The sequence below is a fragment of the Engraulis encrasicolus genome, chromosome 17 (assembly GCF_034702125.1).
Source record: "Engraulis encrasicolus isolate BLACKSEA-1 chromosome 17, IST_EnEncr_1.0, whole genome shotgun sequence".
NCBI classification, from domain to species: Eukaryota; Metazoa; Chordata; class Actinopteri; order Clupeiformes; family Engraulidae; genus Engraulis; species Engraulis encrasicolus.
Genome location: NC_085873.1, coordinates 1951962 through 2056339, shown reverse-complemented (window position 1 = coordinate 2056339; position 104378 = coordinate 1951962). Strand labels below are relative to the sequence as shown.

Sequence of the window (104378 nt, the reverse complement as noted above, 5' to 3'; positions counted from 1 at the left end):
AGGGCCTATGTAAGTTATAGATGGGATCTACATTTTTGTTTTCCCCTGGCTGCGCGATCCTAGCTGCGCACAACTCAACCTCTGATTGTTGGAAACCACTGTTGGTCAAAAAATTAGCTCATGTGGTTGGCTGCCAGTGTCTTGCCCCTCCTCACAACACCGTGTTTATAAACAAACAAACAAAACATATAGGCCTATAAGAAGTAGCATTGGAGGTAGCATCAGGGGCCTATAATACTGCAAAGCTGGGTTGAGTTTCTCAAAAGAGAAGTTGTTAGCCTGTGAGCAACTTTGGTAGTTGCCAATGGGAAAAATGCATTGAAAACAACAAAGTAGCTAATGTAGTAAGCAACTTTGATTTTGAGAAATTCACCCCTGGTTCAGGATAAGTTACACAGTGTACAAGTTACACACACACACACACTTGATTACTTTTATTTTGATCCAAGAGACAAGCAACAGGGTAAAGATCCAAATATTTTGGAAAAGGTATTTGACATGTTGATAGATCTTAGGGGCTACACACTTTAACATATAGTACCAGTTCTCTTAGTGTTGTAGCTGTAACAGGGTGAAGGTTTTGCGCCTTTAAGGCATAGAAGTAGTCTGAGATTGGTGTAACCGCGTGATTGGTTGGCACCCGCAATTACCTGTTTCCGAGTTCATTTAAAAGCCTGGCACCGGTTACCGCAGGGTGTGGCTGATCTGTTTGGTGCCATCTTCTCGTCAGTTTGTACGGTTGTGCCTGGGCGCACACACCGATATGAAGTGGTCTCTTAAATGAGCCATTTGTGTAAAGCATGCCTATGGCGGAGTAGGTTAGTGTGTCTGAGGTATGTATGCATAATCATGCCCCCCATACCAGAGAGGTTATGTTGATGTTGCTGGGTAGCTCACAGCTGTGTATTACTTCACAAGGTGTAGACGTACTGTGTCTCCTGGTGCCATGCCATCCCTGCTTGCTGCTAGACAATTCCTCTTCGCTCGTGGTATGTGTCCACCCCATCATTTTCCTTTGATGAATGAAGTTGGCTTACGATCGTTAGTTAATGGTATGGTAACGTGTGTGTGCAGGTATGCTGCAGATATGTGTGCCAACGCGAGGCTGTCTGCTGAAGCGGGCTGCTGTCTTGCTCTACTTGAGATTCTGAACTGACGCGCGCCGAGCGTGCATGCTTCCGGAGCGAGACCGATTCTGGCTGCGCTCCTGACTGGTGTGAATGTGTGTGAGTGTGTGTGGAGTGATCCCCAGTTCCCTTGAGTGAATGCACAAACACCTGTGGGCTCCCCATCCTTTTCGCTCCCGTTTGTTGTTTTTCTTGAAGTGTAGTCTACTGTCAATATAAAGCACATTGTTCTCGTAATCGGACCATGTCCATGCCTGTGTCACTCTAGCCCCATTAGCTTTTGTCTGCTGTGCCAAGTGTAAACTAATCATGTGTGTTCTTAAATTGCATGCCGATTTTATCTAACCTGATTGCTGTGCTAAGTGTGCTGTTTCCTACTTTATGCTTTTGGGGTTGGGGGAATCACTGGGATTTATTGGTAGATACATATGTGCAGCCCACCTTTGTAACTGACTGAAGTGGCCCACTGTGGCGGGCATTTTAGATATATTGTACTGTTGTGGTTTATTTATAAAATACCTGTATTAATAAAAGAATGTTAATTGTATGCAAACCCAGACTCTGGTGTCCTTCACGAACCTCTGTGCCTTGTTACTACTGGGTTAAAGCAAAATATATTCTGGGGTGGAAGTCCCCCAGTGACGTAGTCGTGCAATCATCTGTTAGAAATAGGTAATTATTATTTTAATTAATTACCGTAAAAGTTCCACTCCGCTACATTTGGCGTAGTCGGCAGGATAAGGACATTCCAGAGACTGGTGTTCGGTGTTTTTTATTTTGTTATGTGGAATTCGTTAATTAGTGTGAGTCAATGTTGTATGCATGCTTGACTGAAACCAATTCGCAGGAGCAAGACAGCAGCCCATCTCAGAGACTGACCACTGTACTTTATTTCCTCTGTGTGAGTGTGAAGAGTGTTCGAATTGTAGGAAAACACAGTCGTGCAATATGGACGGACTGTTGGAGATAAAGACAAAGGCAAAACATCAACGGGAACAATTGGACCAGTTGTCGCAATGGGTGGACGACCTGTTACTACAGCGACCTCAACCAAGATCGCATGCGGCCAGTTTCATTTGCTGGTGGTGCCATCAGCCGGGACACCTGGCCCGAAATTGTGATGGTCAGCGGGTCTCCGCAGGTACGCAAGCATCGCCGTCAAGCCACCCGGGTGGCAACGGGCGGCCATCCACTCCTCGGTCCGCCAGAAGACTGACGGCAACTGGGCGGAAGAGTCGCAGTCCAAGCGGAGCCATGCTAGGATCAAGTGGCTTGTCCATCCAATCCAGCTTAACGCCATCCTGTATTGTTTTGCATTGCGTCTGTGTGTGTGTATGCGTGTGTATGATGGTGTTGCTGAACGTGCTTGGTGGGTTCTAGCGCGTGTGTGAGTAGCCAGTCGATGGTTGTGTACTCCTTTGTTAAGCAGGCCAATTTCTTGTGGTGTTGCTCTGTTGTCAGGCCGACGAAAAAAACTCGCCGGGGAAGAATGTAATAGGGTGAAGGTTTTGCGCCTTTAAGGCATGGAAGTAGTCTGCGATTGATGTAACCGCGTGATTGGTTGGCACCCGCAATTACCTGTTTCCGAGTTCATTTAAAAGCCTGGCACCGGTTACCGCAGGGTGTGGCTGATTTGTTTGGTGCCATCTCCGCGTCAGTTTGTACGGTTGTGCCATGTGTGTGGCATGATGTGCCCATAGGCCTTGGTCGAAGGAAGTACGTGTATGTCTGAACTGGATGTGGATATGGGCTCTGGCCATTAGCACAAGGGGGGGTCTGAACTGGCTGTGACAAAGTCCGATGTAGGTACGAAGAAAGTCCGATGAAATTCCAACCAAGTAAGTTCAGACGCACAATGAAATGCTCGGAGTGTCTCGCCTCAGCTCGGGTGAATTTATCGCAAAGCAGTGACGCTACCACAGTGCCTGTCAAATGCAGTAGCCTAATTAGCCTACATCTCTATCAAAAATCCACACAATCATGTCCCCGAATTCACCCCTTCAACTGCAGTTATGAAATGCGACATTACAATCCATCATGCATTATTTTTTTTATCATGGATCATACTTACGTTTTGTATAGGACTAATGTTTGGATTAATAGCCTCTATTGTATAACCTACCACTAATTTGGAAGCACAGTTGGTGGGTGAGTAGTTAAAATGTTGGAATATCATACACGTTTGCTGTTTCCTTATTAGTCGCGTGAGTTCAATCCACGGTGAATGAAGTATAGCCTAGCAACCACCCATCACATCTTTTTTTTCCAGAACGGCAAGCGAAGTCATTCTCACACTCATAGGCAACGCAACACTTTCAACAGGTCATGGCCACGCATATTGGACAGTAGGCTAAATGCTGCTTGAAATGATAACTGAAATTACGCTCGAGAAACACATCAGGATGTTTATGTCATTTCCCAGTCTGCACGTCTTTACACACAACGTAAGCTAAGGTGGAACTGCCCTTATTGCCGTTGTAGCCTACATAGTCTAAAGACGCACAGGAAGGGATGGAAGGATGGATGAAGTAGTCCTATGGAAGGGGTCGTCAATGTCTGTAAACATGGCACATTCAAAGTCCTTCAATGTCGGAAAAGACCTGTCAACACAATCATATCCCCAAAATCCCCCCCATTAAATGCAGTAGCCAAATGTCGACCTACACATCACTATCGCCATCAATGACTGAAGAGCAAGAGCATGATAAGCGCGAAGGCATAATCGCGGCTGCGTTTTCAGTGTCTAACAAGATTTCGATTCCCTCAGTAAGATACATTAAGCGCAGGTGCCTATTCCTCTGCGCAACTGTTTTTCACCCTCTCTTTGTGTGCGTAAAGTGGCCGATCCACGCGTGCTGTTGTGCGCGCGTGTGGAACTGTGTAATCCGAGCTTCGCAGCCACACACGCAGTCACATTAAGGCCAAGTAACTAACTGCTTTTCACCTGCATTTTACAAAGACACAAAACGATGTCCCAATTTACACACAGAGAGAAATAAGGACACGATGCGCTGTGTTGTTTTCTCATCCCCCTGACTGCACTAGGCTACATAACGGACATTTCGTGCGCCATGGGCCATAGCGCTATTTGGATTGTGCTCACTGCTGAAACAACATTTCTTTTAACAGTAGCCTATTGGCCGGCTGCTTGTGACAGGCTTATATCACAATAGTAGAATTGAATGAAAAAGTGAAAATGAAATTAAATGAAAAGAAGAATATGAATACAATGAAATAAGAACTAACACGAAGAAGTGTTCAGTTCTTGTCATCACGCTCGCCTTTCCGAGTGCCTTTCCATTACGCACTATTCCAACAGGCTATGCAGTTGCATAATGTCCATTTTTGAACTTGTTGTAGGGCCTAGCCTATGATGTAGGCCTAGTTTGGAGTTCTTGTAGACCCAGAGTGTGTCTTAATATGCGACCTTGCCTCCTCCACTTGCCTCCTCCTCTTGCTTCTCGTCATGATGACATCACTGACAACAGCATTATATTTCAATATCTTGCAAAAGCTCAATTGTAGAGTCTTTTTCTCATTTGCAATTGGGATGGTGAATGAAAAACAGTGCCTCAAAAGTTGTTGTGGCTAGGCTGACAGCTGGGAAACTTTATCGTTTTCTCCACGGAGGAGGGGCCAGGAGGCGGGACGAGGAGACAAGCGCAAATGGAGGAGGCAAGGTTGCATATTAAGACGCACTCCAAGGCATAGCCTACAAAGCAAGGAAAACGAGAACGATCACCTGACACTGGTGGCCTTTTTTAATTAGGCTAGTGAACAACGCATTTCATATTGACAACTACATGAAGCATATTTCCATGTAGCCTATGCTTATTGGAGTTTAATCAAAATATACTATTCATTCCGTCATGAGTGGAGATAGGTGAGTGGTTAAATATTTTGCATTCATGCGAGATGCTGCTTTTGGTGTGGGTTCAAATCCCGATGGTAATCAAACAGGGTTCTTTTATTGGCGCCGCTTTGATTGATCTGAGCTTGAGAAGCACGATTGTGGAATATGGAATTTCCTAGGCCTACATATTTGGACAATATTGTTTTTTCCATATTTGAACACTGTGTTGGTGTGGGTTTTTTTCAGCCCTGTTCGTAACATTGCTAGACATTTTGGTGTAGTATTTTGGTGTGCACAAAACTCTGCCTGAACCAGCCCAAAACCACGAGCAAGAGTGACGTGCATCCCAAAACAAAGGTGAACTAGTTAACCATGCTATTCGTTCCAAATCCGACAGTAGTACTGACGAACAGCCCCTACTTCGTTTTGCAGCAACACCTGAGTCGTTTGCTTCAGCGCCGGACGAACGACTAACTACATTACTTGTAAACATTGGGACTTTCTAAGTTTGAACGAAGTGTTCCAGAAACAGTTTTGTCGCACCTGAGTCGTTAGTTGCTTAGTAAGTTAGCAACGAAGGTTTCGAGAATCGTAGCCCAGGCTAATACTTGGCAGCTTTGGTTTCTGAGTGACCCTGAAAATGCCCATGTATACAGAGAGAGAGAGAGAGAGAGAGAGAGAGAGTAAATTGCAAAAAAGAAACAAGCAGATGTACCATTGATTTATTTATTTTTTTTGCACAGCACAACAATACCTCGTTTCCTCAATGTCATCAATGAATTCAGGCAGAGGAACATCCCTGGTCTCTGGCAGAAGACATGTGACGAGACCGGCAAGGACAGAGACAGCACAAAACACGATACTGGGGAGAAGCTTCCAGACATCCTCTAGCAGGATGACCAAAGGGGCCACCGCTACACCCATCCGTGCGAGGAAGGAGGTGTATCCAATGCCGGTCTGTCTGAAGTCCCAAAAAACACAATGTCAGAGGTAAGAGTGATCAAAATCGCACAGTGCAGTGGTGTCATCCATAAATTGCCAGGCAGGCACACAATCCCTCACACTGCACAGGTTAGGTTAGCCTGAAAAATACTCATCTGGTGCCGCTGTGCGCACCTCGGTTTCTGTCACTGAGAGCGACACATATCCCATGAGGCAAAAACGTGGGGGCAGACCTTCTATCCAGTGGTGGCACCAAAAGAGGAGAGTGGAGATTGCATCCACAAACAAGGGAAGCAATCTGACTACGCTTCGGGAAGGCTGCTGCAGATCTGTTCGCCTCATCAGAAAAGGAGCGCACACAGGACAGGAGTGCTTTAAAAGCCCCCCCTGAACTTCAACCCCCTTAGTGGTCATGGACCTAAAATGTCTCTCCATCAACACGGGTATACATGGACAGGACCAGGCCTTTTAGTAAAACAGACCGTTTGTGTGCTTTGCTAACCCCTCTAGAGGGTCAGCACTGTCTAAATAGAGTTGCTCACATTGGCTTGTCCGAGCCATGTGTGGCATACAAGGCTTGGGGCCAGCTCCCCCCGGCGTGTATTAGTGTGCAGGCAGTTGGGCCATCGCTGACACTTTTGTGAGGTTTTACAGTCAAGAATGTCACTACCCCCCTCCATAGAACATGTGGTCCTGGATAGCTACTGGACAGTAGACTTCACCAAGTGCAGAGGCAATGGGGACATTATTAGATCTCCCCACAGTGAGATGTCAACCAAGTCGACAAAAAGAGAACAAATAGTAACCCCGGTTGTCTGAGGGAGATGCAGGAGGCATTTCACTAGAATGTCCCTCTTGCCACCGAAATGAGATGAATTTCACTGAGCTTGAGGATCTATGGGCGGACAGAGGGAGGCTTGATCCCCACGATGGTGCACCCTCATTGGCTCCGACAGGTGGTTTCACATCTCCCTCAGGGAACCGGGGTTACTATGTGTAACCTTATGTTTTGTGTGCTAATCTGAGGTGCAGGGAAGTTCTTGCCATGTAAGGTGAGCCTGGTTTAGCAAGTGATAAAACAAGATGAAATATGACAGAATCCTCACACCTTGCTGAATAAAACCAGATCCTAAGTCTGATTACAGTATTCCTTTGTCCCTGCCATGGCCAACCGGTAAGGCACTCGCCTGCCCTGCGGCTGACCTGAGTTCGATTCTCGGCCCGGGTCCTTTGCCGACCCCTCCCCGTCTCTCTCTCAATTTGTTTCCTGTCCACCTCTCACACTGTCCTATCAAAAAACTTTTTTTTTTTTTTTAAAGTAAAAAGGTTACAGTATTCCTTACCTGACGACAGTAGGGTAGAGCTCTGTTGTGTACAGGAAAAGGATGGTGAAGGCAGCTTCAGACAGACCTTTTCCCAACACACCCACCACAGTGCGAACTACCCACAGACCTGCGGAAACATCAAGAAAGTGTGGTGTCGGAGTTTCAAAGTGAAGATGTCTGAGCCTGGCATGTTGGTCTCCGGCCTCCTGGCTGCACATGTGCGCATCCCATCACAGATTTTTGGTTGCATGATAACTTTTAAATGAGCGGTCAGATGTTTACCAGATCTTGTGTGCCAATATATACTAAGCTGGGGGAAATCATTCTTAAAATGGATTACACTTTAATTTACAAAGACATGAAACTCCCCAGAGAGTCCAAGTGAGTGCCAACCTACTTTTATGGCGGCTCGCATTGAGGAGTGACAAGACAGATTATAGACTATATTGATTCGCAAGAGGTGAACAAAGAACATTTTTGAAGGAATTTGTTTGTGGCAAGGATGGACAAATGATAAATAAAGCCATGCCTTCTGAGGTCAAATCCAACATGTGCTCTCCCAGACCTGGTAGTGGAGTTGCGCAGAACTACACAGGTCTGGCGAGAGTCAGGCCATTTCTTTGGTGCATTTTTCATACTTTTACATATGTATTGATTTCATATTCTCCTTAGCTACGCAAACTGCAGTATTTGACCAAAATGGGAAAATGCTCTGGTTCATGTTCTGCCATGACCTTTTAATTTGAAACCAAAATATCCATTATAAAAACGAAGTCATACAGTACCTTGGGGCACAAATATGTTGATGAGGAGGCAGGCCCCGGTGAGAAGTAGAGTCCCCACCTCAACAGGCCTCCGCCCAATCATCTTCACGAGGTAGAATACACCAATCTTCCCCGGCACCTCAATGGATGCGTAGATGAACTGCTTCAGGTAAATACTCTGGCCAAACCCAGTCATATTCAGACTGATCCCATAATAGGTAAAGGCCACACCGAACCTGTCAGTGTACGAAAATTGGAAAGTTTAAGCCCATCCAAGGATACTAATGGATTTGTGATCTACTACAATTACAAATTGGAATTGTAATCCCTTTTGGTCAATCAGTTCTCTACGGTCATGGTTTCTGCCTTTTTTATGCTCAAGGGTGCCAGAGTAGCTCTTAAATCACACTACCTGCAATAGCAATACATGTACTTTTCTTCCGTGCTTGACTCCATCTTAAGGTTGTACTGCTATTTTAGTACTATTTTCATAACTTTGTGTAATACAGAAATTATACTATTGCTTATTAAAAAAAAAGAGTTTACCAAGGGTGCAACGATATCAATGCTTCAATGTCTGGGATAGTGCATCAAAAGAACTAGTCATTAGGACTAACAGTAGCCTAATTGTGTCATAAATATACATTTGAAACACATTTCATGCAGATGTACAAAAGAATAGCATAAAAACAGTGTGTAATGTGTTGTAAATCCTGAGCCTTACCACACTATTCCAGTACAAATGGCCAATTTACGGATATTGGGAGTTCTCATTAAGTCCACAATGGTGTACTTCCGGTGTTGGTCTCCAATCACTGCATCAGCCAGAGTCTGAAAGAAACACACATTCAAGAAAAGAGTTAATCAAAAACACGTCTTCATTTTGCCTTTCTTGGCAAATGGTACTTTTATCGCATTCAAGAACACACAACAAGTGCTAGACATCTAAATATATCAGTTTAATATGAATCCCACTCCCATGTTTGCTTGAAAATGAACCAATATACAGCTGATTGAAAATCAGGAAAAAAAATGCACCTCAAAATAGATCCCTCCCAAGCACAGAGCAGAAGAACAGAAGATGAGTCTTGAGTGTTCAGTAGGCTTTCACCCAGTGGACCAGAGCCTGTATGCCTCAAGATCTTATAGGGGTTGACGTACACAGCAGTGACAGGACCAACACATGAGGGAAAGTAAAACGTTTCAATATAGTAACCAAGGGCACTCATACCACCCATCACCAATGAAACGGTGGTACTAAGAAGTCTGGTCTCCTACATGGCCGTGACTTTCCATTGAACTCTGCTCACCTGCCTAGTCTTCTAAAAGGGCATGGCTGCCATAGGATTGCAGCTTTGAACCTTACATCCCGTGTATTCTGGAAGAAATGTCACAGGACTGCCATAGGCATTGAAGGAAAAAGGGGGTCCAACCCAGCACTAGGGAGGTGTACCTAATAAAGTGACCGGTGAGTGTAGTACCCCTGTGTACAGTCAAGACAATAATCATTAAACATTTTAAACAAGATAAACCCTACCAGCAGAATGTGCCTTTTCCATGTTATAAATATCATGCCATTATTTTGCTTTCCAGACTAATAGCATTTGGTAATATTTGGCATTCGACTACCAGACATGTACAGTACCATATGAACTGAAAAGCACTGCTTGAGGGAAAGTAAGTGCCCAGAAGTACTTTACCTCTGGTGTAAAGTCAGCTTTGCATTTGTTCATCACAGCACATCTTTGTAGGTATACATGGGCTTGTTCAGTCTTCCCATTGGCTATCAGCCAGCGGGCAGATTCTGGAAGCCACCTTTCAACAAGAAGCATGATTCATTCCCCTAATGATTCATTTACACATCGTTTGCTTGTTAAGGTAATTAGATAGGAGAGTGCACATTCAAAAGGTCTTCAGCTTTTCATGACTACTTTGTTATGCATACATCAAGTACATCATTCAAGTTGAATATCTTTCACATCCCATCCAAAAGGTCTGAATCTATCTCTGGTGCCCAATCTGCCCATATAAGATAAATCTATTCTTGGAGCTCAAGAAGCATTTTGGATTTGAGGTGAAACCTCTTCTGTCTGTGGAATTTATATAAAACTCTGATTTTCAGATGTAAAGCTGTAGTTGTGCTGCCCTGACGTCTGCTTTTAAACAACCTTAATGACCCAGTTGTAGGGGCTAAGTTGTGAAGATGGAAAGATTACTTTGAAGAAAGATTTGGATGCACAACCACAGCTAATTAATTAATTGTAGATCACGTTTTATTTATTTGGAGTGAATGTTTTTTTAACATATAAACCAGAAAACAAATCAACAATTTAATCTATACAATATAGCTGCATTAAATGTACTTGCACCACCAGACTTGCGCTACTAAAAAAAAGTCAATGATCTGACTACTTTGGCCTACCTAGGACTACCTAGGCAGGCAAATCAAACACCTTTTTAGCATGCTAGAGTGATTACTGAATGACACCTACCACCACAAAGCGACAGAGAGGAAGAGAGGGGACGTGACTGCGATGGTCAGCCAGCGCCAGTCGTTGACCAGATATGCCACCCCCGCAAGCAGCAGATTTCCTACGGTACAATCCAGACTCACGATGATGCCAGCAAACGTCCTGTGCTCAGTGCCAAACCACTCCACACCTGCCAGGCCAGCCAACACACAACAGCTTTCAACAAAAATAGATACTATGTACAATTCAAACTCAAGCTAAATTAAAGATGAGATTATATGAGCCTTCATCTGCTCTGTGTAAGTAAATTCAGCTTTTTTTCTTAGCTTTTTTTCTTAGCTTTTTTGCTATTCTGCATGATTGTCAATACAGGTAAAGCACCCTTGAGTGTGCACGTACTTACTTAGCACAACAGAGATGATGCTGATCCCAGAAAGGGTGAATCCAGTGAGGAGTCGCATGACCATGTACATGATGTAGGAAAGGGAAAATGCAGAGGCTGTCGAGAAGATCAAGGTGGATAGGTAGGCAACCAGCAGCACAGGCCTCCTGCCAAACCTATGACCCCAAACACATATAGCACACACAAATATACAGTATATCACGAAAGTGAATACACCCATCACAGTTTTGGCAGATTTTGAGTATATCCTTTCATAGGAAAGCATTACAGAAATGTCACTTTGACACAATGATTAGTGACCTTTTAACAACTTATTTAACCGCTTAAATTTCTTGTTCACTCAGACAAAAACAAAATACAGCCATTAATGTTTGAACATGTACTCACAAAAGTGAGTACACCCCAGATTAAAATCCTGTAGAGAAGGGGCTGTGTTGGCTCAAATCGTCTTGAAATGAAATGAAATGAAAAGGGATGAAAAGGGAGGACATCAGTGTGTGTATCAACCATTGCATTGAACTTTTACATTTTGAGTCTGCATCTGGCTTAAATAGATTGGTGTGAGATTTGAATGCAATCCTATGGAGAATATCATGATCTGCTTCAGTATGTTGACATGCATGTTTCTTTTAGGTGTATTTCAGATTGCCAATGTTGACAGCATTCATGCATCCCCAAACCATGTCAGTCCCACTACCATGCTTGGCTATAGAGAGGATACACTTTCTTTTGTAAAACTCACTTGTTTACCACCACACATGCTTGACACCATCTAAAGCAAATTTGTTTATATTGGTCTCAAGAGAGATGAACAGACCAAGGATATGGATCACTGGAACCATGCCGTGTGATCTGAAGAGACCAAGATAAACAAATATACTTTAGATGGTGTCAAGCATGTGTGGTGGTAAACAAGTGAGTTTTACCAAAAAAACGTGTATCCTATCAAAAGCCAAACATGGTAGTGGGACTGACATGGTTTGGGGATGCATGGATGCTGTCAACATTGGTAATCTGAAATACACCTAAAAGAAACATACATGTCAACATGCACTGTGACTACTGAAGCAGATCATGATATTCTCCATAGGATTGCACTCAAATCTCACACCAATCTATTTAAGCCAGATGCAGACTCAAAATGTAAAAGTTAAATGCAAAGAAAGGTTGAAACGCACACTGATGACCTCCCTTTTCATCCCTTTTCATTTAATTTCATTTCGAGACGATTCGAGCAAACACAGCCCCTTCTCTACCGGATTTTCATCTGGGGTGTACTCACTTTTGTGAGTACATGTTAAAACATTAATGGCAGTATTTTGTTTTTTTCTGGGTGAACAAGAAATGTAAGTGGTTAAATATGTTGTTAAAAGGTCACTAATCATTGTGTCAAAGTGAAATTTCTGTAATGCTTTCCTATGAAAAGATATACTCACAAATCTGCAAAAACTGTGAGGGGTGTACTCACTTTCGTGATATACTGTATGCAAGATTAAAGTCAGGACAAACCGTGCCAGCAGAATAGAAGAGATAACTGACAAATTGCTAAGTTTTGGAAATAGATATAGTATGTGTGTGGCGACTCAAACAACCTGTCACTAAGGAGACCAAAGACTGGCGCTCCCATCATCACACCAATAAAGAAGACGGTGGCTGTGACCTGGTTCATCCCCTTGTCTTGGCATACCAAATCCCACTGAAGGACAAGAGGTCAAACATGAAAACAGTGTATTGTACTGTATAGGCTGTACAGTACAGTAGGACAAGACCAGGAGAAAGTTCATCATGATGAAGAAGATGATGATTGTTTTTTGTACCTCTGTGGCCAGAGTGCTTTTGAACGTGCTGTTGTCAAACACCCATCCATTCTGACACGGCTCAGCAGGAAGATCGGTGGTGTTGATCTCGGAGGAGTTGTTGTACAACAGGTGAAAGTGGGGCTCGGAGAACATCAGACAGGAAGAGGGTTCTCCATCTGCTTCCAATGGGATACTGACGGTCTGCGTTTGCTGCGCAGTAAGGTTCCTAAACGCGTTGACGGCGAGCCAGTCAACAGCGCAGTGATGAGGTGGCACGGCCGCGATAAAATTGTTCAACAGGAAGTGGGCAGGCAGGGTGACACGTGATACACACTGAATGAGCACTATCATGACTTGGAACCTGCCAAACCCATTGATCTTCACTAGAATGTCTTCAAATGTCATGGTGGTGGGGTTAGCGATTATGTTCACGTTGGCCAAATTATCTTCACAGAAACACCTGCTTCCTTTTTCTATGGAATCTGTGGAGAGAGAAGATGAACAAGAGTCAAGACAAAACCTAGTAAATAAAGAAAAATGATCATCAATGTTAGGTGTTTCTGTGAAGATAATTTGGCCAACGTGAACATAATCGCAGGTTCCAAGTCATGCTCGTGCCTGTATCAGTGTCACAGAGCCTCAATTAACAGACCACTGAGGAGGAGAAGGTTAGTAATCACATGTAACCGGAGCTCTAAATTGACTTTTTTCCATCACCAGGCAAAATTTCTAGTAGATGTTAATCTTACCAGCCAAACACACATTCATTAATGAGTCAAAGCGGCTAGTAAGTTGGTCCAAATGCTGGTGAAATTTCAGCTCTGTGACACTGATACAGGAGGCAACAGCAGATATTTCATTCAGGAATAAAGGCAGATGTAATGGGTCAGTTTAATACTAAACTGAGGTCAAAGTGTTTTCCTTTGCTCGCTCAAATACTCAAACAAGCTTGTTTGCAAGAGCAACTTTGAAATGCTGTTTAAGTCTCTTGATTAATTTAGGCCTACTGCTTAGTCCCCCAATGGAACTTTCAATGTAAAAAATCTAGCTGTCCAGACACTGCCCCGCTGGGAAAATACAGAGAAAATACATTGAAACACGCTGCTTACCTGCTTGGGTTTCACTGAGGGGTATCGCTGAGAGCTTGACACTCAGCCTACCCATCCGAATCACTATAGACCCAGTCGGCACCTCTAGGCCAGTCATAAACTGCGGCCGTGTCTCCTTCTTCTTCTTTTTGACTTTTATGGCGGTTGGCAGCTTAGCGTAAAAGCAGCATTACTGCCACTTGCTGGACTGGGGTATGGAAGCAAGAGACCCATTCTAATGCCTAAACTGGGAACTTCAGAACATAATTAAAGCAAATATGGCCAGAGCCTTTCCTTAAGATTTCCTTTAGATTCAGTCCTAACTTGACCCTTTTCAACTGCTTTGTCAGGGTTTCCCTTTCTTCCTGGTATCTGGGACAGTGGCAGATAACATGCTCTACTGATTCTGGGCTATCACAAAACTCACATCTTCCATCTGCATGTTTCTTCATTATTGCCAAGGTGTTGTTTAGCCTTGTGTGCCCAAATCTCATCCGTGATATTATATCTTCTTCTCCCTTACTCCTGTTGGAGGCTCTACATTTATCTATCTTGCTTTGGATTGCATGTAGGTGTCTTCCTGTTTCTGTACTGTCCCACAGGGATTGCCATCGTCCTCTCATTTTTTGCTTAACTATGCTTTTTATCTCTGACTAACTGTAGTCCACTTCCACCTCTACATTGGTGATGCTCGCAGCCTTCTTGGCACAGCTGTTCGCTAGCTCATTTCCTGCCACCCCTATGTGGGCGGGCACCCAAACAAATGAAATCATCACACCTGCTTTCAACAGAACATTGGAGCAGTAACGTGCGGTCAACTTTATGGCTGGTGAGGCACTGACTTTTCCAATATCAGATTTTCAAATATATAATACTACAGCTACAGTTTTAGTAAATTTATCAAATAGGCCTACCGATAAGTTTCATATGCCATAGCTTTCTTAACATAAGTTAGGCCTACATAATAAAACATGCTGCATTTCCGTAGAGTAAATGCTATTAGATCTCTCACTCACACACACACACACACACACACACACACACACAGGATTCAAACAGTGGTCTCACATAAACAACAACGGAACCAATGTGGACAAACAGGAGCATCACGGCAGAGGGAGAGGAGAAGAGGAGAGAGGAGAAGAGGAGAGAAGAGGAGAGGAGGAGAGGAGGAGAGAGGAGAGGAGGAGAGAAGAGGAGAGGAGAAGAGAGGAGAGGAGAGGAGGGGAGATGGAGAGGAGAGGAGAAGAGGAGAGGAGAGGATAAGAGAAAAGAGAGGAGAGGAGATGAGAAAAGAGAGGAGAGGGGGAGAGGAAAGGAGAGGGGAGGAGAGGAGAGAGGAGGAGAGAAGAGATGAGAGGAGAAGTGAGGAGAGGAGAGAGGAGGAGAGGAGGGGAGATGGAGAGGAGAGGAGAGAAGAGGAGAGGAGAGGAGATGAGAAAAGAGAGGAGAGGAGAGGAGTGGAGAGGAGAGAAGAGAGGAGAGGGGGGAGAGGAAAGGAGAGGGGATGAGAGGAGAGGAGGGGAGGGGAGGGGAGAGGAGAGGAGGAGAGGAGAGGAGAGGAGAGGAGGAGAGGAGAGGAGAAGAGAGGGGAGGGGAGGAGAAGAGAGAAGAGGAGAGGAGAGGAGATGGGAGAGGAGAGGAGAGGAGAGGAGAGGAGAGGAGAGGAGTGAAGAGTGTAAGCTCCTTCAAAGCCCACTGCTCTCACACACACAGGATTCAAACAGTGGTCTCACATAAATCACGGCGGATGCTCAATGAAAGACACACACACACACACACACAGGATTCAAAACATGGTGTCATATAGACCGCTGAGCACCACGGCGAACAAACTGGTGTGATAACTTTTGTGTTAAGCACCGGATTCTCGTGCAAATGTAGGCCTACATCTACTTGTACGAGGCTACGGCAAACGATGTGAGACAAAGGTGTGACAGGAAGCGAATGTCAACATTTAAACAGAGATTACTACACAAGCTTCGATATGGTCACCAAATATTTTGGGACTGTCATGTATGTTATGCCTACACTTTGGAATTAGATCAGAGTCTTGTAGTTACACGGGTATATTTGATTTACCTCAACGGTACCCTGTACTCAACTTTACAAACAGTTACAGGGCACATGAGAATCCTGTTCAGATCACAAAAGCTACCACCACACCAGAAAGAATCACGGCGGATTCTCTCTCTCCCCACGGGTCTCACAAACACAGGCTTCACACACATGGGAAACACTGATCTTACCTTTAACTTGTACATCAGGTCCATGCGCCGCTCTTTTCCTTCACTTTGGAGTTGCGCATGCTAACGTTACTTTAGCCGGTGCTCCAAAGCCACATCTATTCGAGACGCACCAAACGTCCAAAGCAATTTGGCATTGAATATGAATATGAGTAGCCGCGAGGATTTGTGTTTCGTGAGGCTCCTTAGTCCTTAGTAAATTGTTAAGTCGTAAAATCCCATGCGAATGGTCTTCCACACATTCTCGCCGGTTGCAAACAAAAAAAATAGTTTCTGTTGTACCACTCACTTTGAAATGATCGGGTAGTTATAATCTTCTGATCGGTCACCTGCAGTAGCAAACCCTTCAGCTCTGTCGGTCCTCCATTCTTTATCACATATTTTCCCCTTGGAAATCCAACTTTGAGAATGCTCTTAGTTTCGTTATGAAATCCACTTGTAGCAGTCAACGTGAACAAGCTAGCCAACAACACCGACTGACTGTATTGTGAACTTCAGATTCGCTATGACGTAACTGGCCAGCAATACTCTCAACGCCAGAAGGAGTCTGCGGCCAGGCTACTGCTGGCCTCACCGCTGTATCTTTCAGTGGGCGTTATGCCAAAGCGTTCAGAGTAAAGAAATTATAATCACACGTAGAAAATAGTAAAAAATTATCAGGAAATGAGGGCACACCATACATACTTCTATTAAGTGTATAAAAACGTTTAATACAATATTACCAGGTTGCATTCACAGAACGAGCAAAATGGCGCATGCGCTCAATCTTGTTAACGAGGGATTGCGCAATCCGGGGGTGAGGCAAATTCAGAGTTGCCCCAAACTCAGCGTATTCGGAGGAATTTGACATGAAATGGGCAAATATTACGATTTTGGCCACAAAAATGATTGAAAACGAGTGAAACAGTTTAAACACTGCTCAAATGGTAGTTATGGTGCAGATGCTAGAAAACAATAGCTGTTATTGTTACTATTATTCACATTTACTGTATCTCATCATAATCATCTGGAGCTGGTGAGGCCGTGCCTCCCCTGCCGTATTGGAGTGCACGTACCTGCATTGGAGAGTTGTGCTATACTTGACACCACATCTTGGCTGTGTCTCAAATGCAGCACTTGTGCACTTCGGGCACTGTTTTTCAGTGCCTAGGGCGCTCACACGGAAAATTTTGGTTGAGCCAGTGCACTGAAAGTGCCAGGATGATTCCCTAACAATGGCGGAAAAATGCAGTGCTTGAATGATGGGCTGAATCTCAAATGGTGCACTAGTGCACTTTAGTGTTCATGTTTCAGTGCGTATGCCGTATTAGTTACGCACTGAAACATAGTGCCCGAGGTGCACAAGTGTGCCATTTGAGATCTAGCCATGGACACTGCACGCACTAAACGGCGGCCATGTTGACAATGACACGGAGGAAATGTGGCATTCAGTTCAGTAGAAGAGTTTGGTCAACAGTCTCCTAATTCTGTAAGTAATGTTGATGGGACACCAACCTTTTCATGCCAACCCAAGTATTGTATGTGTGATTGTTGCCCTTTGGGGCGAAGGAAATGTAAATACAACCACCAGACGCTGTGCATTGTAAACAGTGGCCAACTGGTATTTTGGCGAGCTAATGCCATGCTCAGCCGTCACTTCCAGCGAGGGCACAGTGCATAGTGCTCAAAATTTTCCACGACACTATGCACTGAAGACCTCAGTGCACTGTGTGCACTGTGCACTGACTGTCAGTGCACTGACACAAGTGCGTGATTTGAGACATAGCCATTCTCTTCTTCCTCTGCCTTCCTGCTATTTCTGCCTCTCCTCTATACCTCTCCTTTTAAATCCATCTCTAACAATGATGTTTTTTCCCATTTGTTAAGCACTTTGAGTTACATGCCTTGTATGACACAGTGCTATACAAATACAATTATTATTATTATTATTATTATTGAATGATGGACACTGCACTCACTAAATGGCGGCCATGTTGACAATGACACGGAGGAAATGTGGCATTCAGTTCAGTAGAAGTGTTTGGTCAACAGTCTCCTAATTCTGTAAGTAATGTTGATGGGACACCAATCTTTTCATGCCAACCAAAGTATTGTATGTGTGATTGTATGTGTGATAGTCGCTTTGGTTATAAAGCGTCTGCCAAATGCAATGTAATGTAATGTAATGTAATTGTTGTCCTTTGGGGTGAAGGACATGGAAATTAGAGATGCACCGGATCCTGATTTTTAGGATCCTGCCGGATACCGGATCCACTGCTTAAGATCCTGCCGGATCCGGAACCGGATACCGGATCCTACGAAAGGGTTGAAACACATAGCCAACTCGCACACGTGGGCCCTTTTCATTACGTTGGCGCAAACTATTTTTAAGACTCATTGGCTTACTGTCACACTGCCTTCAACGGCCGCTTCCAAAGGGCTTTCACTCCATGCAGCGATTGGGGTTGTGAAAGACTGACTGAAACGTAGAGATGCCCCAGATCCTGATTTTAAGGTAATCGCTGGATACCAGATCCACTGCTTAAGATTCTGCCGGATCCGGATAGTCTGAAAAACCCTATTATCCTGCCGGATCCGGAACCGAATCTTGGATCCTGTACATCTCTAATGGAAATACAAGCACCAGACGCTGTGCATTGTAAACAGTAGTCAACTCATATTTTGGCGAGCTAATGCCATGCTCAGCCGTCACTTCCAGCGAGGGCACAGTGCATAGTGCCCAAATTTTTCCACGACACTATGCACTAAAGACCTCAGTGCACTGTGTGCACTGTGCACTGACTGTCAGTGCACTGACAAAAGTGCGTCATTTGAGACATAAACTGCATGTTGTGGGTGGAGCAAATGTGGGGGGAAACAAGAAGTTTCATGGGCGGGCCCAGAGTTGCAAACTGGTAGCCTGATAAACCAGCCTAAATGTGAAACCGGAGTATAATTTACTCTCGCTAGCTGAAAAACTTCGGCGTCCAGCGGGTGGCGCTGGTTTACCAGGCTAGCAAACTGGGTCTATAGGCCTACCATGCAGCCTGTCTGTAATAGGCCTTGGCATCTGGTAGTTACAAGTGTTGTAGGCATAGTCTACATTTGGGTGAGCAGATTTAGACTAAACTACCTAAATAACTCTGTTAACCCGTTTCTTACTTGCTGGCATAGGCCTACTCAAGGTGAAACTAGGCCACCGTCTGATTCATGATCCCATGCCATCAGAATCGGGTGCCATGCCGGCATAGGCTAAGTGAAAGCAATGGCGGTGATTTATAACTGTAATGCTCAGTTTCATAGGGTGAATTCCAATATGCAACCTTGCGTCCTCCACTTGTGCTTGTGGCCTCGCCCCGCCTCTTGGCCCCTCCTCTGTGGAGAAAACAATAAAGTTTCCCTGCTGTCAGCCTAGCCACAACAATTTTTGGGGGACTATTCTTCATTCACCATCCAGTTTGCAAATGAGAAAATGACTTTTCAATTGAGTTTTTGCGAGATGAAGGTGAAATATTGCTGTTGTCAGTGATGTCATCATGACGTATTACTTCCTGGTATGAGGCCACAAGCACAAGTGGAGGACGCAAGGACGCATATTGGAACACACCCATAGTCTGTGTGTTGTACAAAAGGTACAAGCAAAGAGGTTGGATATATAATAAGAGGAATCGAAACACGCCCACTCAATGCAAAAGCGTGTGCTCAAAATTTGGTCTCCTAAGGGGGCGTTGTGCCTCCTTCTTCTTCTCTTTTCGTGGTGTTTGCACAAGACGTGTGTTACTGCCATCTACAGCGCTAAGGGGACTCCATTTATTCTCAACCTCAAGACTCCGAAGGTCTCCTAATCGAAGGTCTCCTAAAGGGGCGTTCACCCGACATAAAGTGGATACCGGAAAAGAACCCGCCTGCTTTATCTCACTCTCATATACGATTCTCTGGTACAAGTATGAGGCCGTTTTGTGTCACAGCCAATCACATTCCTCAGGGTATGTGTCAGCTCAGAGCCAATCACATTCTCAAGGGACTCGAGCTCAACAGCTTCTGGTAACATCCTGCTCTTTCACATCAGAGTGTGTTAGTTGTAAGCCACTCCCCTATGTTTTCATTACATTTCATTACACAAATGGGACAGTTGCCCAGGGCCCAGGGAGACGAGGGGCCCAGGAATGGGTCCTCATTACATTGTATGTACGGGGGGTATGTGTGTGTATGTTCAGATGACTTTGTCCTGGGCCCAGCCAAAGCTGTCAGCGGCCCTACACACACACACACACACACACACACACACACACACACACACACACACACACACACACACACACACACACACACACACACACACACACACACACACACACACACACACACACACACACAGCACCCCCCCCCCACACACACACACACACAAACACACACACACACACACACACACACACACACACACACACACACACACACACACACACACACACACACACACACACACACACACACAGCATTCCGAGGGCAAAACCGGTCTAGCAGGTTGGTCTTGTTAGCTGGAACCTAATCAGATACTCTCTTGGGGGACCCGAGTAATTACACTGCAGAATGCAGGCAAGGCAGCACAGAACACGAGCTAACCAGTCTGTATGGGGCTTACTGTGGCACCCTACAGCAGACCACAACTATTACAGAACAATCATATAATCAATCAATTTGAATGTTTTCAGAACCGTCATTGTAGTACTGTTCTGTTGAGCCTGAAGGCTTTAGTACTGTACATCTTGGGAAAATGGAAGCACACTTTTGACCCGAACACGTTAAATCGTAATCAATGTATTTGTAACAACATATAGGCCTAATGAATGTATTTGAAATGGTCAATGCAATGTTTTTTTTTAAATGTTGCTGAATTAAAGGAGAGTTTGCACACACAAGACAGTTTTGTGATTGTTTGCTTTCATTTCATATAGGCTACTGTTGATCTCTATTGCTTTTTTTGACAGGACAGTTTGACAGTGTTACAGGAAGTAGTAAGCATCTATCAATCAATCACAAGCTGAGTTTATACAGGAACACAACTTACTGTGTGTCCTTGAGGGGGCAGATCAGTTTAAAGAATGAATAACTAAGTCACATTGTACCAGCTCACTGGACCACATTGTTATGTGCATATTACGGTGAAGTGGCATCCCTATTACAGCTGTTTGATGGCCTCAAGTCTGTCAACACAGTACATGTATTTCCAATTCCAGCCCATGCATACTGCTAGTTACTTTGCCGAGCCTGTGGCAGTGTTCAGGACTATGACATAACCATCTAGACCTCTAACCTAGCATTAGTCTAATTAGTGTATCTTTCACACTAGCCTGAGTTCCCATTGGCCTTGTGCATGATTTTGTTGTGGATGGTGAGACCATTGATTAACTGCGACACCATCCGTTAAAATGGATTTTAATTAAATAGATTAATGTCCATGTTTTATAATCACGATGAACCCCTTTTAAAACAACTGACCTTCATGGTGGAGAGTGACGAAGGCTGATTTTACTAACAAATACCCAGAGAGAGAGAGGGACTTAAAACAAAAGTTGGCTCCCTTCCTTCTCCAAATAGCCTTGTCATGTATGCTGTATAAAGTAGACACACGATAAATGACAAATGATACTCTACTCCGGTCACAGGACTGTTACAGAGACTTACGCTCTTGTGATCATATTTACGAAACAAGAGCAATCATGGATGGTATCCTGCCCATTGATGTGCTTGATGTTGTGTGTTTGAATCGACCTGCAGATGACACAAAATAGGCCTACTGTGGACAACAGACAGACAGACAGACAGACAGACAGACAGACAGACAGACAGACAACCTCGCTTGAAAAGATACTGTATAGCGGCTGCTCCAACAGTGATTCTTTGTTCTGACAACATACAGTAACTATCCTCTCTTCTGATTCTCCATCGAAGACCACCATGTACCTATACTGTAAACAGAGGAACCCTTCGTTCAGACCTTCCAGTGTTGGTGTTTTAAACAAATAAGACAAAGCACAGCCATGGGAATCAACGTGCGCAGCAGACAGAGGACACGTGTAAACAAGTCTTCCCTCATGTTCTGGTGGGTGGGGATGAGGACCCTTGTTGTCCTTAATGTCCTTGGGGATTAATACAGTATGTCTATGCTACTATACTCCACCCTATAGCCTATCCATAACTACTGAAATGCTGTACCAGTGATTGTAACGGAAACATGTCAGCACTTTGAATGCAGCATTAATCAATCGAGTAGCCTATCCTTAGTAAAAGAGATTCAATAGGTTCAAGATTTCATTGTCATTGTCAAAAAGGCAACGTAATTGAGCTGTTTGACTTTGTTTTGCACAGTGGATGAACCTCTAAGACCCCTTCTACTAAGAGACGAAACCCCTTAGAGATGACTCAGCTGATTTAGCACTATAGGCCACCAACATGGAATACCTTCACCAACCCAGCTACCCACCACCAGGGGTCTTGCAAGTGACACAGAGACAAGTATGTCTAAACATGGGTGTTTGTGCTTGTAAGTTCTGATGAAGGGCATAGCCTATACACTTGAAACATCTCCATTGGCTTCTGTGGGACTAGTCTGAAATGTCAGTCGCAATTTATGAAAAACCAGAGGGGTGATATTTTGAGATTAAATATTAACATCATGAAGGCAACAAGGAAATATCAAAATCAGAAGGGTGGAAATTCCCATACCCATCCCAACACATCACTCCCTGATGTACAGTTCAGTGAGCCTATGTGACAGCTCAGTGTACTTTCCATGCCGCCTAGTGAACCAATGGTCAGCAGACACACCTGTAGTTTCATGAAGTGGTCAGGCTCCGGTGCCTGAGAGGTATTTTGCTCGCTGATGCAAGCAAAGCAGCCCAGAGCATGGTGGCAATTAACCTAGTGTGGTTCTCTGAATGCAGAACAGTCAATGACATGAAGAGAGAACATGGCTATAAGTAAGCTTTACAATATTGTTTTTACACAATGGTAAATTGATAACCAATATAGGCCTAGATATGTAGAGGAGAGAATCATTTATTGATTCCAGGGGGGAAATTAAGGTGGAATTGTATTGTAAAATGAAATAAATTAAATGGGAAATAAATGTCAATTAAATAAATAATTTAAAGATATAGGCAGATTTGGGCTCTGCAATCTGGCAAAGCAGCCCAGAGCAAAGCAGCCCAGAGCATGGTGGCAATTAACCTAGTGTGGTTCTCTGAATGCAGAACAGTCAATGACATGAAGAGAGAACATGGCTATAAGTAAGCTTTACAATATTGTTTTTACACAATGGTACATTGATAACCAATAAAGGCCTACATTAGGCCTAGATATGTAGAGGAGAGAATCATTTATTGATTCCATTTATTTGATGCAAGGTGTGCCCCCCTTTTCTTTGATTCTAAGTATTCATCTGGGACAGCACCCTTAAAAGTTACCAGGAAATATGAGTGAAGCCTGCTACCTACTTGATTTTGATTCCAGGGGGGAAATTAAGGTGGAAATGTATTGTAAAGTGAAATGAATTAAATGGGAAATAAATGTCAATTAAATAAATAATTTAAAGATATAGGCAGATTTGGGCTCTGCAATCTGACACAGGAACATATTTAAATGTGCACATTCTCGGATTATGGATAGACCTTTGAAATATTGGGTCTTTGCGCAAAGGTCTATCATACAAAATAGTGCCTTCAAGGACCTGTAGCCACACCTTCCCTACCAGCTAGGATCCTATCCGTACTAGCCGAGGTCCTTGCAAATGGCCGGAAGTTAATCACTGAATGATATGAGCACTTCTGATAGGTGAGTTTGTCAGCGCGCAGGTAGCTTTCCTAGAAACTGGTCTGTTGTGACCGAAACTCGGCACAGGTGTTTCCCACCAACTTTGCAGTTTTCAGATCTCCTGCCTCCTCTTTTCGATGTGATTAGATGAGATTTCGCACAAATCGTTGTTACTCTAACTATTCGGAAAGGAATGTTGTGAATCTAAAGGATCTACGGAACTGTTCACTGGATTAGTTCTCGCGCCAGATACTGTTTTTTTCTCCTTTGGTACGTGCGTGTGATCGCAATTTCTGTATGGCTTTTGGGGAACTAAATATGAACTCAGTGGGACTTTATTGCGCCGTTCTCTCAAGTATAGGTAAGTGTAATTAGACTACTGTTGAAGTTGATCGTAGTGACGAACGATTAAATTCCTTGGACAAGGATTTAGCCTACCCTCTCCACTAGGCCTACTACTTGATGCTATAGGCCTAAATTGTTATGGCTGACGTCTTGTATGTTAACGCCGACATAATCGTAAAGTTCACAGAAGTGTGCGTAATCTTTGGTTGACTTGTTAGCACCATTACAAGTAGTTGTTGTTTGGGGTGTTTCATTTGCCCACAACAGATGAAGATAGAAGTTAATTCTATAATTAACTAGTTACAGTTGCGCCTGAATTCAAATTGAGTGTAAGCGCATTTGACCAAAATAAATAGCCCCTTAGTTGTTTGGATCTAGGCCTGGTGTAGCGATTGAAAGAAAGGAAAATAATGTCCAAATCCTTCTCTCTTTCTCTCCCTGTCTCAGGTATTTTGACGTGCGCCGCTCAACGTAAGTAGCTTACAGCCGAAACTGAAAGATCTTTGCATGCGTAACCGGTATAACATGTGTTTTGTTTTTTACAGTAACATTATCTGTCCAATTTCCCCCTAACCACAGACTGTGGAAAACAACAGCTGCAGAATAGGATAGTTGGTGGATATGATGCCGAGGAGGGGGCTTGGCCGTGGCAGGTGGATATTCAGGTGAGCGTGTGAAGAGAAGAGGTCATTCCTAATTAATGATTGGAAAAATACCAAGTTCATTCATTTAACAATGAACCAGTTGGTTGGCTATGAATATTGAACATTTTTAGGGCAGGGGTGTTTTGTTCCTATTGTGGGTACAGTAGGCCTATTGTGCCACACAGGCTGGGCATGTCCAGGTAACTGCTGCTCTTTCCTATAAATGATTATAATTCCCAGAATGTTGCAACCCTACTCGGGTCATTCCACGCCAACAAGGACATATTACTGCGCAGGTCTGCTGGGCCGAGGCCTAGGGCCCCAAGAGTCAAGAAGGCCCTGAAGCCCAAGCCTCTATATTTTCCCATTGTCATATTGCATTAAAAATTGCACTTTTATTTTCAAATGTTCTCAACAACAATGTGGACTGACTCTCACATCTGAGTGCGCGGAGATTTGTTCAAATGGCATGGAATGACCCTCTACTGAGTAGGCTTGCAACATTCTGGGGATACATTTATATTCATTTATAAATTTAAAATATTATAATAATGGTGCACTTACCAACATGCCACATCATGACCAAGGTGTTTGGACATCTCAAGTTTGTGTAACATCACTTTCTAGAGGTGGTTAATTGTCGCTGCCTCGCCCTCAACCACTTGTTTAGAACAAAGATTTGGAGATGCTGTCAAAACAGTTGCTGGGGTTAGCAGTTAATACTCAAAACATGTATTAGCTAAACATTAAATCGAGAACTACCACCTCATGTTGCGTCATGTTCATACAAGACATTTTGTTTGGACATGTTTCATTGGCAGTGGTTAGCTGTTGCCATAAGGTTAACTGTACTATTTTTAGATATAATCCTCTCTTGCAGGTTTGAACAAGACATTCATTGTAGAGAATGTCTCGTGCATCAAAGAAAGACAATTTTGTTCAACCGCAAACTGTACATGGGCTGTAATAGCCCTATGTACGTTCACAGGCGGAGGAGACCGTTGCCTTTTTGAAGAAGGCCCATTCCCATACCACCACTGCTTTAGTGGGTGCACATGAATGGCACAGGGTTTGCTCCAACTCATTCTTCACTTGAAATGAAACCTAAAACACATGTGATGTGACTAAGCATCACTAGGGTTGTGGGTGTGTCCTATCACACGAACAACATAGTCTCTTTTTCGTTATTGATCACAAACCCAGTTTGGTCCGCTAATACAAACATTGTGGTGCTCAACATTCAACATTGTTCAGTATGAAAAATATACAGTGAGTTTTTCATTGACATGTAAACAGGACACAGGACATTTCGACGGTATAATTTCCGTCTTCATCAGAGGGTCACGTATTGCTTCTAACCTGTTCATTCTGATTTACCCCCTGCTCTAGTCAACAAAGACTAATCGTCATGTGTGTGGAGGAAGTCTCATTGCAGAACAGTGGGTCCTGTCTGCTGCCCATTGCTTCCCAAAGTAAGACCCATAACTCTGATATTATTCTTAGCAGTAGTGTATTCTTCTCAATGTGAATGTGACACCTATTAGCCATATGCACAAAATCAAACCGCATTTTGAATAATTTTCTCTTCCTCGTTCGCTCGCTCGTTCTGTCTCCATTGCCCCTTTTATGTCTGTCTGTCTGTCTGTCTGTCTGTCTCTCTCTCTCTCTCTCTCTCTCTCTCTCTCTCTGTATGTCTGTCTCTCTCTCTCTCTCTCTCTCTCTCTCTCTCTCTCTCTCTCTCTCTCTCTCTCTCTCTCCCCCCCCCCCAATCCACAGCCCCAATGACCTCGGTGCCTACATCATCTATATCGGTCGTCACCAGTTGAATGGCTGGAACCCGTTCGAGGTTAGCCGTCGTATCCAGCGCGTGGTGGTGCCATCAGAGTACGTGGACCCACAGGTGTGTTGTGCTGCTATGCCTCTTGCTACTGACTTTATTTGCTGCTACGCCTTGTTATTATATTGCTGACATTTCCATTAATATTTCTGTCTACTGTTTTACTTTTTGTTTTGTTTCAACATAATACTATTTTAACATTGTATTTTAACAAAGTGTCCTTGGTGATCTTGAAATGCACTGTAAGTAAAATCATTATTGTTATTGTTGGCATTATTATTAATATTATTTAGGAGGGGGACGACATTGCGCTGGTGCAGCTGGACAGCGAGGTGACCTGGTCGGAGCGCATCCAGCCCATCTGCCTGCCGGGGCCCAACACCCTCTTCCCCAGCGGCCTGCGGTGTACAGTTACAGGCTGGGGGGACATCAGAGATGGAGGTGAGGGGAAATAGTGTGTGTGTGTGTGCGTACAGTATATAATACGCTCCAAGACTTCCTTGTTCAAAAGGGAATGGTATTATTTCCCTGACTGCAGAGTAGTGCTGCAGAGGGATCATTTACCTGAAAGATGGAGGTGAGGGGAGATTGTGCGTGTGTTAAGGCGCTACCCTATAATACACTCAAAGGCTTCCTTGTCAAAAGGGAACACTATTTCCCTGACTGCAAAGGACAGCCTTAACTATGTGTTGCTTCAATGTGAGCATGTATAAATATGAGATGCTAATTTTGTGCGTATTGTATGACCCAGGCGGTTCATTGCTATCATACCTGAGAGATGGAGCTGAGGGAAGGTGGAGTGTGTGCGTGTGCCTGTGCGTGTGCCTGTGCGTGTGCCTGTGCGCGTGCGCGTGTGCTGCACTGTCAACGATGGAGGTTAGCTGAGGGGAGACTGTGTGTGTTTGCAACAGCATGCAGCATGCAGTGAATAAAGCCGACTGTTGACTGCGTCAAACACTCTGGCGAAAGATAAGAGGAATCCGTCTCCATGGTGGGTGGGAGATGGTCTGAGCTTACTCTGCCGTTGAAATTCATTGGTGTTCCAAATTCAAATTGTGCTTTATTAGCATGACTGTTACGATCTAGTGTTGCAAAAGCATACAAATAACAAGACAAAAGTGTGAATAGTGTTACCTTAACCAATCAGTTAACAGACTCCGTGGGTGAGTTCTGTGTCACCCACTCTCAACTGTTTGCTGATTGGCAGAACAGTGAGCGAACCGAGCCAGGAGGGTTTCGCCAGACTATGTGCGGAGCCAAGCTTTTTGATTGGAAGCACATAGGATGGCATCGCCAGCCTAGGTTAGGGCAGCTCCATGCTAACATTTCTCTCGCCAGACCCTCGTCTATTTCTGCTCAGAAGGATCCTCGTGTATTTTCTACTCAAGGATCTGGGGTGCACTTCATGTTCCCTAATCCAGAACTAGCCTGGTTCTCACACAGACGCTTCGTGCACTTTTGCTCAACTTCGTGAGCTCTGTAACAACCATCTGAGTGAGAACCAGGTTACTCCTGAACCGCCATGCAGCCAGACCAATCAGGATTGCAGGATTTTTCAGAGAAGTGGTGTCGTCAAGGTTTAAACATAGTGGAGAAGGGGAAAAATAACTGAAATGCGACTGTTGTTTTAGACCACAATGGCTGCTCGCATGGACTTTGATCCTGAAATGTCAACTGTATTTTCGAGTCTGTGAGTAATTAAAGTAGCACCTCATTAATGTCAGACAAGTGGTTTCTCCAATCACGTGCAAGGACTTTTTAAAAACACGCCTTCGCAGATCTAAACCAGATGAATATTCTTGGAGCAAGGTAGAATTTATTCATCTGGCGAGAGTCAGGTTAAGGTCCTCATGTTCACGAAACACTACTACTTCTTGCTGTTTTATGGCAAGCAACCGAGTTACATTGCCACCACGATCTTGACTGGAAGATGCCTCTCTTTTTAGAGAAGATCCAATTTAACCAATGTTATGCATCGTTTACAGCAGAGCTAGGTCCAACCTGCCAGTCCAGAGCCAGTTCAGAGCCCCATTGTTCAAGATGTTATTTACTGTATTACGAATTGGCTGAGTTTTATTGCTTGGCCCTAGCCATTGATATACGTTATGGAGGGCCTTAGGTAGCCTTCAGTAAGGCATCATGCGCCGCTCTTTTTGAAAGTGGACCGTGATTAACACAGTGCCTGTAAGATGTACATCATGCCTCAGCCAGGTGGTAATGTATTGTCATGGAGTGTTGACCTGTTCTTGTTAGTGTTAACATATCCGCATGCCATTCCTATTGAGCGTGTCAGCACTGTTTGCACATAGTTGAAAGAATGAATGTAGTCGATATTGACCCACTGATCCACTGGCTAAGGCACTAACTTTCTAGCTGCACTCATTTAACCTGCTCTCTGTCTTTGCATACTCACCCAATATGTATGTTTTGTCTCAACATGGCAGAGGATGCAATTTTTGTGAAAACTATATGAAATACTAAGAGATAGGGCTGCACAATTAATCGGAAAATAATCAAAATCGTGATAAAATAGTGAAATCGAACTCATGATTTTAATCGTGATTTAATCGTGGCAATAGTGACCTACTTTTGAGAGCGTCCTTGAAGCCAGAACATACTGACAGGCTGGTGTTTCTAGCGAGCAATCTGTCCACTTAAGTTTCATGCTATTGCCTTTACATAATTATTACAATTCATTTTATTTTGCTCATCATTTTATTTTGCTAATTCATTCTTGGTTATACTTCATCTTGTTATAATTTTCAAAAAAATCTGCAAAAATCAATAATCGTGATTAATAATCGTGATTATGATTTTGACGAAAATAATCGTGATTATGATTTTTTCCATAATCGTGCAGCCCTACTAAGAGATGACCACTACAATGTGTATTGTTGAATCATTGGTGTCCTCGTGTAATGTAGGATCGCTTTCCGTTTAAAATGGTTGGAAATCGCCTCCATTTGTGGAGCATATGAGCTGTGATGGGATGTTTGTCTCAATGCATTCTTGGGGCAAAAAATGGTTATTTATTGATGGTTTCTATTGGCTGCAAGAGCCTGATGACTGCGATTTGATTGGACCTGGATCAGATGGAACCAGTTGATGTCACTTTTTAACACGGCTCGCTTTTTAACACAGGTCGCATCGTCACACCAGCCCTACCCCTATCTTTTTCTCCCATTCACTTCACTTAACATTATTTATGAAGGCAAAAAGCCCAAATCATATATTACATAGGCCTACTGTATCAGAACATTGTAATAAGACATCACTTATTCATTCACATCACTTTACTCTCCACCCATCTCTTCCCTCCTCTCTCCTCGGTGTCTCTGCAGGAGCTGGGTCCCCAGCATAATCAAAACTGGAGAAGACGCGCTCACATTATCGCCTAAATAGACTATTTTAAAGGGGTATGCCACTATTTTTAGGCTTAATACAGTTACAATTGTTGGCTGGGGTTTATAAAGGTGGTAAAGTGTCTTATTTTTCATGTTAAGCGTTGTCTTGCTTAAAGACAAGTTAAAAGAGGGAGTATGTAGCTAAGCTAGTGAAAGTCAATGGATCACTGTAGCATGTAGCATGCTACATGGATGCATTGACTTTCACTAGCTTAGCAACATGTTCCCTCTCTTAACTTGTCTTAAATCAAGACAACGGCTTACATGAAAAATAAGACACTTTACCTCCTTTACAAACCCTGGCCAACGATTTTAACTGTATTAAGCCCCAAAATAGTGGCATACCCCTTCAACAGTTCTTGACTGAGTGCTGAATCCCACAAAACATAAATTAATTAATGAATGAAGCGAAGGACGACACTATTAAGATTTCTTCTTTGTTTCTTCGCCCACAAACGTTTCGGGCAGAACGTTCGTGGGCGAAGAAACAAAGAAGAAATCTGAAGAGTGCTGTCCTTCGCTCCATTCATCCCCAGCATAATCAGCCACTTACTCACACATTCATCTGCCTCGCAATCTGCCTTATTCAATCACTTTTAGCCGCCTGTCTTGGCCAGAAGAGTTATTGTAACTCAACGGGACCACTTCCTGATTAAAGAAAGTTTAAATTAAAAAATAAAATAAAATTCATCGGCCTCTCTCTCTCGTCTTTCTCCCCTCTCCCTTCTCCTCCTTCTCCTCAGTGTCTCTACAGGGAGAAGGCCACCTACAATACTTCATCATATCACTCACTTCACTCACCCACTTCACTCACTCACCTATCTCCTCCCTCCTCTCCTCAGTGTCGCTGCAGGGGGCCGGCACCCTCCAACAGGTGCAGTTGCCCATCATCGGCCAGTCCAACTGCCAGAGCATGTACGACACCAACGCCAACCCAAACGACGCCGTCACCATCATGAGCGACATGGTCTGTGCTGGCTACCAGGCAGGGGGCAAGGACTCATGTCAGGTACGGAACAGAGAAAGAAATGACTTCTACCTCCAACCAGTTATATAGTTTGGGGGAGGGCACAGGTGAGGCACAAGATGCAATTGTGTGCAGTGAGCACTGTGTGCTGTGGAGTGCTGTCACAGTGACGATGAGAGTTTCCCAGGTGGGCTTTCACTTGGTTGAATTGGACAAATGAAATCAACTCATTTGGAATATGTGGCACTGGATTGTAACTAATTTGAATTCACTGAAAAATCATTGGCTAACTGACTCTGTTGGCAGGCTATTTTGGGCTTCTGAGTAAAGCACAAGTATTGCACTCAGGCAACACAGTCAGTGTTACGTAGGTGAATAATCATGTTGAAAGCACTGAATCACATATATTACTAATCTGCGTTGTTGTGAATGTGAATGAGTACTGTAATTTTCTTACAAGCTTACATAGTTTCTAGGAAATGCCACCCATGCAATAATACTGTATTTTGTTTGTATGTTAACTGTAGCTAAAAATCACCATTTGTTGCCCTTGTCTTGTCCATATATTTTTACTTTTAAGCACATTAAATGATGACTATGTATGATGTGCTATATAAATAAATTTAATTGAGTGATTGATTTATTGTCCATGTCGTGTGGTGGTTTCTATAGGGCGACTCGGGAGGCCCTCTGGTGTGCCCCATGGTGAACGGCACGTGGGTGCAGGCGGGGATCGTGAGCTTCGGGCTGGGCTGCGCGCAGCCGAACCGGCCCGGGGTCTACGCCAAGGTCTCCTCCTTCTCCGGCTTCATCCAGAGGACCATCCCCACGCTGCGGCTGTACGGCAGCGGCACCCGAATACACGGCGGAGCCCTCGCCACCGTGCTGGCCTCCGTCCTCACACTCCTCATGGTCACCCATGTGCTAAGATAGAGGTTAACTACCCGGACTCGCATGCACATACACACGCACACGCACACATGCACGCAGGGGGCATGGTTAAATGGCAGCATTGCATATTTGCCACTTTGTAGTCACCTGGGTTTTTAAGATGCTTCTACCCAGACTCACACAGTGATGGGCCACCTGCATTCAGAAGCAACAATCCAGTGCCACACATTCCAAATGACTTGGTGCTGTCACCTCTTCCCTATTTCCCTGTAGCCCTATTCGAACAGGTAACACCAGGTCTTTTGGAATATGCGGCACTGGATTGTAGCTCCCGAATCCAGATGGCCCATCATTGCTCTCCCACACGGACATACACACACACACACACACACACACACACACACACACACACACACACACACACACACACACACACACACACACACACACACACACACACACACACACAGCAGGCACAGTACAGGGGCCAAGGTTACACAGCGGCATGGGCACTCTGCCACTCACTCTCTCTACTCTGCGGCATTCCACTGTAACTCGGCAAGGTTCCGCAGGGGAAAACAACCGCAGCACCTTTTCACAAAGCCCTCCTGTGCTCTCTCCTCTCTGTGTTTGCTGTCTCTGATAGCAGTGTAAACATGGCCATTATGTGTGTGGAGCTTTTGTTCCCGCCACAGCCACGCGGCATTCCATTCTTCTACTGCCTTCTACTGTAACTTGTAACGTAGCTTGTTGATTTGCAGTATATCTTATGAACTTGTAACTCGTCCCCGTATTTATGTTGTAAAGGAGGCCAATGGGACCCAGGGTCTACAACACAATCCTCAGATGATGCATGGATGGATCATAACGTCCCGTGCAGGGTCGATGACAGTGCCTGGTGTTGTATATTTTAATATGATAAAGGTCCACAGTGGCGTGTGTTTGTTTAAGATGAAGTAGTTCTCTGCACTGCGGATCGAGTTTTTGTGTATCAACTTTTGTATTCTTTTATTTTTTATACATGTACGATATGAAGAATCGCGTAGTTTTCACTCAATGGTTGTTACAAAATATTGCAATTAAAGTTTGATTCATATGAATTCTTAAAACCTGAATCTCTGTTTGATTCATTGCTTTGATATTAAAAGCATCTTAATCTGATTTTGAAAACGGCTTAATGCTTTCCACTATTTGAAATCCGTTGGGTGACCAATAGGTGCATGCACATGCTGCACGTGACATTGAGTGAGTCTGACTTGTTGCAATGTCCCCTTGACTTCACTGGACCTACTAGTAAATTGGAAACATGCTGTATAAGTTTTATTTGTGTATCAACAAAGCATCTCCTGGCCAAGAAATAAGACACTAGGAAGAACTGGTTGGAATGGAACACCACCTCCAGAGACGGGACCAAGTCACTAATTTGCAACTCACAAGTAAGGCTCAAGTCCGAGTCAAGTCACAAGTTAAAACACATTTGATCAAGTCAAGTCCAAGTCTCATTTTTTCCAAGTCTTTAACAAGTCACTCACCACGTACTTTATTCTATGTGCAATATTGACAACAAATTTTTAGTCATAAATTCATTACCTCTCCACACTGCTGTGTACGTCCCCCTTTGCCATGTTCTAAACAAAATGGAAGGCCTTCTGGAACTGGTTGAGTGAAAATCATTTTTCCCCTTTTTCCATGTACTATTTTCAAATACAAATGCCAAAAAGTCAAGTCTCAGGTCATCAATTTGTGACTCAAGTCACAAGTCCACATGTCTGCAACAGTCACTATTCTCTTGGGTGCTTTTACTGGTGGGTTTGTATTGAGTTTAAAACAGGCTACTGGTTCACCAGGAAAGTCTCAAACAGCTCACAGGCACTAATAGTGGAGTCGTATTAGGGTCAGTCATTTCAAATTTGTGTTAAAGTTTGGTTTTCACTTCCAAGTTGAAGTTTATGGTCTATAGAACAATTTGAGTCCGAGTGTCAAACACACAGATAACAAAATGGCCTCCGGGTGGCGCTATAAAATATATAAACTGCTATAACTTTTGATTGGTGTAACCAAATTTAACATATGATGTATGTATGGATTCAGCATTAAGAGGAGCAACTGATGTGCTAAGTATTTGGTTACCAGATTAAAGACACACTATGTAATAAACACACTTTTAGCCCATGAACAGCAAAATTCTGGGTTTTTGTAAGATTAAAGGGTGGGAATGCCCTCAAAGTTGCTATGAAACATCATTTATTGTTACAAGTTATGGTAAATAAAGCCTGAGTTGTCACTCTACTTGATTTTTTTCAGAATAGCCCTGAATCACTAACATACCTAGGATACCCATACACAAATATGTCTACATAAAGCCTCTGTGATATTAAACACCCAACTTGCAAGTCTTTTGTTATTGTTGCACTTCTTAATTATTTTGCTGCTTTCATCCATTATATAATACTGTGATTTTAGAAAAATAAGGTTATGTTAGAGTTACACCATGTACTGCCAAAAGAGGGCAGTCAAGCAGACATATTTCCGATCATTTGACAATCAAGCTGCTCATTTCTCTCTGTGAATATTGCTGTTTTGAAGGTAAGAAAGCAACAATTAATACATTTGGATATATATTGTGTTTTCTAATTAACTTTTATAGACAAAGAACGTGTGATTAATTGTGGCATATCAACAGCAACTAGTTGCAAATAAATCCCATAAGTAGTTAGCATTAACATTTTGCTAGCACCAGTGAGAGCTATGTTAGCAGCAGGATGGAATGATTAGGTCGACTAGATATTGGATCTGGTTCAAATTTTAGGTCGGTAGTTGTTATTGGTATATTTCGTACTGAAGTTTGATTTGTTTACCAAAAGGTTAAGACAAAATATTTTATCTTTCCAGTTGACACAATCCTGGAGTTCAAAAAGCAGGACATGGGCTGCTTGAATTATTTTTGTATGAGATGTCTGATTCAAGAAATTGGGAGTTGTGCATTCTGTGCCAAAAAGAAAGTGAGGAACAACTTGTTTGCCCTCTTGCAAATCCAGTTGTCAGTCGTAGAGTGGGAGTCTACAAAGAAATCATCAATCTTGTGAGTCAGTTTAGAGCTATTGGTGCAGCTCCCCACCCAGATGTAGATCTTCCAGATGAAGAACTGATGCAGCAGAATGGTGCATCATGGCACAAATCATGTCGTCAGCTTTACAGATCCTCAGCCTATGAATATGCCAAAAACGCACTAGCCGTGAGGGATTACCTAGTGCAAATTGAGAAGATTCTTGTCGAAGTGGAGAACCTGTAAACCGCAATCTATGTCTCTTCTGTGCCAAGGAAACACATGCAGGGGACCATTCTTTCCAGAAATTATCACTTACCCAAGAGATACATGACAAGGCAGTTAAACTAGGAGAAGATCGTGTTCTGGCACTTCTTGCAGAAGGAGATCTGGTTGCTATTGAAGCAAAGTATCATCTCAAATGTTACACAATGTTTAACCGCCGTTACAGTATAATTTGTGAACAAAACACAGTGAGTGAAAACCTGGAAATCACAGCAGAAAATGAATTACTACAATTCATAAAAGAAGAAATTAGTGGCGGCGCTAGAGGCTTTGCTTTGCAAGATTTAACTGAAATGATGACAGAGAGACTGGAACAATATGGTATCCAGAAAATCGTCAACCGTACACGTCTGAAGGATACAATCCTCAAGAACTTCCGCTGAGTTGAGAGAGGAGAAAGGTGTCCAGGGACAGAGTTTGTCATTATGTGTTCAACAACTGCTAGGAAGATAATATCCGATTCATCACAAACACCAGATGAAGAAGCACAAACATTACTCATGGCAGCTTCAATCCTCAGAAACGCAGTTTTGAATCATGAAACTCCATTTACATTTGATGGTTCACTTCCCAGTGGTTGTGAAGAGACATCTGTTCCTCAGAAAATGAAGTATTTCTTCCGCCATCTCCTCATGGGACCCAAATCCTCACCAGATGAAGATAATTCCAGACAGACTCTGTCTGTGAGTCAGGTGACCATGCTAAATATGACATCTCTTTCAGTAAACATGAAATGTGAGCCTCCACTTGCAGTGTTCCTTGCCCTTGATTTGCATCAGAAACAAGAAGCAAGAAGTTAGTCAATCTACTACACAAACATAATCTCACAATATCATATGAGAAGGTCCTCAGCATAGAAGCTCGCTTTGCACAGGCCATTGCACAACAGACCAGGAACAATGCAGACATAGTCTGCCCTACAAATTTGCGTAAGCAGATTTTCACAGTTGCAGCACTTGATAACTTGGATCACAATCCCACATCACGCACTGCAAGTTCATCCTTCCATGGAACTGGGATTTCACTATAATATCGCATAGGCTTTATGCAGCCATATTTGTGTATGGGTATCCTAGGTATCTTTGTGCTTCAGTGATATTCTGAACAAATCAAGTTGAGTGATAACCCAGGCTTTATTTACAATAACTTGTAGCAATAAATGATGTTTCTTTGCAACTTTGAGGGCATTCCCACCCTTTATCTTTACAAAAACCCAGAATTTTGCTGTTCATGGGCTAAAAGTGTGTTTATTACATAGTGTGTCTTTAATCTGGTAACCAAATACTTAGCACATCAGTTGCTCCTCTTCATGCTGAATCCATACATACATCATATGTTAAATTTGGTTACACCAATCAAAAGTTATAGCCGTTTATATATTTTATAGCGCCACCCGGAGGCCATTTTCTTATCTGTGTGTTTGACACTCAGACTCAAATTGTTCTATAGACCCTAAACTTCAACTTGGAAGTGAAAACCAAACTTTAACACAAATTTGAAATGACTGAGAAAAATTGCATAGGCACACGACCCCACTATAAATCCTAAATCCTGTTGGTCTGCAACACCCACTGTCTCTCCTTTAAAAAAAAAGTAATGTCATACTTCACCCACTACAGTGCAGTAATAACTTAATACAAGACAAGATTAATTGTGTAAGTAGAAGTAATACCCACAAGGTAAGATCATTTGTTTATAAAGTAATGACAACCACAAACATCCCTTTATGTCCTTTATTTAGAAACACTGCTGGTAATGTTGCAAAACTCAAAAACCTCAATTCTCATTCGTTTCTTTGTTCTAACTAAAAAAAAAAAAAATCAAAGCAATATTCTGATACAAAGATGGTCTATGAACTAAATTATTCAGTGGAGAGGAACTACAGTACACATCTAAACATTGTTCATTTCTTCACTTCGGTTTCAAAAACAATAAAGACCGAGGTGGTATTCCAAGAACATATTTAAGTGATAAACCTGGATAAGTTAACCTACAAGAAGTGGTAAACTTGCCAATAGATCGCCTACATGCAGTGGTGGACAGTAACGAAGTAAATGTAATTCGTTACTGTACTTAAGTAACATTTTCATACTTTCATACTTTACTCAAGTATTTTTATTTGGTAAGACTTTATACTTTTACTTCACTACATTTCAAAGCGAAATTTAGTACTTTCACTTCGTTACATTTACAGAAACACTCGTTCCTTACTCGTTCCTTTTTTTAATTATTATTTAAGGCGATACACGGCAGGTGAATTCATTCATTTTTAATGCCCTGGTCAAATGAAATCTGAGATCTTGCGTGAAGAAAGTGAAACTGAATCTGATTGGCACGCTCAGAGATTCGCCATTCCGATTGGTTGTAATGTGTCACGTGACAACAAGCTATACTGTACAGAATTAGTTTTAGAAGGAAAGCGAGCAGAGCAAGACCACTGATGTGTCCACTGTTGCGACTTGCGAGACGAATTGAAATAAGAAGAAACGGTAGCCTACTTTCTAGTAACATGCGGAAAGCACAGCAAAACAATAAAGCAGGCGACAATAACGTTGTTAGAGTGTATTAATCTGAACGTCGTATTCGTTGTGTGAGGGGGGAGAGGTTTAGCTCGCAGGCTGCACTCGCCTGACAAGACGACATTTGTCAGATAGGCTTCGCGTTTGAACTGAATAATCAGCGAATTGATACTTAATGTAGGCCCTACTGCTTATTGTGCTATATCTGTGTTATGGCTTACAATAGAGTCACATAAATGCCGCTTTTGTAGCGTGTTGGTTTCTTGAGTCAAGTACACAGGATGCCTAAACATGCTGCTTATTCCAAACCATCCAGGCGCACAACTCCGTGATAGCGTTCTTTCCCCTCAACACATTGCAGTATTTTCTGGAGTAGTTGGGGATATCAATCACTTGTCTAATAGACTCCCCTGTCACCAAAAAAATGATTTGCTTCAACGTTATGGAAAAGAGGCTTGTGTAGGCTAAAGGGTTTGTATCTTTACATGAGGATTGCCATGCCCATATGTTGCAAAGTGAGGCTACATGCAACATGCATCCTTGCAACATGTATCCTTTCCCTTAAGTCAGGTCAGTAGGCTACAGTGGATATGAAAAGCACTGTGTTATGAAAAACAGCAGTAGCAAAGTTTAAAAAGAGAGAGAGAGATAGAGAGAGGGGAAAAAAGTGGACATTGGCTAAATATTGGCCCAGTGATGTGCACATGGCACAAAAGGCTTTCTCATGATCAGATAAGTGTTCCAATTAAGTTGTATCAAGTAGGCTATTGCAAATCATTGGCATCTAGCAAATAGTGACCATTACAAGTAGCCTATATGAAGATGTTCCTATCTTTAAAGGTAGCTTAGAATCGCAAGTCTGTTTGTCCATACATAGGCCTAAGCCAACCTTAACATAAGGTTAACACTACATAATAATAATAATAATAATAATAATAATAATAATCATAATCATAATCATAATAATAATAATAATAATAATAAGAAGAAGAGGTCTACCAAAACCATAATTATAACAAAAATTAAACATAAAATACTTTATTGTACTACTCTAACTCCTTGCTGTCACAAATAAGTAGGCCTATACTGGACTGTAGGCCTACGGCTGGGGGGTACTGTAGTAGTTGTTCTAATAGGCATATAATCAATTTCAGCCTAATCATTCTTAATGTTAATGTCCCTTTCATGTGTTCTTTTTGGCATGTTAGGGTCAGTATTAAATGTTTAGAGAGGTGAAAACTTCTGATGCTATAACATCCATGGACTTACTCCAGTGTTTCTGAGGCCTGTTATGGCCTAGTTCTAACATGTTGGTATAGTCTATGCAAATGAGGATATTTAATTAGATCCATATGACCAAACTAGGCCTACAACACTTAAATATTAAAATTGCACCAAAGGCTTCATTTTTAAGTTTTTACTTTTTACTTTTAGTACTTAAGTATTTTTGACGGCAGGTACTTTTGTACTTCTACTCAAGTAAAAAAGTGAGGTGAATACTTTCACTTTTACTTGAGTAGTTTTCAATGCAAGGTAACTGTACTTTTACTCAAGTACATAACTTGTGTACTTCGTCCACCACTGCCTACATGTATCATTTATTCGGCTAAGGAAATGAGGATTCCAGGCTCTTCTATTACCACTACCTCAAGGTTAACTCATCCTGGCTATTACTAAGCTATGTTCTTTGAATACTCACTTGGACAAAGAACTGGGGAAAAACACTAGAGTGGTCACAACAATGCCCATCAGCAGCGGAGAGTAACTGGTGTGTTGCTGCCATCTTGTGTAGGTAGACATTAATTTGTCAGTCAATGTAAATCAATAGAAAAGAGATCAACCTCGGTCAAAAATGGCTTGTGTTTTTTGACAGAGGTGGGCCCTTCATTGATTCACAATCACCAAGTTCGTGATGAGGCACAGGAACCATCAAATCTGCGCAGTGCACATGTGCGCTCAAAACTTGCAATGGTTAGAAATTTGTCATGTCCATGTGCACTGCATAAATCCAGTCAGTTTTTATTGTTTCTGTGCCATTACTAATGAGGTGACAGACTGCCAAGCAAATAAGCATACCGTATGTAAGATTGTCCGTCCTCTCCTTTCACTTGTGGCTTTGTGGTGTGAGACAAGACGTTATTGATGACTAAAGTTTCATTCAATATCATGTAAAACACTGTTCAGAGGTCACATTCTCATTTGCAATTTGGATGTTTAATGGAGGAAAGCCCCCAAAAGCTGCTACAGTATATCACGAAAGTGAATACACCCCTCACAGTTTTGCAGATTTTTGAGTATATCTTTTCATAGGAAAGCATTACAGAAATTTTACTTTGACACAATGATTAGTGACCTTTTAACAACATATTTAACCGCTTAAATTTCTTGTTCACTCAGAAAAAAACCAAATACAGCCATTAATGTTTGAACATGTACTCACAAAAGTGAGTACACCCCAGATTAAAATCCGGTAGAGAAGGGGCTATGTTGGCTCGAATCGTCTCGAAATGAAAAGGGATGACAAGGGAGGTCATCAGTGTGCGTTTCAACCTTTCTTTGTATTGAACTTTTAAATGTTGAGCCTGCATCTGGCTTAAATAGATTGGTGTGAGATTTGAATGCAATCCTATGGAGAATATCATGATCTGCTTCAGTAGTCACAGTGCATGTTGACATGCATGTTCCTTTTAGGTGTATTTCAGATTGCCAATGTTGACAGCATTCATGCATCCCCAAACCATGTCAGTCCCACTACCATGCTTGGCTAGTGAGAGGATACACCTTTTTTGTAAAACTCACTTGTTTACCACCACACATGCTTGACACCATCTAAGGCAAATTTGTTTATCTTGGTCTCTTCAGATCACACGACATGGTTCCAGTGATCCATATCCTTGGTCTGTTCATCTCTCTTGAGACCAAGATAAACAAATTTGCTTTAGATGGTGTCAAGCATGTGTGGTGGTAAACAAGTGAGTTTTACAAAAAAGGTGTATCCTCTCACTATCCAAGCATGGCAGTGGGACTGACATGGTTTGGGGATGCATGAATGCTGTCAACATTGGCAATCTGAAATACACCTAAAAGAAACATGCATGTCAACATGCACTGTGACTACTGAAGCAGATCATGATATTTTCCATAGGATTGCATTCAAATCTCACACCAATCTATTTAAGCCAGATGCAGACTCAAATTTTAAAAGTTCAATGCAAAGAAAGATTGAAACGCACACTGATGACCTCCCTTGTCATCCCTTTTCATTTCGAGACGATTCGAGCCAACATAGCCCCTTCTCTACCGGATTTTAATCTGGGGTGTACTCACTTTTGTGAGTACATGTTCAAACATTAATGGCTGTATTTTGTTTTTTTCTGAGTGAACAAGAAATCTAAGCGGTTAAATATGTTGTTAAAAGGTCACTAATCATTGTGTCAAAGTTACATTTCTGTAATGCTTTCCTATGAAAAGATATACTCAAAAATCTGCAAAACTGTGAGGGGTGTATTCACTTTCGTGATATACTGTATGCCTCGGTTGACAGTGGGAAAACTTTATTATTTTCTCCACGGAGGCAGGCCGACACAGAGGCAAAAAGGCAAAGCCAAAGCCAAAGAAAAGGATGGGAAGTCCTAGTTTGAGTTGAACCCCACGTGTCCACTCTAGTGTTCTTTTTTCCAGCTTTATGGATCTAGCGTTCATCATGAATCAGGAAGTGTGGAATTGTCAGAGAGGATCATGGGAGACCCGAGCTGCAGCTCCTGCTGTAGTGACTCCAGGTCAGCTGGGGTCATGCGGTGCACCTCCAGCCAATCAGACAGTAACGATGCAGACAGAGGGGCCGAGTCGTGGTGACTGAAAGGAAACGCGACATTACATTAGTCAATTAGTCACTTGCAGAACACAGGAACTCTAAAGCACACAATATTCATCTAATCAGCTGTTGCACTGTCATGCAAAGACAAAGCGTATTACGGAAGAGACCGAAACATTCAAAATATCATACTGCGTAGGCAAGGATGTTCTACTCGTTTCCTCATGTTTTTCTGCTGAATACATGCCATATTAAGTGGCTTTTGCCTATTGTAGACCAGTAGTACAAGTGGCTTCACTCACCTTTCCCTGAGGTCAGAGTGCTGGAGGTCAGTGAGGGACTGTGTGAGAAGGTCATCAAGGTCAAATCCCACACCGTAGCCAGCGCCGCTACCCTTAGGGGTCATGGAGAAGACCGGAGGCAGTACATCCTCCACCTGGACGAGAGAGATAGAGAGAGAGATGGAGGGAGGAGAAAGTAGGGAAGAGTAGAGTATGTGGGAGAAAGAGGAGAGGGAGGGAGAGAGAGTGGGGGGGTAGTATAGTAGAGCGGTTACTTAATTAATTCCAAAGAAAATTCAGGTGTCTAGCAGTCTACAATAATACATTTCAAAACTGATCTGCATACAAACAATTACAAACATTAACTCCGCTGGGGAAAACCCATGAGGGAGAATAGGTCAAAAGGTTGGCTGAAGAGATTGACTGACCATAAAACAAAATGGTGGCCGGCATTACAAACCCCACTGCAGGCAGGCCATAATGTCATATATTCTCCATGTTTACAGTACTGTTGCGAACAGACAAAGAGACAGATAGAAAAGCAAAGAACCCGAAATCAACACCTTGCACCTTGGGAATTGCTCAGTGACAGTGTGGATGTTTGATAACCATTTGTGAGATAATAGTCATCATAAAAGTAAATAAATAAATTAACAAAATATATAAATACAAACAAGACACACATGAAAAAAAACGACCCTCACCTGTGCATTTGTTATAATCTGACAATGTGGTTAAAGCCCAACTCGTCATTTGTGACAAAAAAAAGAAACTGAAGACATGAGCACAAAGACGCAACCCAAAGTGGTAGTAACGCCACTCACCTGTGACTTTGAAAGTTGTAGCGTGACGGTGTGGATGTCCGGTGGGCCACTACTGCCCTCGTGTGGTCTGGAGTCCGATAGGCTCAGCACAGCCCGCGCCAGCTCCGCCGAGGGGCCCTGGGGAGCAGGAGGAGGGTTCTGGGAGTGCATCACGTCTGGCTGGTCAGGCAGAGACACAGGGCAAAGCTTGTCCGAGGTGGAGACTGGCTCCAGGCTGGTTAGGGAGGACATGCTGGCGTTGGTGAGACCTATCCCACACGGCCCACTGTTGTGGTGGGTTAGGGGGTTGTGGTTCATAAAAGTATTCAGGGACCCTTGGAGGTGGTGCTGGGCCTGGGGCTGGGACTGCGTGTGGGGGCGTGGTTGTTGGTGAGCTTGGGGCTGGAGCTGCGGAGTCTGTGTGTGGGACAGTGACTGGAGGTGGTGTTGGGTCTGTGGCTGGGTCTGTGTGTGTGGGAGGGACTGTAGGTGTGCTTGGGGCTGGGGTTGAGGCTGTGTGTGTGGGAGCGACTGTAGGTGGGCCTGGGGCTGGGGTTGGGTTTGCGTGTGGGGCAGCGACTGGATGAAGTTCTTCTGTGGTCCAAGGGGTGACACCTGGGAGGGAGGCTGCGTGATCTGTTGGGGCTGGGGATGCTGATGCTGATGCTGGTGTGGTTGCTGTAGCAATGGTTGCTGAGGAGGAGCTACAGAGACAGAGGACGCGGAGCCCCCTGGTGTTCCCCCAGTCCAGCTATCGAGCGTGTTAAACACAGACGCTCCGACAAACTGGCTGGAAGGCTGCTGCTGCTGATGGACCTTCAGTTCATTGTTGTTGTTGTTTTTGGGCAACAGTGGGCAGGTGGAACCCACCACTCCAAGACCCCCTGCCCCTACCACACCCACACCTCCTCCTCCTCCGACCCCCCCACCACCTCCAAGGGGTAGGAGTGCCATGTCCCCGTCTTGCGGTTTGCCCAGGGCGAAAGGGAGCACTGAGTTCTGGGTGGCGGTGGGTGGCAGCTGGAAGATGGCAGGGGCTACGCATTGACCCATGGCAGCAGCACTTGTAGCAGGTGTTGGGCCGAGCTGCGGTTGCGTGGCAGGCTTGAAGATCGGCAACTCTTTCTGCTGTTTGGTGGGTTGGGGCTCAGCGGCGTCCATGTTTTGCTTGTTCACCATTTTGACCGTCGAAGGAGATATCGTCCCGTCGCACATTTTATGTGTCGTACCGTTGCTGTCCGAGGGATGTTGCTGCTGGTGTTTGCTGTTGTTGTCCGTGCGGCTGTCGCTCATGCGTTTCCAGCGCTCCAATAGGCTCTTGTCGTCGTCGCTCAGCAAGACCCCGCCCAGGCACTCTCCCCTCTTTCCCTCCTTTTTCTCCTTCTCCTTTTGCTTGCGCTCCCGTTCCCGTGCACGCTCCTGCCTCTTGCGCCGCTTCTCCTCACGCTCGCGCTGCCTCTCCTGCGCCGTGATGTGCCTCCTCATGTCCGGCAGCGTGGAGGAGGTGCAGGAGGAGGACGACGACGATAACAAGCCTGCTGCTCCTCCTCCGCCAAGGCTGCTGCCTCCTCCTCCACCTCCCCCTACACCTCCACCTCCCGCCTCGGTGCTCAGGGCGGAGGAACCGCCATCTGTGACAGGAAAAGGCAGAGAAAAAAAAGGGGTGTCATTGTTTCAGAGTACACTGATATGAATCCAAATAGAGCATTTCCAACACTGTGGTGGAGAGTCAAATCACTCTAACAGTGGAGTCAAAAGTCAGCGTAAAATGGAGCAGGTTGCCTCTACCTCTCATATCTGTGCTCACAAGTCCCGCCACCATATGTTGCAAGAGAATGGCAAAATACTATAACATTTTAAAGACTTTATAGTTTTCCCCAGTCCCCCAGAGATTTTCTAACCAGGTTAAGGACCACTGGGTTAGAAAATGAACCTGCTCAGACAGATGGCTGATCATGTAACTGGGCAAAGCCAAAACTATGAGCAAAAAGATGAATGTCCGCACACTGCTCCCGGTCCTTCTTTAATTTTCAAGTGAACGCTTTCGAGCTAATCACTCATCAGACTTCAGTGACTTTTTTTATCCTGCACCTGCGTCTTGGATGTGCGTACCACAACTTTACTTGACTGAAATTATAACTGGGCAAACTCCCATGTTTCCTGCTCATCACCCCGTATGGGCAGCCCAGACTCAGAAGAGGAGAACCAAGACTCAGAAAGCATGAATTCGGCAGTGTAGAGGTGTTATGCATTCAATACACCACTTGATTATTCATGCAGGTAGAAGGTCACTTGATTAGAAAGATCAACCCTGATAGGAGTGTTGAGTTGCACTGCACTAATGTACAATTTTGCCCATTACATGGGGACAAGACCCATATTTGAATGCAGTCTGCATCATTTCCCAACCCTACCCCCTCTCTCTTTCCCACTCACTTCTTAAAGCATCTCTTCACCCTCCTGCCAACTATACAATACATGCTAACAAATACATTTTCAAAGCTACGAAATTTGAAATTGGGAAACCAATAAGATTCGGCCCCTGTTATAAATTAGCTGTTGGCAATGACCCAGTTGTTATCAGTCTTGGGAAAGTTACTCAAAAACTGTAATGCATAACTGATTACATGTGACTATTTTTCTAAGCAATCCATTACATTACAATATAACTTTATTTAAAACGTAAGGTATTACACTACATTTGCATTTCTTTTGTTACTTTTGCTAAAAGAATTGTAGGCCTAAATATGGATCTGGCAATTTATTACAGTGTAAATCAAGCTCATGAGTCATGACTTTTCACCTCCCGTCCAGGAGGTGTTTTGGCAGCATGTAGACTAAAAACTACCAGGTTAGGGAATAGCTTCTTTCTGACACACCACACTGAATACCACTAAAATCCAGGTCATGTAATGCATTTGTAACTTGTGTTATTTAGCAATGTAACTAAGTAAATATTACAGATTTTTGCTCTGTAATGCCTTAAATTAAGGTAATGTATTACAGTAATGAATTACTTTTGTAATGCATTACTCCCAACACTGGTCGTTATGTATTACTAAAGACTCTGAGCACTGTCATAGTGGTGTAGTACTATGGTAAGTGCATTGAGGGGCTTCATAGTGAAATCAACATTGCTGCACAGTAGAGGCTGGTACAGCTGTTAAGTTACTATATGCACTCACCCTTGGCCCTCTGCCTGAGCGCCGCCTTCAGGGCTGCCTTGGTGTCGTCCGATATCGCCCCCTCTTTCCTCGTGCCCTCACCCGCCGCGCCCCCTCCGCCCCTCGCACCCTTGACCAGCGATCGGGACAGGGACTGGGAGAGGGACTGGGCCTGCGACTGCGACAGGGAGAGCGAGGGAGCAGCGCTAGGGAAGCCGGACGACAGGCTGGAGGTAGCCTGGCACAGGGGCTGGGACTGGCTCAGGGGGAGGCCCTGCACAGGAAAGAAACGTTCATGCAGGGAGGACTGTTAAAATACTGCCCTACGAAGGTCAAGTGCAGTAACTACATATTTGACAAATTTAAGTTAAGACTGAAAATGACCTGTGAAAATGGTCTTTATCTTGTGACAAAGCCTTATGGTCCAAATGCAGTAACTACAATATCAAACCTAATATCAATAGTTTGATGGCCTTTTTCCCATTTCAATGTGCCATAGTTACTAGAGATGCACCGGATCCTGATTTTTAGGATCCTGCCGGATACCAGATCCACTACTTAAGATCCTGCCGGATCCGGAACCGGATACCGGATCCTACGAAAGGGTTGAAACACATAGCCAACTCGCACACATGGGCCCTTTTTATTACGTTGGCGCAAACTATTTTTAAGACTCATTGGCTTACTGCCAAACTGCCTTCAATGGCCGCTTCCAAAGGGCTTTCACTCCATGCAGCGATTGGGGTTGTGAAAGACTGACTGAAAAGCCTAGGCAACGTAAAAAGTAGAGATGCCCCACATCCTGATTTTTAGGTAACTGCTGATTTTAGGTCCACTGCTGAAGATCCTGCCGGATCCGGATAGTCTGAAAAACCCTATTATCCTGCCGGATCCGGAACCGGATCTTGGATCCTGTACATCTCTAATTGTTACTGCATTCTGACTTTGTAGGGCAGAATACGTTCGCAGCAGGAATAAGATTTGGACATTACCAGGGTCTAAAAAATGCACTGTATCACACAGTGAAAAAAAAGCCTTGTCTTCCGAATATTGAACAGGGTAATCTATTTTTCAAAAAAGAAAGAAACACTGTTTGGCATAACATTAGTGTCTTTTTTTGCGTACATACTGGGAAGTCAGTGTAAAATTCGGACGATTACCTGCCCACTGTGCTCCAGGTGCCACCAATATTCAATGTTTTTCCACCTTCCAGTGTTAATATTTACAAAATATTGAATAGAATTAACTTTGAAAAGTTTACACTGACCAAAGAGTAAAATTAACATAATTTTTGAGTGGGGCCAAATGTTATCTGAAGTGGAGTTAATTTAAACTCTTCAAGAGGACATAGTCATAGCATACATCACTTGTGCACCTTGTATCTGCAAGTGTTGTATGCTTAGATTATGTCTTTTTAAATCGCTTTTCATTTACCGTGTGGTTCTTTGCCTGTGTGTGGGCCAGGGAGGGTCCACAGCTGGCCGGCTCTTCCACCTTAAGGCACTCTCTCATGGGCTCGGCGGCCGGCGAGGTGTCCTTGGAGGAGTTGGGGGTGGTTAAGTCGATGACGTTGTCCGCCTGCCCGCTGTCTGAGCTGGCGCTGGGCATGTCCACGTCCTGACATGACGTCCGTTCTGACGGAGCCAGCGGCGGGGGCAGGGAGTTTAAAAAAGGAGGTACGTGGTTGTGAAAAGACGGACTCACGTCTGCTATTGTCCTACGCGCATCACCGTCACTGCTACGGTTACTGTTGACCTGTGTGTCTGTCGACTGTCGAACACCTGCTGTGTGGCCTGTTAGCGTAGCACTAGCAACACCGCTTGTAACCGGTGAGCTACTTGAGCTAGCATTTGCGTTAGCAGGCCTGGTCGGCAGTGGGCGGAATTGTATGCGCGGCTTGCTGGCCTGCTTGCGCAGGTTGAAGTCCTGTATCTCGGCCATTATGGCCTCCTTGATTTGCTCACGCCCCATGGGCTGCCGGTCGAACTCAAAGTCGAATGCGGGTACGCAGACGGGCTCGTCGTCCGTGTCGTGGTACTTAGACAGGTACGGGTGCTCCAGTGCCTGGCACACGCCCAAACGCTCGCGCGGGTCGAACCGCAGCATGGCGCCGAGCAGGTCCAGCGCAGCGGGCTCGGCCTGCGGGTAGAGCTTGGCGAGGGGGACCGGCGAGCGCGTCGGCAGGCTCTTCACATACGCGCGCACCCGCTCTGCGCCGATCATGCCCACCAGTGTCTCAGGCGGCGTGCCTAGCACCGACAGGATCAGCTGGAGTTGGTGGACGTAATGCTTGCCGGGGAACAGCTGGCGCCGTCCGAGCATCTCGGCGAAGATGCAGCCCACGGACCACACGTCGATGGCCAGGCTGTAATGGTGCAGCGACAGCATGAGCTCGGGGGCGCGGTACCAGCGCGTGGCCACGTACTCCGTCATGAAGGAGCGCGACTCCTCGGAGTGGGTGGTGCTGAGGCCCCGGGCCATGCCGAAGTCGCCGATCTTCAGCTCGCAGTTCTCGTTGACGAGCAGGTTGGAGGGCTTGAGGTCGCGGTGGATGACGTTGGCCGAGTGCACGTACTTGAGGCCGCGCAGCAGCTGGTAGAGGAAGTAGCGCGTGTGCTCCGCCGTGAGGGGCTGCCGCGAGTGGATGATCTGGTGCAGGTCACTCTCCATCAGGTCCAACACCACGTAACTGGACAGGAGACAAGCAGAAATACATATATTAAAATAAGAAATATACTTGTGAAATGACTAACACAACCTACAACATCTGCCGCAAGTGGATGATCTGGTGCAGGTTGTTCTCCATCAAGTCTATGCAGGACAGGAGACAAATACGATCAGATTTAACTACCATGACATACAGTATCTCCCCCAGGCCCAGCACCACGTAGTAACCGGACAAGACGAGAAGAGGTCAAGAGATGAAACAAACACGAACACACACCATGAAAAAGAACAGAACAGACCACATCACTAGTGCAGTACCTCCGTCCATCAAGTCCAGAGGTACAGGTAGATAGACTGTGTTGAGGTCGATAGACTGTGTTGTTACTGAAAAACACTATCTAAAAACCAAACGAGAACCCACCACAAACTTGACCCAACCAGCAGTCAGCTTATCGCACACATGTCTACTGGTTACTCATGTAAGTTTTAAAGGTGGGGTTGCAGGTATGACATCACGTTGGGGGAACTCCCCCAGGATTGTAAGGTTCTGCATAGACTCCTATGAGCCTGCGGAACCCCCAACGTGATGTCACAATAGTACATATTCTTAAAATGGTTGACCAGCAACCCCACCTTTAACTTTTACTTTTACTTTTGACACCTTTGATCAAGTAGAGCACCACCTAACAAGACAAGAGGACAAGAGAGTAAACAGAAATACGGAGAGTAACTAACATGGTCACCTACTACAGCACCTACCCACTGTCTCAGGTCCAGCACTATGTTACGGCACAGGAGGACAAGAGATGAGCAGAAATGCAAAGATTTAAGAACAAACATGACATACAGCAGTAGTGGACCCAAAATCATTAATAGACTAAAAGTGACCATAAGGCCATAACATGGTAAGTGACATAACTGGACAAGAGAACGAGTGGAAATGCACTCCACCAGGAAGAAAAAATAACAAAAAGATCATGTGGCTGCAAGACTGTAATTATTTGGTTATTGGTATGCTGTATCACTTTGCATATTTAGAAGTGGATCAGTAAGTTAATGTATAATGCCAATATTGTAATGGTATAATAACTAAAACAAGAGCATCAGTAATAACTCACATACTACTAGCCTGGCAAGCCAGACTAAATGTGAGATTAAATGTGAATATTTAGTCTGGCTCTGATCAATGAGACATCGGAAGATTGTTGATGGGAACAAAGTAACCGTTGTTTTTCAAACCGTGTCTGTGCCTATAGGCCAACGCTCTGACCAAAACCCCGTCCAATTTGCATCCAAAGATTCAAAACAAATCTCCTGCGTTGTGATTGGTCCACCAGTTTCAGGGCCTATGGCATTGGATTCGTTCGTGACGACGCAGTAGTAAGATTTTTGCTAGGCAGTGGGCATGCGCACTTTGCCAGTTTGATGCATTGTGGTATGCCTAGCAAAAATCTTACTGCGTCGTCACGAACGAGCCTATTGTCCGAGGCTAGACCCATTCGTAGGCAAACACAAAATATAGGGTTCAGTATATCAAAAAAACTTACACAGACTTGAAGGCGGCTTGTGGGACAGTGGGCTGCAGAATATCTTTGATGGCGATGATGTTGTCATGCTTAAAATGCTTCAGTATCTTGAGCTCTCTTAGGGTGCGCTTAGCATTGGTCACCACTTCAAAAGCATTTGGGATCTTCTTAATTGCCACTGGTTCACCTGTTCACAATGCAATACATTATCAATGGAACGTGCAATCAGTAGTCAAACTGTTCCCATGAAATCAATATTTCAATTTAATATTTTAATTGCCAAATTATTTCGTCACGTCAGCAGTTTCTCACTTTGAATAACTGATCTGGTCTTAGTACAGTGATTCCCAACCTTTTCTGTCTCGCGTGCCCCCTAAGCCTCTTAGTTGTGCCATGAGTACCCCCTAATTCATGTTCTATATCGCTTTCTCTGTCCTGATGTGACTGTTCAATACATTTGTTATGATAATAACATTTTTCCAAGTACCCCCTGCAGTGTGCTCGCGTATCCCTAGTGGTACATGCACCCCTGGTTGGGAAACACTGTCTTACAATTAAAAGTAATGTCAAACACTCACCATTGTCACGTCTTCTCGCAGAGGATACCACACCATACGCCCCTGTCCCAATTGTCTCTATTATGTCGTACTCTTCGCCAACCTCGAAGATAACATCTAGGGAGTGGGCTTTGAGAATATCCAAATTCTTGGCGGCGACTGTGCTGGCATCCGTGGCGCCACACGCTTCTTCGTTGTTGGCTGCTGGAGGAGGATGGGATTCATCACCCGGGCGACGGCTGTCGTTGCTGTGTCTCTCTCCTCTGCTTGTGGCGGCTGCGAGGGCGTTCTGAGTTGCCATGGCAGCTGCATCCGCAAGATCTGCCCCGATCTCCTTGGACATGTCTGTAGGAACGAAGCCGAGCTCTGGGGGCGGGATTCAGAGAGAGACGGAGAGAGAGTGAGAGAGTAGGCATCTTGTGATAAGCCCCGAAAAGTAAACAAAGCACTTGCTTTCATCCTGGGGTTTTCAGAGAAGCAGAAAAGGGTAGCAACACCATCCAGAAAACAAGGCTACTTGGCAATAGCAGACAGAACATGTTACGACTTTAATGGCAAGAGAAATAGGTATTTGCTGAACGATAAAGCAAACACCGAGACATGTAAAATATTCAGGATCTCTGTACACATAACAGAATAGCCACAGCACACCGTAATCCTAGTGATTACCGCTGTGGTATTGTCTGCAGAGAACATTTAGCCATTAAAGAGCAGGGGTACAACGCCTCTTTACGCAAAGGCGTGTGCGCCCCTAGACTGCATTGTCTCGCCCTCACGCTGGACTAAGTTGAGGCTTCAAGCCATTCGTTTCACGTCTAGGAGTGTAATTTCTGTCCACGCGCAAGGAAGTGTAATTACCTTGTTATTATGAGAAACGGCGGCCCGTCTCATCTATCCGGTCCCAGCATGTCGAGGTTTCGTTATCTTCTATAAAATTGTTTTACTTCCTCGTAGGTTTCCGTGTTGACTTTGAATGGCAATTTCACTTCCACTCAGAAACGCTGGCTCAACACACCTACCCAATAGGAGTCGGAGGTTTGTACAATTGGGCGGTGCTACTTCGATGAATAGTGGGGTCAGTGCTTGGGCGGTGCCGGTGCGCGTCAGTAACACCTCGCAACAAAAACCGCTGACACAGAATTGACACTGGATTTATAGCAGTGAACACAGTCACATAAGCTATTGTTTCATTTTGACCCAACTTCGCTAGTGCATGCTGGAAAACTTCTATATCTGACGAAGAACAGAGATAGATAGTCTTGTTTACATTTACGCACGTGAGTAATTCGCTCCTGCGCTCCGGCTGTCAATCATGCAGGGCAGGAGGATAAAAACAGACAGTATGAAGCGGTATTCTAGGAATGGAGTGTTTATAACTGATTTATAAGTAGCCCATTTAGCCTACTTAAAGATATACAGGCAATGGCAATAAAACATGTAGGCTAATTATTTGGAACATTGGTGTTACTGGGCACTCAGCTTCTGTTACAGGCACCTAACCTCACATTGCTACAGGGACCTTAACTAATACCCTGCTAATACCCCTGCTAAGTGTAATATAATGATGCCTGTGTGTTGCTTTGCTTACGCCTTTCCATGACTCTTATTCTGCATGTAGAGGGTGTGACTTGAACTGTGGGATTGGGGTACAGACAGTTCAATTTTTACAATGTTGTTGTAATGTTCTAGAAGTTTGTGGTGCAGTCGCTTCTTGTCTTGGTGCAGAAGGGTCCGCCTTCTTCTCTGAGAGTTGCTTCCTTCCTGAGAGTTTCCCTCCTTAGTAAAACACTTTTCATCTGCACTGGTTAGGCCTGTTTAGGCCTACAACAATGTACAGTGGGACAGCCATGGTCTAATGGTTAATGGTCATTGTGACACAGCACTCCACAGCACACAAATGTTCACTGCACACTGCACGCAACAAAATTGCATTTATGTCACCCGTGCAAGGGGGCAGCCCCCAAGGCAGCAGTGCGGCAGGAGGTACCATGCTCAGGGTACCTCAGTCATGGAGGAGGATGGGGGAGAGCACTGGTTAATTACTCGCCCCTCCAACATGGTGGGTCGGGAGTCGAATGGGCAACCTTTAGGCTACAAAAGTTTGATTCCCTTTACCGCTTACCCACGACTGCCCAGGACTCCCTTAAGGAGATGGGCTTTAGATCAGAAGGTCACTAGTTCTAATCATTCCACTCCCTACCATCCTCAATGGCTGAGGTGCCCCTGAGCAAGACAGTAAATGCCATACTGCCCCGGAAACCATTACCCTGTAACCAACTGTAAAAAGTCGGTTTGGATAAAAGCGTCAGCTTAGTGTAATGCAATGCAATGTACAGCATATTTCCTCACACGTACAACGTCACTGATTAATGTCCTTTGTGAGTCTCTTTGGATAAAAGTGTCACCTAAATGTGATGTAATGTAAATGTCAGGAAATTGCAATGGAGTGACCACCACTATGGGTTGTGGGGGGACTAATGCCACCAACGAACTTGGCCATTTGCTGTAACAGTCCCAGCTTGGTACCCAAGAGTGCTTGGCTACACAAAAACAGTCCTCTTCACTAGAAATGTAAATGTAATGTAACGTCATTTACCCACTCAAGGCATGTTACACCACCAAAGGATGTTAATGTTTAAAGTAGCCTTTTTGGGCCCTGCCATTGCCAACAGGTAGGGCACTCGATTCCCGGCCCGGTCTCTCTCCCAATTCGCTTCCTGTCCACCTCTCACACTGTCCTATCAAATAAAGTTTTTAAAAAGTAGTCTTTTTGTGCAGATGGCCTGCAGGGGTGCCCGTTCATTCTTTGCTGAAAAGAAAAAAAGGCCACTACATGGCTCCTAAATTACCAAGATCCTTAAGTAACAGATTAAGACTTGGTAATTTCTATACACTATACTCTTTTGGTGACAATTAGGTCATAACATGGGCTCTGCGCAAAGGGGTTAATAAACAAACATTCTCACCATACCCCAAGTGTCCATTGTATTATCCTGACGAATGGGCACAAGTGGCACCTGTGTGTCATGTTAGGCGTTTGGAATGACTTTTACATTATTTTCATCAGTAAATGAGTTATAAACACGTTGGCAGCAGGGCTTGACACTGGCACCTGCTAACCGGCCAAATGCTGGTAAAACTGGGCTGTGGCTGGTAACAATTTCAGTGTCACTTGCCAATTCGGCAGGTAGCTTATTGGTATGACATATCAAAATAGCGTATATTCTACACTTTGCCCCTTGTGTATCAATTGTTTGCATTTAAGTTGAAGAAAAACCTTTTTCTCTATTTTGCACTTATGACCTATTGGGTCATGTGACTTGTATCTAAGGTTGGGGTGGGGTGGGTGGTTATTGATCACTGACTTTGTAATGTCTTTGTTTCCCAGCTTGGGAATGTGTGCATAAATAAAAACAGTGAATCACAAAAAAAAGTTGAAGAAAAATCGCAGTTACTCAGTTTCTATTTGTTTGTTTTATTTCCATGTAGAAACCCATGCAGTCATCTTCTTGCTTTAAGCACCACATCCTCTGAGGCTAGATGTACAGTGTCATGATTTAAAAAAAAAAAAAAAAAAATTGTGGACAGTAAAATAGCTGGACTATTAGTGACTCGGGAAAACCACTAGCCACAGTGGCCGGCAAGCGAAAAACTTAATGTCAAGCCCTGATTGGCAGGTATGTCTGGATCAATGTCTAACTATTTGTCTTGCTATTGATTTTTCAGCCTGCTGCTTTTCTGTTTTTTTCTATCTTGGTCAGCTTGTAGGCAAGTTTACAAATGATTTACTAATGACAAATAAAGTAGTGCCAACTGTGAAAAAGTCATTTAAAGCAATAATTCCCTAATGAAAAATAAATGTGTATTATTAGGAGTAGGTTACTCTAATGTGCTAGGCCTACTAAAAAGTCCTGAAAAAATGTGATTAAAAGAAAAGACAAAGGAACCATTTTAGAGTAGGATTCTGTAATCCCACACCTAGTTCATAACCTGACAAGGTTGTCTACACTCTACACTTCCATTCATTCCAGGCTGTGGCAACGCCTTCCTGACAAAAAATGGCTGGACCCCTGTCTGAGTTTCAAGTATTTTAGGGAGAATGTTAGGTTGCCAAATATGTAAGGTTTTACAGAACATTTACGCAGAGATCTTTAATTGTTTGAGCGCAGTGTCCATAAAAAAGACTTATTATTGTATGTCTTTTGTTGTTATTAACCACCCTTTTTGTCTGTTTTAGACCATTAACTTCTAACTGAGACCGTCAATGCTCACTGTTTGGTGCGAAAGTAGCCTACGCGTATTTGGAAACCGCGTCACCAAAACCAGAAGCCAGACGCTACGCTCCAAAATTTGAGACAGCCCGTCTACGTGGTCTCCTGCAACATCTGCACTACCCGACCAATCAGAAACATCTGTCTGTCAGCAGCCTCCAATCACAGCTGTCGAATTGACTCTTCTTACACGTTGCACAGTTAAGTAACTTTACAAATCTCTGCGGATCTAGGTATTTTGTCCCGAAGAGAGCTCTACAGGAGGGACTGTATCATTGACGCAAACTTTAGGACTTCTCTTTTGTGATAATGACTTCAGGAAGTCGTGCCGCAGGGATACCCTCATGGGAATATAGCGTTCGTCTGCTTCTGTGCGTTATAGGGCTTATTTTATCGGTGTATGCCTTGCACGTCGAGCTATCAAAGGAGCATGACCCCAAATACATAGCTATGTGTGACCTTGCGGATTCCATTAGCTGCTCCAAAGTGTTTACTTCCAGGTAAGCTCTATGCATTACTCTCTTGATCAAACAGGCAGCATGAAAAACGTCCGATGACTCCGTGAAGTCACCTTTACGCTTTATTGGAAACCACTTCAGCATGTTCAAAAGTCAAACATGTGCGCTACAGATTTGTTAATCCCATGAATACCAACATATATATTAATATGTATTATATATATGAAAATACTGAATACATTTCTCCTAGCACATTTGCCGATTTACCTGTTCCCTTATTTGCAAAGTGTGGGGACGTGTTGATTAACGCAGCGGTGCTCAAACCAGATAACGGCTATTGAGGATGGACGCACTTTCATGTTACCACTGTGTTATTGATGTTCCTGCAGATGGGGACGGGGCTTTGGATTGGTCCAGCTGTTTGCTCCAGTCGACAGTGTGCTGAATCAACCCAACAGCATTTTGGGCATCATTTTCTACACACTGCAGCTTGGACTGGGTAAGTTACACGTCGTGGCACAGGCAGACTTCTCCAGAATTATTTAGACCAGTGTTTCTCAACCTTCTTTAACAAACGACCCCTTGATCTCATCATAAGCCTCACAACGCCCCCTTGACCTCATCATAAGCCTACTAACGCCTCCTCCCCCCTAGTATACACAGTGGGCCTTTCTCAAAACCTAGTGCAGTGCCCTTCCAAGTGTATCAGCCTAATTAGTCACGCCCAGTGATTGGATACTCTTTGGTGAACTCTACGGAATATCCAATCACTGGGTGTGACTAATAAAGATTATCCAATCACTGGGTGTGACTAATTAGGCTGATACACTTCGAAGGGCACTGCATTAAGTTTTGAGAAAGGCCCACAGTCAACGTTGCCATGCTAATTCATCACTAAGAAAGTCAATTTAACACCTTCTGGGGAATGTCCCAGAGTAGCCTACTCATTACGGCAAGTGTTAATACAGTTTTATTGATTTTTATTTTCCTGTACACAGTTTGGGTACATGACCATGCTATCCAAAATATTCATGGATATTAATGTTAACCAGATGTAATATTAATTAAAAATCCCAATTATTCAACGCGTTAAAATTGTTTTTTTTGTGTGTGTATTTGTTTACCCACAGGTCAGATGGTATCGATTAAAGGAGCGCTCGTCCTCGTAATCTCCTCCTGGGTGTCGGTGGCCGGTTCTATATACCTGGCCGTCATTCTGACGTGGGTGTTAGGAGACTTTTGTGTGGTCTGCGTTTCCACATACGTTGTCAACTTTGCCCTACTCTACACCAACACGAAGCGAAAAAGTGGATTGGAAGCTGGAACACAGAAGGAGAAAACAGGCTGAAAAATGTATGTTTCCTTTGTGTGTGTGTGTGTGTGTGTGTGTGTGTGTGTGTGTGTGTGTGAGAGAGAGAGAGAGAGAGAGAGAGAGAGAGAGAAAGAGAGAGAGAGAGAGATCAAGTGTGATAAATGTTGGAAACAAGACTGATGTGAAAAACAAGTTTTATACCTAAGTGTAAGTCAAGTGTTTTTTTCTCATGAGTGACTTCTTAAGAGAATCTGGTGCCACACGGATGTCTATTTTCTGTAGTTAATTTTATCAGTGCTATCAGACTAACGTTTGGACATGCGTCTTCATCAGAGTCTCTTCATTATGACTCTGATGAAGACGCATGTTGAAATGTTAGTCTGATTGTGTCTGTGTCTTCTCCTTTTTCCTTTCTATTCATGATGAAGTCCTGCTCTGGTTGCACCAGATTGTTACTTTAGAAGTGCAGAGTACGAATTTCCTTTGTTTTAATAATTTTTCATCTCAGAGTGTGTTAAACGTTTACGATTTGCAAGGCTATCTGATGTAGAATAAAACACTGACATGTTTCACTTTTGAGTCCTTCGATTTTCTTGTCAGGGGTTTTCTTGATATACTACTATGTGATATTCCAGGATTACATAATCAGGAATTTCAGGAATTTTCTGACTTGAAAATGCATAAAAAAAACAGTACCACCACAGAAAACTCTATAATTCACATGCTCCTCTGTACACGTTACAGTACTGTACATGTTCCTGCACTTTTGGCATTTGGAAATTGCAACCCTCAATTTGGACAGCATATCATTTGCAGTACAAGGAAATACCAGGAGAGGGCATTATTGCTATTGGTAGTCCATGGGTCACACACACAGAGCGAGAGAGAGAGAGAGGGAGAATGTTCTTGAGCTCCCACACCTTTATACTGCCCTACAAGTGCGACATTGAAACTGGCGTACATGAATTCAAAGCCTTGGTAGTAGGTTAGATATTGTGGTTACTGCAAATATGACATGGGAACATCTCTGAAAGGGGACACATTTGCACCATGAGGCTTTGTCAGCACATCAAGGAGGTGTAATGAAGACCATCTTCGGTCTAATCTCACAATCTAATCTCTTCGACAAAATATGAGTCACCGCACTTTTCCTTTTTACGGCAGTATAGGCTCAGCATAGGACTCAAGCCAGATTCACCCTAGGGTGATAGTCTCTTGGACAGATGCATGTTAGGCTGCCACCAGGTTCCAATGTGGTCACTTTGTCTGTGACATAATATGATGTGACATAATGATGTCATTATAGAACTGTACGTGTCCATGGAGATGATTCTAAAACCTCACCTGAATAGATATTCTAGCAGCAGGAAAGCAGGTCAGTTGGAGTCTTGTTTGCTCCTAGATATTCACACACGGCTCACATAGTGTGGAACTCAGATGGACAGCAAAACTGTTGAAGGTGCCGGATAATCATCATGCTGTAAGTACATGAAAATCACATAATTTTCATAAGTTCTGTTTAGTATACAAGATTTTACATGGTCTTGCCCCACCTTGTCTTTTGCAGTTTATATGTCATCGCCCTACTAGATCCACAAGATCCTCTAGAATTGCATCAGTTAATGATTGTAGTATACCATCCTACCGCACAGCATTCGGGCAGTCCTCTTTGGAAATGGAATGCTCTTCCAGGTAACCTGAAGAGCTGTGTCTCTTTCAAGAACTTTAAATTACAACTTAAATATGCTCTTGAAGAGACCCAAACCTGTAACCATTGACACAAAATGATGCCAATGTCTTAAGGGAAATGTTTTTATTTTTATTTTAAAAATATTTTTATATTTTGTTTGGGTGGGTGTGGGTGGTTGTGCAGGTGGGGGGGGTGGCGTGTACAGGGGACATGAGTGATTTGTTTATTGTTTTTATCTGTATTTTTATTTTTATTTTGACTGCTGTTTTACTTTATTATTCTATTGTATACCCCACTATTTAATTTAGTATTTAAATTAAGGCTAAATCTGGTGTGATGCAATGGAAACATTTATGTTTTAATTGCACATGGTCCTAATAAACCTGCTTGATTGATTGATTGAAGTAGGCCTAAGCATGTGGTTTCCAGTTTAACTTAAATATGAGGACACAAGACTCAGTAACTTTTCAAATGGCTGTTACTTACTTGCACAGCCTAAATGATGGACTGGTATATTTCTGATGGACATTCGGATGAACACGAAAGCCAAAAAGAAGTATTGTTTTCTGCCCAGCTTTTACACCTTTAGTTACTGCACTTTGCCTTTGTAGGGCAGTGTAGTCACTGCACATTTCCTTTGTACAAGTTCTTGATAGCTGTAAAAAGACACAGAGAGAGAGAGAGAGAGAGAGAGAGAGAGAATGTGTGTGTGAGAGAGAGAGAATGTTCTTGAGCTCCTACACCTTTATACTGTACTACAAGGTGCAACATTGAAACTGACATAAATGACTGCAACGCCTATTAGGTTGGATATTGTACTGCAAATATGACAGGAACATCTCTGATAGGGGACACATTTGCACCATGACACTTTGTCATCACATCAATGAGGTGCCATGAAGACCATCTTCAGTCTAATCTCAAGTATCACACAATGGCCTATGTAGTCACCACACTTTGCCTTTGTAGGCAGTATAGGCTCAGCACAGGACTCAAGCCAGATTCACTTTAGGCTGATAGTTTCTTGGACAGATGTATGCTAGGCTGCCACTGGATTCCAATTATGTCACTTGTCTGTGACATACTATGATGTCATTATAGAACGGTATGACATGTGCATGGAGATGATTCTAAAACCTCACCTGATATTCATTAGGCAGCAGGACACTGAAGAGGTCAGTTGGAGTTTTGTTTGCTCCTGGATATTCACACACGGCTCAAATAGTGTGGAACTCAGATGGACAGCAAAACTGATCAAGGTGAAGGTCAATCATCATGCTGTAAGTACATGAAAATCAACACATAATTTTCATCCATAGGCGATCTAGCTCAACTTCAACATGAGGACAAAATGCTTCAAGTTTACCATTACTCCATAGATTCCCCCCGTAGCAGCAGGGGGCGATATAAGTTTGTCGAACTTGAACGCAGCTGAAGTCCTGGTATGAAGAAGACTCAGCACACAGGCATAAACAAACATTTGTTTTTAAAAAGCGCTCTAGAACTAGCCTCAACAACGTCGCTGATGAAAAACCACAAGCTGATACAGCATGTTTATAATTCCTTCTCTCTAGAGTTGGTCAGGACATACAAAATCAGCATTCGTGCATACTGGGCTTCTGTTTGTGTAAATCGGTCATCCAATTAAGCTCCTTGCATTGACCTCTATAAGTTGGCTCCTTGACACATTTTTATGGCCCTATCGAACTGATCCATCACGTTGACTTGAAGTTCAATATCCGCAGCTTCATACCAGACCAGATCACCAACAATGGCCTGTGAGGTGAGTTTGAAGGCAAATGAGCATTTTCAACAGATTTGCTGTAAGCTATACAATTTTTAAATTTTAACTTAAATGTATTTGCTTGCAGATAGTTGAGATTTCTCACCATATTAATGTGAATCACAAGCAAGCCTGTAGTGACCTTGAGAAGGCCAGTCTATTCATCACAGAAGCATTGCAGGTAGGCAACACTTTGTTTCTTTACACAATAATGCCAACATCTTAATAATAGTAATGACTTTTGGAGTAGGGAGGACACTGAGTGGTAGGACATGTGGTGGTAGTAGGTCATGCTGTCGCTGAGTTTGGACACTCTGTGTCCTAGGAAATCCTTTTCTTTTTTCTTTTTTTTAACAGTGTATAATCAGAACGTGTGTGTGTGTGTGTGTGTGTGTGTGTGTGTGTGTGTGTGTGTGTGTGTGTGTGTGTGTGTGTGTGTGATTGTTTCAATCAGAGGGAGATCCAGAGGAACACAACTCTGTGCATGTTAATTCAACGTCTGGAAAAGAGAGCAGCTGAGAATGGAAGGAGCCTATCAGAGCAGGTGGAGTCAAACTGCCAGCTGCAGCTCCAGGTGGATGAACTACAGACACAACTGGAAGACAAAGACAACTCGTTAACACAAGCCAAACAGGTGTGTGCGTGAATTTTACTTGTAAGTGCACATTCTTTTATTTCAACTACCTCTTCAGAGAACCAAGGCTAGTTCAAGGCTTTGTTGGCTGTTTTGTGAAAACGGGTAGCCAAATCTATCACTGATTATGAACAAGGAACAATGTCTACATTGAAAATGTGTCAGGGCCAGCATACACAAGACTGAGAGATTGCGCTTCTATAACAAATAGAGCCATGACGTGTCTTTTTATAGATGCACATTGAGTGAAAGTATACAGTATGCTCAATTGTTGTTTTCTGCAGAGTATTGCTGTCCTGAAGAATGAACTGGGGGACCTGAAACAGCAGCTGCAGATCCATCATAGGTAATCATATCATATGGTTTTACCCATCTAAAATCTTTAATTTCTTCTTTGTCTTTGATTGTTGGCATAGGCATGACACACATAAATTAAGATGATGTTGTCGACTAGTCTATCAATGAAGTGCGACATAATGACAGTCAATCATGACATTTCTGCGCTGCGACCTTGCAGACGGCAGCTCTGCTATGGGCCAAACGCATGAATGCGCCTGCTGGTCCGTGTGGCAGAGTGAAACACAGTTGCTTTCGTAAAACTGATACAGTTAACTGTTTCAAACGTAGTATGTCACATGGTTTTTCCCACCTTATTGTCCTCGACTAAAAGGGTGCCATTACTATTTTGATAGCAGTTGCTACTGGAGCCAGGTTTTTGTTTTTGGGGGGGGGGGGGGGCTGTAATAAGATGGATAGGTTTTTGCTTCACAATTGGCTAGTTCTTGATGGCACATCCTACAGTGATCTCCAGCAGGAACATGCCTACTCTGAAATTATAATGTATTCTGTTTAGAATTTGTGTCCACGACACGGTTTATTGCAGTGACTTCTGCTCTGCACATGGTATGTTGGAACAGATTTTCTGCTGTGGAGCTGGGCTACTACTCCATCTTCGCTGCACAGTTATCGGCCCTGATTGACACTTATTTAGCTGACATGAATTGCGTGTGCAGTCCACATGTCTGTGAAGTGTTTCACTCGCTGCTTCAAACGGAACGCAGCAGGGTTTTTTTGTCTTTGGATGTCGCGTTTGATATTTCTGTCCACGTTGTTTGCTGAGTTTTCATCCCTGCCTTTATACGACCAAGCAGATCTCGTTATGATCTGGGAAATCTGCTTTTGCAAACGCAGCTATTTGAACTTTGACCTGAGATCTATCTCTGTTGCAGGACAATTGAGGAAGTGACTGAGTGGCAACAGGATGAGAGTCTGGCCAATATTGTGGTACGCACCCCTACACACACACACAAGCATTCTCTCTCCCCCTTCCAATCATTCTCTTGCTCTTTCTGTCTTCATGTCTGTCTGTGTCTATCTCTATCTCTCCCTCACACACACACACCCACACACACACGAACAATGAATATCTGCTGTGTGGTTTTCAGAAAGAGGAGGATGGTGTCCAGCAGCAGGTTGTTGCAGTTACAGTTAAAGAGGAATATGCTATTGATGCATATCCATGTCAGTCAGGTATGATGCGTACACACACACACGCACACACACACACACACACACACACACACACACACACACACACACACACACACACACAAAGTGCATCTACCAGTTCACAACATCTTATTTCAATCCAGAGGAGGCAGGACAGAGAAATGTAGGCACTGAATTAGTCTCTGGTTTGTGTATCTTGGGCCATTGGGGGCAGCTTTCTTGGCTTGTTGAGTAAGCCAACATTGTTACAACCCAAGTACCATAAAAGTAAATGGACCCAAAAGATCAGCCATACGTGGAAGTGTATTAAAAAGTCAGACAATAAGGAGAAAGTTGTAATACATCAGCTATTCTTCCTGGGGTCCACACAGAACATGTAACAAATTATACATAAACATACAAGACTGCGGATATACTGTATATGAAAGCAGGAAGCACCACATTCTTTCCTGAAGTCCACACATTTAGATCATACAAAAACTCAACAACAGTAGAAACACAACTAAAACCAAAAGGGGGAAAATAGTGAAAAAGTGACAAGGCTAATCCCTCCACACAAGATACATAGTGTATAGATGTTTGGGTGACCGGCCAGGTATTTTGACCCTGTGGAGCTCCAGATGGACCGTTCTGGACTCAGGAGAGCTGAGGTGTAAATGAGATTCTACCATGATATGGGGAGGGCAGTCATGGGTTAACGGTTAGGGCGTCAGACTTGTAGCCCTAAAATTACTGGTTCGAAAACTTCGAATCCCGACCTGCCAGGTTGGTGGGGGTAGTAATTAATCAGTGCTCTTCCCCATCCTCCTCCATGACCGAGGTACCCTGAGCATGGTACCGTTCCGCCTCACTGCTCCCCAGGGGCGCCATTGAGGGTTGCCCCCTTGCACGGGTGAGGCATAAATGCAATTCCGTTGTGTGCAGTGTTCACTTGTGTGCTGTGTCACAATGACAATAATAATAATAATAATAATGCATTTTATTTAAAAGCGCCTTTCAAAAAACTCAAGGACACTGTACAGAGAGAGGCAAAATAAAACAAGACAGATAAACAGATTGTAAACAAAGAATAAATATATAGAAAATAAATAAAAAATAAAATAAAACAAAATAGAGTTAAAGAATCATAAAGAAAAGGCTAACTGAAATAGATGAGTTTTAAGTCTGGATTTGAACAGGGGTAAAGACTCAATATTGCGAATGTCAGGGGGAAGCGCATTCCACAGCTGAGGAGCAGAGCAACTGAAAGCTCTGTTCCCCATGGTGCTGAGACGGGCAGAAGGGACAGAGAGGAGAATGGAGGAAGAGGAACGGAGGGGGCGGGAGGACAATGGGAGTTGGAGTTTCCCAGTAGGCTTTCACTTCACTTTCGATATGGATGGATGTGGTTCATCCTTCTTGGTATGCAGACATTACCTTGGATACTACCGTAGCTCTTGATACATGATATGTCACCCATTGTTGTCTGCATTGCCATATTTGAGAAAAAAATGTGCTCTTACCCTGCTAGTTGACCATCACACTCTGCCCTGCTATGTACAAACAACAATTCTACTTTGTTTCCTTTATTTGTATTTGTATATCACTTCTGTTCTTTTCTTGTTCGTAGATAAGACGGATACCTCCATGGGACAGACGCACTCTTCATTTGCAGGCATTAGAACGGAACTAGTGCAGGTAGAGGCGTCATTTATTTTTCCTCAGAAATCATTAGGAAAGCTTTTGTAAACAATTGATTTTGAAACGGTGGTTGGTTTTTGTGGTGATGGAGAGCTGCATGTAAGAGTTCTTAGTCAAAAACAACACACTTGGCAGTTCAGTTTCCTTTCCTCCATTCATTAGTGTCAAATCACAATAATATTAAACCATATTGTGTGTAGAAACTGTTTGAAATCGACCTTTTCTAAATGATTGCACGTTGTGTTCTTTGACAATGCATTTCAGGAGGAAGATGAAAAGTCAGACATGACTCCAGTCGTCAGCTCTGATCCAGATGCAGTCAATTTTTTGAGATTGTCAGTACGATTGGTTGATTGTTGTGTAACACAAGGTCATCAAAGAACAACCAGCGAGAACAATAAAGAGGGAGAAACCCCCAATAATGGTAAGGCTTAAGCAGTTCATGCAATCACTAAATTAAGAGAGTATTTAAAAATAATGCGGTTTATTAAATTATTTACACAATTCCTTTCACAACTTTGCGCTTAAGTTTTATGTGTGTGTGTTTGTGTGTGTGTTTTCAGTAGGGATAACGGGGGAGGCATCAGAATTGCCACCGTCTGCAACCCCCAAATTCACAGCCATCCCAGAGACCGAGGTGGATAATGGGAGGCCATATAAGTGTCCTGTCTGTGGAGAGCATTTCTCCTCAACGTCAGTAATGGAAAAGCACCAGCAGGACACGCACACAATAGAGAAGCCTCCTCTCGAACAAGACCAGCACACACGCACAGGAAAAACGCCCCACCACCACAAACGGCATGGCAAACGTGTTACGAGGAGGACAAACGCTCTCGCCGCAAACAAGCACACTGACACAGGGCAGAAGCGCCACCACTGTGGGCAATGTGGGAAAAGTTTCAAGCTTCCAGGAATACTTGCAAGGCATCAGCGCGTCCACACAGGAGAGAGGCCTCACGAATGCGCACAGTGTGGGAAGGCTTTCACGGTAGCATCAAACCTCTCTAGACACAAGCTCATCCACACGGGGCAGAAGCCCTACCACTGTGGACAGTGTGGGAAGAGCTTTACACAAGAAATGCACCTCACGCGGCATCAGCTCATCCATACAGGAGAGAAACCCTTTCAATGCACAGATTGTGGCAAATACTTTAGACATTCGGGAAATCTCACAACGCACCGCCTCATCCACACAGGGGAGAGGCGCCACCAGTGTGGACAGTGTGGGATGAGATTCACTGAAGCAGGGTCCCTCGGGAGACACATGTTCGTCCACACAGGAGAGAAGCCTCACCGGTGCACAGGATGTGGCCGAGCTTTTAGTCATTTGTGGAAACTAAGAAGGCACCTGCGCAAGGCACCTACCCATACAGGAGACAAGACTACCCAACCACCACTCTAAAAAGTGTGTCAAAGGTTGTCTACATATTTCAACCACTGTGCCGCCGGAAACACAAGTGTGCCTTGAGAGATTGGCAGGTGTGCCGTGGAAAATGATCTAATTTCAACTTTTTTGGTCTAAACATTTTTTATTTAATTTTTTTTGAAAAAGAATTACATTATTTGCAAATAATATGCCACTGTCTGGTGCAGGGACCATTGACATATATACAGTGACAGTATGAAAACTACCTCCATTCCGAAGTTATTCAACTTTAAGCGAGGGTTACTTTAGCTAAAAACAGAGTTTTCCTCCATTCAAACTGAGAAAAAGCCTTTTTTGTCACGGGTGCGCTATTTGACTCTCCAAGTTAAAATTGAGGATTTAAATGTATTTTTATGCCCGAAGAACAACTCCATTAGCTGTTTTGATTCTCTAGGAATTAACTTTGGCACAGGAGATTTGACGTGACGTGACGTGATCAGGAAGTGGTTTGATTTGCTGTAAGAAACTCACACTGTGTGTGTGATAAAATGCACAGATGATGAAATATCCAAATCCAAATCTTTGTAAGTTTGTAGGAGTTTTGACTTTGTTTGTGTCAGTTCTGTTCATCACATAATAAGAAAATCACACAGAATATGCATTAGAATGTTTAGATTCAGAATCCATTAAAAAAAAACGTAAAAACTTATTTTTACGTTTTGGGAGTCAACGCATGGGAGGCAAAAACATATTTTTCCATGACTTGGGACTGGGAGTCAATGTGATATGACCTCACAGCTCTGTTTTTTATGTTCTTGATGTATCTCTCAATAATAATAAAGACAACAACACAGCAATACTTTTCGTTATAGACCTACATGAATGGGGAGTGATAACTTACCAACTGTAATTAATTGCCAAGACATTTGCCGATTTCTTCTGACTCTTAACTTTCTCACGTTTTAGTAGTTCCAAATAAGGTATTCAAACTTAAGTCATAGGCTATGGTTCTAGTTGCTGAAGAAAGAACTTCCGTTATCCTTGTGTTCCCCAAAATACATTTATTTAACACATTTTGCACAATATTAAAAAGCTTTCAGTGTGTAACACTGCCATCAGGCTGTAACTTCTGTTATCTCATCGCATTTGCACATCACTAAGCAAATGTGTCTTGAACCAACGGTCAGCAGATTCATTCCAAATTGCAAATTTTAGAGCCACCACAAATGCCAATTCGGAGAGACATTCAAACGTGTGAGGTTCTGGGTAATGAAACTGAGTGGAATGTACTTATTGAATATTTGAACTCAATCAGTATAGCTTTACCCTTATGACAAAATTGCAATAATACTACATATAGCTTACTGTTTTGTTTTGTTTTGTTTATTGTTTTTTTTCCAAACAGGATTAGGCTATAGTATTTTTTGCTTGCAGTGTTTGTGTTCAAAATACAGCCTTTTAAATAATAGTCTGTATCCTCTATGTGCCCACACACACACACACACACACACACACACACACACACACACACACACACACACACACACACACACACACACACACACAGGTCTGTGACATAATATGATGTCAATAGAACTGTATGACTTGTCTATAGAGATGATTCTAAAACCTCATCTAAGTATACAGACTCATTTAGCAGCAGGACACTGAAGATGTCAGTTGGAGCCTTATTTGCTCCTGGATATTTACACACGGCTCACATGTGGAACTCAGATGGACAACAAAACTAATCAAGGTGCCAAATAATCATCATGCTGTATGTACATGGACATCAGCACAGCATTTTCATCTAAATAAGCATTACATAGGATTTATGGGGACACAAGACTGAATATCAGGTTGGATTACTGCAAAATGACATAGCAACATCTCTGATAGGGACACATTTGCACCATGACGCTTTGTCATCCCATCAAGGAGGTGTAATGAAGGCCATCTTCAGTCTAATCTAAAGTCTGACCAAATGTGTAGGCACTGCACTTTGACTTTGTATGGCAGTATAGGCTCAGCACAGGATGCATGTTAGGCTGTTATATATAGAGATCTCTGATGTAGAGGTCAATGGTGGCATAGTATGATGTCATTATAGAACTGTATGATGTTTCCATGGAGATGATTCTAAAACCTCACCTGAGTATAAAGACTCGTTTAGCAGCAGGACACTGAGGAGGACAGTTAGAGTCTTGTTTGCTCCTGGATATTCACACGCGGCTCACATAGTGTGGAAGTCAGATAGACAGCAAAACTGATCAAGGTGCAGGCCAATCGTCATGCTGTAAGTAGGCCTATGAAAATCAACTCAGCATTTTCATTTAAGTATAAACATATGGTTTCTAGCTCAACGACAACATGAGGACACAAGACTGAATACCTTTTCAAATGGCTGTCACATAACATTAGGACTTACTTGCACAGCCTAAATGATGGACTGGTAGGATATTTCTGAGGGAGAGTCAGAACAATCATCCTTGCATGAAGGCAAAAAAAAAACTTGTTGTTTTTTTGCCCAGCCTTGCCCTGTCCCCGTGGAGAAATCAATACATTTTCCCTGCTGTCAGCATAGGCACAACAAAGTTTGGGGGACATTTCCCCATTCAACATCTTAATTGCAAATGAGTGAATGACCTTTGAATTGCGTTTGTGCAAGATATTGAATTAAACTCCTGTCATCACGAGGCCACAAGCACAAAGATGGGAGTTTGAATGAATGAATGCCCATTGGGATACTCCAACTCCCATTGTCATTGTGACACAGCACTCCACAGCACAAAAGTGAACACTGCACACAACGAAATTGCATTTATGCCTCACCCGTGCAAGGGGGCAGCCCTCAGTGGCGCCCCTGGGGAGCAGTGCGGCGGGACGGTACCATGCTCAGGGTACCTCAGTCAGAGGATGGGGGAGAGCACTTGATTACTCCCCCCACCAACCTGGCGGTCGGGAGTCGAACCGGCAACCTCTGTGATGCAAGTCTGACGCCCTAACCGCTTACCCATGACTGTTTGGATAATGGAATGAACCACATGTGTCCACCTCATTATCTAACCTCCCGTCATCGCCTTATGCTTGTGGCCTCGAGGCAAGACAATACATTTCTTGTGATCTTGGTGGGATACATTTTCAGGACCAGGGACAGGGTCGGCAGCGTTTGACCGTCTTTCAACAATAGTTGAGTCGTTTTTTGCAAGGAAAAGGGGCATTACCATTACAGAGCTGACAAAAGTGCAGAATCTTGCATGATGCCTCCTTAGCACATCCTCAATGATTCTAGCCCAGGAACCCAACTGAAATATTACATTTCCATGTCAAATAGGTATATAATCCACATATAACACATATTGTGTTTACTGTCAGTGACAGTCAATTGGCTGCCACAACAAGGCCAATGAAAGTTAATTTGAGTTCTGAAAGGCCAACTATTGAATTGCTGAATCAATTAATTGATTGATTGCTGTCCATTATGTGGGTGTGTTTTTTGCTGAAACAAAAAAGTGCTATTTGCATTTCTGAAATGAAGAGATTGAAGAATTAATCTGAACCATAAAGAAAGAATTGTGCATCACAGCAGATAAGATAGTTATAGTTCAGAAAGTTATTTTCAAGCCTCTGATGAATTATGTCTTTGTGTGTGTGTGTGTGTGTGTGTGTGTGTGTGTGTGTGTGTGTGTGTGCGTGTGCGTGTGCGTGCATTCTATGTAGATTGCTGGGCAGGGCCTGATTGCTGAAAGTACCTTATACGCTATATCCGCCACCTGCCATCCAACGCATCTCCAGAATCACGGGGTGAAGAAAAGGGACTGAAAGTGAAAGCAGGAGAGCTGCAGTAGCCTACCTGTAGGCCTAATTGTAATCCATTGCATCATTGCATCAGCTGAAGCTTGTGGTCACATAAGCAGCATGTCACAGTTTAGGCAGAGCAAACTGAAACGTCCTATGACTGTCAGGGATTTTAAAGGCCAGTGTATTGATTTGTGAGTTTTCCTAAATTCCTTTTTCTTACTTTTTGTATTATGCAAATAGACACACACCCGCGTGCGCACACACACACAGGATTTTGTGCCATTTAAACCAGGATTTGTGTGGCATTTAAACAGCCAAGCATGTCACGTTCATGTGTAATGTTTTGTTTGCGCCTGAAGCTGATCTGTCACAGAACCAACTTTGTCGATGTACATTCCCTGACTCCAAAAATAATGGTGTGTGTGTGTGTGTGTGTGTGTGTGTGTGTGTGTGTGTGTGTGTGTGTGTGTGTGTGTGTGTGTGTGTGTGTGTGTGTGTGTGCGTGCGTGCGTGCGTGCGTGCGTGCGTGCGTGCGTGCGTGCGTGCGTGCGTGCGTGCGTGCGCCGGTGTGTTGAGCCTTGGCAATCAAATCAGCTCTGTATAGGCCTACATATATAGGCTCAGAATATAACATTGTACAGCAAAAAAACTACTTATAGACAATGTTTCTTCCATCACTGAAAGCGTTAATTGGCCAGAGTCTTGGTTGGAATATTTAGAGGATTTTCTTCCTACTCGCAATGTCGAATTAAAAAAAAAAAAAAAGTTAATCTCCATTGACAATGGTATTCTCCTCTGCTGATGGGGTGGCCATTAACTTTGTGTGACAAACAGTACAATGGTCTGAGGGCAGATCAAAGTGCATGCCCTAGCAATTCATTTCAAGAGACTATTTCACTGAAGCTATAGGGTTGTTTTCTGTGATTTATGTGGATCCCCAATTTTAAAAAATTGCATATGTACAAAAAGTAAGAAAGAGGAATTTAGGAAAACTCACAAATCAATACACTGGCCTTTAAAATCCCTGACAGTCATAGGACGTTTCAGTTTGCTCTGCCTAAACTGTGACATGCTGCTTATGTGACCAGCTTCAGCTGATGCAATGACCGCTTTGGATTACAATTACTGTACAATGGTACTGCAGCTCTCCTGCTTTCACTTTTCTTTCTTTTTTTTCTTTTCTTTTCTTCACCCCGTGATTCTGGAGATGCGTTGGATGGCAGGTGGCGGATATAGCGTATAAGGTACTTTCAGCAATCAGGCCCTGCCCAGCAATCTACATAGAATGCACAGAAACACACACACACACACACACACACACACACACACACACACACACACACACACACACACACACACACACACACACACACACACACACACACACACACACACACACACACGTGTGCATGCCATTGTTATTGCAGTCAGGGAATGTACAGCGACAACTTTGGTTCCGTGTCAGAACTACTTCAGACATTGCTCAAACAAGACGTCACACATGAGTGTGCTTAGCTGTTTAAATGCCACACAAATCCTGGTGAGTTAGTTCCTTCATTTTAATATTGTAGCTTCTTTCCTCTTTTTAATAATTAGTAATTAGTTTAATAAATATTTAACTTTTTTTACTTAGTACCTGTACATTTTAACACAAACTTTTAGCATGCATTGGAAAGATTTGCAATTAAATCCTTTAATACCACAATTACTGTTTTGAGTGAAAAGTGAAAGTGAAAACTGAAAAGTACTTGTTAAAGTGCTGCTATATCATGCAAGTGACAGATTCAGGTTTAGCTGTACAGAACACCCCAGCTAAATGCTGATCACAACAACATCAAGCTGTTGATAAGGGCATTAAAATGTTATGTAATAAGTAAAATTAAGAGATGGTTATGTTGCTTTGTAATTGATATTTTATGTATGGTTTATCTTCGAATATCTCATTACAAATAAGATTACGTGATAATCTGAAGGCCATTCGGGCAGTGACAATGTTTACTTCAATTTCTATGATTGTTTACATTACAGATATGAGTTAGTTAAACAAACTTCTTTTGTTACCAGTGACAGGCAATTGTTGTGCCCAACTATTGAGGGGGGAAATGAGCAAATAGCCTATACAGGAGATAGTTCAGTTCTTCAACCACTTGTATAGTCTTTGTTTTTGTTTGGTGCTTGTGTAGGCTATCACTTCCTTGTCACTTGCACATAGCTGATGCAACCATGCTACCACATGGCGTTTGTAAACAGAAAAGTCATGCGGAAGCAAAAATTCTCTCTCTATCACACACACACACACACACACACACACACACACACACACACACACACACACACACACACACTCTCTCTCTCTCTCTCTCTCTCTCTCTCTCTCTCTCTCTCTCTCTCTCTCTCTCTCTCTCTCTCTCTCTCTCTCTCTCTCTCACACACACACACACACACACACACACACACACACACACACACACACACACACACACACACACACACACACACAGTATATTGATGATTATCTTCAATAATGCCAACCTGAGCATGCTCCTGTTGTGAGCTTCCTGGAAGAGGTGTGCTATATGGGCAGCCCAATGATGTTTGAGAAAATTTTAATTTGATAATATATTTAATATCCCAAGAACCTGTGCACCTGTGCTATGTACTACAGTAGTGGTTGTAGCCCCTTAACACACGCCGTTCCACCAGTGGAATGTTGTAATAGAAGACACTGAAAAAACTTTACAATCATAGTATACTATGACACAGGGCCTTAAGTAATACTGTACATTACGATTTGGTCATTGCCATGGTAACAGCTAATTTATAACACGGGTTACTCTGTCTTGCTGGGTTAATGGTTTGCAAATTCCAAGCTGTAGCAGGCATGTCATACACACACTCTATTGTTGTCTATAATGTAGACAAACAAGTTGGTTCAGGACCGCTTCCGAGTTCAGACATCGCTCAAACAAGACGGCACACATGAACGTGAAATGCTAGGCTCTTTAATGCTCTTTAAATTTTGGTGAGTGTTTTAAATCACTTTATTTGCGGTTTATCCATTCTTGTCAGTTTTGCTATAAACATAGGCTTATTTAAAAATTTAATTAACCCTTTGAAACTGTAACTCATAAATGAAAAATGCCACATCTTTTCAGTGCCAATCTAGGAAAAGTATAATGAAAAGCAACTCACTAATTACCTTGTTACAACTCTGCTATATCATAAAGTTGAACTTTTAACAGGTAGAAGTTTAGTTTTAACTGAATGCCAATGACAACAACATCAAGCATTAGCTTTATTGGGAGCTGTTGATAATGTGAAGTGTGGTGACATGAGCGTTAAATTATTAAGTAATGCACAAAGGAAATGAAATGTAGATGTGACTCTGCTGAGATACTGTTTATGGTTTACTTTTGAAGATTTAATTGCAAAAGCAAGGCTAGGTCCACAACATTGGTGTCTTTTTTGTAATCTGAAGGCCAGGGCCGGATTAATGCATAGGCTAGATATGGCTGAAGCCTAGGGCCCCCCACCTGCCAGTGGGCCCCTGATCGGCCAAAAGTGAAAAACTGCAGAATTATGACAAGATGCAGTGTTTTAAAAAATCTTCTGTCGTTTTGGGTACAGTTGGTATACATGTTATCCTCAATTCCTGGCCCGCAATTATGACACTGATATTTGCGTTCTGGGGGACCACAGCAACCTGTAGAATAGGGGCCCCAGCTCATGTTAATCCGACCCTGCTGAAGGCCACTTGCGCATTTATAATATTTACTGAAAGGCATATTATTATTCAAATAACACAGATGAGTAAGATAAATAAAAGGTTATGTCTCAGTACTTCTCATTAATTAATTCTTGTAAAATTGTTAAATCCTTTGTTTTGTATTTATTTATTTTTATATAGGTATAGATCGAGGTACTTTCTCACAGGCTAAATTAAAACTAGCCTATAGCACTTACTACAGAAGCCCTATAGATGTTATGCCGTCTAGGCTACCATACACAATGGGACCAGGAGTTTGCCTTGTCACACAGTAAAGTAAAGCTAAAATGTCAATTCCTCTCTAACCTGTTGCAACCTCCATCACATAGTGTAGGCCTATGTAAAATGACAATGTAGCCGAAGTGTGTGTGTGTGTGTGTGTGTGTGTGTGTGTGTGTGTGTGTGTGTGTGTGTGTGTGTGTGTGTGTGTGAGAGAGAGAGAGAGAGAGAGAGAGAGAGAGAGAGAGAGAGAGAGAGAGAGAGAGAGAGAGAGAGAGAGAGAGAGAGAGAGAGAGAGAGAGAGAGAGAGAGAGAGAAAGAGAAAGAGAGAGAGAGAGAGAGAGAGAGAGAGAGAAAGAGAAAGAGAGAGAGAGAGAGAGAGAGAGAGAGCGCGCTTGTGGCCAGACCAGCTGAACATTGGAAAACCCCAGCGCAGGCTGTTGGGGAAAGCTGCTCAGGGGGAAGTTGGTACAAGAGCTACCTAACAGGTTTTCATTGGTTTTTTGTTTGTCTATTTTCAGACCGACTGATACGCACTCGTGATCCCGCAGCCTAGGCAACCACACTTTAATCAAACTGGATCTAATCACGTGCCTTCTGTCTACCAGCTATGGAAGGATACATAGGTAATACGAATAAGCATGTTCTATGTTTCAAGTTAATGGCATGTCCTTAATCATTCCTGAATGACTGCAAATAATGTGTCCTAACATTGCCCTCTGTAATGTCTGCTACCACCATGGCCGCTGCTACTACAGCTACTTTAAAATGGCCTAAATAAAGTGTGGGGCGTAACTTCCTTCAGGATTAATAAAAACATTCTACTCTACTCTACTTGCAGTTGAAGCATCTGCACCAGAACAATTTTAATTAACAAAAATGTTTTACTTAACACAACATGTAGTCTATGTTTTCAGCTGTGTTCATCATATTGTCTATGCAGGCTTGGATAACATGAGGTTCATTATTTATCCTTTTCTGTTGTTGACAGCGCACATGCGGCTCGTGGTACTCCTGATCCTATCACTTTGTGAGTTATAATTCCATATTTCCAAACATCATGCAATATTATGAAAAGACAAATGAAGTGAATGTTATTTTATCCAATTCTGAACCATATTTTAATATTCTATGTTTTATTGGTTCAATTCAACTATGATCTAGTTTTAACTCCTTTTGTGAAGAGCTATACTGTCACCAAAATTGTAGTGACCATGTCTTAATCTGTTCTGTCGATAATGTCACAGCAATGTCATGATGTAGAGCTAGTTGAGTGAATAGGTCCGTCGATGGGCCCATCTTCAGTAGGCTACTCGATTGTATGTATCTCAGCTGCATCATAACTTCTTAGAGGCCCTCAATTCTCTACAGAATATAAATAAAGGTTCATAACAAAAAAATCCATTCACATTAGTAAAATGGTGTTCTGTTGCAGGTGGTGTTTTGTTTGCAGCATCAGGTGAGAGGGCCGTCATAAAAGGGAATTTAACCTTACGCTCTCAGAAGAACTGCGATGGCGATGGAAGGTGGGACTTGAAACAGGGTGAGAAATTTGACCCCATCATCACGTGCAGGCGAGGGGAATGTGTTGTGGGAGCTCGCTTTCTGAACAGAGTCCGGTCACGCCGCAGTGAACTCCACATCAACCCAGTGAAGTTTGGAGATGAGGGCAAGTACATTCATGGCTGCAACAAGGTCAATGGGATCTGGAGTGTTTATGTACATCTTGAGCGTGAGTATGACTCAGATCAGATCATTATAATGTATCTACAGTATATGTCAGGTGTTGTTGTGTGCTGTGCTAGTGTTTGATCCCAAGCTGCTCCACGGATGACTGTTCCTAGTTAGTTTACTGAATGTAATATCACTATGGAAACATTGATTTTATATCACACCTAATGACTGCATGTAATGTATAAAATATTGATCTACTGTAAAGGGTGTCAATCAAATTAGATCCATGGATGTGTTTCCTGAAAGACTATAAAATAACCTATTGTGTTCGTATGTGTGTCTGGTTATACAGCTCACAGGAGCACTGCTGTCATCACTGCTGGCAACAACCTCACCATAGACCTGTGTAGCCTGGATCAGGTGAAGCTCAACTTCACCCAGAGTGGCAGCTCTGTGCCAGAGACGCTCTTCATCATTGACAACGGCCAAGCATTCGGCACTACAAAAGCTATAGGTGGCATCGCTGTGCATGCACAGAATGACACTGCTGTGCTCTCCAACATGGTGCAGGACGGGACCGTCTCAGTCATAGACAGCAAGACTGACAAGATGCTCTGTGAAGTCACCTTCCGAGTCACTGGATCAGGTACGTTAATGATCAGTTGTTCTGCGTTTTCTCTTTGCTCCATATTAATCGGGGATGGGACTTAACTTGAGTTTGATGGCTTCTTTTGATGGTGAAATTTCATGATTTCCACGCACAAAAACATAGCTTTTGAGGGAAAATATTGTTATGTGAAGAATCCTGATCAAAGACATGAAAAAATAGTTATTTCCTGGTTTATGTGTCTTAGGGTTGAACTGTAGCGACTATAAACTAAAGAGATATTCCTCTATTCTATATCCCTTTTAGGTAATGAAGGAGAACAAGTAAAAGGTAAGTTGTGTAACTGTGCACACACACACACACACACACACACACACACACACACACACACACACACACACACACACACACACACACACACACACACACACACACACACACACACACACACACACACACACACACACACACACACACACACACACACACACACACACACACACACACACACACACTCACAGTGGTGAAGGCGTGTACAATTGCCTCAGTGGGTCATTGGAATGAGTACACACACAACATAGTGATGGTTTTATTTTAATTACCTTCGCCAGAAGGTTATGTTTTGCCCGTCGTGTATTTATTTATTTGTGAATATGTTTGTTTGTTTGTTTGTACTTCGTATAACTCAGTCAGAACTGAGCCGATTTTTATGAAATTTAGTGGGATGATTGGTCATGACCCAAGGAACAATCGATTCGTTTTTGGTAGTGATTGTGTCAAAGGTCAAAGGTCAAAGGTCAAGGTCAAAATGTTTGTTTGTACTTCGTATGACTCAGACAGAACTGAGACGATTTTTATGAAATTTAGTGGGATGATTGGTCATGACCCAAGGAACAATCGATTAGTCTTTTGGAGTGATTGGGTCAAAGGTCAAGGTCAAGTTCAATGTAACCGGGCTTTCCTTTAAGAAAGTGAATTACAATGAGAGTAAATAACAATAACACTAGGACCTGGATCAGAAGATCTAAGTAAGAGAGAGGAGCGAGTGTTGTGCAACAATAACGAGTCAGACAAGATAAATCCTTTTTGAGTGAAAAACTCGTATATTGTTTACAAATGTATAAGCATGTATAAAAACCCAAATAAAATAAAACAGTGTGCACACTTAAAATTAACAATGGTCCACGTGGCCTTAAACAAAATAAAAATGGTAAAAAAGGGGGGAAAAGTTCCTTTGTAGGGTACTTAAGGGTATCCGGGGTCGCTCTGGGAAAGGCTCGCCATCAGTGTCCTTTGACCAGGTGAAGTCCTGGCCCAGTTGTCTTCTTTTCGATCCTATCCGTCCAAAAAAAAAAAACCTGACCTGATAGGTCACATTCATCCATACATACATTTCAATTAGTACAATGTACAATAAATCTAAGATGCATCATATTATCATTATCTAATAGTCATACTGGGATGACAATCACATATCTTCTTAAATCTTCTCTAATCATTAAATTCAAGTGCATGAAAACAAGTCGTTCATGTGCTACGCCTTTCTACAAAACGCAGGTAGCAAAGGGTCCAATAAAACTACATTCAAAATGCCTCAACAATAAATACATACAACATAAAACATAAAATACACATTAGAATCTAAAGCTTAGAAGGGATCACTGTCAGAGACGTGCTTAATATCCTCTTACACTAATAGGCCTATTCATGTAAGAAGAAACTGCACTAAAAATTACCCTCTATTTACTTTAAATTAAATACTGTGAAAGGCTTCAATAAATTGCATAGTGCAATGAAACATTACATTCATAACAACAATGAAATTATCCTCTTATCTTAGTTAAATCACTATTAAAGAAATAGTAATAAACTTCTCTTTATGTAGAACCCATCAGTAATAATAACTAGTGTATGTAAATAATAGTAACTACTGTAAGGCTAGTGTAACTAGTGTAAGGCTACTGATGGTAATCAGCATCAGTATCAGTAATGGGCTACTGATGGTTATAAATATCAATAATTAGTAATGGCTACTAATGGTTATCAGTATCAGTAGTCAGTATCAGTAATATCAGTTATCAGTATCTGTAATATCAGTTATCAGTATCAGTAATCAGTATCTGTAAAGATCGTGAAGATCGTAAACATATTCTTTTTCACCAGTGACGCTTACAACGTTAGCCTGGTCAGTGCATTGGGAACGTTCGGGACAACCGTTATTCTTGTCGGCATTTGCTAACATTTCTGTGGCTAACCATTGATATAGCGCAGGAGATGGGACAAGGGCACTAAACGGCTAAACAGATGTTATTCCTCACCGTTGCTCCTGATGATGTGCTCAAGGGGATGAATCCGGTGAGTACACTTAGACACAGTGGTGAATGGTGAATGGTGCCTGGCAGTTCTCGGGGGGTTAGCCTGTTAGCAGAAATGAACGTTCGGGGCAACCGTTATTCTTGTCGGGCATTGATGACATTTCTGTGGCTAATCCATTCACACAGTGCAGGAGATGAGAGGACAAGAGTTAAAACACAGTTATTCCTCACCGTCGCTCCTGAAGATGGTGATGTGTGATGATACGATGGTGAGCACACTATGACGAAGGTGAAAAGTAGTTGCCTCTGGTGGTTCTCGAGGGGTTAGCCTGTTAGCAGAATCAGTGCATCAGTGCCGGAGGTGGCGGTAAATATCAGTGTTTTCGTTTGTCTTATAACAGAGTTGTCTTACCGACGTGGCTGTCAGCTACTATGTGGCTCTTGTTGATGTTCTGTCTGTTGTTGATGTACTGTCCGGTGATGCTCAAAGATGTTGATGATGTTAACGGTTATAACGATGATGGTAACGTTTCATACAGCAAGTGGCTGGCTCAGATGATGGTTGTCAAAGAGACTGAAACAATCCTTGCGCCTCGGTTTCATTCATCGGCTCGCGTTCTTAGGGCTTGCGTGACATCTGATTGGCTGTAGTAAATCTTGCGTGTATGTGTAGCTGTTGTCATATTTCATGGGAATACTGATAGAACATGGGTCACTCTGTTTCGTGTATCTTGCATAGTATGTAGTGGATGCGAGTGGATGGTGTGTAGGTCGTGAACTGTGTTGTTTACACTGTGTACGTGTGTGTGTGTGTGTGTGTGTGTGTGCGTGTGTTCATGTCTTTTGAACTCCGGGTTTCATCCTCCCCTCCTGAACCTTTGCACGTCCCTGTGCAAGGTGGACATCTACACAGCAATCACTGGGGATGGGGTAGTGGATTGTACAGGTACTTCATTGATCACTTCGGACCAAGCTATGGACAAGCCTTGAAAGAAGGATCTCATTGCCTTGGCCAAAGGATTTCCTAATTCTGCATAGTCAAGCCGTTGTGGGGGTTGACGATTGCGCTCAGATCTCCTGAGGGGTTCATCAGGGTTTGTGTTTTCGTGAATACTTGTGGTTTCAGTCGTTTCATCATGTTGTTCCTCAGGTTCCACTACTTGTAGACTTTCATTCTCCTCATGTTCTTGCTCTATTGGAATGTCTCTATCTGTGGGGTTGTCGTTATCTGTGGGGTTGTCGTTATCGGTGGGTGTGTCTTTATCGGTGGGTAGGTCTTTATCGGTAGGTATGTCTGTATCGGTACGTAAGTGTTCAGGATCACCCTGGTGAGAGGTAGACTCGATCATCAAAGGACTATCTGGAATACTTTCGGACATGTCAGGTAAGTTCAGATCAGGTAACTTAGATTGGGTGTCAAGTTCAGGTAAGTTATGATTTACAGGACAAGGGTCTTGGGGCTCTTGGACATTGGCCATGGGAAGATCTGGGTGCACTGGACTCTCTGTGATCTCAGGGACAGGGGAACTCAACCAGACAGGGATGAGCGAGTAGTCGTCGTCATCCGAGGAGCTCTCTGCCTCTGCTACAGGGTTGGCACGTGTTCTTGGTCTGCGCGGCACCGACTTCTGCACAGGCTGAGTGTCCTCTTCGACAGGTAGGTATCCGCACGGAAGCAGCAAGTCTCTATGCAGTGTCCTCTGGGGACCATCTTCAGTTTCTGGTTTAATGGTGTATACTGGGAGAGTGCCTGCTCTTGTAACGACAACATGGACAGTGGATTCCCATTTGTCAGCAATCTTGTGCTTTCCTCGTATGCGGACGTTTCTGACCAGTACCCTATCTCCAGGCTCTAGATCTGAGGCGGTGACATGCCGGTCATATCTTGTCTTGTTCTTTAGTGCTATCTTTGCTGACTTTTCCTTTGCAACTTCATAGCTCTCTTTCAGACGGGACTTGAGGGTCTTGACATACTCTGAATGAGATGAGTGTTGGCCCTCTGGCACTGGTAGCTTGAAAGCAAGGTCAACAGGTAAACGGGGTTGACGCCCGAACATGAGCTCGTACGGGGTGAAACCTGTGACCTCGTTCCGGGTGCAGTTATAAGCATGGACCAAGGGTCTTACATGGTCGCTCCAACGGTACTTGTCTTTATCCTCTAGAGTCCCAAGCATGTCGAGCAGGGTGCGGTTGAACCGTTCTACTGGGTTACCTCTAGGGTGGTATGGAGTTGTTCTAGTTTTGCGGATACCGGCCACCCGACAAAGCTCTTTTATGGTGTTGGACTCAAAGTCGGGGCCTTGATCACTGTGCAACTTTTCGGGGAAGCCATAATGAATAATGAAATTCTCCCAGAGGCACTTTGCTACAGTCTTGGCTGTCTGGTTTCGTGTTGGGATGGCCACTGCATACTTGGTAAAGAAGTCGGTGATAACCAGCACGTCCTTGGTGTTACTCTGGTCCGGTTCGATGGAGAGGAAGTCCATGCAAACTAACTCCAGGGGTCTGGTGACTTGAATGTTCACTAATGGTGCAGCCTTTTCTGGTCGCGCCTTCCTCCTCACACACCTGCCACACTTCTTCACCTTCTCTTCCACATCTGATGCCATCTTCGGCCAGTAGAAGCGGGTCCTCACGAGGTCTAGGGTTCGGTCGACTCCCATGTGGCCCATGTCGTCGTGCAGACTGGTGAGCACTGGACTTCGGAACTCAGCTGGGAGGACAAGCTGGTACGCCCTCTGGAATCCCACTTGGCGACGGCGGTACAGGATGTTGTTGTGGAGTTCAAGACGATGGAGTTCACGGAGGTAGAGTGGAAGATCAGGGAGTTGGGTGCGCAGAGTGGGTGGTGGCGTTTCCCCATGTTCGATCTGGTGAATGACATGTTTTATGCACTGGTCAGCCCTTTGCTTTTCTGCTATCTGTGCTTCTGAAAGATGCGGGATGGCTGGGAGGCCTCCGAACTGTTCTTCTTGTTCATAGCACTCGGGAATAGCGCAGAATGATGTAGCAAGGGTCTCCACTAAGGCAACATGGTCTCCTTCTCTCTCATCATCCGAGCTGGCACTGAAGGCAAGTTGTCGCTCACAGATGGCCTTCACGACTGAATGGTCCACCTCATCTGGATTCTCTGGATCGGTAAGATGGTCTTGAGTGAACTGCTGGATGCGCTCCTTCTCTTTCTGTGACCTTGGATCGTCTGCTCGCTTCTCGTGTTCCCTGCGTGATAGTCCGTCTGCATCTCCGTTCAGTTTCCCTGGGCGGTAGGAGAGCTTGAAGGAGAATGTAGACAGTGCAGCTAGCCACCTGTAGCTCGTCGCATCGAGTTTGGCTGATGTGAGGATATAAGTCAGCGGATTGCTATCCGTCACCACGGTGAAGTTGTTGCCATAGAGATAGTCGCTGAACTTCTCCGTCACCGACCACTTGAGTGCGAGGAACTCCAGTTTGTGCGCTGGGTAGCGACTCTCACTCTGTGATAGACCTCTACTCGCATACCCTATGACTCTGAGCTGGTTGTCTTGCTCTTGGTACAGTACAGCACCGAGCCCGGTGGTGCTGGCATCGGTGTGGAGTATGTAGGGTTTCTGGGGGTCGGCGAATGCTAGAACAGGGGCTGTAGTGAGGCTCTGGATGATGTGTTCAAAGGCTTTCTGGCAATCTGATGTCCAGCGGCTTCCAAAAGGCTCTTTGGGGTTGTGATACTGGACTGTCTTTGTTCTCGTGTCTGTCTGCTTCGCCTTCGACTTCTGGTGGTAAGGTGGGTAGCCAGAGGTCAAATTGTGGAGAGGCTTCACAATGCCGGAGTAGTCCTTCACAAACCTCCGATAGTAACCAGAGAACCCGAGAAACGAACGGAGCTCCTTCAGGGTACGGGGTCTCGGCCAAGTCTTCAGTGCTTCGATCTTCTGGGGATCTGTTTCCACACCCGTCTGCGAGACAATGTGCCCCAAGTAGCGAACAGATGTCTGAAAGAAGCGGCACTTCTCCGGGGATAACTTGAGACCGTTTTCCCTCAGGCGATCCAGGACTTTGGCCAGACGAGCTTCGTGTTCCTCCAGGATTTGGGAGAAGACGATGATGTCATCAAGGAATACCAGCACTTCACGCAGATAGATATCGCCCATGCACTTCTCCATTACAGTAAGCGCTGGAATGTGCTTGGAGCGTTGGTGATTGCTTGTGGCATACGATTCCATTCCCAGAATCCGAGGGGACATGCAAAAGCTGTTTTTGGCTTGTCATCTTCATGCATCTCAATTTGGTAATATCCGGACTTCAGATCCATCACGGAGAACCATTGTGACCCACTTAAGGCAGAGAACGACTCTTCAAGGTTTGGTAGTGCATATGCGTCTTTGATGGTTTGCAGATTGAGTTTGCGGTAATCAACACATAGACGTACCTCGCCATTCTTCTTTCTCACAACGACGATAGGTGAAGCATATGGAGACTCAGACTCTCGGATGATTCCAGCTTCAAGGAGATCTTGAAGATGTCGTCTCACGGCATGATAGTCGTTGGGATGGATGGGCCGGGGTCGTTGCTTAAACGGTGTGTCATCCTTCAACTTGATTCGATGTTTGACCTTGGTTGCGTGGCCAAAATCAAGGTCATGTTGAGAAAAAACGTCTGAGTAAGTGTTGAGTGTCTTGGTGATTCGGTTCCTCCATTCTGCAGGGAGCGGGGAATCTCCGAAGTCAAAGCTAAGGTTGTCACGTTGTTGTTCATCTCGAGGAGAGTGTTGCAGACTGGAACAGACTGTAGGTGATGACAGTTGACTGGGGCTACAGGTGTTGTGGGTCTGGCTGATCTCGTGAGGGATGGCAAGTTCGGCGATGACAGAGTTAGAGGGCAGGGTAATGTCATGGTTGGTTTCATTTCTTATGATTACAGGCACCTTGTACGGGAACCGTGCAGGGATGGAGATGATGCAGCTATCAACGAAGATCCCACCCGGCAAGGATGAAGTGGAGGGTTCTTCCACTACTGCCCATCTCTCGTTGTTAGCTTCATTTCCAGTGACGACGCCTTCCAAGACCACCTTCTGTCCAGCAGGGATGATGCTTGACTCGTGACGACCTAACTTCACAATGCCGACTTGACCTTCTGTGCTTTGGTGCCGTCTGAGCTGCAGTGTCCTCAAGACTTGTTGGTAGCCACAGTAGATGTTACTTATCACGGTGTTTCCATCACAGAATTGCTCGTAAAGAGGGTCTAATGTATTTGTGCCAATCAGTACAGGCATGCTGCTACTGGAGCGAGTATCTGGCACTATCAAGGCAAGAGTCTGTACTTCGGGTTGTGAAGCAATGAATTCTTCGGGAAACTTTATATGTAATTGAATGTAGCCCAGGTATGGGACTGCCTGACCGTTGGCGCCCTCAACTTCAAGCATGTCGCTAACTGGGTGTAGCTGACAATCGGAAAGGTGGGAGTCATAGAAGGACTGAGACACAGTTGTAACTTGCGATCCAGTATCCAGCAGTGCATTACATTGAATTCCATTGACGTTGACATTTGCTGTGCTTTTGCTTCCAATTAAGCCTCTAGGCAGTTTTCTGTTATTTACAGTTCTGTGTTCGTTAATTGTTACTCTTCTCTTGACATTTTGTGTAGTAGTGGAAGTGTTTGCTCTAATTTTGTCTTTCTGGTCTTGTGTTCTGGTTCCATGATCTGTTTGTGTGTTGTTTACGTCAGAGGGACGTGATTGACTCTCCTCAGCCCCTGTCTGTCCCACAACAGGAACTGTTAGTCGTTTAAAGCTACACTGGAACCATTTCGTGTTTCCCACTGCTGCTGTCTTGCGATCAATTGCCTTTTCTTTTCATCTACAAGACGGGGGTTGGCAGGGTCAGTGCAGCAGGGGGCAATGTGTCCATCCTCACCACAGTTAAAGCAATACCAAGGCCGGGGCTTGGTTGTCTGTTTCGTTCTGGTCTGTCTGTCCATGTCTGTATCTGTGTTACCTGGCTTTGGTGGTCTGTTCTGAGGCTTTTCTGCAGATCCCTTGCGATTAGCTCCCTGTGTCTTTTTCTGTGACATGAATGTAGTGAGCTGGCTTTGCAAACTTGCTACTTGCTTTCGCAGATCCTCAATCACACTGATGGCACCGGCACTGCTCTCCTCTGGTTCACGAACATATGCATCATGGAAGTGGACCTGAGTTTTCTGCTTCGTGATGCCGATGTGTCTCTTCATGCGCGTTGACTTGGCTTCCAGTCTGTCTTCCTCAGAGCGGATCATCAGCAGGAGTTCAGAGAACTGGGGTGGTTTGCTCTTCTTTTGCTCAAGCTGCAAGGTGCTGATCAGACTGTTATCCCAACACCCTCGGCAGAACTGCTTCAGGAGATGCTTGTCACCTTCTTTGTGTGTAACTCCCCCTTGTTTTGTGGCTCGATTTAAGGCTAGCTGGAGTCGTTGCAGGTAAGAGGATGACTTCTCACCGGGGTCTTGTAGGGTGTTCAGGAACTGGGCGAACAGCTCTTCTCCATCTGCGACCGTGCCGTAGGCTGAGTCCAGCAGCTGTAGGTAGGCGGCAGGGGGTGAATCAGGCAGTAGACCTTTTACGACGTCAACAGCAGGTGGGAGTAAGTTCTCTAGAATCTTTCGTGATATTTGCAGTGGTGACATACTGGGATCATTCTGTAGCAGCTCAATGTGTGTGCGCCATGTGTCATAGTCAGTCTCATGGTTGGGTATGGGGATCTTGCCGGAGAAAGAGCGGAGTCTCACTTGGGACTGCATGTGAGGGAAAGGATCCTGCCTCCGAACAATGTGCTCGACCACAACCTTTTGGATGTCAGGGGGGTTCACGTCGCTTAGGGAAAGGGACGGTGTTCTCTTGGCATTGGCAAGGATGACATGGTCAGCGTCTCCATGGCCGCTTGGTGCAACATGAGACAGTGAGGTGTGCTGTGGCTCTCTGTGAACAGGTGGGGATGATACGGTCGCCTCGACGTGTAGAGAGGGGGAATCGTCAGCCGCGTGTTGCATGGCATCTATATCCATTCCAATCTGGGACATCAGCTCTTTCAAAACTTCGCCATAATCCTTGCCACTCTCCTTGGCTAATTGCTTGAGCTCCGTTAAGTACGTCTTTGTTATGTTCGAGCCAACTTTGGTGGTGTAGGTGCTACTGAGTGTTTTTACTACATAGGTAGCGGGGGACTCACCTTGTGTAGTGTAACTGTAGGGTAAGTGGGGATCTAAAGTTTCAATAGCTGAACTGCTAGAATACTCAACGATCAGGTTTTGGAAGAATTCTGAGTGTGGGTCTTCAACTAAAAGGACTCTATCAATTTTACCATACTGTTTAAGATAATCAAGGACTTGTTCATCTTGATCGGGTACCTGAGTTATGCCACTGACTAATACTGCATTTGGAATATTAACACTAAACTTTCGAATAAAATCCATACTGGTGATAAGTAATTACTTAGTAATGTCTGCTCAATATTGTTACTCAACAACTAGCTCCTCCTGGCAGCAGGCTCGCCACTTTTGTAACCGGGCTTTCCTTTAAGAAAGTGAATTACAATGAGAATAAATAACAATAACACTAGGACCTGGATCAGAAGATCTAAGTAAGAGAGAGGAGCGAGTGTTAAGCAACAATAATGAGTCAGACAAGATAATTCCTTTTGAGTGAAAAACTCATATATTGTTTACAAATGTATAAGCATGTATAAAAACCCAAATAAAATAAAACAGTGTGCACACTTGAAATTAACAATGGTCCACGTGGCCTTAAACAAAATAAAAATGGTAAAAAAAGGGGGGAAAAGTTCCTTTGTAGGGTACTTAAGGGTATCCGGGGTCGCTCTGGGAAAGGCTCGCCATCAGTGTCCTTTGACCAGGTGAAGTCCTGGCCCAGTTGTCTTCTTTTCGATCCTATCCGTCCAAAAAAAAAAAACCTGACCTGATAGGTCACATTCATCCATCCATACATTTCAATTAGTACAATGTACAATAAATCTAAGATGCATCATATTATCATTATCTAATAGTCATACTGGGATGACAATCACATATCTTCTTCAATCTTCTTTAATCATTACATTCAAGTGCATGAAAACAAGTCGTTCATGTGCAACGCCTTTCTACAAGACGCAGGTAGCAATGGGTCCAATAAAACTACATTCAAAATGTCTCAACAATAAATACATACAACATAAAACATAAAATACACATTAGAATCTAAAGCTTAGAAGGGATCACTGTCAGAGACGTGCTTAATATCCTCTTACACTAATAGGCCTATTCATGTAAGAAGAAACTGCACTAAAAATTACCCTCTATTTACTTTAAATTAAATACTGTGAAAGGCTTCAATAAATTGCATAGTGCAATGAAACATTACATTCATAACAACAATGAAATTATCCTCTTATCTTAGTTAAATCACTATTAAAGAAATAGTAATAAACTTCTCTTTATGTAGAACCCATCAGTAATAATAACTAGTGTATGTAAATAATAGTAACTACTGTAAGGCTAGTGTAACTAGTGTAAGGCTACTGATGGTAATCAGCATCAGTATCAGTAATGGGCTACTGATGGTTATAAATATCAATAATTAGTAATGGCTACTAATGGTTATCAGTATCAGTAGTCAGTATCAGTAATATCAGTTATCAGTATCTGTAATATCAGTTATCAGTATCAGTAATCAGTATCTGTAAAGATCGTGAAGATCGTAAACATATTCTTTTTCACCAGTGACGCTTACAACGTTAGCTTGGTCAGTGCATTGGGAACGTTCGGGGCAACCGTTATTCTTGTCGGCCATTGCTAACATTTCTGTGGCTAACCATTGATTTAGTGCAGGAGATGGGGCAAGGGCACTAAACGGCTTAACAGATGTTATTCCTCACCGTTGCTCCTAATGATGTGCTCAAGGGGATGAATCCGGTGAGTACACTTAGACACAGTGGTGAATGGTGAATGGTGCCTGGCAGTTCTCGGGGGGTTAGCCTGTTAGCAGAAATGAACGTTCGGGGCAACCGTTATTCTTGTCGGGCATTGATGACATTTCTGTGGCTAATCCATTCACACAGTGCAGGAGATGAGAGGACAAGAGTTAAAACACAGTTATTCCTCACCGTCGCTCCTGAAGATGGTGATGTGTGATGATACGATGGTGAGCACACTATGACGAAGGTGAAAAGTAGTTGCCTCTGGTGGTTCTCGAGGGGTTAGCCTGTTAGCAGAATCAGTGCATCAGTGCCGGAGGTGGCGGTAAATATCAGTGTTTTCGTTTTTTACATAAGAGTTGTCTTACCGACGTGGCTGTCAGCTACTATGTGGCTCTTGTTGATGTTCTGTCTGTTGTTGATGTACTGTCCGGTGATGCTCAAAGATGTTGATGTTGATAACGGTTGATAACGATGATGGTAACGTTTCAAACAGCAAGTGGCTGGCTCAGATGATGGTTGTCAAAGAGACTGAAACAATCCTTGCGCCTCGGTTTCATTCATCGGCTCGCGTTCTTAGGGCTTGCGTGACATCTGATTGGCTGTAGTAAATCTTGCGTGTATGTGTAGCTGTTGTCATATTTCATGGGAATACTGATAGAACATGGGTCACTCTGTTTCGTGTATCTTGCATAGTATGTAGTGGATGCGAGTGGATGGTGTGTAGGTCGTGAACTGTGTTGTTTACACTGTGTACGTGTGTGTGTGTGTGTGTGTGTGTGTGTGTGTGTTTTCATGTCTTTTGAACTCCGGGTTTCAACTAGGTCACGAAAAGGTCAAAAACGTAAATTCAGCCGAGTTTTATGAAATTTAGTGGGATGATTGGTCATGACCCAAGGAACAGTCGATTACTTTTTGGGAGTGATTGGGTCAAAGGTCAAGGTCACGAAAAGGTCAAAACCGTAAATTGAGCCGATTTTTATTAAATTTACTGGGATGATTGGTCATGACCCAAGGAACAATCGATTACTTTTTGGGAGTGATTGGGTCAAAGGCCAAGGTCAAGGTCACGAAAAGGTCAAAAACGTTTCTCTTTGCCAAGCACTATATGCCAGAACAACGTGTGCATGCTGAATTGAATAAGAGGTCAAGACTGGGCCAAAAATGTAATATTACGATATTCCGGTCCGATTTAAATGAAACTAACACCAAAATTTGGAGAATGTTATGCCCCACACTCTGAAGATGGCCAGAAAAAAATAAGTGGCGTAGGCGAAGGTTTGCGCTCTACCGAGTGCCCATTCTAGTTATTTATTGCTTCACCAAACAAGGACTGCTCAATTTCGTTGTACTTGTTACAATGACAAATCAAAAATATTCTCTTCACACTCACACACATGTACTGAATAATACAATAACAACAGCCCGTTATTGCTGCTTCATTATGTATTACCAAATCATGACTTTTCCCTCCCTCCTTAAATGCAGCATCACCCGACCGCTGGTGCGAGCTACTACTCTACGGCCTGATCATCATTTGTCTTTTTGTCATCGTGTATATACTCTATGACAAACACAAGGTCATCATGTGGCTACTGAGGAAGAGGTGTGAGGGGAAGCCGCCCATTTCCCTGGAAGACAACAAGGAGGAGGGCATGGCCAAGGTGATTCTTCACGATGAAGGCAGCTTGGAAAAACCTGAGAATGGGATTGAGGAGGTCGTCTGATTCACCAGCACCGTCAAAGGCTTCCATTGGTAAACATAAGATGTATACTACGTCATAGCACTCTAATGTGAAGAATTATGTCTAATATGTCTATTTGGTATTATGCGTTTACAGTATACAGTATATAGGCCTAGGTTAATTTATGTTATTATCATGGCATTATTTTGTTAATGAACAATGTTATATGTTTTGTATATGTGCCTTTGCATCAGTGTTTCCCAAATGTATTTTCCAGTTGATTTTGTCATACCATGAGTCCTTGTTCATTCTCTATATTCCAAAATGACTGTGCTTCATACATTTGTTAATTTTCCAGTGTTCATTTTTTTGCTGTGTGCTTGCATACCCCTAGTGGTACACGTACCCCTGGTTGGGAGGCACTGCTTTACATGGTCCATGTTACGTGTCCTGCAGCACAGCATTAATGTCTATGTTTCAGAGAGCTGCTGTGACTGCAATGTTTTCCTGGTCTGTTTGATGTTTGATGTTGCCAAACTTGTATGAACTACACAAACGATCTACACTACTGAAAAGTAACTTAAATTATTATTATTATTATTAATAATTTTATTGAGAGAGACAGAGAGAGAGAGAGAGAGAGAGAGAGAGAGAGACAGAGAGAGAGAGAGAGAGAGAGAGGGGTGAAAATTAAGACAATAGGTCACCACAGCTACCTTGCCTGAAGTTGAATAAACTTCTTGCATTATCCACGAATTCTGCATTATGAATAGCCTTTTTACACAAATAATTTAACTGTACATTATGCTATTGTTTGAATAAAATGGAGCTGACTAAAACAATGTCTGGGTAATATATATATGAAAAATAATATTGCTTATAAAGAGGAAAACATGTCAACCAGACAGATTGAACACTGTGGGCCTACCGATCAAACAATCTAAATCCAAAAATGGGTAAAACTGAGCCGTGGCTAGTAATGATTTCAGTCTCACTAGCCACTTTGGCAGGGGTCCGTGTTCTTTTTCGTTCATTCATTATTCTGTGACCCTGCCTTAAAGGATGTATTCAAAGACCAGCCTACCTGCTATAAGTGAGCCCCTATAGCCTAAGAGATAAACTCTCAGATATCTACCGGCCAAGAAGTATAAGAACTGGCTTGAACCGCCCAAAGATACAAATGGCTACAATCTGCATGTAACCATTGTGTGAATGTCTTACAGAAAAATCTTCTCCACGGTCCAACATTTGTAGCTGCAAAAATGACTCTACTTGGGCCATACTAGAAAATATTAGTTTATTCCTTAGTACAATTTCATGTAAAGATCAAATTTGGCAATAGGCAGCCAAGTTTCGATGTGCATCATAGTTGCAGTACCTTTTTTGTCCATTTCCTGTACAGTGTACCTTTAAGAATTGTATTAATTGCAACACCACTTTTGTAGTGTATCGCCTCACCTGCCCTTGTAACTGCTTCTATACAGTATAGGATGCACAAAGAGAAGACGAAAAGATAAAGTGGCTGAAGATAAATATGCCATAAGAACCAACAAGAATGATTATCCTATGGCACACCACTTCCTCACCCACCACAATAGCAATGATGTCTCCTAAAGGTAGAAGCAATAGAACACATACAGAAAACAGTCAGAGGTGGGGACCGACTAAACAGATTGCTACAAAGAGAGACTTTATGAATCCACAGCTTGGACGCCCTCAACTATCCAGGATTAAATGAGGAAAATAGACTCTAGGCCTTTTCTGTATCACTCCATAAGATGCCTTCTCTAGGATCCTCCAAGATGATCATGATTCATGTCCTACTACTCCATTAGATCTCATTAAGATATACATATATTTCTGTTTTTGTAATTTAATTTAAACTGAATGTGTGAACTGTGTACGTCTTCATACCCATTTGAGTATACTGTGTTACCCAGGTACCCGAGTTTAATAATAAAAAAATAAAGTGAGTGAAATAAAGGGTTTTTAATATAACTACAACCTTGACTCGGAGGAGAGTGCTTTGGATTAAGTCAGTCATTCTATGAAGCCTTAAAAGGAATAGCCAGATGCACCCCTTCCACCTGGAGAAAAGACTTTAGAGCGCTCATTATCTTTTTATTTTTTCCACGGATGCATTAAACCCTGAATAAAATCAAATAGAAAAAGTGGTGATAACAAAACCAGGGGGGGGGGGGTGTCTTGGTCATGCCTAAGTGCTGTGATGACCTGTGTCTCTGTATTTTATTATTTGGTGTCCCTTTTTAAATACCTGCTACAACCAAATTTACCCCTCGGGTACAAATCAATCAACTTGAACTTGAACTTGAGCGGGAGCGGGGAGCTGGTCGATGGGGGTGAGCCCGATGGAACTCTTCCAGCAATCTGGGACAGGTCAGGGGTGATTCGAACCTGCTACCACTACTTTGTAGATTGAAAGACCAACTCTCTAAAGGCCACGGCTGCCCCACCGTGCAGAAGCGAATTAGATGGGCCTAACCACACAACAATACTTGGGGAACTTATAGAACAGGGGTCTCTCTGTCCCTGCTGCCCAAAGGACTTAACGTTTTTTTCTCATGTACATATTTATTTTCATGTAGCCTAACGGAACTTGGGTTCAAGGTATTGGTTGACTGTCCAGGAGAAATGCACTGACCAAGGTCACTTCAGCCATGGACAACTTGGGATTCGAAACCTGCTCCCTCGAGACGAACTTGGATAAGAAGGGCTTCATAACTTAAATCGAAGTATTGAGTATCAAATGACGCTGTGATTGTATGATTATTTGCTTTTCATGAATGAACTCATTAGTTATTAATATCCATTTCAAATGAAAACAAGAAAAAAAAAGATATGACTACTAAACACTGCCATAGTCAAATCCCTCCCAAGCTCTCCTCTCCTGGTGGGGGCTACTTGGTCCTAGTGGACACAATGTTGGTGACCCCTGGTCTAGAGATGTACAAATACGTGGTGGGCCTGAGAGAAGCAAGTGGACCAGGCCCACCCTTGCCCACCTGTGGCTAGACCTATGATCTTGGAAGTATTGGAATGTTTGGAGCAAATTACAGTAACTTATCTTCAAAGCATTGCAAACTGCATGGCTGATGCACACAACATCCAATAAAATGTTCAATATCTGACTGCTTGTATTGCCTCATGGCTGATGAAAAATGTGCCTTGCTTTCTGTTAATGTTGGCTCAGGAACATTTTGAGTTGCTGTAGTGTGATCAGTGGTGATCCCTTTCCTTGAGAAATGTCCTGACCCCAGCAGACTGAGGGCCAGTGGTGGACAAAGTAAAAGTAAAAGTAGCCTACTTTCGTGGTGTAATTACAACTGTAGCACATGATATTACATAGCAGTTACACCGTTTACTCCATTTTACCTACCTGTTGAGATTAGACTTTGTTATGACTGAAAAAGAATTAAAACCTAACAAGGACTCACCACAAACTCAACCCAACCTGTGCAGAATCAGCTTATGGTAAGACAAGTACACAGGTTTACTTTTTAATCAGATAAAATACCTGTGTTGGAAGGAGACTCTGCTTCTTCTTTTCACTTTTACTTTTGTCCACCACTGCTGAGGGTTAAGACAGGCCGACGTGGCCGACCCGGATTCGATTCCCGGCCCGGGTCCTTTGCCGGTCCTTCCCCGTCTCTCTCTCCCAACTCGCTCCCTGTCTCTGCTTCACTGTCCTGTCCTGTCTGATAATAACCATTAAAGCCTTGAAAAGCCCCAAAAATACTTTAAAAAAAGATGATTTAATTTTGCCAAAAACTTGCAAAGATTACAACAAAGCTTACTTAGGCCTTTTTGGATATCAAAGCATACATCAAAGATTACTTGAGCTCATAAAACCAGTGAGGTGTTACTTAATTATGATTGTCAGTCTTCAAGGGGTATTCCACCGGTGGAGACATGAATATGTATTGAAAGTGGGTCATATATGTAGTAGAATAGTAGCATACATTTCTAAATTGGTGCCTTCTTGGCCGAGAAACGGCAGAAAATGACTTTTTAGTGCTTGTGGATTTGTGACAACAATCCCCATAATGCACTGCAATGCTCAAGTTCCACAGGCCACACCCAGGCAGCTCTGCCAGTGACTGGAGCCTCAATAGCCCTGTACGACTTTGTTGCTGTCGACCAACATTAGCCCCAGACGACTTTGTTGCTGTCGACCAACATAGACGAAGCACGTGAGCGAGAACTTGTGGTTACGAAGTGGGTGTTTTCAAATACAGTGAATTTAAAGTCGACCTCAAATATGAACGAGACGATGACCTTGCACCAGTTTTCTCTACTAACACACCACGTGTGAGGAGTGGGGGGACAGGCGGTGAGGAGGAGCTGAAGTGGGGACCTGTGCAAACTTGTGTAGAGGTGTGAGATAAGGCTCATATACACACATGAATGAGTTGTTGACCAACCAGTTCATGGGCGCGTGGCCTCGGAGGCGGTCTGCAGACGAGCAAGGGGATCTGCAACTGCAGAGGTTGCAAGATCTGACAGCAGTCGCATTCATCCCGCGATAGTGTGACACCATGTGATATGTCACCTCATCCACGCAACATCACCGAAATTTTGAAGTTTGACAGGAAATCTAACCGTCATGCAGCATTTTCATCCAGAGAGCATTGCTGTCTACATGCGCATGAATGCGTTGATGACAACTCGAATAATGCTTTTGAAATCACTGGCACACTGATCTGTGATAGGTCTGTTAGCGCATTAGGTCCAACCCTCTATGGGCGGGGTTGAAAGGGTGGGGAAAAGGCTTGTAGTGAAGAAGGATGGTCGTCGCACACTCAGAACTTCATGCAGTTACATTCAATAAGACCAACGTTTCGGCCTACGCCCTCATCAGGGTCAGGGTGTAAGATGACCCTGATCAAGGCGTAAGCCGAAACATTGGTCTTAATAAATGTAACTGCATGAAGTTCCGAGTGTGCGACGACCATCCTTTTTCAAATTGAGTCTATTGTCTGCCGTACGCACCTCAAACAGTGTGCGTTTACTGAAACCCAAAGAAAAGGCTTGTAGTCTCAACAGAAATCCACCTCTCTTACACTTCCTCCTATAATGATGCAAAATGACGATTTTAACGTCATTGTAGGAGGAAGTGTTAAGAGGTGAATACAGATTTCTCTTGTCTCAGGGGGAATTGAGAGAGTGTTGCACGACCATTCAAAAGTATGACTGGGTGTCTAGCAATGGAAAGCCTAATGCAAATGGATGGAGTGTCCCTTTAAGTTATGGGGTACACTGGGTTACTGTATAGGGTTCTCTGAATGTGTCAGAAGTACAACTCAGACCCAATATCTCACAAATTTCTACTAGTTGAGGACAGTAAGTGTCCCCACTCGTCTTCCCAAAATTGGATGAGCGTGGTTCATCAAAAGGGCAGGTAGGCAGACGGTCGTTGATCAGGCGACTCGGTGGATTCTCTTCCTCTTGAATATGCAGTCTGGTTACAGCTTCCTCTCATCCAGGTCATGGCACCAACTGATAGATTTGGCTGTTTTCCAAGACCTTCTTTTCCAATAAAAATTGAAAGTTGGATGCTCTGTGTGATCTTTTAACTGACTCACTTGAAAAAAAAAAAAGTCTTGGCTTTGTGTTAAAGGGTTATTCAGGAAACAATTTAATTTAGAAAAGTGAGATTACAAAAAGAATTAAAGAAATATAAAGAAACAAAAGTGAGAAAATTAAAAGAAGTTAAAGTGAAATAAAAATAAAGGTTAAAAGAAAATGACAAACATAGCGTCAGAAAAAACGACAAAGTGTTTAAAACTCTCAGGAGCAGTTTGTCTACCAAGCTGGTATCCCATCTCTGTCAATTGACAAAATGGTGGAAAAATCGCAAAGGTTTTACACGTCTTCCTCATGTCAGCAGGTTAGACATATGCAAAAGATATTAAGCATGTTAAGGAAGACACTGTCACACCTGATCCACATAAATGACGGTCTGGGTATTGGGGTGTTCTTTTGGGGAAATAATTCATGGAGCCAGACTTAAAGCCCAAGTGAGACACAGAATAATTTTCACTAAGAACCATTGTAAGTTGACGAATTCTGTTAAAATATATTGCTCTTAAGATTTTGAATTAAGTTCAAGGGAATGTAAAAGAGTTCGCTAAGTAAAAGATGAATGTCAATCTGCATGGGCATTATTTTGTCAACTCTTTAAGAGTCCACTCCATCGAATTTTATGATGGAGTTGTCATGTAAAACCTGACAGAGTTTACATTACAAATTCACCAAAAATTGCTTAATATGCTAATATGATATTCTATTTGAACATAACAGTAGTAGAACATTATTACATTACATTATTACATTAATGTAGCCTACATATAGTGCATGCAATTACATTAGCCTACTTCAGACAGAGAAGGTAAAATAAAATTGTCATTCAAGAGAAGTGGACATTTTAAAAAGAGAGCAAAACTATAAAATAAACTGAGACAATGCATTGTGCACATATGCTCCAAGTCATATCAGTTGGTCAACTCCATCAGATTGTTGTCAACACCTTAAGATTTTTCTCTGCCTTTTCAAGTGTTTTGCAATATTGTGGGGGAAACACTCTTTCATCAGTTTTTGTTGTTTAGAAAGTAAAGGGTCATTTGATACCTGCATGTATCTTACCTCAGATGTTTGAAAAGTTTGAAAATGCCCATTTTTTGAAGTAGGCCTATGTGTATTAATAAGTGTTAAATTACCATGTCAGTATATATTCATATCATATATCATTGTACATTAAAGTAACTAATTAACCGTAACACAAATCATACTTTAAAGGTGCACTGTGCAATATTTTTAGTAGGCCTAGTTTATTTCCAGAATCAATAAGCAGCATAGTTGCAATACCTGCTCTGGCCACCACCCTACACAGTGCAATATTCTTGTAGGACTGTTATTCTAATCTAATTTAATGTTCTTGTTGTCTGATGGACTTGACAGAAATTAAGCTGTGAAGGTAAACGTGAATTTGGTTTTTTTTTTTTAAGTATTTTTTACCTCAAGCCTGTATTTTTTACATGGTAGAAGGCACAGATCTTTATAAATATGGAACCATAATCGATATTTCATTCCAAAACGGATTTTCACTTTTTGTCCCACCTCTCAAGCAAGAAACATCAGTATATGAGTAATTAACAATAAAAACAACAACAAAAAAAACAACAACATTTATGATCATCATAATAACGAGTAGATAAACTGTTCTTCAGATCTCTTCAAAGGGTTCTTTAGCTCCTATAGGGTTCTCTGAAGAACTCTTTTCCAGAGTTCCTCCATTAAGAAGTCCTTTGTCCTCCTGCAGCTGTTTATCATTTGTCTGTATTGAAAGCATTTGATCTGTAATGTGGAAATTGATCAGAGTCTTTAGATTTTTGTTGGACAACAAATACTTCAGGAAAAAAATGACAAAAAACAAACAAACAAACAAAGTTTAACGGTCAAACTTTGTTCAGGAGCATAGAACAGTGTTGCAGAATTTTTATCTTCTCCTTTAAGTCCAGGACCTGCGTCACTGATATGCGTGCATTCTTTGACTTTTTTAATTCAGTTAGCACAGTTATATAGTCTATAGCTGGAGAGAACAGAGAGAACATACCTGTCTGGATAACGTCATTGGACCCGGGCAACCGAAGTGTGGGGTTTATGTCCAGTTTCCTCGCCATGCTCATTTGCTCCAATTTCCTTTCACCCCCTGTCATTTGACACAATCATCAGAAATGGTAGATAGCTACTAATACAAAAGAACTCTACAGTGCCCCCGAATACATGGAGTCTCATGATTGAAATTTGCAGACATGCACAAAATTTAGTTACTATGTTCCTACGTAGGCTTATTCAGACCAATAAAAAAAAAATAATAATTTCAAAATAGTATGTCACAATTCAAAGATAGTATCTTGCGATTCTGAAACACCATCTCACAATTCTGAGAAGCTACTGAAAATTGGGAAGGGGGTACAATGGAGCCATCAGTAAGTGTGATGTATCAGTGGTGCACAGCTTGATCAAGCTTTACATTTTAGCAAGTTAACAAAATATATGTAATAAGGCAGGTTCATCATAATTATCTGTATCACAACTGCATTGTAACAGCATTTGTTTTAGATGCAGGAGATGGAAGCTTGCTTTAGAAAATAATGTTGGAACTAATGTGAGAGCGTGTCCTGGTAGTGTGTCGGCAGGAGATGGGTCATATTTATTTTTATATTAACTTGAGGGCCAAGGCAATGTCATGGCATGTGCATGACGCCAACGGAGTAGCACCACTGTGTCTGATGGTATGAGCAGTTTATAAAGGATGGCTTACATGGACTTCCACAAGTGGGATAAACATTTACGACTTGGCTCTTTTTCTCATCTCGCCTCCTTTCTTCATCTCGCTTCCTTTCGTCATCTCGCCTCCTTTCCTCCCTTTCCTGTTCTGTTATTTGGGGTGAAAACATACTGGACTCACACAGTCAGCACAAACGTCTTAAACAAGAATGCTGCCATGTCGGTAGGATGATTTGAGCAGTTCAAAGGATCAAAACTTACCTCTGGTTCGATTGTCCACATAACATACAAAAGCTATTATTGCTATGATGGCAATAACCACCAACATTTTTGTGGAGAAAAATACTTCCGCTTTCTTACAAGACACCCCGGAAGTCGAAGCCTGCAAGCTGTGGAAGGCATACAGTAGATTGTTTCCTGTTATATGTTTGGCCCTCTTGTAGCGTTGAATAAATCATTACATTACCATACAGTGTACATGTACTGTGTATAATGTAGTAATCAAATAATCCATCACATGCTGTATCCCTAGCTCATCACAAAAACTCATGATCTCACCGTTGACGACAGACCAAGTCCACAAAGCTAAAAGCATGTTCTCATATGAGCCTTTTTACTAAATGAATATCCACATTCAATAAAAAATATTGCACTTACTCCTCAATCACAGCCTTCATCTAAATCTGTTCGAAATGTTCTTTATGCTGAAGCAAGAGTGACCTTTCTTATGGGTGTGCAGTCTTGTGATGTCTGTTGCATGCATGTGTCTGTCTGTTTGTGTGGTTATGGTATTCATAAGACATGAAAGTTGCTTATGTGCACTTCCTCTCTACGTGTTAAATGAACGTCTGTGTGGTTGAACTTCTCATGAACTCAGAGACATCACTAGTATAAAAGTGTTTATTATATCAGTTTATTAGACTATAGAGCTCCATTGTTTTTTTATTATTATTTTTTTTTAAAGATTATTGTATGCCTTAATTTGATAGGACAGTGTGAGATGAGATGGGCAAAACTCAAAAGCTTGCTTAGGTGAAGGGCAGACAAATCACCAGTGCTGTTGTAAAAGGAGAGGCATACTTTTACTTCCTCAACATTATTTCCTCAATCATCCTCTAGGATCAATTAAGGGGAACTCGCACACCTTGTATGCCGATGCAATAGTGTCCTTTTATTGCATGTTTCAAAAATAAAAAAGTGCTAGTGAACAGTGCAAACGTTTCGGTCCCATTCAGACCCTCCTCTATTGCATCGGCATACAAGGTGTGCGAGTTCCCCTATACTTGATCCTATAGTTTACCTTTTTGAACCTACGCATCAAGAGAAAAGGCGCGGTACCTCCCTTTGAAAGAACATTTACTCAATCATCCTCTAACACTTTTCATGATACTCAAAAACACTGTTTAACCGTAATGTCCTTAGGACAGCTCTCTCAATTATGGATCTTTGTGATAACCATGAAGGATTTTAGAGTTCCAACACATGGTGGAATAAACAAAAACTCATTGGCAGGTACAGACTGACTCCATGCCCCCGTGGGCCAGACAGCAAGGAAGGCCCCCCCATGGGTATTGCTAAAAGATTCAGGGTTTTGGACAAAGGAGCAGAGACCCTATGTTGTTGTAGAGAGTGAAGTACAATAGAGTATAATTTATTAATCATGAGGAAAATTAAGGTGTCTACATAAACACAGAAAAACACAGACATTACACACATCATTGCACTTTGAGGGGAGGTTTCTGTGTTGGTCATGCCTAAGTGCTGTGATGACCTGTGTCTCTGTATTTTATTATTTGGTGTCCCTTTTTAAATACCTGCTACCAAATTTACCCCTCGGGTACAAATCAATCAACTTGAACTTGAACTTGAGCAGAAGCGGGGAGCTGGTCGATGGGGGTGAGCCCGATGGAACTCCTCCAGCAATCTGGAGTCCAGCAGTTCACAGCGGCGGACCCAGGAGCGCTCTTTCAGGCCATACCACTCCCAATCCATCAGGTATTCAAGGTAGCCTCTACGGCGCCGGGAATCAAGGATTTGGTGGACAGTAGGCCTAGGGACAGGTTCCTCACCCTCGTCCTCTGTGGACAAGGGCACGCTGAGACGGCGGCGACCACGGGGACGGGGAGCTGGTCGGCTAGGGTGAGCCAGATGGAACTCCTCAAACAATCTGCGGTCCTGGATATTACGGCGGCGGACCCAGGAGCGCTCTCCCAGTCCATACCAATCCACTAGGTACTCAAGGCGACCTCTAAGGCACCGGGAGTTAAGGATTTGGTGGTGAGAAAAGACTGGTCCCTCATCCAGGAGAGGTGGCGTTGGTGGGGGTACAGCTGTGCCAGTGTCTGTGGGCAAGGCCAGATTAACATATAGCCTACAGTAAGTTGGATATGGAAAAAATATTATGAATATGTAATTAAATTATGATTTCGAAAAGAGAGTTAAATAACTCTCAACTAGTTGGACATGTTGCCCTTCAAACCATGGCCCTCAGAGGAGAGGAGTGTATGCATGCAGAGGAGTGTATATTTATAGGAGTGTATACTGTATGGATATGGATGTCTGAGGATGTTTATGTGTATTAGTAAATGGTGTCTACATATATTGTATATGAGCCACAAAGATCTAACTACCAAACCTGATGGAGCACAAATATGCCTATGGTACAAACAAGAATCTAATCTAATTATTATGGCAATTTTCTCTAAGTGTTTCCCTTCAAACCACACCAGAAAGTGGCGGAGAACTTACCGGTTGGGAACCTGGGAGCTACAGGCCATCTTAATCTAGGCCTGCCTATGGAGGAGTATAAGTCAGATGAGTAACATGGCTTCAACTGACACATGAAACACTGGGTGAATCTTGCATTCTTGGGTAGTTTGGAGGCGATAAAAACATACCTAGGTATACCCAAACCCATCCAGCTATCGCCATGATGTTGACAACACCAGAGATGATGACAACACCAGAGATGATGACAACACCAAAGATTGCCATACCCTGCTTCCTTTCTTCTTCCTGCCTCTTTTCCTCCATCCATCCTGCCATTGGTCAATAAAACATTAAGTAATACTCACACAACCACAAAGTACCTAGTGAGCACATAGAGCTCTTGCAGCAGAGAGAAGTCCTGCTTATTTTTCAACAACAGCAGCACTGTGCCTAATGACGTGGATAGCTCGTAGGTAGCCCCAGAATGCACGCCGTTCCATCAGTGGAATGCTGTAATAGTCATTGAAGTACTACACTATGACGTAACACAGGGCCTTTAGTAATGCACTACGACTTGGTCATTGTCATTCTGGTAACAGCAAATGTACGTATAACGGCATGTCTTAATGGGGTAAAGGATAACAAGTAAAGGTGGGACTGAAATTGATTCATTACAATTCATTAATTTTGTCATAATCAATTAATCAAAGCATAATCAAATAATTAACCGCAGTCTCCATTCCAAGTAAAGTGTGTTGCAAGTCTTGCAAGAAAGAGAGTTTGTATACCACTGAAACACCACAGCCAGCACTATCAAACTGCAAAACTTGTAGTTGTGACTACAGGAACTGCTCGAGCAGGTGGTACCTATCCCAATGGTTACGGTTACCTGTTTTTTTAAACTTTGTACACCAATAGATTGGAACATCATGCTTGTCAGACAAAAAGATTTCACCAAATAAGCGCTGTCCATTTGTTCATATTTGATGCACACACATAAAGTGCTTTACAGGAAAATATTGTCATGTGATTAATTACAAAGCCTCTGATTAACTTGATTTTGTCTTTTTCCCCTTAAAACCAAGTCCCACCCCTAATTAAAACTTACCTTGGTAAACTTTCCAGATTAGTTCAGTTACTACGAACCTGTGGAAGTGATAAATACTTTGCTACTATGTCTTTAACCATCTTGCATCTCAGGATATCAGAATCTCTATTGGCCAGTACACTTACTGTAGGCTACTAGAAATGTTACTCCTTTACTTTTTATTAGCTCTATACATTCAAAGTAAAACATTAATTAGAGATTAACTAGATTCATGGTTATTCATAGCTGTTAACATAAAGCATCATGAAGCATTATGAGTGCAGTCGTAATACGTTGTAAGTAATTATAATATGCATTATAATTTGTTTTAAATGGGCTTATAATGCACTATAGCTATGTGCTTCATAGAAAGTGTTATTACCAAATATTTTTAGGTGCTTATATGCCTTAATTATATGACAGGACAGTGTGAGATAGAGACAGGAAAAGAGTGGGAGAAAATTGAGAAATCATCTCAGGCCGGAATTGAACCCAGGACCCCAGCATAGCAGTGCAGTGTCTTGCCGATTGAGCCACGGTAGGGCCTCTTAATGAGAGCCTTGTTGTCTATTTGGCCCCTGATGCCTCCAGTACGGCGCATGCACAGAGGCGCATCTTTCCACCAGGCAAGGCAGGCAGACGCTTGGGGTGATTGTAGTCTCCCAATCTGACGAACTGCTTTTGCTCAGTCAGCCTTCTCCTTCAGGGCAACCAAAACATGGAATAGTCTACCCAGTAACCTAAAAAGTATTACTGATTATCAGGCCTTCTCAAGGGGTGTGAAAAAATGGATATTAACCAACCAGTCTTGAGTGCCCTTGAGCAAGGCTCCAAAGCCCACATTGTTCCAACTTCCAGGGATGATACCCAATATCCTATTTGATGGTATTTGCTTCAAATGTGATGTAATATGACAAAAATAAAAAAATGATAACAAAAAAATCTGAACAAGCTCATATTGCCTATAAGCTCATCGTACTCAACCAAGTCTTCCTATGCAGGTCCTAAATATTAACATGCGATCCTGTCTTCCTACGCAGGTCCTAAATATTAACATGCAATCCATATCTTTCAATACTTACCCTAGAAGTGCCTCCAATTTAGACATAGCCTATTTGTGCCGCTGGCTTTTAAGCATAATCAGTTTGCCTGCTCCACATTAAAGCCTGTGTGGATCAAATAAAGTCCTTACAATTGTTTCGTCTGTTTGCCTGTCTGTTGTGGAATTTATGAGTCATAATAAACATCATATCAGTCAGACTTTGACACAAAACTGATTATACTGTTTACGACTGGACTGGTCTTGTGTTACTGTAAGCCCAGCCCAAGCTACACTCTGTTGTTATGTGTCACGGCTTCAGAGACTCCACTTGCACTCACAGGCTCAAATTCTACTCAAAGAGCACCAATCAGGTCCACTTCACCAGTCTTTTAATGGACTGAGTGAGTGCTCCTAATCACCTGATCACCATCCTCAGCTGAAAGACACTGTCCACCTGGTCTTCATTGCCTCAGAGATGCTTTTTAAGTTCAGCCTTTTGTTTCAGTTCTTGTCTGGTCTCGCTTGTGTCAAGACCCCTTTGTTTTCCTCCTGGGAAAGAGAGTACCTCCGTTAATGTTTTGAAGTTCATACTTACCTTTTGTTTTACTTACCTTTTTGAGTTCCACGTTTGTTGAAGATCGCTGTAGTAATTAAAGCTCAACAATTAGATCCACCTGCTTCCTGGTTCTTCTCCTGTGGGGTTTACAACATAATGCCAATTTTATCCAATAGTAAAACTCTATTGTACTACTGACAAGGATGCATTAAACTTCATATAAACAGGACTATATTAATGCTTTACTAAACACAATTATACAAACAAATACTAGTGATGTAGTCAAGACCGTTTAGTCCGAGACCAAGATATTACACATACATCACTGACAATTGCACATGAAAGTAAACAGGAACAAGTAGGCCTAGGTGAATCGAAGACAACAAAATTCCAGTTTAACTCCATGATCTGGATTCAAGATTCAAGATTCAAGATTTTTATTTGTCACATGCTTCCTTGTGCAAGCACAATTGGCAGTGAAATGGGGGTTGCAACTGCTCAGTGCTGTGTTGGATGGTAAAAAATGAAAATAATAAAATAAATTAAAAATAAAAAATAATTAAAAATAGTTATTGTCTTAATTCAAAAAGCGGATGGCTTGAGGAAAAAAACTCTTACGCAGTCTCTCTGTTCTACATCTTATGGAACGTAGTCGTTTCCCTGAGGGCAGCCTTTCAAACATGGAGTGACTAGGATGAAATGTGTCTTTCATAATCCTTTGTGCTCGTGTCTTTGTCCTTCTTGCATATACATCTTGCAGCCCTGGAAGGATGGCGCCAGTGATTTTTTCTGCAGCATGCACTACTCTGTGCAGGGCTATCTTGTCCTGAGCTGTGCAGTTGCCATACCATGTTCACCTGACTCAATTGTGGCAGAATAGAAGGACTTCTGCATGTCTGATGGAATTCTGAACTTCCTTAGCCTCCTGAGGTGGTACAGACGCTGCCTGGCCTTTTTCACTACGGTGGTGATGTGAGGTGACCAAGACAGATCTTCAGAAATGTTGACGCCTAGATACTTGAAACAGCTCACTCTTTCCACAGGGGTACCAAAGATTTCCAGTTGAGCATAGTTCTTCTGATCTTTTCCTCTTCTGTAGTCCACCACAAGTTCTTTGGTTTTGGTGACGTTGAGCTCTAAACTGTTCTCTGCACACCAGGATGACAACATCTCAACCTCATTTAGGTAGGCTGTTTCATCGTTGTTGGAGATGAGTCCTACCACCACTGTGTCATCTGCAAATTTCACGATGGAATTGGAGCTGTGGATAGCTGAGCAGTCATGGGTATAAAGGGAGTACAACAGAGGGCTGAGAACGCAACCTTGCGGCGCGCCGATGTTGAGGGAGATTATGCTAGAGGAGCAGTTGCCAATCTTCACTGCCTGAGGTCTGTTTGACAAGAAGTTGAGTATCCATGCACATAGAGAATGACAAAGTCCAATGTTTTTCAGCTTGGATACTAGTTTTGAGGGCACGATGGTATTAAATGCTGAGCTGTAGTCAATGAATAGTAGTCTTGCATAGTTGCCCTGTCCTTTATCCAGGTGAGAAAGGGTGGTGTGAAGGACATGGGAGATGGCATCATCAGTGCTCCTATTTTCACGATAGGCAAATTGAAGGGGGTCTAATGAGCCAGGGACAGAAGAGCAGATTATATTTTTAACAAGCTTCTCAAAGCACTTCATTACAACAGATGTTAAAGCAATGGGGCGGTAGTCATTCAAACAGCTTGGATTGGCCTTTTTGGGTACGGGTATGATAGTTGACCTTTTAAAACAATTGGGAACAGTGGAGCTGGCTAAGGACAGATTGAATATTGTTGTGAAGACAGGAGCAAGTTGATCAGCACAAGATTTTAACAACCTTCCAGAGGTAGCCTAATAAGTGTTTCAAAAGAAAGAAATTTACCGCACACTTATATGACTTTTTGCTGGTTTAATAGCATTGTGTCACATGATCTTCTCTTAAAGTATGTTTAAAAGAAGATCATGTGACACAATGTTATTAAGCCACACCTGACAGATCCTGACAGGTAATAGGCTCGTTCGTGACGATGCAGTACGATTTTTGCTGGGCAGTGGGCATGCGCACTTTGCCAGTTTGATGGTTTGTGGTTAGAAAATTCTAACCAGAATGCATCAAACTGGCAAAGTGTGCCTAATGCCTGAACGAACAACATGATCTAGAATGAATTGCGTCTCATTTCTCACGCAAACCAAAAAGGGCGTTCATGATGGCGTTTTTTCAACCAGGCAGCAAATACAGGCAGTCGGCTGCTATGCTAATGAGCAGGCGGGGGACTCGGAGGGTCACTCTCACCCCCAAAATGAATGGTAGTGAATGAGAAGCCAGCGCACTGGAGGGTAAATTCTGCTTTTTTAGACTTGTTATTGTCGGGAGCACTTTCAATCCAAGTCCACTGCCTGAGT

General features: G+C 43.1%; 6 protein-coding genes and 1 long non-coding RNA gene across 8 annotated transcripts; 5 read left to right on the top strand and 2 right to left on the bottom strand.

The window, feature by feature from the left end:
• Positions 1–5689: 5689 nt before the first annotated feature.
• LOC134467149 (solute carrier family 22 member 7-like) lies at positions 5690–13893 on the bottom strand. Of its 2 annotated transcripts, none has more exons than XM_063221063.1 (10): positions 13794–13893; positions 12703–13166; positions 12478–12581; positions 10886–11040; positions 10504–10672; positions 9712–9826; positions 8736–8842; positions 8033–8247; positions 7266–7374; positions 5690–5941 (listed from the first exon to the last, which is right to left on the bottom strand). In XM_063221063.1, exons 1-10 carry the CDS (start codon positions 13888–13890, stop codon positions 5707–5709), a joined length of 1770 nt encoding a protein of 589 aa, XP_063077133.1. In that variant the 5' UTR covers positions 13891–13893; the 3' UTR covers positions 5690–5706. The 2 variants fall into 2 exon arrangements, with proteins under 2 accessions (XP_063077133.1, XP_063077134.1); XM_063221064.1 differs by having other exon boundaries at positions 12703–12910; positions 13794–13802.
• Positions 13894–23826: 9933 nt separating this feature from the next.
• Positions 23827–33012, top strand: zgc:92313 (uncharacterized protein LOC436869 homolog). The gene is made up of 8 exons (XM_063221538.1): positions 23827–24170; positions 24602–24625; positions 24734–24819; positions 26188–26270; positions 26575–26698; positions 26929–27076; positions 30882–31048; positions 31679–33012. The coding sequence occupies exons 1-8, from the start codon at positions 24107–24109 to the stop codon at positions 31937–31939; spliced, it is 957 nt and encodes a 318-aa protein (XP_063077608.1). The 5' UTR covers positions 23827–24106; the 3' UTR covers positions 31940–33012.
• An 8250-nt stretch (positions 33013–41262) lies between these two features.
• Positions 41263–51486, bottom strand: mapk7 (mitogen-activated protein kinase 7). Its single transcript, XM_063221537.1, has 8 exons — positions 51418–51486; positions 50581–50925; positions 50024–50189; positions 47244–48498; positions 45831–46083; positions 42667–44276; positions 41864–41997; positions 41263–41602 (listed from the first exon to the last, which is right to left on the bottom strand). Exons 2-8 carry the CDS (start codon positions 50900–50902, stop codon positions 41449–41451), a joined length of 3894 nt encoding a protein of 1297 aa, XP_063077607.1. The 5' UTR covers positions 50903–50925; positions 51418–51486; the 3' UTR covers positions 41263–41448.
• Positions 51487–55051: 3565 nt separating this feature from the next.
• On the top strand, positions 55052–57159 carry vkorc1 (vitamin K epoxide reductase complex, subunit 1). The gene is made up of 3 exons (XM_063221062.1): positions 55052–55330; positions 55678–55787; positions 56419–57159. The coding sequence occupies exons 1-3, from the start codon at positions 55140–55142 to the stop codon at positions 56634–56636; spliced, it is 519 nt and encodes a 172-aa protein (XP_063077132.1). The 5' UTR covers positions 55052–55139; the 3' UTR covers positions 56637–57159.
• Positions 57160–57969: 810 nt separating this feature from the next.
• On the top strand, positions 57970–74081 carry LOC134467148 (uncharacterized). Its single transcript, XR_010038460.1, has 5 exons — positions 57970–58080; positions 58168–58292; positions 59447–59570; positions 73570–73674; positions 74040–74081. It is a non-coding gene; the product is annotated as an uncharacterized LOC134467148 (long non-coding RNA).
• LOC134467146 (zinc finger protein 23-like) lies at positions 59837–65953 on the top strand. The gene is made up of 9 exons (XM_063221061.1): positions 59837–60073; positions 60162–60254; positions 60528–60707; positions 60992–61053; positions 61937–61991; positions 62153–62237; positions 63826–63893; positions 64161–64320; positions 64460–65953. The coding sequence occupies exons 1-9, from the start codon at positions 60062–60064 to the stop codon at positions 65296–65298; spliced, it is 1554 nt and encodes a 517-aa protein (XP_063077131.1). The 5' UTR covers positions 59837–60061; the 3' UTR covers positions 65299–65953.
• A 205-nt stretch (positions 74082–74286) lies between the features above and the next one.
• On the top strand, positions 74287–88822 carry LOC134467593 (uncharacterized). Its single transcript, XM_063221435.1, has 5 exons — positions 74287–74299; positions 74484–74780; positions 75075–75368; positions 75636–75659; positions 88048–88822. Exons 1-5 carry the CDS (start codon positions 74287–74289, stop codon positions 88284–88286), a joined length of 867 nt encoding a protein of 288 aa, XP_063077505.1. The 3' UTR covers positions 88287–88822.
• Positions 88823–104378: the final 15556 nt, after the last annotated feature.

Excerpts from the sequence above, each read along its gene's own strand:
- zgc:92313 (XM_063221538.1), top strand. The coding sequence starts at position 24,107 with ATGGCTTTTGGGGAACTAAATATGAACTCAGTGGGACTTTATTGCGCC. Across the intron at positions 24,626-24,733 it reads TTTGACGTGCGCCGCTCAAC|ACTGTGGAAAACAACAGCTG; the intron begins GTAAGTAGCTTA and ends CCCTAACCACAG. Across the intron at positions 26,271-26,574 it reads GCTGCCCATTGCTTCCCAAA|CCCCAATGACCTCGGTGCCT; the intron begins GTAAGACCCATA and ends CCCAATCCACAG.
- LOC134467146 (XM_063221061.1), top strand. Across the intron at positions 60,255-60,527 it reads TCATCACAGAAGCATTGCAG|AGGGAGATCCAGAGGAACAC; the intron begins GTAGGCAACACT and ends TGTTTCAATCAG. Across the intron at positions 62,238-63,825 it reads TGCATATCCATGTCAGTCAG|ATAAGACGGATACCTCCATG; the intron begins GTATGATGCGTA and ends TCTTGTTCGTAG.
- LOC134467149 (XM_063221063.1), bottom strand. The coding sequence starts at position 13,890 with ATGACTGGCCTAGAGGTGCCGACTGGGTCTATAGTGATTCGGATGGGT. Across the intron at positions 8,248-8,735 it reads ATTTGTACTGGAATAGTGTG|GTTCGGTGTGGCCTTTACCT; the intron begins GTAAGGCTCAGG and ends GTACACTGACAG. Across the intron at positions 5,942-7,265 it reads CTCTACCCTACTGTCGTCAG|ACAGACCGGCATTGGATACA; the intron begins GTAAGGAATACT and ends TTGGGACTTCAG.
- LOC134467593 (XM_063221435.1), top strand. Across the intron at positions 74,781-75,074 it reads TGTTTATGTACATCTTGAGC|CTCACAGGAGCACTGCTGTC; the intron begins GTGAGTATGACT and ends CTGGTTATACAG. Across the intron at positions 75,660-88,047 it reads TGAAGGAGAACAAGTAAAAG|CATCACCCGACCGCTGGTGC; the intron begins GTAAGTTGTGTA and ends CCTTAAATGCAG.
- mapk7 (XM_063221537.1), bottom strand. The coding sequence starts at position 50,902 with ATGTCCAAGGAGATCGGGGCAGATCTTGCGGATGCAGCTGCCATGGCA. Across the intron at positions 46,084-47,243 it reads CACAGGCAAAGAACCACACG|GGCCTCCCCCTGAGCCAGTC; the intron begins GTAAATGAAAAG and ends TTTCCTGTGCAG. Across the intron at positions 41,998-42,666 it reads TACAACTTTCAAAGTCACAG|GTGGAGGATGTACTGCCTCC; the intron begins GTGAGTGGCGTT and ends TCTCTCGTCCAG.
- vkorc1 (XM_063221062.1), top strand. The coding sequence starts at position 55,140 with ATGACTTCAGGAAGTCGTGCCGCAGGGATACCCTCATGGGAATATAGC. Across the intron at positions 55,331-55,677 it reads TCCAAAGTGTTTACTTCCAG|ATGGGGACGGGGCTTTGGAT; the intron begins GTAAGCTCTATG and ends ATGTTCCTGCAG. Across the intron at positions 55,788-56,418 it reads CACACTGCAGCTTGGACTGG|GTCAGATGGTATCGATTAAA; the intron begins GTAAGTTACACG and ends GTTTACCCACAG.